The 144,179-nt window shown below is 41.4% G+C and overlaps 1 protein-coding gene and 1 long non-coding RNA gene across 4 annotated transcripts; one reads left to right on the top strand and one right to left on the bottom strand.

Moving 5' to 3' along the window:
- Positions 1 to 23,722: 23,722 nt before the first annotated feature.
- Positions 23,723 to 140,311, bottom strand: ZEB2 (zinc finger E-box binding homeobox 2). Of its 3 annotated transcripts, XM_075284522.1 has the most exons (11): positions 140,114 to 140,311; positions 138,612 to 138,744; positions 125,260 to 125,355; positions 49,109 to 49,366; positions 39,218 to 39,289; positions 37,421 to 37,603; positions 36,529 to 36,743; positions 34,606 to 34,714; positions 32,318 to 34,290; positions 29,263 to 29,443; positions 23,724 to 25,598 (listed from the first exon to the last, which is right to left on the bottom strand). In XM_075284522.1, exons 2-11 carry the CDS (start codon positions 138,679 to 138,681, stop codon positions 25,021 to 25,023), a joined length of 3,735 nt encoding a protein of 1,244 aa, XP_075140623.1. In that variant the 5' UTR covers positions 138,682 to 138,744; positions 140,114 to 140,311; the 3' UTR covers positions 23,724 to 25,020. The 3 variants fall into 3 exon arrangements, with proteins under 3 accessions (XP_075140625.1, XP_075140623.1, XP_075140624.1); XM_075284523.1 differs by lacking the exon at positions 125,260 to 125,355; XM_075284524.1 differs by lacking the exons at positions 125,260 to 125,355; positions 140,114 to 140,311 and having other exon boundaries at positions 23,723 to 25,598; positions 138,612 to 138,708.
- Positions 78,412 to 78,835, top strand: LOC142216585 (uncharacterized). The gene is made up of 3 exons (XR_012717355.1): positions 78,412 to 78,464; positions 78,624 to 78,709; positions 78,782 to 78,835. It is a non-coding gene; the product is annotated as an uncharacterized LOC142216585 (long non-coding RNA).
- Positions 140,312 to 144,179: the final 3,868 nt, after the last annotated feature.

The following is a 144,179-nucleotide window of genomic DNA, read 5'->3' as shown; positions in this document are numbered from 1 at the left end:
GCATCGGGAATCTTGTTAAAGTTGAGAGTCGCATGGATTCCACTCAGTATCAGCAGATTCTTGAGAATAATGTTCAAGAATCAGTGACGAAGTTGAAGTTACGCCGGGGATGGATATTTCAGCAAGACAATGATCCAAAACACTGCTCCAAATCCTCAGGCATTCATGCAGAGGAACAATTACAATGTTCTGGAATGGCCATCCCAGTCCCCAGACCTGAATATCATTGAACATCTGTGGGATGATTTGAAGCGGGCTGTCCATGCTCGGCGACCATCTAACTTAACTGAACTTGAATTGTTTGTCCAAAATACCTTTATCCAGGATCCAGGAACTGATTAAAAGCTACAGGAAGCGACTAGAGGCTGTTATCTTTGCAAAAGGAGGATCTACTAAATATTAATGTCACTTTTCTGTTGAGGTGCCCATATTTTTGCACCGGTCAAATTTTGGTTTAATGCATATTGCGCATTTTCTGTTAGTACAATAAACCTCATTTCAATCCTGAAATATTACTGTGTCCATCAGTTATTAGATATATCAAACTGAAATGGCTGTTGCAAATACCAAAATATTTAGAACTAAAAATGATTAAGATTAATAGGGGTGCCCAAACTTTTTTATAGGACTGTATGTCTGAAACGCGTTGTGCTGTTCCATTTGTTATTAAAGATATTTCTGTCATCTTCTGGGTGAGCGCTGTTCAGGCCGATCATTGTATCAGGCCGGCCCCAATTTTTCGTTGTCTATTCTTTTTCTTGTCCACATACCTCACCTGTCACCCACACCAAGGCTTATTCTAGTTGTAGCCCGCCACAGTGAAGTGCAAATCCCCATAAAAGGGGATGAAAGGTAAAAACTGGAAAGCCAGTTAGACAATGTCCTCAGGTTAGGTTGGGTCATGTTACATATATAGTTACATAGTAGATGAGGTTGGATGACATCAGTCCATCAAGTCCAACCTATAACCCTACAATCCCTACAGTGTTGATCCAGGGGAAGGCAGTGGGTCTTCTTAAAGAGCTTGTCTACAAACTATAGGAGTATATTAAGATGTCATGTAGGGAATCATAGCTCATAAAGCCATCATAAGCAAAATGAACAGGACTCTGCTTCCCTATAGACCTTTCAAAGTAACCAACAAGGATAATAGGATCAGATTTGGTGTCATAAATTCTGGGAATGTTTTGTGGACCTGCGCCAAGATGGAGGTCCCTCGTACAGCCCTATTAGACACGAATAGTTCCCTATAACTCACCACTGTGGACCACACAAGGGATAAGCTGTATAGGTACGAAGTGAAAATTCCCCACCGTGTAAGAATAAGTATCTGACCCTCGATAGTTCCCCTTGAGTTTACCACGGAGAAAATCTCTCCTGATCTCCTTGTAAACACGTCGCTAATAAAGAACCTTCATGTCACTTATTCTGACCTAACAATTCGATCACCGAGACACAATTTTTCTATCAGCGGCAGATACGGAATAAGTCTTTCAGCCGATGACATTTCAGTTTGCAGAGACAGAATTCAGAGGGATTAAGTGGAAATATGAAAAATTGTCAGATTGATTATTTCCTTCTTACCGATTCTCTACATCACGAAACCTGCCATTTCTATTCACTAACCCAAATCATATGATTGATCTTTCTACACCCTTGACCAGACTCTCATAGACCGGTCCGGGTGATCACATACATTAACTTTGCAACAAGATTTCACTTTCCTATTGAAATAGATAAATTCTATATGTAGGGATGAAGACTGAAGGCGCTTAAAGGGACAAAAATCACTTATTGTTACTTTGTAGCTTGCACAGAATTGCTTTCCTTTTTTTGTGACTACTTCCTTAAAGGGGTTGTTTGGTCCGAAAAATGATTTTTTATACTGATGACCTGTCCACAAAATAGGTCATCAGTATGTCACCTAAGAGTCTTACACCTGGACCCCGCACAGATCAGCTGTTCCAATAGCCTCCGGGTCCTATAAGTTATAGGACAGAGAGCGTGTGCAGCTGTTCCTATTCACGCAAGACCTGTGTCCATCCTTTGCGTTCACTTTATTGCAGCCTAAGAATGCTTTCAGGAATAGAAGGGTTAATAGTTCTTGTTTTTTTTCACTAAACAAGATGAAATGAATGATTCTGATCAATATTTGGTGTGACCTTTGCCCTTTACCTTCCATCAGTTCTTCTTGGTACTTGCAGACAGTTTTTGGCAGAAGTGGGCAGGGAGGTTGTTCCCGCCGCCATCTTGGAGAACTAAGCCCAGATCTTCTGTGGATGTAGGCTTGCCCCAATCCGTCTGTCTATTTGTCATCCGAGACAGACTGGAGGATGATGAGATCAGGGCTATATCATCACTTCTATGACTGCTCCACCAAAGGGCAAAGGTCACACCAAATATTTATGGGATTTATATTTCTCTTTTCTTCATTCACTTCATTGTGTTCATTGTTAGGGTTGAGCCGATCTTGAGATTTCAGGATTTTAAAATCTAATTTCCAATAATTTTCCAGCCGATCGCGATCGTGAAGTTTGCTCGATCACCGATCAGGATCCGATCTTTCCCGATCCCGATCGCTCAACCCTATAGTCAATGCTTTTCTATGGGAAAAGTCACTTTTAAGGTTGAGCCAATACTGAGATTTCAAAATCCGATTTCCGATCAATTTCCAGCAGATCCCGATCGCGAAATTTGTTCGATCCAATCTTTTCCGAACCCGGTCGCTCAACCCTATTCCTTGTCAAAAAATATACCCTTAACCCTTCTATTTCTGAATATTTTCAACATCTGCCTAAAACTTTTTCATTGTACCGTATTTTGCAAACACTACAGTAAAAAATCCGTTATATGGTAAAAACCAGCTCAGGACCAAGCCACCGCCTATCCATTGTGTATAAGCAGAACTAAGACTCAAAAGCCCCCTTTTTTTCTTTTGTATACCTCCCGGTGTCTTCTATTTTTGTAAGATGACAACCCTACTGAGATATCAGGGATAGAGATGAGCGAACACTAAAATGTCCGAGGTTCGAAATCTGATTCAAACAGCCGCTCACTGTTCGACTGTTCAAACGGATTTCGAACCCCATTATAGTCTATGGGGGAAATGCTCGTTTCAGGGGTAGGCAACATTCAATAAAATTATACTTACCAAGTCCATGAGTGAGGGTCGGGCTGGATTCTCATTGAAGTCTTCTCCCGGCGCAGCGTCCCCGCGGCGTCTTCCGGCTGGAATTCACTCTGCCTAGGCATCGGGGCCTAGGCAGAGCCGACTGCACATGCGCAGTCGGCTCTGCCCGGCCCGACGCCTGAGCAGAGCCGACTGCGCATGCGCAGCCATGCCTGCGCATGCGCAGTTGGCTCTGCTTAGGCCGGATGCCTAGGCAGAGTGAATTCCAGCCGGAAGACGCCGCGGGGACGCTGCACGGAGACTTCTAAAGGTAAGAGAAGAACCAGCGTTGATTGGCAGAATGTATAGCATTCTGTCAATCAACGCTGGTTCTGCATCGAACCTTAAACTTCAAACAGCTAGTAGTGTTCGATCGAGTACGAGTATTTCGAATACCGTAGTATTCCATCGAACACCTACTCGATCGAACACTACTCGCTCATCTCTAATCAGGGACAACCAAGAACAATGTTTTAGTCTTTGCAGCCTGATAACAGTCTTGGGTATGAAATCTGCACGCTCTCCTGCGCTAACGTTCCGTGAAACTGGACGGCGTTGTCTATTTTTTCATTTCTATGGTTACACCAGTGAGTCACAACACAACCTTGGGCTTCCGTAACTGTAAATGAAGAAAGCTGCGTTACCATATTCTCTAGCCACATGAAATAGCCGGGCTTGAAAATCAGCCATTAAATTCCACACTTCCTGAGAGAGGGAACCCACAAGGCTACATGTGCTGGCAGCCATATCATGGACAATTATCAGCTACAGAGCTGGAAAATAAAATGTCTCATATTCGCGTCTCAGGCACTTGTAGATAAACGGAAGATTCACGATAGGATCTCGCTGGGTTTTTCGGAAAGTAGCTCCGCATCGTGAAGGATTGGCAAGAGTTACTCGGTCAGGGACAAGGTATCGATATTCCCGATTGTCTTCTTCTGGTGGGGACATTCTTCATCCCTTTATGGGCCACTAAAGCGTCACTTAATGGGCTCATCTGGTAACAAAGTAGCAAAAATTTTGCCGTAAAATAAGTTATGAAAAGAAGATTCTCTTTAATAAATTTCAAGGTGAAGACGATCTTATGGCTCGGGACCATAAGGAAGACAAATTCCAAATTCTGAATTTTTACAGCTGGTTTATTCCGCGATGAGCCTGTTACAACGTATTATGATCATATCAATGGAGAATTGCTTGTGGGTGGAATTTTTTTTTTTGTTTTTGAAGAGGAACTTGAGGATATGAATGTACGTTATTCAGATTTGTAGTTATGGTTCACAGCTCAGCTGAACGTTATTGTAAGTCATTGAGTACTGTTATCTTGACTGCTCAGTTAGGCCTCATATCTGCGTTGGTATTCTGTTCAGGAGAGTCCACATGAGGACCCCCCCTGAACAGAATACCAAACGCATTTGCAGTGAAAGCACATGGACCTCATAGGCTATAATGGGGTCCGTGTGCTTGCTGCCAGATCTCTGCAGGGAACATGCAGACAGGAAAGTCGTTCACAACCTACTTTCCTGTCTGCATGTTCAGTGCGGAGATCACGTGGCAAGCACATGGACCTCATTATAGTCTATGGGGTCCATGTGATTTCACTGTACACCGCTTGCAGTTGCGTTCGGTAGTCCGTTCGGGGGGTCCCTATGTGGACACCGCAAATGGATTACTAAATGCAGATGTGAATGAAGGGTATTTTTGGTTTCTACACCACAGGTGGTTTTCCTGAAACGACTTATAGGCTAAGGCCCTACATAGTGAATCTAAAAACGATGCGAGAAAGACAGCGGTGGAAACGCGTCGCTGTTTGTTCACAAAAAGCCTGCAGAGTTTTCCTCTGCTGTGTTTCTGCCCCTATTATTCCTCTACGGAAAACACCAGCGTTTCCATAGGTATAAAAAGTTGCCTTTTTCAAAGTTGCGTTGCTGCGATTTTCAAGTGTTTTTGAAAACGCAGTTTTTTGGCTGTGGAATTTTTTCTGCAATGTGTGAATGGGATTAACCAGAATCCCATCCATTTTGCAGGTACTGTAAAATGCTGAATTTTCTGCAGCATGGGGCACTGGCCATACAATGCTAGGAGAATGGTAAGAATAACACAAGAAAGGGGAAACAAAGGCAGTGAAAAACTCAAAATACCAAAAACTATTTAAAATTTGAGAAAAAAAAAGACTTCTCTAAAGTCAAGTCCATGTTCTCAATGAAATGGATGGAAATGTTACATGCAGCATGGGTCCGAATGTATGGGTCAGTATGTTGTACACACAGATAGCAGCTGGACCCAAAATATGGCCATCTATATAGATCCTTACTAGAGATGAGTGAACAGTAAAATGTCCGAGGTTCGATATTCGTTTCGAGTAGCCCCTCAATGTTCGACTACACGAATCGAATATCGAACCCTATTATAGTCTATGGGGGGAAAATGCTCGTTTCAGGGGTAGGCAACATTCAATCAAATTATACTTACCAAGTCCAAGAGTGAGGGTCGGGCTGGATCCTCTGAGAAGTCTTCTCCGTGCAGCGTCCCCGCGGCGTCTTCCGGCTCTGAATTCACTCTGCCAGGCATCGGGTCTCGGCAGAGCCGACAGTGCATGCCCGCACTACAAGCGGACATGCGCAGTCGGCTCTGCCCAGGCCCGATGCCTGGCAGAGTGAATGAAGAGCCGGAAGATGCCGCAGGGAAGCTGCACGGAGAAGACTTCTAAAGGTAGGAGAAGAACCAGCATTGATTGGCTGACTGTATAGCATTCGGCCAATCAATGCTGGTTCTGCATCGAACTTTTCCATTCGAATAGCGAGTGGTACTCTATCGAGTACGAGTATTTCGAACACCGTAGTATTCGATTGAATACCTACTCGATCGAATACTTCTCGCTCATCTCTAATCCTTACGTTAGGGTCACACCTGCGTTCAGATTTCTTTTCGGAACAGAAACCTAATCCGCTTTAAAAAGCAGTTACCTGCAGAAACCCCTGGACTCCATAAACTATAATTTGGTTTCTGTTTGGTTTCCACCCGAAAAGGGCAAAAAATGTGGAGAGAAAAGCACTGCTTGCAAGGCTTTTCTCTCCGAATTTTTTTAATCAGGTTCAGGGATAGAAACCCCAAACAGAGTTGAAGAGCTGGTGTAAACCCAACCTTATTGTACTTATTTCACCAGGTATGTGACAATGTTAAAGAAAAAAAGGGGTTTTGGAGCTCACCATGAATGATCCGTGGTCCTAACGAGGTGCACCATCAGCTTTTGGACCCAAAAAAGCAAGGAAAATCACAAAAAGATGAAGAGAAATCGGCATCACTTCATGGACGATAGAAAATTATTCTTTAATCCATATTAATGACAAAATGCGAAGACGATACAAAAGAAATAAAAAAAAGGCAAGAAAAAACATTAAAAACGCAGTTCCTCAGTCATGGCATCCTAAACTAAACAAATGCAAGCTGGTATATAAAGGAATTAACAAAGTGAATTGGACATGTGCGTCCCATAAAACACACCTACACCTATAAATGATCTACATACAAAATGAACAAAATTGACCCCAGTACTCCCCCAAAATATGCAACAAATATCTACACATAACAGTCACTAAGGTTCATGGGGTAAACCTAAAATAAGACAAAATATAATTGGATGTTTATTTTGACTATCATGGAATGAAAGTAAAAAACACAATTTCTATTGATAAAACAAAGTAACCACATCCATTTGTTACATGTTATTCCTAAGCCAATAGTCCATGTCCTTTGTGCCTCCAGTCTTCCCAATAAGTGTCCAATCAACTGATGATACTGAGACTTCATTCAAGACAAGACCGGGTCACGTGATCAAATGTAACCAATGAAATTTCACTTTCGCTGTAAAACAACAGTGTCCCACGTGGTCCCAAGATGTTATCTCTTTACATGTGAACAAAGGCAATCAAACTTTACATACGAATAGAGCAACTGAATGGACAGACCTAAGATAAAGCAACCAGAATGAGTGTTAAGTCCAAGAGGGTTCCAAGGTCAAATAAAATATATTAGGTGATCGGCCTCCATAGCCCTTTCTGATGTTCTCCAATAAGATGATGACACTCGGAATTCATTCAGAAAAAGACTGGGTCACGTGATCAAATGTACATTTCAGAAAGGGCTATGGAGGCCGATCACCTAATATATTTTATTTGACCTTGGAACCTTCTTGGACTTAACACTCATTTTGGTTGTTTTATCCTAGGTCTGTCCATTCAGTTGCTCTATTCGTATGTAAAGTTTGATTGCCTTTGTTCACATGTAAAGAGATAACATCTTGGGACCACGTGGGACACTGTTGTTTTACATCGAAAGTGAAATTTCATTGGTTACATTTGATCACGTGACCCGGTCTTGTCTTGAATGAAGTCTCAGTCTCATCAGTTCATTGGACACTTATTGAGAAGACTGGAGGCACAATGGAAGTGAACTATTGGCTTAGGAATAACATGTAACAAATGGATGTGGTGATTTTGTTTTATCAATAGAAATTGTGTTTTTTTTTCTTTCATCTCTTTTGTATCGTCTTTGCATTTTGTCATTAATATGGAGTAAAGAATAATTTTTTATCGTCCACGGAGTGATGCCGATTTCTCTTCATCTTTTTGCTATGTGACAATGTTGCCCTTTGTATCAAAATTTCAAAAAAAAAAAAAAATTTAAAAAAAATCTTAAAAGATATTACCAAAAATAAGCTAGTTCTGCTCGTGGCGTCCCTAAACTACAGTAGTCACTACTTAACAACTGTTTCCCCCGATATGCCTTATGACTATGAATAAGTTCGGGTCCCTCTATGAGGTTTTAAGAAGAACTTTTCACCACCTATGTAAACTCCAACTCTTTGCGTTCTTTAACAGGCTCAACTCCAATCATTCCGAGTTGGAATTTTTTCTCTAGCCCCGATTATTCCTATGTAATTATTTCTCTTAAGTTCAGAACTAGAGATGAGTGAGTAGTATTCAATCAAGTAGGTATTCGATCAAATACTACAGTTTTCGAAATACTCGTACTCGATCGAGTACCACTGGCTGTTCGAATGTAAAAGTTCGATGCAGAACCAGCATTGATTGGCCGAATGCTATACAGTCGGCCAATCAATGCTGGTTCTTTTCCTACCTTTAGAAGTCTTCTCCGTGCAGCTTCCCCGCGGCGTCTTCCGGCTCTTCATTCACTCTGCCAGGCATCGGGCCTGGGCAGAGCCGACTGTGCATGTCCGCTTGTAGTGCGGGTATGCGCAGTCGGCTCTGCCCAGGCCTTATGCCTGGCAGAGTGAATTCAGATCCGGAAGATGCCGCGGGGACGCTGCACGGAGAAGACTTCTCGGAGGATCCAGCTCGACCCTCACTCGTGGACTTGGTAAGTATAATTTGATCGAACGTTGCCTACCCCTGAAACGAGCATTTTTCCCCCATAGACTATAATAGGGTTCGATATTCGATTCGAGTAGTCGAATATTGAGGGGCTACTCGAAACAAATATCGAACCTCGGACATTTTACTGTTCGCTCATCTCTATTCAGGACCCAATTTTCTAATTAAGTACTCTACTGTCAGTTGGGCGGTCCAAGACTTCCTGCACCAGTCTAGGACCACCCATCTGACAGAATGGAGCCTAAGTAGCACATTGGGTGCTCAAACTAACAACACAAATTACTCAGGAATGGTGGGGGCTAGAGAAAAAATCCCAACTATGCCGGAATCAGTGGAACGGCGCCTATTGAAGGATGTAAAAAGTTGAAGGCGGTGAAAGGTCCTCTTCAAGCTACTTTGGGGGTCCCTTTTGTTCAAGAGTAGATGTAGGTAGAACTTGCCAACATTGTATCTTTCTCCAACCTCACTAAATATACAAGTACGATGGAGAACAGGTCACGGGGGTCATGATTTGTGTATATTCTCATCACTGGAGAGCTGACAGATCTGAAATCACTTTCTGGCGCTGTAATCTATTCTTGCTGAAAGCAGCGTTCGCTCACCCATCCTTATCGCACATTATTCATTTTCAATGCTTTAGTAAACAGATGCATTCTCCTCTTCTTTTCTTTATACATGGCTCTTGTGATCACATAATAGAGATAGTGCAACAGTTACATTTAGCTAACAATTACAGTCACTAATAGGTAGCAATGAAACGTGACCGCCGGAGCAAGCCGAGCGCACCGGTATATTTATAGGTACAACTAAGGTACTCAAATAATAATTGTCCTTGCTGATAGCCCGCTCTGGGGCCGCTAATTTCTTCAGTCCTACCGGCTGGTATTAGCTCTGCAAAATTAAATTCACTGTCTAAACACCCAGGACTTATTAATAAATGTGAAATATGGATCAGCTCTCTTATCTGGATACGCACATCGAAGAGACGTAGATTTAATGTGGCTTAACAGCCATAGAGTCTATTACCCTTACGAGATAGGAAATGAAATTTGTAAATTGTCGGGAATTAGCTCAGTCCTTTTTCCAAAATGACTGGTTGCAATGGGATTATCAGCACCGATAGTCAACAGTCCTCCAATAAACCTGATGTACAGTCTTCGGCCTCATTCATACACTGTTTTGGAACGGCCATTATAAAAACAAAGGGAGTTGATCAGTCTGTTCACGTTTCCCTTTTTTTGATAGACCGTTTTACAGTTCCATCAAAAAAAACGGACTTGTTCTATTGACCGTCGTCCGTTTTGATGACCATATCGAAGTCATTGGGGGAAATATATCAGTTATGTGATCTATGGAGAGAGGGGTTGAATATTTTTTTATTATTTTTCATACACAGTCCAGTTTCATTAATGTGACCACCTGTCACAATCCAGAATAACCACCTTTGGCAGAGCGGACCGCTGCGAGACGTGCAGGAAGAGAGGGGATGTTGTGATGATGATCACTGGGATGTTGAGCCATGCCGACTCCAGTGCCGTGGCCAGCTGCGCTAGGTTATGCGGTTGAGCATCCATGGCGCGAGCAACTCGATCCAGGTGGTCCCACAGATTCTTGATTGGGTTCAAGTCTGGGAAATTTGCTGGTCAAGGGAGTACGGTAAACTCATCCTGGTGCTCCTTGAACCACGCACGTACACTGCAAGCTTTATGACACGTTGCATTGTCCTGCTGGTAGATGCCATCATCCTGAGGAAAAATATTTTGCATGTAGGGGTGAACATGGTCCGCAAGGATAGATGCATACTTGTGTTGATCAATCGTGCCTTCCACAATGATGAGTGCACCCAGATGGCTGATGACACGTGCCTTCTGCCATTGGTTATTTAACGTTGTCATCAAAAGTAGGCGGCGGTCACATTAATATGACTGAACTGTGTACAATAAACTGCAAAGCTAATGCTTATAACAGCCAGTAATAGAACAATAGATCCTTCAATAGGCTCCTGGCTGTCATAGTACTGGGTCACCACCACTAGATCTTGTTCCGGAGGACAGCGATTGTCACCAAAATGGTGGCGCTCATGGTAAAAAGATTCCTTGGTCATGTTTGATACCCCACAAGTGTGACATCCCTTCAGCTCATGATTGGCCCCCATGTTTATAGACCCAACATCCATCATAATAGTACAGTGAATGTTAGGAAATTGTTAAAGAGAGTCTATTATCACCACCAAAATCTACTCTAAACCACTTATATACCATTGTAGGAGCGGTTAGTGGCCTAGTGAGCAGAACTTTTTGTATCAAAGTAGTGGATATGGTGATTGATAGACACGGAACTTCCCAAAAAATGCAAAGTAGACAGAGACGTACATATGGAGTATATGGCTGGAGGGCAAGTCCTCATTCTCCTCTGGTGGCCCTATTGTACCTTAGTCCAATGTTGCTGTTGACCCCAATGTCTACCAAAGTAGTAGATACAATAGATGTGGCCACCAGTCGATAGAGAACTATCCATAAGAAGGAATAGCAAGATGGTGCCAAGTTATTGCATAATAAGTAAGATTAGGAAGGTCAAAGGTCAGATGGAAAATATAGAATAACGAAGGTCTAGAAAGTGGATTTAGGCAAAAGGAACTTTACAGTTACACGACTTCCAAACACTCCGTTTCTTAGTAAGGTTATGGGTGCAGGAAGCCACAAATATGTCCATTGTATTATGTGCACTGAAAAAAAGAATAATTCACGTTTATTAACAATGTCACATTTGTTGTCTTTAGCACCGACTTATTGAATTTTGATTAATGTTCCGTTTTGGGCGTTTTGCTAGAACCGCAGCTTTTGTGTTTTCATTTATAAAACATATTTTCCAGGTTACGGAATTAATGTTGTCTCCATGTGTGTCCTCTGCTCTTAGGATGCCGTCGGGAAGGCTTTTACAAAGATGAGCAGAACGAGGCGGAAGATGTTGGAAGTTAATAGGTAATTTCTTTTTTTTTCTTTTTGTGCTGTTTCGTCATGACGTGTGCGGTTTTAGTGGATTGCACAAGATCTGTAAAAAGACTCAATTCCTTTTTTAACGTTCTGCAATAAGGGCATGATATTGTGCCTGTGATATCTCCACCCTTGTCATGCTTCAGTCTTATGGTAACCCACTCATTACAAAGGGCACGTATACTCTTACCATGGGAAAGTTATCTGTATATAGGATACACTGATTAATATTAAAACCAGGACCTGCTTAATATTGTGTAGGTCGCCCCCAGTCATCAAGACCTCTGACCCATTGATGCATGGACTACACAAAACCTCTGAAGGTGTCCTGTATTAAAGGGATTGTCTGGCCCCACATTGATTTTATATACTGATGACCTATGCACAAAATAGATGGCCAGTGTGTGTTCTGTTGGGGATCTAACACCTGGACCCTGCACAGATCAGTCTCCAGGGGCCAAAAGCTATAGGAGTGGGCAGGGACAACCTGGAGGCTCTCCTATTAGTTGAATAGGATCATCCTGCACTCTGAATCCACAGTTGTAGCGTCCAGTGCCAAACACTCCTGGAACAACTGATCTCTGCAGGGTCTGGGTGGGGGACCCCTACATATCACATACTGATAACCAAAAAGTGCAGAGAGAAAAGTCCTGATTTTAGTCGGAATGGGGGATAGAATCCCCCAAAGGTCACCTAATGCAGGTTTGGCCGTAGCCTTATTCAGATATAAGGAACAGTCAAATCAAATCAAATCAAAAAAGCTTTATTGGCATTGCCAAAGCAAAGAGAGTGGTTGGGGGTGGGGGTTGGGGGGGCGTGGAATGGGTGGATGGATGGGTGGGAGGGTGGGTGGATGGATGGATGGGTGGGAGGGTGGGTGGATGGATGGGTGGGAGGGTGGATGGATGGGTGGGAGGGTGGGTGGGTGGATGGATGGGTGGGAGGGTGGGTGGATGGATGGGTGGGTGGGAGGGTGGATGGATGGGTGGGAGGGTGGGTGGATGGATGGGTGGGAGGGTGGATGGATGGGTGGGTGGATGGATGGGTGGGAGGGAGGGTGGGAGGGTGGGTGGATGGATGGGTGGGAGGGTGGGTGGATGGATGGGTGGGAGGGTGGGTGGATGGATGGATGGATGGGTGGGAGGGTGGGTGGATGGATGGGTGGGAGGGTGGGTGGGATGGTGGGTGGATGGATGGGTGGGATGGTGGGTGGATGGATGGGTGGGATGATGGGTGGGAGGGTGGATGGATGGGTGGGAGGGTGGGTGGATGGATGGATGGGTGGGTGGATGGATGGGTGGGTGGATGGATGGGTGGGAGGGTGGGTGGATGGGTGGGTGGGAGGGTGGGTGGATGGGTGGGTGGGAGGGTGGGTGGATGGATGGGTGGGAGGGTGGGTGGATGGATGGGTGGGAGGGTGGGTGGATGGATGGGTGGGAGGGTGGATGGATGGGTGGGAGGGTGGGTGGATGGATGGGTGGGAGGGTGGATGGATGGGTGGGAGGATGGATGGGTGGGAGGGTGGATGGGTGGGAGGGTGGATGGGTGGGAGGGTGGGTGGATGGATGGGTGGGAGGGTGGGTGGGAGGGTGGGTGGATGGGTGGGATGGTGGGTGGATGGATGGGTGGGAGGGTTGGTTGCTTGGATGGGTGGGAGGGTGGGTGGATGGATGGATGGGTGGGAGGGTGGGTGGATGGATGGATGGGTGGGAGGGTGGGTGGATGGATGGGTGGGAGGGTGGGTGGATGGATGGGTGGGAGGGTGGGTGGATGGATGGGTGGGAGGGTGGATGGGTGGGAGGGTGGGTGGGTGGATGGGTGGGAGGGTGGGTGGATGGATGGGTGGGAGGGTGGGTGGATGGATGGGTGGGAGGGTGGGTGGATGGATGGGTGGGAGGGTGGGTGGATGGATGGGTGGGAGGGTGGGTGGTTTGGGGGTACAATAGTCTTTGGGGTCTTGTCATTCTCCTTTTTTGGTGGCAGGTGGTTGATGGACATGTGGGTATGGGCAGGCGTAGGGTGGATGGGTGATTAGATGGTTTGATGATGGGGTACAATAGTCCTTGTGTTACCGAAACTTCCATTGTAGATCTATCGCAAGTGAACGTTGTTGTTTCCATAGTACTAGAGTCCTGGCTTCAAACACAATCAATGCAAAAGCAGCAGAGTCCCCCATGTAAAGACAATGTGAAATAATAACCATACACCAGGGCCGTGGAGTCAGCAACAGAGTGACAGAGTCAGAGTCAGGACTAGGTTTGGGTGGAGTCGCAGAGGTGGAAATGTTACCAACTCCGGCTTTAAAATAAAATTGTATAATTAATTACATTGTATCGTTTGTTAGATATTTACATTCTTATAATTCAATCACTAATTTTTTATTGAATTCGAGGAGCTTTACTGCTTCTGTCTGACCTTGACTGTCAACCATTTATGAAGAGTTGAAATTGGAGTTGGACTGTGTTATATAGAGGAGTTGTAGTTGATGACTCCACTGCCCATCTATAGACCAGAAGGTGCTCACTGGTTTATGACCATAAAGGTCGTAGCCCGGACCAAAGTTACTGACTCCGACTCTGGAGGCAAAATGAAATGATTCATTATTTTTAGTTATATTATACAATTAGTAATTCTGTATAATCAGATGCATCGATTGCTTCATATTTACTTTCATAACAATTCAATCCTTTATAGGAATTATAAGATTTTTGCAATTGGTTGTCAGTCATTTATGAAGGAGTAAGAGCAGGAATCAGAGTTATAGTCAGTCTGTGGACAAGTATAGCAGTCGGTCAGTGGTTTGGCCTACTGACTACATAGCCCTGGTTATATCCTCGATCGACTGATGTAAAAGAACCCAATGTCCCATATCCTGAAAACTCCTGAGTCTTAAAGGGATCCTATCACTCAGACACAATTTTTTTCTAGGTACTACATCGGAATAGCCTTAAGAAAGGCTATTTGTTTCCTACCTTTCGTTGTCTTCTCCGCATGCCCACAGGCCATGAGAAAATGGCCGCATACAATACTGTGCAAGCAGCCATTTTCTTGTGGCCTGTGGGCATGCACAGTCGGCTTTGCCCTAGAAGTTTGAAGCCAACCCCCGGAAGAAGACGCGAAGAAGACCCGTTCCTGAAGAAGATGGAGGCGGCTCTAGAGATTTCTCTCGCAGCATTGGGACCGCCCCCAGTGCTGCGAGAGAACTCATTTGCATACTGGCAAAAACCGGGATTTCTACAGAACGACGGCGCGGAGAAGACATCTAAAGGTAGGAGACGAATAGCCTTTCTTAAGGCTATTCTGACATGATAGGCAGGAAAAAATGAGTTTCAATGATAGGATCCCTTTAAGTATAAAACTGTGTTACTTTGTATCTCCTTACTGCACACCTCGTTCTTGTCCCCGTCCCCGTTCGCACACGGCTCCGAACACTGATGTTTTCCTTTTGTTCTGCATTGTGACATTGAAATATATGTTGGAGTTGAGGCTTTGTATGTAATCAACTGTAAATATATTCAGATATAAGCTTCAGTGATTTTAATGTTGACACAGATAATGCCGCCGTAAATTACATAACGGTAAACTATTAATTGTGAAATTACGGAAAAAAAAATCGGATTGTTAAGTCATTTTCGAGAAATTGCATTGTTCATCAGCATAAAACTTAATTTAAAAAGGAAATAAAGTTAATTAATCCCCACATCACAGAATTAGAAGCTGCTGTTTAAACTAACTAGTTCGCCGTAATATGATAAGTCTCCGTGCAAACTGTAACGGCAATGCCTGGAAGAGCGAATCCATCAGGATGTTCCCTTCTCACCCCCACGTATTAATTGTCTATCATTGTAAAACAATTGTCATGTTTTAAAAGGAATGAATTCATTTAACAAAGTGCGTTCCGCCATTTATCCTCAATCAATGCGGCTGAGAGGGAAAAAGTCGCCGCGCCGCAATTTGTTTAAAAATAACTGCGATCATTACAATGCAATCTCTCATTTAAGTATTAATTAATTCAGGGGTGTTTTAGTTGACATTATGGCTTCAATGAGATACTCAGTGTCTCTCTTATATAGGCATCGTAAACGTGGCGGAGCAGAGTGCACCGAGCCTGTAGTTCAGTCCGTCTTGGAAAGAACGGCTCCGTGATGTGGCATGTGATAAAGCACGTGTATGTCATTGGAGGCATAGTAGGGGATATTAGGGCAGGTCCTGTAATAGGATCATAAACAGACAATATTCAACTTGTAACCCCTTCCCATCCCATAAATGTATGGTGCTTTGTATAGTAGCAATGGCCAGGATTAGAGGAAATTCAGACCCAAGCGGTTTGACCCTTGCTTGTCCCCCAGTTGAACAAAAAGTCCCCGAAATATTTGCTAGTGCAGAGACCTCACCCCCAGTCCTCTAAAAGGGAAGGGTGTTGTAAGTTTAGAAAGTCTGGGAAAGCATGCAAGTAGTTGGGGCATTGACAAGAGAGAGGATGAACTTGTTGCACGCTTGAGGAACTGGGTCAGAGTTTGGGCTAGTGCGAGTTACGAAGGCCGGGACAAGTGAAGCAGGGATCTTTCATGGGTAGTGGAGCTAGATGTAGCAAAATAGCCAACAAAGTTGAAGGTAGCCAAGGATAGGAATTGGGGAGTCCGTACTAGGTAAGGTGGCTATTATGTTGGTTATAAGATAAGATAATCCTTTAAAGAGGACCTTTCATCAGATTGGGCACAGGCAGTTCCATATGCTGCTGGAAAGCAAACAGTGCGCTGAATTCAGCGCACTATCGGCTTTCCTGATCTGTGCCCCAGGTAAAGAGCTATCGGTCCCGGTACCGTAGCTCTTTACAGTCAGAAGGGCGTTCCTGACAGTCAGTCAGGAACGTCCTTCTCCACAGCAGGGCCTATCGCGCTGTACAGTGTAAGCGGGGAGGAACGCCCCCCCCCCCCTCCGCTCACAGTGCTCGCCCATAGACGAGTATTATCAGGATGGGAGGGGGCGTTCTTCCCCGCTTACACTGTACAGCGCGATAGGCGCAGCTGTGGAGAAGGACGTTCCTGACTGACTGTCAGGAACGCCCTTCTGACTGTAAAGTGCTACAGTACCGGGACAGATAGCGCTTTACCCGGGGCACAGATCGGAAAGCCAATAGTGCGCTGAATTCAGCGCACTGTTGGCTTTCCAGCAGTATATGGAACTGCCTGTGCCCAATCTGATGAAAGGTCCTCTTTAATAGTCCAACCATGGGGAAATTTCATTGTGTTACAGCAACATGGTAATAAAGATACAGGATAATACACAGTAATATATTACAGAAGTAGACACACATAAGCTGAGAAAAAAAACAATACTAGGAATCCATAGCAGCTAAGGAAGAAAATAAAGTAGGAAGACTTCAGGACCATTTAGTTTTCTGTGCGGAGTGATCTTTGCTTGGTCCGATGTAGATTATGTAGCCTGACCACGGTTGGGAGGAAGGACCTCTGATAGCTCCTTCTCACACTTGGGGTGAAGCAGTCAGTCACTTACAGTGCTGCCCAGTGCCATCAAGGTCTCATATTATGGAGAGGAGACAGTAGTGTGACTGCCATGGCTGAGGAATTGTCCTGTTGGATGTTTGAGTAAGGGAGAGGGAGACTTCCCTTGTACAGGTCTGGTGCCTGAAGGCTGAGGAATCCCCATGGAATGCTGTTCTTGTTTTGTTTCACTGTTTATTGTTCATTCACATTACGGTAACAATGTTACACAATTTACATATTTATTTACTTTTGCTCATTTCCTGCAGTCCTGTATGGAGATGGTCATCGTGCACCTCAGTCTTTGCTCACAAAATGATTTCACTGAAATGCACATTGGTCAAATTGATAGTAAAGCAGCCAGTCAATCGGGCAGATCTACGAATGTGTCTATGGTCAAAGATGCTAAAAATATGGCCACAATTCTTCCCCAGAATATCACATCTAGCCTTAGGCAATTTTTTCTGACTAACTTGGCAAGGTGGCGTGACTTATCTGAAAAAGGAAGTGGTTTGGTGGAAAGAGCTTGGCACATTGCACCAGACTTTTGGAGTAATTGTTGTGACTGCAGTACCCCTTTAAGCTCGATTCACATTATTACCATATAGTATGTATACCATAATGTACCCTGGAGTATCACATGGTCCAAAAGTGGCTTTGCTGAAGTATATAGAGCCAGGCTAGTATGGGAGATTGGCAGGCAGTATACTGTATGACTGGTTACCGTGCACTCCAAACTTGCTAGTATATAATAGATGACCCTGTGTTTTTTAATACCATAGAATCTCCAAGATGTCTACAGAACCAATCCTGTGCTTAACCCTTCGGTAACTAATGTCATATGTAGAGTCCATAGTATATGCCCATGTTCCTCGGGAGTAGTTGACTGCATAGTAGTAATATCCTCTAATGTACACTCACCGGCCACTTTATTAGGTACACCATGCTAGTAACGGGTTGGACCCCCTTTTGCCTTCAGAACTGCCTCAATTCTTCGTGGCATAGATTCAACAAGGTGCTGGAAGCATTCCTCAGAGATTTTGGTCCATATTGACATGATGGCATCACACAGTTGCCGCAGATTTGTCGGCTGCACATCCATGATGCGAATCTCCCGTTCCACCACATCCCAAAGATGCTCTATTGGATTGAGATCTGGTGACTGTGGAGGCCATTGGAGTACAGTGAACTCATTGTCATGTTCAAGAAACCAGTCTGAGATGATTCCAGCTTTATGACATGGCATTGCATTATCCTGCTGAAAGTAGCCATCAGATGTTGGGTACATTGTGGTCATAAAGGGATGGACATGATCAGCAACAATACTCAGGTAGGCTTTGGCGTTGCAACGATGCTCAATTGGTACCAAGGGGCCCAAAGAGTGCCAAGAAAATATTCCCCACACCATGACACCACCACCACCAGCCTGAACCGTTACCGATACAAGGCAGGATGGATCCATGCTTTCATGTTGTTGACGCCAAATTCTGACCCTACCATCCGAATGTCGCAGCAGAAATCGAGACTCATCAGACCAGGCAACGTTTTTCCAATCTTCAATTGTCCAATTTCGATGAGCTTGTGCAAATTGTAGCCTCAGTTTCCTGTTCTTAGCTGAAAGGAGTGGCACCCGGTGTGGTCTTCTGCTGCTGTAGCCCATCTGTAGCCTCAAAGTTGGACGTACTGTGCGGCGTTCAGAGATGCTCTTCTGGCTACCTTGGTTGTAACGGGTGGCTATTTGAGTCACTGTTGCCTTTTTATCAGCTCGAACCAGTCTGGCCATTCTCCTCTGACCTCTGGCATCAACAACGCATTTCCGCCCACAGAACTGCCGCTCACTGGATGTTTTTTCTTTTTCGGACCATTCTCTGTAAACCCTAGAGATGGTTGTGCGTGAAAATCCCAGTAGATCAGCAGTTTCTGAAATACTCAGACCAGCCCTTCTGGCACCAACAACCATGCCACGTTCAAAGGCACTTAAATCACCTTTCTTCCCCATACTGATGCTCGGGTTGAACTGCAGGAGATTGTCTTGACCATGTCTACATGCCTAAATGCACTGAGTTGCCACCATGTGATTGGCTGATTAGAAATTAAGTGTTAAAGAGCAGTTGGACAGGTGTACCTAATAAAGTGGCCGGTGAGTGTATATGCAGGGCTTACTTTCCATGCATTTCTATAAGGTCCAGTGATATAAACCCAAAGCTGACACCTGTCCCAAATTTGCCAGATCTGCCTTGGATTTTCAGAAACCATCCCAGTCCATGCCTGAAAAGCTTTGTAGTGTATGGCCCAAACGTGGACATTCATATCTGGTTTGGAGCTTTTCCGTAGCGGGTCTTAAACTTCGCCATTTTGCCCATATACATTTTGGTTAGTGGGTATACTATAGGTATTCTAGGGTTTTTTGGTAGTTATTACATACAACAACCACTAACATCTTTAGTCATCAGAGATGTAACAATACCGAGGAATCTGGAAGGAGGTGAAATACACACGAATGGAGGATTTTCTTGAAGGGGAGTTTTCCAAGGATGTGGAAAATGTGGATTCCTGGGGGTAATGGATCACTGGGTATACAGTAGAATATCCCAAACACAGTATAATGCCCTAACCCATACACAGTACATGGACCAGGCAGTGAGTATGCTTGTCAGTACTCACCTCTCCTAGGACTCCCCTCTCAGCTCCTGGCACCAACACACACTATGTCAGTATAACCTACACCAATGCACTTGGGCCCCACCAGTAACATATGAGCGCTTCTGTGTACTAAAAAGTCTTGCTTTTTTAAGGTTTTGTTCACATCTTGTTTCAGGCCTATGTAAGAGGGTAGAAAACCCTGGATCTTCTGATGTATCCTCCGGCAGAAGACTGCAATGTACTCCCCATATAGCAGCCATCAACTAAGAGGAAGATGAGAATCCACGGGCTGTTATACCCCAAATCAACCCCCCCCCCTGACTCCAACTCCCCCCACACTTTACTGGCTTTGGTAATTCCAAATATCTACACAGACGTGCCAATAAAGCCTGTTTGATTCGATTATTCCACCTTATATCCATTACCCTTTCCTATAGAGTTGCAACCCCAGCTCACATAGGTATGATAGATCTATAGGATAGTCCATAAATGTATAACAGATGTCAGTCCCACTTCTGGCAGCCTCACCTATTTTCAGGACTCCCATAAGCATGATTGGAGAGAGTCGTGCACTTGGGTGCCATCTTGAGATAGGTGCGAATCCCATCTATAACACAAATCTGTGAATACGCCATATTTGGGTGGTTTATTATATTCCAGAGCAAAAGGATTGTCCAGTTGATAATTTTTTATATAAAACAGGTTCATGGGACACCTGATCTGTCACCACCCCGGTTCTGGGTCCTTGGGTCCCCAGCAGCCTTTGTTTGGTCTCCTCTTGTGACACACGAGAAGTGACTGCGTTGACTCCGATTGGCTGACTCTCATTATCTTTGTGTCGACCGGGAGTAGGAAACAGAGACCATTGGAGATTGGGCCTCAGAACAGGAGAGGCTAGGGATCTATCTAGGTTTCTATCTTTACCTATAACATGATTGCTGGGCCCCAGTGCTGAAATTCCCGCTGATCTTTAGAGTCTCCTGATTGTTTTACTCCTGGAGACTTAGTGAGGAGTTTAATAGAGCAAAGTGGACAACTATGTGCATGACCTCAGGACACAAACTCTTTGGAATTGATGGAAAACACCGCCCCGGAAGGGAGTTGTTTGGTTCTTCGTATAGGACCTGCTTAGGATAGGTCATCAGCTGTTTGAGGAGGCTGTGGTTCTCATGAGTACTAGAGCCTCATCCCTGTGCTGATGTCATCACGTTCATTGGTCACATGCTACAGCAGCAGGTCAGCCCCATTCAAGTGAATGGGTTCTGCACTGAAATACCAAGTGGGACTATGCAATGCATGACTCTATGGTTGGACTTGAACCCTTTGGTCCCTTCAACCAGCTGATCTGTGGAGCTCCCAGGTCTCATACCATCACTGTTCGCGTATTGATCAACCATCCTATGGATAGGGAAGTCATCAATATGCAAGTCACTGAAAACCCACTTACACTTTTCCCCTGTACCACCATCTGTAAGATGGTCTTATGTAAAGACAATATACTACAAGTACAGGTCTGTAGTCCTAATAGCTAAAACCACAAATATACTTGTGTCCTAGGACTTCTGAAATAATGCAATGGGCTCAAAGATATGAGACCAGTGTATATATGAGGTGAGTAACCCCACGCTCTACCTGGCCATCTGGGTAGAAATTATCAGGCTGCTTTGTATCTACATGCACATTTCAGCCTGTCAATCACCACCCCGATGGGTAGGAAGAAGCGGAGGGCGTAGAGTCCCGAAAGGGTGGCCCTGAACCCGTGCCAAGACATTATACCAATTCTATATTCTGCTCTCTACATATCATATACACCCCCTATATATCACTTAATGCTATGTTATTCTATTAAACATCAGTCCACCATATACCCAGCACAGTTGTATAGACACAGAGGTTGCAGTGGTAACATGTTAGTTCTGGTCCAAAAACTCTATTGGTTGAACCAACAACATGGCTTGTTCCATGGGTAGAATTTTTTTTTTTAAATTCCTACTTTTATAATTCCTTCCCATGATTATTTATAACTTTCGTCTCTAAAATCTACAAGGAACCCCCGGAGCTTCTGTATTTCCAGGAGACCCAAGCCCCGATATTCCTATCCGGGCCTTGGAAGGGTCTATATTTTTACCACTGAACCAAAAATTTGTCTTATCCCCAGAGAATAGCATAGTGTTGAGTGATACTTGAGGTTTTTAATTATTTTTTATTTTTCTCTTGGTCAGTGTACAAAAAATATGGGACATCAAACCAGAAAAAGTACAAAAACAAAAGAATAAAAAAATGTACATTAGAAAAATAAATTACAATTGCATTTACAGAGACAATCTCAGTGTTTTTTTTTTTTTTTTTTTTTTTTTACTTATTTTCTTTTACCGAAACGGATTCAGTAAGTTACTGACATTGTATATTTGGCCTGTCTGCCCATTATACATTTACAATGGTCTAGTTGGGATACAACCAGACATGACTCTGGTCAAAGCAAAAAAAAAAAAAAAAAAAAACCTACAAAAAAAATTACATGCTATATACAAAGCCACAAGTCAGACATGAAACTTATTTGAAATGTTATTTGTTGTATTTAATAAAAGCCACAGATCGATAAATTGCTATTGCAGTAAAGTAGAAAAGAGCAAGTAAACCCAGACAGATATACACTGTATATAGAGATTTTATTTTTTTTTTTTTTAATTCAAAAATTTCTAAGGGCAGTGGAAGAATCATAAATATATATTTATTCCGTATATACTGGATTGACTTGTGTCTGCTCAGGAATCCGAGACCAGTGGTATCACTAAAAATTTATTAAAATGTAAAAGAAAAAAAATTCTAATTTTTTTTTTATAAATTAAATTCAAAAATGTAAAAAAAGAAGAAAAAAAAAATCACATTAAGGACATGATTTTTTTTTTGGGGCAATACAATACATTTTTTTTTATATACATTGGTAAACTTATTTTATAATGAAGTGGACAAACCAGATCTGACTGTTGGATCCCATCCGGATTTAAAAAAAAAAAAAAAAAAAAAAAAAAAAAAAAAAAAAAAAAGGGGTTGTCCACAGTTCCCGATACAGGTAGAGAAGTGGCCATGTTTGCAAAATTCCTTCTCTAGGAGAAATATGAACTATGGCTAAGTGCATCCCTATTCTTCAGATCATTGGGGTCCTGGCAGTTTCCCCATCTCCTAAATTATTATTTTTTTTTTTTTTTCTGGGAATGTTTTTATCGTTAGTCATCTAAAAAAAAAAAAATTGCTTTGTAAATTAGTGTCAGCAAATAACATAGCAAATAATCTAAGCTATATTAAGGAATGGGCTCTACTGTTAGATTTTTAAAAAAATTCACGTATTTGAGCATTGTCTATTTTTATTCATTTCCTAGCATTTATATTAAAACTTCACTTTTATTTATGTTTTTAAAACATCGGAAAACACAGATGACGTAAAATCACAAATCCACAGGAGCATAAATACCGTTCTTGGAGAAACCACACTTATGTACTAGGGTTAACATGTGCAAATATACTACGGATAATTCATCAATATAACTGTTTGCAAATAGAATATAAACATATAAAATTACTTTATCCATCAGCACTACAAAACCCACCAAAGTTTTTTTTTTTTTTTTTTTTTTTAAGTAGTCAGTCACACTTTGCATAGTTTGGCTACATTTTTATTTGAGCATGGTCATTTTTCAAGAGAAATTACAAATTGAAAATTCAATAATACTTTTACAAAGACAAGTCAGGAAAGATTTTTGTTTTTTTTATCATCATGGTATTATACATTGTATTTAACAGTCCCTCTTTTTTTATTTTTTTTTCGCTAAAAAACAAGATGAAGTGGAATTTTTTTTTCAGTTGAAAATACAGTGTTTTCACAAGATCGTATCAAAAGTTCCCAAATTTGGAATTTCCAGTAATTGGAAAGAAAAAAATAAAATAATAATAATATAATAAAACAAAAAAAAAATAAAAGTAATAAGATTGGAAAAAAAAAAAAAATCGCATTTCACAATGAATGTTTCAAAACACATAAATGCTCTTCTCTTTACGTAAAATTTTTGCCCAAGTGATCAACATCATGTTCCTTTTTTACTAAAATATATCTATATTGAAGAACTATTATACTGTACACTACAGTATGAAATAAATAAAATTAGGAAATATAAAATGAGCCACATAAATAAAATGTTATTTGACCTAAAATTAAATGAATGCAAAAAAAAAAACAAGAAAAAAAATTGCAAAAAATAAAATAAAATAAAGTTTGGTGTAATACTGACAAAATTAATGAACCAAAAAAAAATAAAAAATTTACACAAAAATTGCACAAAACATATGTAAACTAAGGAACTGCCACCTATTCTAATACTGACATGAAAAGAGGAAGCTTAACACTGAAGCTGGTGCGTTGGGTAACACACGTTACCGTCTTAACACTGTACAAGGATGGCACTTGCAGAAACACACAGATTAAAAGGTTTGCATATAAGGCTTTTTTTTTTCTCTTAAAAACACCTTACAAAGGCTTTCTTACGTCATCACCTTTCCGTTTTACCACCGTATCCAGGTCATTAAGACTTCGGAATCTCCATTTTTTTATTTTTATTTTTTCGAAATTTTTTGTTACACATGCATCACTTCATGTTCCTTCACATTAAAATAAAAAAAAAAAAAATTAAAAAATGTAAAAAAAATTTTAAAATAAAATTAAAATAGGCCTAAAATTGTGTGGTTGTCTATCTTGAGAAACGGAGGATAGTTTAAAAAAAAAAAATAAAAATTAAAAATTTAAAAGTGATGAAGGAATTTTAATAAAAGTCGTATTGCAGTGCGAGCACCTTTAAATTAAAGTGGAGTGGATAATACTGATGTACAGCAGTGCGGGCACTTTATTTTTTTATTTTAAATGTATTAATATAAATTAGAAATATCTTTTTTTTTCTTTTTTTTTAAGTCTGTAGTGATATATAAGTAGAGTGCAATTCGTACAATTAACTATTTTGTGCTTAAAGAATAAATGCTTATTAAACACAGGGTTTAGGTTCTGAAACCACACAGTTTCTAGGCCTTGAATACTGTACAAAAAGTTTGCATAATGCAGTTCTCAACAAAGACCACCTCAAACTTCATTTAACTTTTTTGTTTCGTTTTTTTTTTGGCAGAACTGCCCAACCCCCACCCCCACCCCATCAGTTCATCTATACAGGCTTCGTGGAAGCTTCAGGCACGTGCATGAACAGCTTAAACACAGCAGAGTTTTCAAGCAGGTAACAAGACTACTGGAGAAAATCGGAAGCTTAAAATGCAGTAGTTTATTACATGCCATCCTCCATGTTTTCTTCTTCGTGGTCTGACTTTATTTCCATTTTACCATCCTCGGAACTATCGTCCATCGAATGTTCACCGTTCTCTTCCTCGTCTCGAATCGTGTCCGGATCAGTGTCCATGCTCTTATTCTCGCTTTCCTCCTCTTCCTCTTCGAACTCTTCGTCTCCATCTTGTCTCCCAAGCTTATCGTAAACGTCCTCCACCTCCTTATCGTGCTCTCTTTCGCTCTCTCCGTCTCTTAGCATACTTTCTCGTTCCTCTGAGTCAGAGTAGCCCTGAGGTGTTATACTCTGTAAGTAAGCGCGATTCATCAGCAGCTCTGTGGGTTCTAAGTGACCCTTCTCTCTGGCTTCCCTCTCCGCGGCCTCCCTTTCTTCGGCCTCTCTTTTACAGTAGGAATACCTGTGGTTCATGTGCTGTGAGTAGGACCCAGAATGTGAGAAACGCTTCCCGCACTTGTCACATTGGTATGGCTTCTCGCCGGAGTGCAGACGTGAATGTTCTATTAGATGGTGTTTATGTTTGAATGCTTTTTTACAAATCTGACACTGGTGTGGCCTTTTTCCTGAAAAACAAAAAACATATAACTGTCTTTTAATTTCATAGAATCAAAAAATTACAAAAAAAATTCAAAAAGTAGCCATTATTGATAACCCATCAAATATAAAATCCAAAAACTTCAAAGGTAGCCATTTTTGATCCCCACCAAATACAACGTCCTCTAAAATTGCTGAGTAATTGGAAGTCAACCGTACGAGAGATCAATGCTCTCGGGAGCAGCCTGTACATTCTTCAGCCCAAGACTGGAACTTGAGAGTAGCGCCAAGCCCAAGCACATCTGGCCGATTCCAGGCTACAAATAGCCTAGGAATGCCTTTCACACCTACCATAGCGGCCATGCTTGACGTTTCATTCAAAAATAGACCTGACACTAAATGCTTGACAGCGTGATGCCAGGACACAAGACCGAGACACATGATGCAACGCAGGGACACACAGGCATTAATAGACCCTACAACTACATTGCTCCGTAGGATGCAGGATAGGAAAGTTGAATGAAGAAGCTCTTATGTATGTTTGCACTCCCGCAAGAAGGAATGACAAGCTTCATAGTATTATGTCTGCTATCTGACATTGCCAGGGTGTGTATCCAGAATTAGTATCCGTCCTGCCAAACTGGAGCCAAGAAGACAATTGTCCATGGTCTAAATTAATAGTAGACAATGATTTTACTTTTTTGTAATTTTTTTTTAGATATTTTTTTTTTTTAATTGTAGTTTTATTCCAGATCCTTTATGTGATTTTCTACCTTGGTAAAAATACGTGATCGGCCGATAGTGGTTGATCAGTTTTGCCCGGCCCTGGCACTAAAAAAAAGTTCTGTCTACTCTCTATGTGGTGTCATGGACTACCACTGAATTATGCAATAGCATAGAGTTTTTAGAATATTGGCCAATTCTATGGTCTGAGTTGACAAGAATTAGTCCTTGTGGGAAGGGGATAAAGAGAGATGAAATTTCTAAGAAAAAAAATCTCTGACCCGTGAATTGTGACGTTGTTCATGTCTTTGCGTTACACGTACAAAATGTTGCATTCGGGATATTAAAAAAGAAGTATAGCTCGCATCACCGATTCCTTGCCAATGTAGTTCTGATGTCTCCTGGGTCCCCTGATGATCTTTACTTCCTGCTGCAGAAAATACTGCTCAACCTACCACTGGCTGAGGCCAGTCCCTCGATGGCCAACTATTGGCATTTCCTGCGTTTTAAGAGGGACCAGAAAGTAAAAAACAGCAGGGACCCCGGAAGTATTGAAACAGTAGCAGTGGGGAATCGTTGAGTAATACATCTATTATTACATAGTTACATAGTAGATGAGGATGGATAAAGACATCAGTCCATCAAGTCCAACCTATAACCCTACAATCCCTAGTGTTGATCCAGGGGAAGGCAAAAAAACCCCATGAGGCTCATGCCCCATTTCAGGGGAAAAAATCCCTTCCCGACTCCAAATCTGGCAATCAGTATAAAAACCCTGGATCAACGTGTCCTTATTACCCTTGATCCAAAATGACCCTTGTAACATTGAATGCAATAACTTTGTATCATCCCATTGGACAATCAAAACTTTTTGTGCTGGGTATTTTGGAATAATAGCAAAAAAAATCTAAAAGACAACCAATGTAACAAAATCGTAACACCCCATGTTGACAGTCCACCACTAGATCCACCTTCTACAAGGTCAGATGAATAGCACTTTACTCGATACCAGAAGGAAGCCATTATAATACAAGACCGAAAGCAATTTTTTTTTCTTTGCCGCCAAGAGCGGCGTTAACCTTCGCGAAGTCTCCGCAAAAAGGAGAAAAGATTCTTTTCTTGTGACTGAATATCACTGCAAGTGATCTCTGTTTGCATTTCTTAATGAAGGTTTGGAGACCGTTCCTCAAATAAAAGAAAGTGCGCTCGTGTGAAAGGAGATTTCATTACTTTTTAATAGTGAGCATTAAAGTGCTAAAGCCATAACTGGTTTTTCTATTGAACAATTGTAATGAGACAAGCAAATCGTGGCTTTAAATTGCTTGAATTTTTATGAATCGACCTCAAAGTGAGCAAAAAGAATGTACGACGGCAGCCAGGGCTGGTGTGTAACTAGAGGCTATGTACACCTGCTGTGTCAGCACCAGAACGCCAATGACAGAGGAGAGGAATGCAAACATCAGGGGTAGGCTGGCAGGGAATGGCAGGAGGGTGGCGGTGTCGGGGATAGTGGGGGGCCCTTGTCATATTAATTATCCGGGAGGATCACATACCAGCAGCAAAGTGCCTGAGTTCAAAATGTGCAGCTGCTTCAGAACCTCTTAAAGGACTCACAGCAGCAAACATATACGAGTTTCATTGTATCAGATCATCTGCGATTCTTAAGAGGTTCTGAAGCCTCTGATATGAACAACAGTCTAACTAATGGTTTACTGGAACATTATTTTTAACTTTTACCACCTCCACCAACTCTAACTCTTTCCACTGATTCCAAAAACCCGTACAACCTGAACAATTGGTGCTGTTAGTTGTAGCACCCAATGTGTTAATCGGGCTCTCTATTATAAGGTGGGCATTTCCTGATTATTTGCACCGGCAAAGGACTAACAACCAGACAGTAGAGAGTTTAGTTAACAGATTGGGGGCTAAAATTGTCTGTATTGATTGCTCAGGAATGGCGGGGGCTAGAGAAATAATTCAAACTGTGCTGGAATCAGGATGGTATTTTCTTCCTATAAATGAGCTGATATATTGACCCATATATATATATATATATATATATATATATATATATATATATATATATATTGACCCACAAGCTGATGCTGATTATATATATATATATATATATATATATATATATATATATATATATATATATATATATATAATTTTTATTTTTTTTTCTCTATGGCCATGATCATGTCTCATTTGGAGTATACCTTCTATGGAAGGCATATTATACTATACTAGGGCCATATACTATGAACTTTTACAACAACCTTGTGTATAGGAAAGTACAGTACACCATGCAAACTGGCCCAGCTTATGCCAAAACAATACCTTTATAGACTATACCTGGTGCATACAGCCAATGGATTGGTTTGCCTTCCTGGCATCATATATATAACCTGTTCACAAAGCAATATATGAACGGTGCCTTAATCCCTTTTAGGCATCTGCCCTACCCACTATGCTGGTCATACTAAATATCCCACAACCCTTACACAAACTGGCCCAACGTATACCGGGCTGAACTGCCCATCGGAGAAACAAGTGGCAAATTTTTGGCTCCTCTTGCCTATCAAAAACAAAAATCGGGGCAACACGGTGGCTCAGTCGTTAGCCTTGCAGCGCTGGAGTCCTGGGTTCGAATCCCACCTGCAAGGAGTTTGTATGTTCTCCCCGTGTTTGTCTGAATTTCCTCCCATTTTACCAAAACATACCGATAGGGAAAAAAAAATGTACATTGTGATCCCTATATGGGGCTCACATTCTACATAAAAAAAAATAAAATAAAAAAAAATCCCACGTGAATGGTTATTAAAAATCCAATATTGGCTGAGTATCCAATGATCGTAGGAGCAAAAAGCAACATGCTCGTATCCCTTGGCTGGCTTAGTCATTTAGTAGACTATCCCTTTAAGAAGGACTATGCATCCTATAGAATCAGGTGAGAATTGCCTTTACCTGTATGTTCGTACTTGTGTCTCAAGAGGGAGCTACTTTTCTGGAATGTCTTATCACATAAATCACAGGCGTACATGCCACTCTCTGTCTTTTTAATCTTCTTCCGACTCAGGCAGGAGTCTGAATCCGTCATATCATCTAGACCTGACATGTAATCCGGGGTTCCATCAAGCATTTCACCCTGTAATAGAACAAATTACCGTTAGTGCTTTATTAAACGTTGATTCGGTTCTAAAACTAATGAAAATCGCTGCGGCGTCATTAAAAATATTGTTTTATTCAAATTCGAGCATATTAATTTTTATCAGACAATAAACACTGCGAGAAGAAAGTGAATTTGTTTTCATTTTTCTAAAAAAAAAAAAAAAAATTGTATAATTGAATTTTATGATCAGATGCAAAATGTTATTACACAATCCATTTAAGTTTATGTCTGCTGACAAGATGCCCTAAGCGTAATATTTAATTTTGTAATTTAAAATGGAGAATTTTTTTTTTTTTTATCAATGTTCAACGTCCACATGCCTTCAGCATGAGACGATGATGAAAGTGGGTTGGTAAATCACTCGGTGTATTTAGATTTATTTTCGGCGTGACTACAGAGAGCGCTGGCATACGTTTGCATCCTACATATGGCTTCTGCTATTTGACTCCTAATTAATTAATAGGAACCAGATTACATTGGCTTTGCGGGGTGGATGCACTTTAATTTAAGTTCGACGTAAAGGCTATAAAACTTGAAGACGTATTCTTTGTCTTGTGCGCACAACTAAATCCCCTTCGAATGAAGCAATAAGTCATGCTATATACTCAACTTTCTTTGGGAACGATCGTAAAAACTCTCTACTAGAGTTGATTCGAATAGTATTTGAAACAAAGTTTCGAATACGTAGCTCCCGTAGGAATGAATGGTAGCGGCCGAACAGCAAGGGGTTAAGCGCCGGCCGTCCGCCGGCAGCTTCCATTCATTCCTATGGAGCGAGGTACTCAAAACTAGAGTTTCGAATGCTATTCGCTCATCTCTACCCCTTGAACTGGTGAAGTTTTAAGGGGTTAAAATTTTGCCTCGGTTATAAACAAGGTCCAAAAACTCTTCGGATTTTTTTTTTTTCTATGCCGTTTAGTTCCTGCTGTGAACCACTACTTAGGCAATAACATGAAAGGGGTTCAGATCCCCAAAATATAACACCACTTGAGAATGAAAAGACTGTTAAATTTAGCACCAAGCGGTTGCCCAGTGCGCCTTGCCATGTTTTTGCAAAAATACGTCCCATTGTTATAGTTTCTGAATTGAGAATTTTTGGAAAGCAAATATATACCCCCTGTACCCACCACTCTCCCCCTCACAACTTCCCCCATACCCATCCTTCTCTCTTTGGCAATGCCAACTGTCTATTCGGATGTACCAATAAAGCCTCTTTGATTGATTGATCGATTTCGTTTTGGACTCAACCTACAAATGTGAAAGGTGACCATACACATTAGAAGAAGGTTGGCCAAACTCGTGGATTGTGATGGGACTAGCCAACACTGTTGATGTCTTGACTCTCGTCTATACGGAGATGTTGGGATAAATTTGACCATACCCCAACCTTTCCTTTTGAGGTAATGGCAATGGCAATGGCTTATTCCCATATTCCTATTGACGCTGATCATTCATGTGTCTTCTCTTGTCTAGAGGAGTAGCTATTGGGTAAATAATAGGGTTGAACTTTCAGATCCTGATCGGTGATCGAACAAATTTCTCAATCACGATCAGCTGGAAAATTATCGGAAATTGGATTTTGAAGATCGGCTCAACCCTAAAAGTGACTTCTCCCATAGAGAAGCATTGACTGGGGTTGAGCGATTGGGATTGGGATTGGGAAAGATCGGATCCCGATCGGCCATCGAGCAAATCTCACGATCGGGATCGGCTGGAAAATGATCGGAAATCTGATTTTAAAATCGATCCTGAAATCTCAAGATCGGCTCAACCCTAGTGAATAAGCAACTATCTAATGCATATCATCGACTTTAATCCTTCCAGGATAAGTTAGAGTAGGTTACAGTATCCCTATAGCTAGGAATGTGGGGGTTCAAACATTCGAACCCCCAGCAATGAGGAAGTTATGCCGTATCCTGCCAATATGCTATCACTTAGTATCATAGGAAAACCCCTTTTAGTGTAGCCAACATTAATAATATAGCCTTAAATCTGGAATTTAGACCAACAAACTAAGATGTCAACACATTGGCGATTTTCAGAAACTTGCAGAATATTTATTCATCTTTCAAAATTCCCCACCATAAGCAAGTAGAGATGACAATTACATTTATCCAACCCAGGTTGCATGGTAGGGATTTTTTATTTCTGATCCTTTCTTGCCTGCAGTCAACTTATACTTTCAGTATTTCCCGGCTTAAGTAACAAGCAACCACAATCTAATTTTCGGCTTTTTCAACTAGATCTCTCTATTTAAACCAGGGAACATCTTTATACCGAAACATACGGGCTGCACAAAATACAAAATTTGTTCCAATGCAGAGCTCATAGGTTAAGTCATTGGTAAGCTGACCGTAGACACGAGACAAGGAATGGCTCAAGGCCGAAAATTAACAAAATTGTTGGAGTCCTCCATTTTGGCTGATCATTTTTACATGTCTATGGGCAGCTTCACCAATAAACCTTGTACCGTGACTAGGGTTGAGCGATCGGAATCGGGAAAGATCGGATCCCGATCGGCGAATGAGCAAATTTCACAATCGCGACCGGGATCAGCTGGATTTTAAAATCTCAAGATCGGCTCAACCCTACTGTATATAGAATATACAATTAGGGTTGAGCGATCGGAATCAGGAAAGATTGGATCCCGATCGGCGAATGAGCAAATTTCACGAGCTGGACAATGATCGGAAATCGGATTTTAAAATCGATCCTGAAATCTTAAGATCGGCTCAACCCCAACCGTGACAATAAGTCAATTCATTAGATTGCAAAGAACTTGGGAGACAAACAAAAAATTCTGATCGAAAAATATACAAATTTTTTTTTAAAAAAAGTCGAAAAAATTACCTGAAATCCCTGTTTTCGCTGATATTTCCTCCGCTGCTGCATATCAGCAAATGTAGCTGCTCCAGTTGGGTATGTGTAGGCCATGTGTGGAAGGAAGCTCATTTGATCAAGCCCTGGGTAGGGTCGTAGCCCAGGGATAGTCGCCTGTACCGGAGGCATGAAAGTGGCTGGTGGAAAGGCGCTCTGAGGGGGAAGCGCCGAGTACAAAGGTTTTCCGCTAAATGGGTTCAGACCAAATAGCGGGTTAGTGCTTTTGTCCAGATTATTCGAATGACAAAATTCCTTCTTAATGTACGTTAAGTTCAGGGGCTCATCTACCGTGTCGGCAGATAGCGGAACACTGTTGTGTTCAATGGTGATGTTGTTCGGTTTGGTTTTGTTCTTTGTGGCTATAATACTTTTTATTTCCTTCATTTGTCTTGGTACAGATAAGTCCAAAGGCTCAGCTTGAAGCTCCTCTGAGGAAAAACTGTTTGGAGTGTAAGAACTACTGTGGGAGTTTTTAGAAGATGTGGAAGAAAGATTTAAAGGAGATGGAGTATTGCTCCTGGAGTGGTCCAATTTATCAACAACTGGCTTCAGACCAGCAAAATGATTAGGTTTCGTTAGCCTGAGAGGCGTATCGCAATTAGATACCCGGTTATGAAGTTCCGCTATCGACGGTGACGTGATAGAATCCATAGGTTTAACTGGTGATCTAGCTGACATAGAGTCTTTAGTGGGAGTGGTGGTTACTGGCGCCACTTCCGCATTGGTCCTTTCCAAAGACGGTGACCTGGAAGTTGCATATTGGTAGACTTTTCTTTGTTCGAACCAGTCCTTCACAAATTCCTGAGGAAGGCCAACTGCTATGGAAATTTTCAGTAGTTCATCAGAGTTAGGTTCCATGTTCATAGCGTAATAAGCTTTAAGTACAGACATGTGGTCTTTATATGGCTGTATCGGGCTAGTCATTCCTTTCTCGGAAAGTACCGACGACAGCAGGAGCGCTTGTTTCTCAGCAAACATTCCCTGTTTATTGAGAATCAGGTTTTCACTGGGTTGGAGGACTGCTTTAATCTCTTCATTCATTTTGCACAAGTATCGTTCGTGTTGATGTAAAGGAATGGGGCCGTTAAAACTTTCTTTACAAAACTGGCAAGAAAATGGAGTGGATATATTATGGCTCTCTAACATCTTTTCTTCACTTACTAGGTCTATCAACGTACGTAACTTTTCCTTCTTAATACTGTTAAATGGCCTTCTTGAGTCCGTGGTCAAGCTCTGTAAACAAGCTTTGGCTTCATTCACCTTCTCCAACGTATAGTCTATAATACTTTTAGTGGCACCATTATGACTTACTACAGGAAGACCGACTTGTGGAATACCAGGAGACGTCATTCCTTGTTCCTCCCCTTGAGATCCTGTTTCCTTCATGTGATATCCCTTCAACTTTGTGATCTCGTCAGCCTTGCATTCCATCTTCTGTCTAGAAACTGTGTTGTCCACAATCTCTAAGACCTTCTGTACCTCACTTAAATTACTGCTTAGGGTTGGATACCCAAGTAGCGATGCTTCCATCCCTACGCCTAAGTGCTGCATTGGACTTTGAGCTGAGGAGTGAAGTGCGAGAGGACTGGTTGCTCCAAGACCACCGTTCATGAACGGATTAGGACCATTGAACCCGTGAGTGGCTGCCATAAGAAGTTTATAATCATTATAATCTAGTGTTTCGGTTTTGATCTTCAACAAGCCTGAAGATTCGTTCATACCGAGTGGTTTACCATTCTCCAGTTTGTGACGGAGTTGAGTTATGGCTGAGTTGGTAGGGGATGAAGACACAGAGTTAGGAGATGAACCCGCCTTCATGTTGTTTCGCATCCTTCCGTTCACAGAGATCAGGCCAATGCATTTTTTGCTGCTAATGTGTGAACTGTAGGACCCTGAATGGGAGAAGCGTTTCTTGCAGTTTGGGCATTCGTAGGGTTTCTCCCCTATAACGAAAAACAAAAACAAAAATAAATTTCACAGAAGTTAAAAAAAAATTAATTAGAATTTTTGAAATGGTCTATTATGGCATTGCCTGTTGTGGGTAAATTTCCCATAAATTTTTGATCAATGGAAAAATTTTTGATTACAATTTTTGAAATGGTCTTGGCCTGTTTTGGGTAAAAATTTTTGATTACAATTTTTGAAATGGTCTTGGCCTGTTGTGGGTAAATTCTCAGAGGCTATTAAAAGCTAGTCAGACCACTCAATAGTTATCGCTAAAAATTTGTCACAATGTAGCGACAATAAAAAACACTTACCGCTATGTATTCGCAGGTGTTCCTTTAAATGGTGTTTGTACTTGAACGCCTTGCCGCACTCTGTGCACTTGAACTTGCGATTGCTAGCTCCCTGGGTCAACAACTGGTGCTGCGTACGAAAAAAAATGAAGGGCATTTAGTATAAAGGGGGAAATTTTCAAGAAAAAAAAAAATCTGGTCAGATACAATATACAATGATTAAAATTTACAAAATTCTAAGAACTCCAAGGTCTACATTACACAATTTTTATTTTTTTTTTGTGTGTGCATTTTCCACTTACACAAATTGTTGAGTGTAACTGGAGATGCATTCTGCAGCCCTTGCAAAGAACAGATTGTGCCAAAAGAGGAAATCAGGTGTACGTTGAAAGCATTACAGAAATATATGAGTTGTGACAGAGGATGTTGAAATAACGCAGTGTCGATGCTCAAGGTATGTCAGATAGCTTCAAGCAGTAAGGACACAAAAGCTTCACACAAAAAAAAAGCTCAGAAGCAGTATGACAACTGCTGGGGTGTACTGAGTCTTCCCACATTCCTGGTGAGACAGATGGTGTACACAGGACACAGGGAGGTTTGTTCAAACACCAGCAACCTTCAAAGATCAAGCCTAGCCCAACCCGTCGAGCGCCATTGAGGGACCACGGTTCATATGTTGCCGAGTTGCATAAACAAACAGCAACAGCTGCTTGTCCTCCCCCCACGGCCCTCAGAGGACCACTATAAACTTTAGTTGTGCCACTGTTAATATGATACAATCATTTTAATTTACTAATTGTAAATGCCATGAGCAAATGAGGGGACTTTTCAACACCAAAGCTTTCTATTCATACCGCGCCAGCACAATCGTCATGTACGCATTTAAGGTTTCAGCCATGACACACGCCGGTAAAATCTGCTTGTAATGTCAATAACGCGTCATGTCACAATGTCAGACGGGCACGTTATTTGCATGAATCTGAAGAGCCGCAAATTAAAAGGGTTTAATTTATTACAGACCAAAAAAATTTCAAAAAAAAATTTTTTTTTTTACAGCTTTACCGGATGAAATTTTCCAAATAATCGGCAAATATTTTTAGATCCTCCCTTACGAGATGCCGATGTGATACGTTATACGATTTTTCAACTTATTGGATTTGAGAATTTTCCATAACGGTTGTCATTATTGTTACAATGGTAGAATAGTTTTTGATACAATTGGAAATTTTGGATACAATTCATCTTGGCATCTGTGTTCAAGAAGACATATTTGTATCTTGGGTTCCATTTTGGAATTTTGACCTTGTTTTACATGAAAATTTGTGAATTTTTTTTGTTTTTTTTCTTGAAGACTCACAACTATATTAGAGATGAAAGCTTCGCTCTGGCTTTCCAGCAATGACACCACATATTCCACTTACGCCACTGTCATTGACATCGAGTCACTTAATAACACAGATGTCTTAGACCTATGACTCATTACGGAACAAGAAATTTCTACGCACATTATTATTTTTCATCGTTCCTCTCATCCGCGAGCGAGAAGCCCATTTCAAAGTTAACGCTTGTTTTGTAACGTTTTGCCGAATGACTAAAGAAAACCCTGGCGACGGCAATTCCTCTTAGAAGTCGGTAATTAAAAAACACCAATGTTTCATTCACCTTTTGAGCGGCATTAAAAAACGCTAAACCGGAGTGAAGTTATCGTGCAAGTAAAATTTCTAAATTAGAAATTAACACACTCATTCGATCGTGAACATAAGACTATTAAATTATATTAGGAGACACCATCAAAAAATCATTTAGACCTCAATTAAGGCTATTACCATTAAAAGATCTGCATCTTCAAAATGCCATGAAAAATTAATAATGATTGCCAATCAAAGCAATATAGTTTCTCTAAGGGGTAATTATAAAAAGAATCACTTAAATCCAAACCCCCACCTGATCTCTCCCTGGCTTGTGCGTCACCATATGCCGCTCGAGTTGGGTGCGGTAGGCGAACGTATAGCTACAGAGGGGACAGGAAAAGTTCTCCTCGTTCTTCTCGTGGCGGTATTTGATGTGCTCCTTCAGTGACGTCAACCGCTTGTAGCCTCGGTCGCAATAGGGACAGGTCAGCAGCTGGGCAAAGGCATCTGGTGTTCCAGGTGGTAGGTCTACAGTGGAGATAAATGAGAAGGAGAGACAGGCCAAAAGGTCAGTAAATCAATGGCAGCTAATGGGCTCTTTGCCCAGGATGGTCTTACGACAACAGCAGCGTATCATCATCCCGTACCAACCTCCACGCGCTTCAATCCCCAGGAAAAACTTGTAGGAATCATATCAAACTGGTATAAGAAATTAATTAAGAACCCGGTTTCCTAACCTTTTCGAGACCGAAAATCGGGAGCTTACAATGGAACGCTCACGTACAATTTCATCCTTGGCCTTTGGCTACATACATCTTTTTCTTGTCTCCTCACCAATTACAATTAGCCGGATGAATTGTTACATTTCCCAGCGTACGGGCGCCTTGTTCTGTTATTATTTATGTTGGGAATTACCTAGAACACTCGCTTGTTATTAAATTTCAACACTAGTTAGGTTCAATTCATCCCCAGATCCTAAAGCTCAGCAATTCCTGTCCTTCAAGTGTAGAAGAAAAAAATGTAAGGAACTTGCAAACAGGACAGCATGAGCTTATTGAATGTTCAGCTCATGAAATTCCAGGCCCATGCAGCTGTTGCCGAAATTTGAAGGTAAACACCCAGCAGCCCATCGTGCATGTACAATTGCAACAGCTGCAAAGGGTTCTCCTTCAAAGTATCTCCGAAAAACGAATCGTTGGCCTTACCGTTCTCTTCGTGACCATTGGCCTCCGGTGTACCCAAGCGGCAAAGCTCTTCAGGGGCTTCTGGGTAAATAATGGCCGTGTCACTGCGATGCAAGTACTCCGCTATGCTGACGCCGTGCCCTTCGCCGTCGTTTCTTTTGGCGAAATACTCCTCAAACTCCGAAGTGCAATTCGTGTTCTTCACTGTTAGAAGAAATCAGGGTTAGAAAGTTGTCAAAAAAATATAATTTTCCATCTCTCCGTCTATCAGAAGGTAGAAAATAAGTGACAGTCATGGGCAAATTGTGCATTTCCAGGCTGCATTGACGTGAAATTCTGAACGGTGATCGGAATCCACTTTATTTTGTGGGATTAAAGAAATGTCATCCATTATTACTCTCAGCGGTGAAAAAACATGCCCCGGGGATGAATGTTACTCGCTAACAGTCAAGTAGGATACACTTACGTAAATAAACACAACTAATGCTTAACAATGATGTCTTCTATAACTGGCATTCGCTGACCCATGGTGAAGTGCCTGAGCTGTTAACTTTGCCTGAAACCTCTGACCCCATTCCGACTCTTAACAGCTTACAAGTGGACTCTCCACCTAACAATATTGAGTAATTGCTGGCTGAGCAAACAATCTTATTGCAAACGAAAACCCCGCACGGCCTGCCATAATAAAAGAATATCATGCATCGGGCTACTGGATAGGGGATCGATTTGGATTTTTGCATTGCAGGAAACCCTTATACTATTTTTACTGTGCTCGGTCTATATAGTCATATACAGAGAAAGACAACTTTGCACTGAAATATACAGAATGAATTGTTAGAATATCAAAGACGACCTTTCGTCGCCTCCACCAATTCCAGCTTTAATAGCCCCCCTCCACTGATTCCAGTGCACTTGAAATTTTTTCTCTAGCCCCCACCATTCCTGAACAATCAATGCTGCTAATTTCAGCACCCAATATTCTAATTAAACTGTCCAGACTACTACTGTAGACCAAGACCGTAGAGAGACTAATTAGTATATTGGGTGATGAAACTAGCAGAATTTATTGTTCAGGTAAGGTGAGGGCTAGAGAAAAAAAAATTCCAAGTGCGCTGAAGTCAGTGGATGGAAAGAGTTGGAGTTGGTGGAGGTGGTGAGGAGTCCGCTTTGAAATTGATATGAAAAGACAATGTAAAGACAAGTTTACATTTTGATCTAATAGTCAATTTTTTTTTTAGTATAGGGATTGTATATCTCAACATGCCACAAGTTATTAAAGGGGTTGTCCGACATTAAAGGAATTAAAAACAATGCTTGCCTGTTATGGGTGATAGCTTCCTGGTCATTGGGGTCTGACAGGTGGAACCCTGACCTATCGCTTTAAATGGAGCAGCCATCAAGCATGGGACTGCTGCAAATAGCTGAGTATAGTGCTCGACTATATCTGGCTGTCCTATCTAGTCGGCTTCCCAATGGTCGGACCATCATCGATGAGGCTTTTATCAACTATCCCATGGAAAAGCGAAGAGTTGCTAACTTGGCAAGACCCCTTTGAATCCCCCCTGGTCCAGTGGCAGTCGGGGTGGGCTTAGACCAGGATGCGATTTTTGCAGCCAATGAATGGCCTCAGCAGTGACGGGCCATCACCATTGAGCTTCATAAACTTCCTTTACGTGCATGTGTGGCCTAATCTATATAAGCCAATCGGATTCCTTCTTTCATCCTATAACTAGTAGTTACAGGATGAGAGCTTGAATCCGATTGGTTCTTACCTTCCCTCAGTTTTTGTATACATCCTATATATAGCGTCGTACTCACCTGTACCGTTGTTTATAGTGGTTGCATGTGTAGCTTCTGGCCCCATAATGTCATAGTCTCCCTTCATTTCATCTAAAAGGTAAAAAAAAAAAATCCAGCATTAGAATAAACAGGTCACATGACGGCGTATTCGCCATTATACACATTAAGCGGTTCGCGGTTTGAATATATTTATACGATTAATATTGGGATTTTTCGGATACGAGCTTTATCCCCCCCCCCCCAACTCCAGGCCGTGTGTTTTGCATATTTGCGTGGATCGGCCTTCATTCCGAAATGAGGTTTATGAAGTGCTTAGAAGAAGGTGTTAGGTTAATCTGACCCTCAGTCACATCGACGCTTCCGGCTTGTCACAACTTGTATTTCCAGCGTGCGGAGTCTGACGCCGCTGACACCTTGTAATAATCCCACAGCCGGGGCATATTATTCCTCTAATGTGCTAGGGAACCGTGATGGGGATGAAAAAAAAAAAAAGCTTCATACGTGTGATCCGGGAACATACGTGGGAACATATAATGACAAGGAGGACTCTTGAGGGACAAGTGCCACTTACGGCAGGATAAAGAGAGCCATTCGGCTATTCAGGTCTTTCTGTTTCGCTCCATTTATAGAGACCGCGGAAGTATCTGCCATTAATGAGAGTCTAATCGGTTCTTTGTCCGTCCTATATAGCGATTATTTATATAGGTGTCCGTCAGATGTAGCAGAGCCGAGTTTGCAGTAAGCGTTGTGAGGTTACCGTGCTGTCGTGACTTTCATATAAATAAACCTGCCATATACTGTATTATCTTAAACCAAAGATATGATGTGACCAACTCGGCTCTGCTTCATCTGCACGTCTGTCAGATGTAGTGGAGATGAGCTTGTCACGCGCCCCTTATCTGCGATATCTAATGTGTAAGTTCAATGCTCAAATGATGTAGCAGAGTTGAGTTTGTCAATGAGTATTATACTATAGTATTACACTATGACTGGTCTCAATGGTTCAATGACAAACTCAGCTCTGCTACATCACTATATATTCATCATCATCACTCGTACTTAGGTTTTTGGGTTTTTTTGCGGATTTACTCTCTATTCGATCATATTGCCACCTGCTTGCTCCAGGACTTGTAGGTTCGGATTGGATCCCATTGTGAAACGTGGTGACGGTGGGGGGGTGCGGCGGCGGAACATTTCTCTCCAGATAAATTGAAAACATCTCACCCACCTCCTTCTGCTGCTGTCATATCCGAGCACAATAACAGGCTCCAATTACAACATGGAAACCAAATTAAAAGTTAAAACATAAAAATGTCGGAATCCGTCGCCTCGTGGCCATTATGCATTATTAATAAAATGCAGAATTGTTGACGCGGCTGTAACAATATTTTTACTGCATCAGTTTCGCTGCCGCAAATATTTCCGCCTCTGATATCTGTGGGGTAACAATACATTGGGACAATATGTCGCTTTCTCAGTTGGTAAGAGAGATGATTCACAATCCCCTATTCTAGAGGATTCCATATTGTTAAAGGGGTACTCCAATAATATAAGGTTATCTAGTATCCACTGCTAAGTCAATAGGGGTTCTATGTCCTCCCCATTAGTTAAAAGGAGTGGTCCCTGTCCCCTGGATATTACCAAAATATCCCCTATGACTAGCACCACCAGTCAATCCTCTACCTTCCCTCTTCCTCCTTTAAGGTTTAGGAAGCTGTGATTGGAGGAGCTGTTTGAGAGGCCATATAGCATCTTTTGCTGTTCCATGACCATCTGTAACACGGAGCAAGGTGGTCACCAGAGTCTTACTTTTCCTACCATAGCACCAAGAAACCCACCATACAACACTGTATATCTTAGCTTCCGTCCTCGACCCTTGTGAATACAGGAGGGTTTCCCAGGATTTAAAGGGATTTACCTGGCTTTAATGATCCTTCTTGAATGGACAGCTCCACTGGTCAGCAATGCCAATTTTATTCATCGCATGACCTGTGAGCAAATTTATGTGGCTAAGCTGCAATACCGAGCACAGCCACTATACAATGTATGGCGCTGTGTTTGGAATTCAATGAAGCTCTCTTTAAACAGCTGATTGGTCAGGGTTCTTCCATGGGTAGGAGAGGTCATCAGTAATCTGCATGCATGGAAAACCTCCGTAAAAGGGTGCATGCAAATGGTGCAGTTAAAAACAGTGTGCAATTTTGATGCAGTTTTTGGTGTTATTCCTTAATTTTACAAATGAAAAGTTAAATAAATGTGTTCTACTTGTAAAATGAAACAACGACATAGTAAATGGCCTCAAAACTTGCAAAACTAACTGTATCATGTTCATGAACCCTGATTTGTAGGTAGAGACATAACTAGTTGGTGGCTCAGTGGTTAGTGCTTTTGCTTTGCAGCGCTGGTGATAGGACTTTCCCCAAATACAAACTTGCAAAACTTTTCTTTCTGCTGCAGCTTTAACTGCACCATGTGCATGGACCCTGATCTATAGCTAAAGACATGGCTAGCTGATGGCTCAGTGGTTAGCACTTTTGCCTTGCAGCGCCAGTGCCCTGGGTTCGAATCTGTATAGATAGGACTGTCCCCAAATACATGCTAAATAGATAATTAAGGTTGTGAGCCGCACTTAGGACTGAGTGTTGCCAATATCTGTGCTCCTAAATACGTTAGCAAAATAAAAGATGATATATCCTGTTACATTTGCAAATCATCTGCAGCAGAGCTGCGTTTGCAATATGACGCAATGCAATGCATCATCTGTGCAATTTGACAGCATTGTTGCAAGACACAAATTTAGTATAGCCAAATAATCAACTCAGCACTGCTACATCATATGCGCTTCTTAAGAAGTCAGCTCTCTCTAGTTCCTGGAAATTCCCGTGTCCACATGTACCTGCCAGAACACACCCAGGGTAGGCACTGTAAGATAAGACGACTTTAGCCAGGTCTGTGAAGAAGTGAGCCCGCTGCTTCTGATATTTATATCAATCCCTGCAAGTAATTAGATCAAGGTATTTCCGAGAAGGTTGTCACTGAGAATAAATATAGCTATTGTGTATCCCGCGTCTCTACTCATCTCATGTGATTCTCCTGTAAAGAGTCACAAGATTCCCATCTGAGGGCGCCCGGGCTCGGCCACCGAGGAAAACAATTTTTAGCATTTCAGTTTTTTTTTCTTTTGCATAATACTGGTGATTTTTGATGACTTTTTTTTTTTTTTTTGTATTTCCTTCCTTCTTTTTACATGTGAATAACTAAGGAGAAGTTCATGGGTTTGGAATATTTCCAAGCCAAAGGCTGACCCTGGTGGCAGGGCAATGGCTCGGCTTCATACATACGGGAACCTTTATGCTGGAGAAGTTTGGGGCATCAATTGCCCTTGTTATATATTAAAAGGGGTACTCCTCCCAAAAGACGATACAACCTAGCTGCAACAAAAGGGGTTCTACCATATGTTACATGTCCATGCAGATCCGGCACTATATTCCCTGTATTCATGGAAAGGTCCCCTTGGAAATTAAAGGGCTCCTAGAACTTAAAGGGAACCCTTAGGATTTAAAGGAGACCTTTCACCACTTCCATCCACTCCAACCTTTTGCATCCTTCGATGCGGCTGCTCGCCTGATTTCAGCTCAGTTTGAACTTTTTCTTTAGCCCCCACTTCAGTCTATTGAGGGATCCGTGAAAATGGCCAAAAATAGGAAAAGTACACTTCCAGGAGGGATAACAGAGGAACGACACAATGCAGATTTCTAAGGAAAGATGTGCCAGGATTGTTATTTGACTGGTAACCCAAGTACCATATTTATTGGTGAAGTCATCAGTATAGTATCAGTGTGTGGCACCCAGACCCCGCACAGATCAGCTGTTGCAATGGACAGGGAGTGTCAGCAATGTTCCCATTCATATAGGAATCACATTGCAATTCCCCTGAACCACCACTGTACAGAGGATGGGGCTGCTGCGCTGCCCCTATTACATATATAGTAGCGATTATACACTTGGAGGCTGTTGTAACGTCTGATCTGGGCCGGTTCTAGGTGTCGTACCCCCCACAGATTCCATACCAATGATCTATCCTGTGGATAAGTGATCAGTTTGGGGACTGAACAGCCCCTTAAACCCTTCCTTTATCATTGAACCTAGGCCATCCAAACGTATGGGGCATCAAAACTATAGACCTATTTAAAGGGTAACCCCACCCTTCAAACTAAAGCCCCCTCGCTGCTGCGTTTTACACTACCTGCAAAAGTGTATGGGATTCTGGCTAATCCCACCCACCCATTGCAGAACAATATCCGCCACATCAGCCATAAAATAACACCCTGACGCTACGCACTAAAGATAGATTTTTCTATCACAGATATAAAACTTTCTCCGTAACTTTTTGGCCCATGTCGCTCTTCTGACAGGTGTGCGAGGAACAAACTGGGAAAAGAGAAATCTCCCTGTGCTTTTTTTTTTTTTCCAGGACGCATATTTATTATGAAAACAAGAATAAAAGTTTGCGTTTTCCTGTCGCCCTTGGGGATAAAGGTTTGTGAAAATAAAGAATCCTTCCCCCCGGTCGGAGGAATCCTTGTCTAAGCAGAATGTGGCGGTACGCAGGTGATTTATTTAAGCGGATGATGATAATGATGTCATGCTGTATTTCGGCACACTGCGTCCACCCTATTGTGGGCCGATGGAATGTCAAGGACAATTGCAAGCACAAAACTTTGATTGTGCCTGAACCGGAAAAGCACAGTAAGAAGTCTACAGGCCTCTTCAGTGCAAACCCTACATCCTGCAGACAAAAAGGAGAAAGTATGGCAGTGTAAGCAAAGGAGAAGGGCTTATCTCACAGAAAAACTATGCACAGAGGTGCCATGCGAGACAGACAGGCACCAGGGATAAAACACCGCTAAACAGCCCACAATCATCGTCTACGGGTCGAGAATTTGGAACAATAAATATGTAAAAAAAACAAAACAAAATAAAAAAAAAATTATCAGAAAATAAAAAAAAAAGTGTTATCTGCCTGGTCGGAGTAAACACTGGCCTGATGTCAGCGCGGGGAGCGGGGAGGATCTGCAATCTTTTTACATTAGACATCAAGGCACCACATCGCAGCACTTTTAGTACAATAAAAAAAAAAATCCTATAAATCATTGGCAGTCATTAGGAGCAGACAGGTAAAAAGCAAAGTATCTCCTGCCCTCCTAGAATAGTAAAATAAAATTATGGATAGAGACAGGACTGAGCAGCTGTCAAGCAGGCCCCGGCCGTACAACATCCCTGGAAAGTTAACTGTTCGAAGGAATAAGGGGAAACCAAAAAAGAGAAGGGTGGGTCGGAAGCGAAGGGGTTAATGGTACAAGCTTACAATGATAATATTTATAGAATATTTTAGTTCGGAAGTGTCTTTATTCCACGTGGTTTTATGAAAGATGCAGCGGTTTAAAGGGGCTCTCCGGGGATAGGGAGTTGTAGCAGAGCCGAATTTGTTTCTTAACCCTTTAGGGCAGCATTGCACAGGAACTAGAGATGAGCGAGTACTGTGCGGATCAGCCGATAGAAATGAATGGACGTAGCCGGCACGCGGGGGGTTAAGCGGCCGGCCGCCGTCAAAGCGGAAGTACCAGGTGCATCCATTCATTTCTATGGAGCGTGCTGTTCGGATCGGCTGATCCGAACAGTACTCGCTCATCTCTACACAGGACCCGTAAAAGGGGTATTCCTATTCCATTTATTAAGGAGGCGTAAAGGAATTATGAACTCTTTTTAATGTTGATCTGCAGGGGTTTGACCCCCGGGACCCCCCACAGATCAGTTGCAACAAGGCGCCTGCCATTAATAGTAGAAATCTGTTTATTTGCCTCTCTGTTCGTTCAGGGATCCAGCAGAGAGTCCCTACTACTCACACCACCACGGTTTCTGGCCTTTCTATATGTGTTTTGCACTGTTAACATACAGCCCTGGGAAATTTTATGTTCTCCCCATGTTTGCATCCAAAGACATGTAAAGAGGGTATTTAGATTGTGAGCCCTACTGGGCAGATTGAGTAATGACAATGACAATGCATTTAAAGCGCTGTTGAATAGGTGTGTGCTAGAAAAGCAAGCAAAGGGTTTTTTTAACATAAGAATACAGTCAATTGGAGGCAAAACAGTGATGCCCTGCACAATGCATCAAGACTCCTCAGTCAGTCACAGACAGGAGATCAGCAAAGACCAGAACTCCACTACTGGATCCCTGGCCAAATGGAGATGTGTGAATGCAGATTTTGTAATCTTGTCTTTGTATGTGGAGGAGATGGAGGCTTTTCCTAGGTGTGTTCTTAGCAGTAGGATATCAAAGTCTACAGGGGTCAGAAGGAGCAGCAGCAGGGAGCACATCCTGCCAAAGTCTCTTCCAACCAGGGTAGAGGAGGTCTAAGCACCTGTTTATATGGGATCAAAAGAAACTCCTGATGGCTACTCTGACATTGCTATAAAGAGTGAATAGGGTAAGTACTGAGTGTATCGTCATATGGGGAAGGTGCGGGTAACATCATAAAATGAAGGTGGCTTGGTGGTTAGCAGTGCAGTCTTACAGCACTGGAGACCTGGCTTTGAATCCTTCCTGCAAGGAGTTTGCATGTTTTACTGATAGGGAAATAGATTGTGAGCTCTATATGGGATTGTCACCTCAATGTCTGCAAAAGTGCTGCACAATATAATGGCACTAAATAAATAAGATCCTGGGCCCCAACGTCAAATTTGAATTAGTGGCCTCTCCTTTGCCTCTACCCTAAACCTTTGGGGATCACAGGGAGATTATTAGATCCAAGCTGTTCCATACTGGAAACCTCATTGAGACGACCACCCAAAATTGTATTAGACATTGCATTAGATGGTGGTCTTCTTAAAGAAGATGATTAATACGGAAAACCAAAAATTTTGCATAGAAAATGTCATCTGGATATAGGAGAGGTCTTTCGAGACTTTGCTGTATATTCCTGTGAGGGGCTAGCATAGAGGTGTTGCTTTGAAGTCCTGGGTTCAACTCCAGCCAAGAGCAACATCTGCAACAAGCCATGGGTTAACCCTTTGCAAAAACAAATCACTAACACAATGGGGCAAATGGATTAAGGCTGAGGCTGCAGCCTGGAATAGACGTCCTTTCTAACTGACACTAGTTTTACGTTTCCATTGGTCATGTCCATTGAGGGACTGATACACGGGGAGCCTGTTGGACCCCATTGACTATAATGGGGTACGTCAACTGAAACTGGCAGAGGAAAAAGTCTTCCATGCAGGATTTTTTTTCCTCTGCCGACTTTCGTCCAACACTGCGGTGCAGATGTGGATGTAACCTTACATGGCTGACGGATCGGGGCTCGTGGTGCACATTTGGTGCAAGACCTAGACCTTAAAGGAAGACCAAGACCTTAAGCCAAACGTGCACCTCAATGTTGTCAATGGCAGAAACCTGACACATAGGGTATAATGAACTCCCCCATGACTTAGGGCCAAACTCGCTACTTTTTGGAAGTTGGATTAGATACGTAGAATACAAAGTATACAAAGAAGAGTAAATCAGATTTATTTAGCGCTACTTCAAATTAAGTTCATCCTAATCCTGGAGGGGGAAAAAAAAAAGCGAGAAACTTTTATTTTTTCCTCCAGAAGTTTGAAGTCCTGCATTTGTTAAATCCCTATTAATTATTCCTTTAAGGGTAAAAATTCCCAGTAATTGGCCCTTACCCTTGATTTCTAGATATTAAAATTTAAAGCATCAGTCCATTCATTCTTATGGCTCTGCATATCTTGTTCATTAACAAGTATGAATAGCTAACGCCAGCTCATTTAAATAGTATGTCTTACAAGACTTCTCGCTACACTCAGTTTCTGTCACACTGCTCCTAAGAATCATTGGCTCTTATTATACATGTAAATGGCTATCATAAAAATAAAAATTTCATTTAAGATTGTTAATGACTCCTACAGCAGTCAGACTTCCTTTAATGATCATCTTCTGCCCCCTAATTAAACGTATTTATCTTTTCTCCATCTTTGCCCGGTCTCTCCCCCCCCCCCCCTTCTTCTCCCCGCCATAGTTGAGAATCTGAAACCTTAAGGTCTTTGAGCCTTTGACGATAAATGTTTATGTGAGATTCGAGAAATATTATGCCCCCACCTCGGGAGAAGAAATATCAAATTTAATGTGCAGTTTACAATTTGTTCGATGACTTGAGGACAGCTCAGTTACAAACACTGCTGGTAAATCGTAGACGTGAAGGATAATCGTGTAGGAGACTGCCGTCTGTCCAAGTGCAGTAGATGTAAGGTGGTGAGATGTTCTTTTTGCCATTGATAGTCTAGCTTGGTCTTAAGGACACTATACTTGTTGGCCAAACCCATGAATTTCACCGTGATTGGTCGACTACCAATGGGGGTGTCCCAATTCTCCTCCGAAGAATAGGGCACGTTGGATTTCAACAAACCCAATACTTTGAAGATAAGCCAACACTGGAGGTGTCATGACTGCTTAGTGCTCTCTCCAAGATGAGTGTGGATGAGCAAGGGAAGTCGGAAGGAATAGGTGTTGGCTGAATGTACAGTATACTGGGAAGATGTCTTTTGACAAAAAGACTTCCAGGTTGTCAATGACCCACCACCACCATAATATACATATACTAAGAACACCACGTACAAGCTTCTTTAAACTATCAAATGTCAACGGAACTAAGAAAGTTCTTGACTGGAGCCTTCAACTGGGAAAAACGTGGATCCAAGAAGTGATATTTTTTGTCTCTTAACCCTGTCTGGATCTAAGCTAAGTCGGGGTTACCAATGCCATGCTTACTAAAATAAAGGAACACCATAAGCACCTTGAAGGTAGACATAGACATTGTCTTCAGACAGCCCTTCTCCCCCCTACTGAATGGACGTGTTTTGAATGGGAAACAGAGGAACAAGCCTCTGATGACACAGGATCACGCATACTAAAATTTTACATGCCCGATCCTTTTTCTTCCCTCAACAAAGGCAGATTTAACTTTGAGGGCTGCCTACTTTTAAAGAATCTCTGCCCACATCCCAGACTTCATATCTGCAGATGAGAAGAGGAAACTCTACATCCTACTGGGAGAAGAAGAGGCCACTGTGGAGATCGCCGCCCAATACGTGTCCACCTGTCAACAACTGAGGGGAAGATGAGACCCCATGGACTGTTATACCCCCAAATCTCCCAACCATTCACCCATCCACCCACTGTCCACCTGCCAACAAATGAAGAGAATGACAAGACCCCAAGGACTATTATACCCCAAACCACCCACCCTTCACACACCCTATGCCTGCCCCACCCCCATAGCCACCCTTTACCCCCCCCCCTTCCCCCCACTCTTCTTACCAAATACCTTACTCGGACGTACCAATACAGCTTCTTTTTATTGTATTATATTGTACATTGGGCAGACATCCAATGAACATTACATCATGGGATAGTTGACCAACTTTGTGGACACCTTAACACCTACATGGATGGTGCCTTCTCCACCATGATGTCACATTTTATCATAATGACCCAATTTTACCTAAAAATCACCACTCTTGCCATTAATTAAATCATTATTGTTGGTGTATAAATAGTATAGCTAGAAGTCTCATCAGTTTAGCTAACAAAATGGTTGTCTCCACTGGCCATATATTGTGGATGCCCCCACCGTTACCTGTAAGCGCCGAGCTTCCTCCATTGTGACCATAAACAACTCTTGGCACACAAAAAAAACGTGTAAAATTGGGTTCGTCTGTTAAATTTATTAGTATGATATGCAATCATGGTAAGTTATCGCAGTAACAGGATATCCCCAAATATCAAGGTAGACATGTTTAATTGATCTGAAGTAAGTTACTGCTTTGGGAGGTGAGTAGAACTTACCAGAGCCATCTACAGGCGCTTTCAGGAGATCCTCATTGTGCCAATTGTGTTCCAGAACTCCATCTCTCAAGTCATCCTCCTCTTCTTCTCTAGCCAGTAAAGCTTGGTTGGCATGTGGAGAAGACTCATGGTTGAGCATACTGGCTGGACTGGTTTCCTGGTCCAAAGTGGTAATAATACTGTCATCTTCAGCAATATGAAGTTTGTCGTCTTCATCCGTTTCTGAACCCGTGTCCACTACATTGTCGTAATTCAAAACTGCAAGGCAAAAATAAACACGGTTAAGACTCTACGTAAACTGAAAATTCTCCAAAAAAATTGAGATCTTAGCCTATTTCTGTCGTCAAGTTGGATGTCACACCAGGATGTGCAAACGATAATTTTCTTTAGTCGTCACAATTGTACTTGTGATGACTAAAGAAAATTATCGTTTGCACATCCTGATGTGACGTCCATCTTTACGATATTGGTCACAGGTTGGAACCCTACTAGGGTTGAGCGATCGGGATCAGAAAAGATCGGATTCCGATCGAGTAAATTTCACGATCGGAATTCCAATTCCGATCTTTTCCAACGGGATCAAGGTTGGAGGTTATCAAGATCAGCTCAACCCTAAAAGTGACTTTTCCCATGGAGAAGCATTGACTAGGATTGAGCGATCGGGAAGATCGAATCAGCGATTGAGCAAGTTTCACGATCAGCTGGAAAATGATCGGATTTTAAAATCGATCCCGAAATCTCAAGATCGGCTCAACCCTAAACCCAACGTCTACACGCTCAAGAATCCACAACCGCATCCCTCCATTTAGCATATTTCTAGTTACGTGAAAGCTCAGTAAAGAAGTTCAAGTGCTCGACTGCAGAAATTTTTTAATCCCAAAACTTTTTGAATTTTCATATTTTATGAATTCCAGTTGGAACAAAAACAAAAACAAATTGATAGGAACATTCCCCTTCCTGACCCAGCCCCCTGAACTGCCAAGCCATGTTTTCTTCTCTTCTTTTTTTATGCCGAAGCCTCTAAATAAGGTCTACGAACTCTATTGAAGGTGGCTGTCTCTGAATGAGCCGGCCCTCACCAGACTCCCGGCCTACATGATAGTCCATAAATTGTCCACTTTACCAGCAGACAAGAAAGATTAGAGTAATAAACACCGGGCATTAGCTCAGCTACAGAAACACACCATCCGTTACGCACACATGGGATTGCCAAAATACGTTAACCTAACTCTGTACAAACATGCACAAAAAAACAGTCAGAACCATGACATCATGGGAACGAGACGGAGAAAGAGAGGAGGGGGTGGGGGGGGGTCGAGAAGACTGAGGAAAAGAAAAAAAAAACAAATTTTCAGCTTCATTTTGATTTCTCTGTGTCTAATAAAGCCGCCCTCTCAAATTATCAACTGAGCTATCTCAAGTGGCTCTTGCCAGCTATCGGATTATAGAAAAGTATCCGAAAAGACTGAAAGAGAGAAAAAAAAAACCAAAAAAAACCGAGAGGATTGTGTTTCGGGATCATAACGGGAGAATTCTTGAAATACGTCTAGTAATTTTTTTTTTTGTCCGTCATATCTGTTTGCTTTGACAGGTTCCCAGGGAGAAAAAAAAAAAGGGGGGGGAACAAAGATTTTTTTGTAATTTTTTTTTTTTTTTATGTCATGCGAGTCTGGGGACAAAAAGATTACACCGTGCATATCTGCTCATAATATGATCTTTGTATAATCCGCGGGTCCGCACTTGCCTTCTGAACAACTGCACAACAGGTGCAAATTAAAATGAAAACGGCTGCAGGAGAAGCAAACAGATTCTGCTGACCTGGTTTGAATACCAATTGACGGGGGAAACAAAACCTTTTCAAGAGGTGTGACCACGAGGGTTTAAACAAGTTCAGGCTGCGTAATGCCCTAAGATGTACAAAAAAAAAAAAAAAAAACGAGAAAAAAAACCGAGATATTCTACCGTCCCCGCTCGAGCTGTGTGGTCCAGATATACCTTAGTACAATCAATATTGTGAATCTTTTTTTCGACGGTGACAAAGGTTTAACCATTTCTTAGCAACCCACAGACAGCCCTTTATAAATGTTCTGAGCTCCGAGTCGGGGAGGGGGGCAAACAAAAGATCCTTAGGCCTGGGAATCTTTCAACCCACCTCTTAAAAAGTGATCTCTGGGCATAGGAGGAAGAAAGGAAGGTCCAGGAGGAGTGAATAAAATTATCTAAGGCTGGACAAGCATTAAAAGGCCTTTATCTTTGAAGAAAATATGTCTTTTGAGGTCTCTTTTTGCCCATCGTTGACTATCCAGAGTGACGTGAGGGCAATAGGAGCTCGGAGATATTTTCTTCAAAAAAAAAAAAAAAAAAAAAAAAAAAAAAAAAAAAAAAGATAGATGATTTATCAACAAACCCCTGAGGAGCCCAAAAAAAAAAAAAAAAAAAATCTGAACAATTTCAACAAGTAGTGAAGTCATGTCTCGGGATACAAGGTCAGGAACGCAACATCCATCACCATCACGGGACAACAATGCCTTACGCCGGCTGCTCTGTTTTCCCAAACGGTAGTAAATACTTTAAGACAGATAAATAACTTAAGACGAAGAGTGGACGTTACTCAGTGAGCGGTCATCTCTTGCACCTACTCATACGCGTACATGTAAATTTTTGTTTCCGTCTTCGACCTGTCTAAACGTTGGCCAAATCGAGAAGCGTGTTATAGCTAAGGTTCTAAGAAGTAGTCGTAACACGGAAAAAGATGACTAAAGTCTCAAGGGATTGATATTTTGAAAAGTGGAGTGAATATTTTTGATGCCCAATTATGGACTAATAAAATAGATTATGGACGGGTTGGTTTTCATTTACTCAAATTAAAACCCAACAAGACTTGGAGACCAGAACTTGGTCCAAATTTAAAGGGATCCTATCATTAAAATAAATTACTTTCTGCCTACCACGTAGGAATAGCCTTAAGAAAGGCTATTCTTCTCCTACCTTTAGATGTCTTCTCCGGGCCGCCGTTCGGTATATAATCCGGTTTTCGTCGGTATGCAAATGAGTCCTCTTGCAGCACTAGGGGCGGTCCTCAGCGCTCAAAAAGCACTGGGGGCGTCCCCAATGCTGCGAGAGAAATCTCCAGCGCCGCCTCCATCTTCTTCAGGAATGGGTCGTCTTTGCATCTTTTTCCGGTGGTAGCTTCAAACTTCTAGGCCTCGGGCCTAGGGCAAAGCTGACTGCGCATGCCTGCCGACCACAAGAAAATGGCCACTTACAATACTGTAATACTGTACGGCGGGCATGGACAGTTGGCTTTGCCTGAGGCCTAAAAGTTTGAAGCCAGCGCCGGAGGAAGACCGGTGAAGAGGACGTTCCTGAAGAAGATGGAGGCGGCGCTGGAGAGTTCTCTCGCAGCACTGGGGGCTCCCCCAGTGCTGTTTGAGCGCTGAGGACCACCCCCAGTGCTGCGAGAGGACTCATTTGCATATTGACGAAAACCAGATTATATACTGAACAGCGGCGCGGAGAAGACATCTAAAGGTAGGAGAAGAATAGCCTTTCTTAAGGCTATTCCTACATGGTAGGCAGAAAAAAAAAAAAAATGTAGTTTTAATGATAGGATCCCTTTAAGATCATACATAAGACATTTTCATCAAAAGGGGGTGTCTCATTAGAGAGACGGTTCAGGTACTTATTGGACCATGTATTCCCTGTCACATTAAAACCCTTAGGGGTTTTTGAAAACAATGCATGAACAATAGGGAGCTACTGTCTAAAAAGTCCCACCTATGAGGTCTTATTGGAGTATTCTCAGGGGTGAACCTGCCCTTTTTACCACCCGAGGCGGATGACAGAAAGCCCCCGAGGACCTGCTCTCTGCCTGAGCACAAGGGGAGGCCGCTGGAGCACCGCTTGGTGCTAAGCCAGTCCAGGACAGCTTGTCCTGGACTGGCTTAGGTAAGCAAAAATGCAGCCCTCCCTGGGGCCCTGGCATAGCGCCGCCTGAAGCAGTCGCTTCAGGTTGCCTCATGGGAGGCGTATTCTCTTTCAGGCATGTTGGAAAGTGGTTGGCAACATGTGAAATCATTCTAGTCCTGTAACCAGTGTGAATATGCTCAGATTTTTTTGTTATATAAAAATATAGGGCCATTGTCAAAAAATTGCTGTAAAGGGATTCAATCGTTAAAATTGCATTTTTTCTCCCTAACACGTAGGAATAGCCTTAAAGGCTAAAGGCCCCACTGTCTGGAAACGCAGCAAAAAAAACTCCAAAACAATAAAAACGCAGAGAAAACGCTGCGTTTTCGGTCGTGGAAAAAAAAACGTGCATGTACATGCGTTTTTCAGTTTTGTGCTGCGGAAATACATACGAGTTTTCTATTGAGTTTTTCATTGCGTTTTTGCTCTCGTTTCTCATGTGCAATAAAGTTAATTGAAAGGCTATGTTGAAAATCCTAAGGAATTATGGTCCTCTACTGCCGGAAAGGCCTCAATTTGGCATAGCAATCTATGGAGGGAAAAACTCTGTTTCTGCAACTATAATTGACTTGCTGCGTTTTTCATTTTTGAAAAACGCAGCTTTTCCACAGCGTTTTTTTTTTCCACAGTGTGCGGCTAGGATTGGACAAAATTGCATTAATTATGCTGGTACTGTAAAACGCAGCATTTTTTTTCCCCGCAGTGTTTCCACAATGCCCAAAAACGCTGCGTTCCGCCCATTGGGGCCTTAGCCTAAGAAAGGTTATTCTTCTCCTACCTTTAGAGGTCTTCTTTGCACCGCCATTCCATAGAAATTCGGGTTTTCTTTGGTATGCAAATGAGTTCTCTCGCAGCACTGGGGGTAGTCCTCAGTGCTCAAACAGCACCAGGGCGTCCCCAATGCTGCAAGAGAAATCTCCAGCTACGCCTCTATTTTTGTCTGGAACGCCTCTCTCCATGTCTTTTTTCAGTGCTGGGCATCAAACTTCTAGGCATGCACAGTCTGTTCTGCCTAAGGCCCAATGGCAGAAAAGACTGTGCATGACAGCAGCCATTTTTTGTGGCTGCGTACACAAAAAATGGCCGTGGGCATGCAGAGTCAGCTTTGCCTGAGGCCCAATGGTAGAGCCGACTGCGCATGCCTAGAAGTTTGATGCCCAGTGCTGGAAGAAAACAGAGAGAGATGTTCCAGACAAAGATAGAGGCATTGCTGGGGATTTTTCTCCAAGCATTGGGGACGCCCCCAGTGCTGTTTGAATGCTGGGGCCCGCCTCCTGTTCCGTTTGAATGCTGGGGTCTGCCCACAGTGCTGTTTGAATGCTGGGGTCTGCCCCCTGTGCTTTTTGAATACTGGGGTCTGCCCCCAGTGTTGTTAGAATGCTGGGGTCTACCCCCTGTGCTGTTTGAATGCTGGGGACCACCCCCTGTGCTGTTTGAATGCTGGGGTCCGCCCCCAGTGCTGTTTGAATGCTGGGGTCCGCCCCCAGTGCTGTTTGAATGCTGGGGTCCACCCCCTATTCCGTTTGAATGCTGGGGTCCGCCCCCAGTGCTGTTTGGATGCTGGGGCCTGCCCCCTGTGCTGTTTGAATGCTGGGGCCCGCCCCCAGTGCTGTGAGAAAACTCATTTGTACACAGAAGAAAACCAGGATTTCTACTGAACAGCGGGGCAGAGAGGACATCGAATAGCCATTCTTAAAGCTATTCCTACATGTTAGGGAGAAAAAAAAATGCAATATTAATGATAATCCCTTTAAAAAAAACAAAAAACAACAATATATGGTTATATAATATATTTCATCTGTCATTGTATAGTGGTAGTAGTATTGTACTATTGTAGTAGTTTGGGTTAAAAAAAAAAAAAAAAAAAAGTAGTAGACAAATTAGTACAGAGGGGCTGGCGTGGGCCGAAGGACTTTCTGGTAACCACAAAAGAGTTGGAAGCCCCAAGAATTCCTTTCGTTCAGTTCAATAAACATGCGGGAAGATGTACACTTCTTTGGCTCAAAATAGACACTCGTTCTACATGCCTCTCGAAGGAGGAGGAAAGAAAGAAAGCAAAAACAAAACAAAAAGATCTACTCAACAGAGGCGATAAATGGCCAAAAACATAGCATTGATAACCAATTCCTCACAGTAATCTTTAGAAATTAATTACAATCCGCGGCATTAGATGCTTTGCCAGAAAGCAGCTGTAATTATGTTTCATACAGGTAGAGATGGAAGACTGCCATGTGATCCAACGATTACGGGATAAGACGTAGTTAGGCTGCGGGCTTAGGCTGTGCACAGTAATCGCAGGCAATCCCTGGTATTGTAGCCTGACATTACTTAAATGGTTTACTCCGTAGTGAAACTATTACACCCTTTGCTGTCAAAGCGAAGGTTGACGAGAACAAAAAGCGAGCTAAAAAATTTCAAAAATTTTGGGGGTTTTCTACGTTGTATAGGTTATTATTCGCGATGCTTCCTTTGCCAGTCTTCGTGTATGTGTATGCGTCTGTGTTGGGTTACAAATATAACCCGCACGATTCCGTAATGCAATTTTTTGAAAAAAAAATTCAAAGTCAACTTTTTGCACCGTGTTTTTTTTTTTTTTTTTTTTTTTTTTGCTATAATGAGTTTTTTTTTCTTTTCTAATCTCATCAGAGCTTGACATTTGAGGATCACCTTTACCTGCTGGAAGGAATTACGGAGACATTCCAGGCCAAGGTACTTAGTAAGTATTGCTGATAATTAGTCTGACATTTGAAGTAGCTCCGCCATTATCTGTGACCAGGCGTAAACAACGTTACCTAGCGAGCCCCCTTCACACAGATGGACGTTACTTTTGTCAGTTGCAGAACACTGAAGCATCTGTTCCTAATACATGGGGTATTGATCATGGTGACTTTTCGCCTTGAGAAACTTGGGGGGAGGAGGGAAGAGGGATCCTTGTGTCAACGTGTGTCATCTGAACAAAGCTTTGTTTGCAGAAGAGGAGAAGAAGGCGAAATATAATTAGTGATTGGTCACACTGTGTCTATAGAGCCATATACTGATACATCTGTACTGAGAGGCGGCCATGGCAGCACAGGGCTCACCAAGGGGTTCAAAGCACAACACAAAAACTCTACTTGTCACCTTCACAGTTTATTTAAAACAGGAAATCTCCAGAGTCTACCTGGCCATGACAACAAATGGGGCTGATAACATGGCGACAAAGAGGTGATGCAGCAGCAATAGGATTTATGGCACCCACCAGATGTGGAATGTAAAGGTTTGCAAAATTTATCACAAAATATTTTTTACGGCGCATAGCAGTAATGTGACAGAAGGGCATTTGGGTTCCCATAGGCATCGGGGGTCGAGGGGCAACCTTTGTTTTATGAATTGTCACACCCGACACCCACCAGGGCCACACAGATGGCGAAAAGGGACAACATTTAGGCACCAAATATCTTCAATATACTAAGGCCGAGGCTCACGATCAAGGGTTCCGGTGCCGGTTTTGTTCTGATATTTATAGGGCAGGGTTATCAGAATCCCCTATTGGAATCAGTGGTAGATGGCTGACACTGATTATATATATATATATATATATATATATATATATATATATATATATATATATATATATATATATATATATATATATATATATATATATATATCTCGTCCCGTAATAAAATCCTCTAATGTCTTAAAAGCAAACCCAAAAACTAAATGCACTGAGAAAATGAAGTTTAGACATAGATGTAGCAGAGCTGATTGTGTCCCGTGCAGTTAGTAGTAGGTTTACCTGCATAATGCATGCGCCAGATCAGGGGTAGGGAACGTACAGCTCTCCAGCTGTTACAAAACTACAACTCCCAGCATGCATACTTGCTCTGCTGTTCTTGGAACTCCCATGGAAGTGAATGGAGCATGTTGGGAGTTGTAGTTTCACAGCAGCTGGAGAGCCGAAGGTACCCTACCCCTGCACCAGATGAACTCACTCATACACTTCCTACAACCTTCTCACATGATCTGGTGACATATAAAGACTCTTGAGAACCAATCAGAGGATGTGATATACTGTCGCACTCCCCTGACACATGTCACTTGGCCAGGCATGTCTTTGATGGACATCTGCAAATCCAGAGGTTCATCAGTCGTGCACCCCAAAGTTCCTAAGGATACGATGAGCTACAGTCTACAGATATACTTTTTTATTTGATGGACATAGCATGTGAACGTGACCAACAACAAACCCCTTGCTAGATGATTTGGAATCTCAGGTGTCAGATACATTGTATATAGTGGAATCTCAGTGAATAAAAAAGTAGCGAATAAACATTGGAGACGTCTCCGAGACGTCTTGGTGGAGGCTCTTGCATATTTACTGGAGGTAAATAGCTTTTTTCTCAGTATACAATAAGTACCTAGGTGTGAAGAGCCAGAAGCAGCTAAAACTTTGCATAGAGGTGAGAATAGATGGGTTGCATGAGAATGGAGTAAACATGCTAATACATTGAGTAATGGGGTATGCAGAAATTACTTTGACAAAGAGTTCCTTAAATCTGTTAATTCCAGCTCCGCCTCCAGCCTTACCTGTATTACTTGCATTCAACTGCCCTGGCCTCATTACCTAAGATGTGTAAGACTTGTCCATTGTCAAGTAATTCATATCATTAACACAACCCACTAACCTATAGTGTTCTTAATAACCAAATGCACATATACATTGAACTTGCAGTAGAACAATAGCTGGGGCATTACATAAACACCAAGTGAAAAGCTCAGGACTTCCTACCCTAAAGGAGAATTATCATTAGAACCAAGGCAAGGCCTCAGGGAGCAAAGAGGCTCAAAGGGGAGACAAGTCTCTATTCTGGTGCTGCTCTATACAGGTGTTTCTGTAGACAGACAGATGGACTGAGATAGACATGCCCTGAACAAGGCTCAAACAAAAGGAGCCATTGAGAGACACAGAGAGCGGGACATCAAGTAATGGAGAAGAGCAACAAATAACTCCAAGAAACTCACTGTGTACCAGTCACTGCAAAGGGACTACACCATGGCCACCTACCTGGAGAGAATACGCCACCCCAAACACAGACAGACCCTGAGCTGGTACAGACTGAACGCCCACAACCTGAAGATGGAGACGGGGCGATACAGGCAGACGTACAAGCCACGGGAGAACAGACTGTACCAGCACTGTGACCAGGCGGTCCAAGAAAACGAGGACCATTTCCTGCTACACTGCACCAAATACTCAGCTGTGAGGGCCGTCTAGTACCAAAGACTCTGCCCACATCCCAGACTTCATATCTGCAGACGAGAAGAGGAAACTCTACATCCTACTGGGAGAAGAAGAGGCCACTGTGGAGATCGCTGCCCAATACGTGTCCAGCTGTCACCAAACAAGAGGAAGATGAGACTCCACGGACTGTTATACCCCAAATCACCCCCTCCCATACTGTGCCCCTCGACTCCAACTCCCCCCTGAGATAGATAGTAGATAGGAGATAGATAGTCTACATAAATATATGGACAGACATTATTAATCCACAGCCCAAGGGTCTTCCAATGGCACCTAGGATTACGTCCTCCGTGGTCAAAAGGTACCCCGGCAATGTAAAGCTGTCTGCACATTCTTAGATATCTGCAGACCAGCTCTTTATTTTGCTAATGGTTCTCTGTTGACTACCCCTATTTTATATACTGTACATGTATATTTGGCTCCACCCAGCATGCATATGTTCTGTACTGGAAGGAGAAAGCAGCCAAACAGTTCTGGTGGTTACTCTCTTCCATTGTGATTGAAAGGATCAGGCATGTTGAAATCCATCAGATATTGACTAGAGATGAGCGAACAGTAAAAGGTTCGATATTCGTTTCGAATGGCCGCTCAATATTCGACTATTCGAACGAATATCGAACCCCATTATAGTCTATGGGGAAAAATGCTTAGTTTCAGGGGATCCCACCATTCGACTCAGGAGAGTCACCAAGTCCACTATCACACCCCAGGAAATGATGCCAACACCCTGGAATGCAACTGGGACAGCAGGGGGAGCATGTCTGGGGGCATCTAACATGCCCAAGTCACTGTATTACGTCGGGATCCCTGTCAGCTTGTGATATGCGCGAGCTGACTTTTTCCCATATGAATGCATTGACCAGCATTGATTGGCCGAATGCCATACAGAGTACACTGGTTCTGACTATAATCCTGAGATTGAGCAGAGCTGGCCGTTCACTGAGCTCGGCTACTCTGGAGTAGCCGAGCTCAGCGAACAGCCAGCTCTGCTTCCTTGCCGATAGTGCTGGCTGATGTAGCAGTCCAATGCAGCAGAGCCGAGTGTGTAGCAGGTTCAGCTGAACCTGCTACACACTCGGCTCTGCTGCTCAGACACTGCTACATCAGCCAGCACGGCTACATTGGGCCGTGCGCTCAGCTCGACTACTCCGGAGATGCAGCCAAGCAGAGCTCATGCTGAACACTGCTACATCGGAGATGAAGCAGAGCTGGCCGTTTGCTGAGCTTGGCTACTCTGGAGCAGCCGAGCTGAGCGCACGGCCCAATGTAGCAGTGTTTGCCGATGTAGTAGAGCTGAATGTGCAGCAGGGTTCAGCTGAACCAGCTGCACACTCAGCTCTGCTGCATCTGATGTAGCAGTGCTGAGTGTGCGCTGAACCATGCTGCACACTCAGCTCTGCAGCTCTGTGTGTGCTGAGCTCTGCCGCTTCTCCGTGTAGCAGTGCTGTGTCAGCACTGCTACATCTGAGATCGGACCACTATGGAAACTGCTGTGGATGGATCTTAGACTCCGCCTCCTCCAGCAGAACCAGCGTTGATTGTCCGAATGCTGTACACTGGCCAATCAACGCTGGTCAATGCATTCCTATGGGAAAAAGTCAGCTCACACATATCGCAAGCTGACAGGGATCCCGACCAGATAGAGCCCCAAAGAGCTGGGTAACATTCCCCCCTAAATAAAAGGTAATCCCTAGCTAATCCCTGCCTGTAGATCTATACCTGTCTCACAGTCACATAGTTCACATTCTCAAATTAATCACATGTTAAAATCACCATTCATCTAAATTGGAGGTCACCTGATTTCGGCCGCCAATTCCTTTTTCCGACTTTTTTTTAACTGCCTCCATTGTCGTAGTTCCTGTCCCACCTCCCCTGCGCAGTTATTGGTGCTAAAAACGCGCCAGGGAAGGTGGGAGGGGATACAAATTTTTACTGCGATTGGAATCGAATACCTCGAACGGCCTGATAAGTGATCGAATATGTATTCGATCAAAGGGTGTTTGCTCAGCTCTAATATAGACATATAGATATACAAAATAACAGATAGATAGATTGCTGTATATTAGTTACATGACACAGTCTCATGATAATTTTGCACACCTTGACATATACAAATGCCTACACTCCACTACATGGCAGCGCCCATGTGCAGACACAACCCAGTACAGTCGTTCCGCCACCTCCACTCACATGTCGCACTACAGTACTGTGTATGCCGAGTGTGTACAGCCCGGGCTATAACACCTCACCTCCTGCTGCTTCTAGAATAATACAGCTTATTGTACATATCTAATCTGTAGCATAGAACTGTAGGAACACTCATGCACTTTTTTTTTTTCGAGCCTTGTACTTTGTTATCCAGTGCAGGGACCTTGTCTTCAGTTACGTTTTTAAAACCTTGGACTTAAAACCTTGACAACCAAATGAGGAGAGAAATATGAGGAAACGGCGTCCTTGTGAAAGTTATTGTGTCTAATACCTTCCTCTTCGAGAGATTACACAATGTAAAAAAGTGCACGACTAAGACAAGAGCAACCTTCGAAACCTCAGACCTTCACTCAGCCCTTACATGTCTTCTTCTGAAGTCTTACAGAAATTTCTATAGGTATTGCAACTCGGCCAGACAGTACGAAAGACATTACAGAAGGACCGCTAACATCATGGAAAATCGAAGGACGTGTAGTACAGAAGGACTGTAGGATCTAGTTTGATCTTTATCTAAAGTATCTTCGATCAAGAGTAAGAGGAACCCACTGTAGGGTTGGTCGAAATAGAATAAATTTACCATCGGCCCCATCTATGATATGATTCATGTACCATGCAAATGATCTTTATTAGCTTTGATCTTGAAGAAACAGAAGGTAAGGTGGATCTAGAGCAGGGGTAGGGAACATTCGTCTCTCCAGCTGCTGTGAAACTACAACTCCCAACATGCTCCATTCACTTCCATGGGAGTTCCAAGAACAGCAGAGCAAGTATGCATGCTGGGAGTTGTAGTCTTGCAACAGCTGGAGAGCCGTACGTTCCCTACCCCTGATCTAGAGTAAGTTTATCGAAGGTTGGGCAACTCTAAAGGGTTGTCCACAGTAGGAATGATCTACACGAGTCCTAGTTTACCAAAAGGTTTGATGGCCTGTACATCACAGTTGATATGTATAGTAGGATTAGTCAATGGGATGATGACCTACACTACATTTCATTATAATAGGCTTAGTCTACAGTAGGTTTGATCTCTAGTAGGGTTGATCTGCTCTAGGGTTGGTCTAGAGTAGGTTTCATCTCTAGTAGGATCGGCCTACATCAGGGTTGCACAAATTCTTATACGCGGTCCTACCTTGGCCTGAGGATTCTGAATCTTCTTTGACATCACATCTCTTACGTAATATTCGTCTATTTTTCACAGAATAGAATTCTTTTTTCCATTTACTGCAGCCTGGGAAGTAAAATTTCCGTGTGTTCATCGTTCCTCTGCTTTACTTCCACCAGCAACAGTTGCTGCCGGCAATCCTTACTCTGTACTCCTGAAAAGAAGGCAGTCCACTACTCTATTGTTTTTTCTTCCTATTACCTTTACATTCTCTGCCTACTTGTCAGGATCGGGGGGGGGGGGGGGGGGGGGGGAGGAGGAGAAACCATTGAGGTGGAAATGAGGGTCTAAGGTGTTCTTCTCCATCATGATTTTAGAGTCACGGTATTTTCATGTAAACACACCAGTCTCCAGGACCATTGTGAGTCATGAACGGTCAGTAAGATGATTTGCATAAGACATCACCTTTTTTTCGGATTAAAATCTTGAGGAATTTTTTGGAATCATTTTTGTAAAAAGAGTTTGTAAAAACGAAAAAAAAACAAACAATGTTCTGTCTTTTTTTGAAGGTGAGTTTGGGATGGAAAGCTCATACCCCACCTCTACAAATGTTTGTAAGTGGGTACCAGTCTGAAGTTTTTGTTTTCTTTTTGAAATGTTCAGTCCTTTTTAACAAAGCGGTCCTCAATGATATTAGGTTTAGGGTATTATTCTGCAAATATCCCAGTTCTTAAGACCGTTGTGGGTCATGGACTGTACATAGGACGGTCTATCATTTAAGATAGGTTTATGGTCTATGGGTAAAGTTGTGATGGAAATTTTTGTAATACCTTGTGTTTATGTTTTTGTATCTGTCCATTGGAAGATGAGGATGGGATGCAAATCTCATCCTCCATAGCTACGAGTGTTTACAATGGGTACCAGTCTGATGTTTTTGTTTTCTTTTTGGAATAGTCAGTCGCTTTTTAACAAAGCAGCCCGAATTCCTTAACAATATTGGGGTCAGTGTAATTTTCTGCAAATTTCCCAGTTCCTAAGACCATTGTGGGTCATGGACTGTACATAGAATGGCGTGTTGTTTAAAATATGAACTTTTTATGGTCGATGGGTAAAGTCGTGATGGAAATTTTTGCAAAATTTTTTTTTTTTTAATAGGGAAAAAATTCATACTCTAGTCTAATCGAAGGTGAGTTTGGGATGCAAGGCTCATCCTCCATACCTACAAGTGATTATAGTGGGTACCAGTCTGAAGTTTTTGTTTTCTTTTTGAAATATTCAGTTTTTAACAAAGCAGTCCTTAATGATATTAGGTATCATTATTAGAGATGAGCGAACAGTAAAATGTTCGAGGTTCGATATTCGTTTCGAGTAGCCCCTCAATATTCGACTACTCGAATCGAATATCGAACCCTATTGTAGTCTATGGGGGGAAAATACTCGTTTCAGGGGTAGGCAACGTTCGATCAAATTATACTTACCAAGTCCACGAGTGAGGGTCGGGCTGGATCCTCCGAGAAGTCTTCTCCGTGCAGCGTCCCCACGGCGTCTTCCGGCTCTGAATTCACTCTGCCAGACATCGCACCTGGGCAGAGCCGACTGCGCATGTCCGCACTACAAGCGGACATGCGCAGTCGGCTCTGCCCAGGCCCGATGCCTGGCAGAGTGAATTCAGAGCTGGAAGAGGATGGGGGAAGCTGCACGGAGAAGACTTCTAAAGGTAGGAGAAGAACCAGCGTTGATTGGCCGACTATATAGCATTTGGCCAATCAACGCTGGTTCTGCATCGAACTTTTCCATTCGAATAGCGAGTGGTACTCGATCGAGTACGAGTATTTTGAATACTGTAGTATTCGATCGAATACCTACTCGATCGAATACTACTCGCTCATCTCTAATCATATCACAGTTCTTAAGATCATTGTAGGTTATGAACTCTAAGTATATATGAACTTTTTACGATGGATGGGTAAAGTCGCGATGGAAATTTTTGGAATAATTTTTGCAAAAATTTTTTTTTTTATATGGAAAAAAATTGATACTCTAGTCTAATCGAAGGAGAGTTTGGGATGCAAATCTCATCCTCCATACCTACAAGTTTTTGTAGGGGTGTAACAGTGATTTTTTCTTTTTTTTTTTCTTTTTGAAATAACATTCCCGACACATTAAACCTTCCTGTTTTCCGAAACGGGGCCATCGGTCCTACCTCACAATGGACAAAGCTAGACAGGGACAGTGACATAGCACAGACAAAAGCTCAATGCATTATGGTCACTCTGAACAGGGCACAAAGGCGACGGAGGCAGCGATGTGTAAATTAAACAATGCGAAGGGGGGAAAAGGCAACGAGGGGGGGGGGGGAATATTGAATCATTTCTGTCACGAGGCCCGGGCTAAACCGGGCTCTAATTGAATTAAACGCCATTTATTTGCTCAGGCCTAAACAACAGGCTGAAAAAAGTAAGGTTTGTTCAACTGTTTCGGAGGTACCACCTTTCCTCACCCCGTACAAATCCACCATCTGTGCTCGCACACACACATACACACGTTCCACCTCACAGCAAACGTACTGAGACCCAGCGAGCACAGAAGCCAAAAAAAAAAAAAAAAAAGCGGCACAAAAGCTCTTTGGCCGCCCCGTTCCGAGGCTAGAGAGGGGGTAACAGCCGTGGCTTGGGGAGGGCACTTTCGTCTACCCACTGCCCAGGTGAGATGGTCTAGTGCGTCCTCTCAGCCTCGACACGCGTCAAGTAAAAGAAAGGTTAAAATTAGAAAATTCTATTTATTTGATAATTTCCCAGAATAATTAGAGTTAATATGGGTTAATTAATATGCAAATCTCTCAGCAGATGTTCTGCAGCAGGGCCTGTGTGAGAAAACAGCCTTTGCTTTTCTCCTACGTGATTTTGGCTGTCAGTTATTGGGTATAATTACTGTAACTAACCGAACACACACAAAACCTTTGGAATATCAAATCGCTACAGTTTTCGGTGGCGCCGAAGCTACCACTTTGCTGCAATAAAAGCTAACAATTTCTTGCACAAAAAAAAAAAAAAAAAAAAAAAAAAAAAAAAAGAAAAAATCCGAAGCCCCCTCTGTTTCTTTTTGGGCTAATTTTTTTTTTTTTTTCTTAGTGTTTTTGGAAAGAGAAGAAATGAATCCGGATGAATAGATGATTTTTTTCTTTTTTTTTTCTTTTTGCATAATTAGGTCAGTATTATAAGTGCATTCCAATAATCGCTGACACGAATGCAAAAAACTTCGCCACCTGCAAAAATCAAAACTCATTGTTCGCCAGTTTGGGTGACCAATGAGGGTGCGCCGTGCCAAGTTTCTGTCTGGGCGCGGGAAGATGGATCCTAAATTTACACTTGTAAGGAAGAACGGGCAATTATGTTACATGATAAGGAAAATAGTGGTGAATAGAGAAGCTTTGTGTCATAATAGACATGTGGAGGGTGTGGATGTAGCTCCTCCGGGGGGGACTCAGGTGTAGCAGAGCCGAGTCTGTGATATCATGTTGTGTTTTGCCAAATAACAGTGTGTCATCCATAGGATTCCAGGTAAACCTAATGTGTTATTGGAATTTGGGGAATTAGGGTATATTCACACAACGCAGATTGGTTTGCTGAAGTTCCTGTAACTCTCCCTTTTGAGTTGGGTTTGGAGAAATCCATGTGTTTGCCGCCAAAATGTCCTCATTCTGATAGATCGGATTGTCAGTTGTAGAAGTTTCTGCAACCAAATCTGCCATGTGTGGACGTATCCTTATGGTGAAACAGATAGATAGATAGATGATAGATATCTAGATAGATAGATGATAGATATCTAGATAGATAGATGATAGATATCTAGATAGATAGATGATAGATATCTAGATAGATAGATGATAGATATCTAGATAGATAGATGATAGATATCTAGATAGATAGATGATAGATATCTAGATAGATAGATGATAGATATCTAGATAGATGATAGATATCTAGATAGATAGATGATAGATATCTAGATAGATAGATGATAGATAGATAGAGATCGGAGATAGATAGATAGATAGATAGATAGATAGATAGATAGATAGATAGATAGATAGATAGAGATCGGAGATAGATAGATAGATAGATAGATAGATAGATAGATAGATAGATAGGAGATAGATAGATAATCATTACAACATCCCAGCACCTTGAGCCAAATGACACCTTATCTCTGCCCGATCTGACATCTCGGCTCTGCTACATCTGTAGGTATCATTCTCATTCAGCGCTCAAACAAAAAAAGTGAGCTCGTGGAATAATGTGCAAATATTTAAACAAATATAATCTTCAAGAGGAAGCAAAACAGCAGGAGCAAAGTTGTCAGTGTCGAATGTTTACAGAAAGGGGAAATCAAAGCCGCGTCTCGTAGGGCTGATTCAGATGTCGCCCTGCTGCAGATCTGTTACAGGCAGGAGGGGATTTTACAGGTAAAGGTGACCACAGGGGGCGCCGATCCTTTGTCTGATATAGAACAGAGAACCAACAAACAGATCCATCATCTATGGTGATAGGGACTTCTCTTGGAAATATCGGTTAGGAAATTTTTGTAAAAATATTCCATATAATAAGGGTATCAGCTACAATGTATCAGATTCTGTATAGCCATACTTGTACTATAGGGATACATATCAGATGAATATGAATATATATATATATATATATATATATATATATATATATATATATATATATATATATATATATATATATATATATATATATCTGCTATACCAAAGGTGTTGTTGAAGTCACAAGACCCCAATCTGAAGGGTATATTGTCAGACTTGTTGAATCTATCTTTGATAAAATAATTCTCGGGGCCCACTGTAGGAGATACACCTTAGAACCCTACAAATATGAGCGCCTTCTTTTGGATCATCATTGTGTTAGACACTGTCCATAGGAGGACCCTCTGCTACTCTTCTGGACCAGTTTGTTGCTAGCCCCAGGCCCATCGGAGGACCCTCTTCTACTCTGCTTGGCCATTATTATGTTATATACGGCCCATTGGAGGACCCCCTGCTACTCTGCTGGACCATTTTGGTACTAGCCCCCGGGCCCATTGGAGGACCCTCTGCTACTCTGCCGGACCATTATGGTACTAGCCCCCGGGCCCAATGGAGGACCCTCTGCTACTCTGCTGGACCATTTTGTACTAGCCCCCGGGCCCAATGGAGGACCCTCTGCTACTCTGCTGGACCATTTTGTACTAGCCCCCGGGCCCATTGGAGGACCCTCTGCTACTCTGCTGGACCATTTTGTACTAGCCCCCGGGCCCATTGGAGGCCCCTCTGCTACACTGCTGGACAATTTTGGTACTAGCCCCCGGGCCCATTGGAGGACCCTCTGCTACTCTGCTGGACCATTATGGTGCTAGCCCCCGGGCTCATCGGAGGACCCTCTGCTACTCTGCTGGACCATTATGGTGCTAGCCCCCGGGCTCATCAGAGGACCCTCTGCTACTCTGCTGGACCATTATGGTGCTAGCTCCTGGGCCCAATGGAGGACCCTCTGCTACTCTGCTGGACCATTATGGTGCTAGCCCCTGGGCCCAGGGCTCTGCTGGGCCTGTCTGACAATGGTTGCTTCACTTTCTGCAGCTGAGAACCAATGGGGTTATACTGGCACCATGCACATGAATATCTGAGCGCCTCATTCAGATTACTAGGACTGCTGCAGGATTTTCTGCAACCAATCTGCTCCATGTGAATGCACGCTAACAAGGCTCATCTTCTGCGCCCACTGTATTTACACCGTCGATGGCCAACATTTCCATCCTTCCTGTTGTGCCAGCTAAATCCATGTAAATCGGTCTCTATCCAAGCAGCTTGTCACCGTCATCTGTCACTTACGTGTCTCTGTTTAAACACCAATTCTGTTATCTGCTCTAGTGCTGACTTCCCCTCTCCCAAACCCTTGGAGTTGGCTCCAGATTGCTAAAAGAGTTGTCATGGCCTGGTGCCACTCGTATAACATGGCGATGCCCCCTCCCTCCCTCCGCAGGGCTCCTCTCTCCCCCTCAATCTCTTTCAGGTAGTGGAATTTGCTGACACTGGCAATGTATGGTCGCTTGTCAGCTCGAATCCTGGGTGTGGCAATAACCAGACAGATAGCCCCAGCACATAACCGGCCTGTTCTCAGGAAAGGTGGCTGCCGCTCAAAGGACACCGTCAGCTGGATTCAGTTAATCCATCCCGTGCACCCGGGGGGCTGTTTACCAAAAAACATCAGAATATTAAACCATGGAGCGCTGTAATAGACCATGCAATTCTAGACTGCGTTCTCCAATCTGCAAAACTACAACTCCCAGCATGTTGGTTCTGCTTGTTATAATATACTGAGAACTATGGCTTCTGGGGAGACACCGGCTGAAGATCTCTGCATTATCCATTGCAAAAATGATGCCATGATGTAGACTATAGTATACGGCACTTTATTATAGCATGTAGCAAACATATTATACGCCACTTATTGCACCGTGCTACATGTACTAGGTATATTGTACTACAGTATACTACTCTATTTTATCTTATACTGATATATAATTACCCAAGAACAGGGGGTAGACCATCTTCAGCGCTCCAGGTGTTGTAAAACTACAACTCCCAGCATGCATATCTGCTGAGATGTATATGGAACTCGCATGGATGTGAATGGAGCATGCTGGGAGTTGTAGTTTGCCAGCAGCTGGAGAGCCGAAGGTTGCTGACCCCTGACCTATAGTATACTCTTCTATAGGATATTATAATATACCGTGCTACTTTTACCTAGGCTATACTACACTATACTATTTTATACTATAATGTATTATGCTGTTACACATATACTATATTATATAACTATGTTATATTAAAATATGCTGCCATACTATAATATACTACTTTACTACCATGCTATATTGTACTTTATACTATACTGTACTATTTTACTATATTAATACTGCTGTAGGTATATTATATAACAGTGTTATACTGATATATATGAAAAAATGCTGCTATACTATACTACGTTACTACTATACTATATTGTATCTATTTAGACTACAGTATACTATACTGTACCATATACCATTGTATAGTACTAAGCTACATTGTATCTAGACTATATTATACCATTTCATGCCGTTCTTATACCGTTATACATATACTTTACTATAATAGTATACTGATATACAGTATAATAAAATATACTGCCACACCATCTTATACTATTATACTATATTGTATCTAGACTATATTATACCATTTCATGCTATACTTTAATATATTATACCAATATACAGTATAATAAAATATACCGCCATACCCTCTTCTACTATTATACTACATTGTATCTATTTCGGTCACTGTGCAGTGTGTTATACTTTACTACACTCTATACTATACCACTATACGCCTACTATATTGCTCCCATAACATTATATCACATCGAATCAAATAATGATTTTTTTCACCTTCTTGCTACATAAAAATGTATGAGATTTTGCAAAAAAGAAAAATCCAATGAATGTCAATGTTGCACGCGTAACCCTGTGAGATAAGCACATAGCTGCGCCCTCACGAATTGTCTCTAGTTCTGCTATTATAGAGTCCTAGCAATGCAACTTTATAGCACAAGGACAGGAGCTGGGGAGCAAAAGTTTAGTCCCAAACTGTCCGAACTAGAAAGCTCAGTGTGCTGAGAGTATGGAGGTCTGATAAGACTTATCTCCTGCAGCAGAATTTTACTGTGCGCCCTGATAACGCCTGGCTGCAGAAGGTTTCACACTTGTACACTTATCAATGCCATGTGTTTGTATAGACCTCAAATACTTATCTAAATCCCTGAGCTGAAAAGTACAGGACCTCCACTGAAATGAAGATACAGAGGGGTGTCTGAAAGTGTTCTAGGTGATAATGCTCCTGGGCCTGGACTATTGCAACTCCCTCCATGCATTGCACTTACATTCTTCTCTGGGACGCAACGGGTTAATGGTCCTGATAAGATTGAGGGCTGAAGAGGTGCAAGACTTGTTTACAGGGTCTGTATAAAGCAGAACTGGCTGCTTGATTTTTATCAGGTTCCTTGCCTAAAGCCATTAGAAGTGAGGCGAGAGAGTCAAAAAAAATAAAGTACGAAAAACATTACGACTTGCACAATTTATCTACTGGCCGGGGGTATTTATTACACCTATAACAGGGCGAGATGATAGGAATGCTCTGCAAAAACAGTTACGGCCAATGGATACACCGTAATAATGTACAAAAATATGCAAGCAAATATATCATGGGTGACTGCATACATCTTCCCAAGTACCTGCCTGGGTTCAATTAGATGGACCTTGTCAAAAGAAGACCTCATGATATGCAAGAATTGTATACATGGAGAGTGTATGGAGGCCGAAGGAGTCCCTACATACTGCCATATAGTGCTCTATGTTGTGGTATTGCAGAGTTGTATACATGGAGGCCCTCATGGTCTCTACATACTCCATGTACTGCCATATGGTGCTCGGTGCTGCCTCATATCTTATTAGTACTCTCCCCTATAAGTATGGCAATGCTATGTGGCCCCTATAAACTCCATGTGCCGCCATATGGTATGATATTTTTTTTCCCCCATCAGTAGGTCTTTTGTAGAAAGGGAGAATATACAAACTCCTTGCAGATGTTGTTCCTGGCAGGATTCGAACCCAGAACTCCAGCGCTGCAAGGCTACAGTGCTAACCACTGAGCCACCATGTTGCCCCTACCGCCATATGGTATTCTGTGCAGCCACCTATTAGGTCGAAATCTTCTCCAAGACGTAACACCAGGAAATAATTCTGAAATAAAACATGTTGTGAACCAAAGGAACCCTTTATATGACTCCATATAAAACCAGAGGCTTGCGGAGACACAATAGTCTACCGGTACCCATATACAACTCGGAGGTTGTCTTAACCGGCCATGGTCATGGTGTCTGAGGACATATATATTTTGCTCTCCATTCACGTCTAAAACCATAAGGTCACATGGGAGTAAAGTGTTGACTGTTTCCAAGAACAACCAACAAAAATTTGAAAGGGGCCATGGATGAGAATAGAGAAGAATTGGAACGAAAACAGTAAATCAAACCAACTTTTTTGGAATTGGAATCATTTTGGGGGAAATTTTTTGCAAAATAATATATGTCTAACAAGTAACCATCAATAACGATCTTGCCATTGAGTAGTCCGAAGACCCCAAAGTACTCATATGGATAGCATGGTGGCTCCTTGGTTAGCACTGTTACTTTGTAACACCGGGGTTCTAACACTTTGTATGTTCTTCCCATGATGACGTTTGCATTAGCATTGTGGGAAATAATCCAAAAAGCTTGACGACCCCAATATGGATAACACCATGGCTTAGTAGTTTGGCTATATCCCTGGGGTCCTGGGTATGGATCCAACCAAGGACAACATCTCCAACACTGACAAAACCATCAAAGGCAATAAACCAAAAACCGCTTGGTTGATCCAGAAAAAAAGTCAACGCCCAATAATCCTGTATTTTACCATGTCAGAAGAGTGGCAAAAGTTTTGTCGTTCCAGGCCGGTGTCCTGTTTTAATATCCCCAGAAATAAATGGCTTCCTTGAAATTTATGCAAATTTCAATGTAAGCAATCATTGCAAAATTAATTTTGCCAGAACTGATTAAAAGCATTAATAAATCTATATGCCGTATTGCTTCAATCTGATACTGTAAGAATCCCACCACTTCCTGTAAGATTAATTATAATTCTACAATAACATATTACAGTGCCAGAAGAGTCTAACTGTACGTTCTGTTAATAATGGCTAAGTCCAAACCGGAGCAGTAATTACGGCGAGAAAGTCATTTGATGGCGGTTGTTTTCTTTAACTGTTGATGTTAAGCGCGGAGCTAAATGTCTGTGTGTGCAGGGACTTTCATTGTATATTTTATTTAATGCAATTTTAATTAAAATCATCAAACCTAGCTACATTTCGTTCCCACAGAGTCTTCGTAACATTCTGCTAACCACCAAAACCGTCGAGCTCATTTAGATAAAAGAGAAGGTTAATAACGGCGCTTTCCTGTTTTCGAGAATTCTCGTTCCTCGTCTCGGCCATAGACGTGGAGATTAATCACTCATTCGATTGACCACCAGATACATTGTGTCGGAGGTTTTAGACCAGGGGTAGGGAACGTACGGCTCTCCAGCTGTTGCAAAACTACAACTCCCAGCATGCATACTGGCTCTGCTGTTCTGGGAACTCCCATGGAAGTGAATGGAGCATGATGGGAGTTGTAGTTTCACAGCAGCTGGAGAGCCAAAGGTTCCCTAGCCCTGTTTTAGACTATACTAGTGGTTAGCACTGGAGTCCTGGGTTCGAATCCTGCCAAGGACAACATCTGCAAGGAGTTTGTATGGGTTTCCTCCCAGACGCCAAAGATATACTGATAGGAAATGTAGATTGTGAGCCCTATATGGGACAGTATGTGGCAATTTCTGTAATGACCAATATACACCACCAAAATTCAAAAATATATGGTTCCCTATTGTATTTTGGGCAAAGCTCTAAAGGACAGGGAACTCTAGAGCCACAATGAGGATATTGGAGTAACTCAAAAACCTCAGCAGTGGCCATGTGTACTCTAGAAACTTGCATAAGAACTTAGACTTGTCACCATATATCCGCACAATATGTGAAGGAGGGAGCAGGAAGATCATATGTGATGGTCAATAACAATCTGGATGCACCGGAGGATATACAATATCAACTGCTTCTAAATGACCATGTGTTGTCCTCATCCCCCTGGGGGGGAAACCAATTTTCTTCATCTGTTTCCTTTAAGTGAGTGTAACAATGGCTACAAAGTAAATCTCTTGAAGTGCAACAGTATATGGGATTTATAATAGATAATAGATATGGAAAAGATAGATAAAAGATAGATAGATAGAGATATTGAATGGTATCTTGTCTTTGCACTACTCTAATACATTTAGAACCAGAATCCATTTGTATACACAGTAACTATCTTATGTTCATATCATTTTTATCTATTTTGGCCCCCTCCATAATACGTGACGGTTGACAGGACAGCGGACACTCGTGCGTCTATGAATGTCAACTGTGAACCACACGGAGATCACTAACTCTTGTGAGCACGATGTTATCTTTAGGAACCCAAGATTAAAGAACATTTACCCCATAACAGTATGTTAGGAGTATTGTAGGAGTTTTGGTCATCCATCTTTACCAGTTTCCTGCATGTTAATCTTCTATAATTTGCTATACACATCTCATGTTGTCAGGGTCCCGGTAAAGCTTGGTGGCAGCACCTGCGAGGGTTCTTTATGCAGATGACTAGGATGTAGATGTGACTATGTGGATTGTGTGGCGGTCTATACTTATAGCAATGCAGTTATGTCGCCCTATTGTATATTCAGTCCTAGTCACACTCAGTCCATATACAGATACACATCTAGGTGGTCACTAATTAGTGTTGTCACCGACACTCACAATTACAACCGCTCTGTATACAAAACAGTAACTGACACTAAATACACGTAGTGGGAAGGGGAATTCAGTAAAATTCCTTACCATATAGATATACTTTCTCCTTTAAAGTGTTGCATTTTCAGTAGGTGTTTTTTAATGCCGTTTTTGGATTTGCCCCTATTTAATCCTAAGCACAAAAATCAATGCAAAGTCAGATTGTCTTGAATGGCATCTGTGCAGAGAGATAGCACAGGGTTCTCCCTGCCATAAACCTCTAGATCACCAGCTGGGGGTCGGGGATTTGGAGAGGTCGGGGAGTCCAGGTCTGTCAGATGGGATAAAGATCAGAGGAAAAGCTGGCCAGGTGATGGCTGTGCTATGGATCAGGACTATGTGTGTTTTTATTCACATGATAATGGCCTAACATCTGTTACCCCCTCCTGGGTCTGTATCTCTGTCACCTGAATAGCATCCCCACCAGGTAGCAAAAAAAACACAGGAAATTAGGCGTTTTACATTTGTCAAGCTGGAAAGACAACAAGACCATCCATGTGGAGTATATGCAGTCAGCAGAACAATGTCACCCCGGACTCATTAATCCTTACCATCTTTACAGTGGAAAGTGACCTGCGGGGCATTTACCCCCAAGATAACCAAAGCAAAAGCAGCTAAAAGTTCTGTTATATATATTTATTGGGTATAAAGGTAGCCACATAGCCCTGGCCCACATATACTAGTATGGAGACCAAAGATCCTTGTAAGTCAATGGATTGCATTAGGTGCCGAGACTACGACTACATCTTCTAATCACATTAGGTGCTGCGACTACAACTACGGCTTATAGTCACATTAGGTGCTGCGACTACGACTACAGCTTATGTCACATTAGGTGCTGCGACTACGACTACAGCTTCTTTTACATTAGGTGCTGCGACTAAGAGCATGGCTTCTGTGACATTAGGTGCTGCGACTACGAGCATGGCTTCTGTGACATTAGGTGCTGAGACTACGACTACGGCTTATAGTCACATTAGGTGCTGCGACTACGACTACAGCTTCTGTCACATTAGGTGCTGCGACTACGAGCATGGCTTCTGTGACATTAGGTGCTGCGACTACGAGCATGGCTTCTGTGACATTAGGTGCTGCGACTACGAGCATGGCTTCTGTGACATTAGGTGCTGCGACTACGAGCATGGCTTCTGTGACATTAGGTGCTGCGACTACGAGCATGGCTTCTGTGACATTAGGTGCTGAGACTACGACTACGGCTTATAGTCACATTAGGTGCTCCGACTAAGACTACAGCTTCTGTTACATTATATGCTGCGACTACGACTATGGCTTTCGTCACACTAGGTGCTGCGACTACGACTACAGCTTCTGTTACATTATGTGCTGCGACTAGGGTTGAGCCGATCTTGAGGTTTCAAGATCGATTTTAAAATCCGATTTCCGATCATTTTCCAGCCGATCTCGATCCTGATCGTGAAATTTGCTCGATCGCCGATCGGAATCCGATCTTTTCCGATCCCGATCTTCAACCCTAGTCAATGCTTTTCTATGGGAAAAGTCACTTTTAGGGTTGAGCCGATCTTGAGATAACCTCCGATTTCGATCCCACTGGAAAAGATCGGGTCGAAATTCTGATCGTGATCGCGAAATTTACTCGATCGCCGATCGAAATCCGATCTTTTCCGATCCCGATCGCTCAACCCTAGCTGCGACTACAACTTCGGCTTTCGTCACATTAGGTGCTGCGACTACAACTTCGGCTTCTGTTACATTATATGCTGCGACTACAGCTTTTGGCATATTAGGTTCTGCAACATACGACTTCTAATCACAAAAAGATCAAGGTCAACTTTTTTACAACTAGAAGTCGTAGACGCAGCGTCCTTGCGGAGGTAACGCCATTCGCTTACATCAGTGAAGAAGTCTCAGGGTGACCCTAATTGGAGTTGCAACCAAATTCTGCAACCTTATATATCCTCAGTCCTCTCCCCCGTATTCCCAGACTCTATAATAACATCAGCTTAGTCTAGCATCAACCCATTATTCTTGGAAAGCTGGGTGCCTACACAACGAGACTCCTATCAATGATTTGTCTTCCTCATGGTCTGTCATTTTAGAAATGGAAGGAGTAGAATGGCCCTGATTTTTTCCCCTACTTTCTATAGGGTGGATGTATTTTGCACCTCCAGGTTTATTACATCCGCACGTTATCAATAATGAATTGATGTGATCAGATGCGCAGAAGTGAGAACGCTTAGGTACTCGACAAGGGAAAGGTGGTAATTAGCCCAGCAGGATAATTGATGTGTAGATGGCAGACTGAACAAATGATCGGGCTGGTATGTTCTTGCCTCTCTCTATAGTATCCTCGCTTTTGCTAATGAACACCTCACCTGCTTAGTTAAGCTGCTAAGGATATACATTCATCACAATGGAACCCCCCCTGACCACAAGGGGGGGGAGAAAGCCCGCATGGGAGCTTTTCTCTCTTTCACATGCTTTCTCCTACAGAAGCTTTGATATTAGTATTGCAACTTTAATTCCTTCTCGAAAGTGAAAAATCCCAAATCCCACCTAGGAAGCCCTCACCCCCATGGTGGATCTATAGTAGTCTGGATTACTTCCATTTGTATAGGGCCAATAGGTGTTGCTAGCAGGAGCCTAGACACCTCGGTGTGACAGTATCTCACGCTCCAGCCACATGTGCAAGCCTACAAATGGAATGATGTTGAAACAACAAACTCAACTCTGCTGCATCTCTAGTTATCCATACAGCCTATAGACATCCTATGTCTGATACGTTTGCTGTCGCTATTTTCTACGCTCTGATAATATGCGCAGTGATACTAATATATTCACCAAGCAATGAGGATTCTAACTTGACAACAAGTTGAATTCCAAAAGCAAACATGGTTGTCAGACAAAGTAACACATGGCGCTCTAGCACAATCTGTAGTGAACAAGGATGCCATTCCTAGGCAATAATCCATCCCAGGTGCAGAGGGGGGTGGGCATCGCTATAAACCACAGGGGGCTTGGATGTGGGACCCCCATGGTTCTATTAGATAGGAGGAGGGGGGGTTTAGTTAAACATGTACTACTTTTATTAAAATTGACCCTATAAACGCACAGATGTGGGATAGATAGTATATAAGATAGATAGATAGATAGATAGATAGATAGATAGATAGATAGATAGATAGATAGATAGATAGATATTCTGTCCTTCGCACTACATCTGCTGGGTGATGTAAAGAATCGATGTCTTAAACCTGAATCCCAAAATATAAGCGAGGGTGAAATGTGATACAAACTGAAATAGCCGAGACAAGAGAGTTAATTTATTGCCCTCCCGGGATCAGATTTCTGTCACTTTGTAAGATATCAGGAATGTGTTCCTTGTGGCCCAGGTATTGTTACCAGTCACATATAAAGCTCCTCACATTCCATACAAGACGAGTATTAATAGAAAGTGCAGTGAGATAAAGGAGGGGAGTAGCGGGGGCACCGGAGGGGTGTCTGCCCTGGGGGCTGTGCCAGGGGGGCACCTACAAGTCACTCTGCCTTTTGCCGTTGTACGTAGATAGAAGACTAGAATGGCAAACTTAATATTAGCTCTAGATGCAGGAAAACAAGGGTTAATTCACATGTGGCAGATTTGTTGCAGAAATTACTGCGTCATGTGAATGGCCCTTGTATAAAGCCACACGCTTACTACCTAAACTAACCCATCCCATTGCAGAAACCTCTGCAACAAATCTGCCTTGTGCATAGTCGTAGCCAAAATCACCACGCAGCCCTATCCCTGTGCATCCCTGGAAGCCATCACCCAGCTTTCCTGGACTCCTAAATGGCAACTCAGTCTAGTTATGCAACAACAAAAGAACTAATCTGCTTGGCGAATCACTCAACATCCCCGTGTGACCCTGGCCCTAGTGATACAGGAAGACCTTCGCTGTCGTTGTCACCCTGCCAGGACATGACATCCAAAATAAAGTTACGAAGAAAAAAAAAAAACTTTTATCCCATTTATTCTGATAGCTGCCATCCAGGTGATACAATCCTATAGATGTAGCAGAGCTGAATTTGTTATTTGGTGCATTCTCATCATAGATTATACATTGCGCCGAGCGACAAACTCAGCTCTGCTGCACCTGACCAGCTCGGCCCTGCTACATCTGTATCAGCTCTTGTTAAATAGTTATTATTCAGCTACTCATCACTAGGAGAGCAGGCAAACAATCAGGAAAGCTAATTTCTTAATTAGCTCTGCTCCGGCACTAATGATTGCGGATCGTGTCAAGTAAAATCTGTTTGGATTTCTGTAAATTGGAGTCCGACAAGCCTGCAGTTCCGTCGCCAACCTGATAAATCTCACCCCCCTGTCTTTTGTTTTTACTCCAAGCCTCTTTCCTGTCGCCATCTCGGTATTTAATCTGACACCGCCAGGCAGTGAGAAGGGCTCAACTCTTCCCTTTAAAGAGGGAGAGATGGAGGAAAGAAAACCTACAGTGGGGACAGGAGGGCTGGCTGCACAGGAAGTCTGCACCGGGCCAAGCCCTGACACAAGCCTTTAATCTTCCCCTTATTCTACGCCGGCCCTATACTATATAGGCTGCTTTTAAGTAAACTAAGATAAGACTTTTCCCATAAGTTGCACATGGAAGTTTGACGTTGTATCGGTTTCTGGGAAAGCTGGGTGTCTGACTCCTGAGAAATTCAAAAGCACTTCCTAACAAGGTGTGAAGTCTTGAACGACTCATTGATCTTGTTATAAAGTAACAGAAGTGCAAAAGGAAACATAAGTTTGGTGGTTCGGGGCTCTAGGAAAGCTGGGTGATAGGAGTGGTAACAGTCGGAGCTGCTACGATCATTCACACTTGGGAGCAGAGACCTGAGAGTGGTCGGGGACGGTCAGATTTCTGGACTTCCTGCTGGTGATCCCACTGAAGAACACTACAGACAGTCCCTTCCTGCATTGGCTGATAACAGCGAACAAAAGATTGCTTTCAGCTCCACAGGAACTGTACAGGAGATCTTAGGTTTAGTATCCTTCTTGTTTGTTTAGATTTAGGCGAAGTCTTTAGGTTTAGTGTCTTTGAGGTTTGGTATCTCCTTAGGTTAAGGCTTTAGACTTAGACTGTCTCTAAGTTTAGACTTTTAGGTTAGGTTTTAAGTTTTTGGTTTCTTCTGGATAAGTGGCATCTCTTTAGACTTAGTTTGTAGACTAATTCTTTAGCATTAAGCTTAAGCTTTATCTTTGGTGTCTCTTTAGGCTTAGATTATAGGTTATAAGCTTAGTCTTTAGGTTTGGTGTCTCTTTAGGTTTAGTCTTTAGCTTTGGTCTCTTGTAGGGATTGTAGGGTTATAGGTTGGACTTGAGGTTGGATAAAGACCTTAGTCCATCATCTACTATGTAACTATGTAGGTTTAGGTTTTAGGCTTAGTCTTTAGGTTTGGTGTCTCTTTAGGTTTAGGTTTTAGGCTTAGTCTTTAGGTTTGGTGTCTCTTTAGGTTTAGGTTTTAGGCTTAGTCTTTAGGTTTGGTGTCTTTTCGGGTTTAGTCTTTAGGTGTAGTCTCTCTTTGGTTTAGTATGTAGGAGTAGCATCTCTAACATTTTGGGATTAGTCTTTAGGTTTAGTGTTTCTTTAGGTTTAGTCTTTAGATTTAGCTTATTTATAGTATCTCTTTAGTTTTAATCTTTAGATTTAGTGTATATTTCGGTAACAGTGAGTCCTTGAATTTAATTTTCGTTTAGTGTCCGTTTAGGTTTAGTGTCTCTAACTGTTGTCTGTAGTTGTAATATCTTTTAGGTTTAGTCTTTAGGTGTAATGTTTACTTAGGTAAAGTCTTAAAGTTTAGTGTCTCTTGGATGTTACATTTAGTCTTGAACTGTGGGTTCCCTTTGGGGTTAGACTGGTTTATTGTCCTTTTAGTTTTTCTTAAGTGTTAGGTATAGACTTTACGTTTAGTCTTTAAGTTTAGATTTATTGTCCTCATAGGTTTTATGTTTATGTTTCCATTGAGTGTTCCGTATAGACTTTCGGTTTTGTGTCTCCTTTGTATATTTTTGTCATACCTGCTGGTTAGATTGTTAGCCGTCTTGCTTACTTTGCAGCATGTAGTGCAGTAGTGAAAGGGTGCTGATCCTTGCACGCTGGTATGCCACACAGACACTCCTTGGGTCATATTACTGGCTTGTAGACAATCCTTAGCTGCACTGTAAATTCATCTCATACCGACACCCTGAAAATTCTATAACTGTACTACAAAATCTCCACTTATTTCATCCATGTTACTGTAAGGACACGTATGGACGACATTATCGGGGTTAGGAGGCCGGGCGTTTTGCCCACCCAAGGGCATTTTTTTTCTTGCATCCAAGGCTTACATTACTTTCTGTGCAAGAAAAACAAAACATATTACAGCAGGCTGGCAAGGTAAACGGTGACAGACATGTAAGGTCATCAGGAATAAGTGGGAATGTTTAGACCTCCTCCGCTGGGTAAACATTCCTGTGCTGACGGCCCAAAATGAAGTATGAGGCTCCCAGTTATTGGATCCTCGAGTGAGGTTAAAACAAGAAAGGTTTAATGAGAAACCTCAGTGTGTTCCAAGGAGTTATGGTCAAGGTGGGTAAACATGGAGGAGAACGGCGCCCCATCAAAAACCTGGAGAGACTAAAAGAAATCTAGAAAATAGTCCCTTGGGCCAATGGGTTACTGTAGTAGCCTTGCTAAGGACTGTCAAAAACCATTGTGGCCCTATTATGATGATATGTTCCAACCAAGCCCGATAATAATCATTCCCTGGGAAGGAGCCAAAAATATCTATCCCTATATACCAAGGAATACTAGGTGGTCCACGCTACAACTTTCACAGGTTCCTGGAGGAAACATTTTACAAGCCCGATCCTTGTACCCCTGGGATTTTTGATTTCCTTTAAAGGATCGTCTAAGATTGCAAAAACGTTGCGACTAGTATTGCAGCACAGCTTCATTGCAATACCACACATCACCCATGGATGGGTGTGGCACTGTTTTTGCAAAAAATGTCTCCGATTTTTCTAATCCTTGAGAAACAAGTCGGTTCTCCGTGTGTTAATAAAAAGAGACACCTCCAAGGTTAGACTAGCTGAGGCAACCCAAATGTCCAAGGTTCCCTGCTCTGGTCACAAGATATCCTGTCCGCTAGTCTTCTAATCCACGGGACTATTTGTAATCCGCGTTTTTATTATCTAGATGTATGGGGACGGCTGTAATGTTCCAGAATTTTTGGCTTTTAACCTAACAAAATGGACAGCCTATAGATGGCATCCATATTCCATCCATGTTGTCCATTGATGGCTTCCTATATGACATCATCAAGCAATAGCAAGCGCCAAATCACTATTTCATGTATTGGATTAAAACTCACCACTCCAAGACGTGTTTTACTGTCTTAAGATTGGCATTTCTCTTCCACAATGACTCAAGGTATCGACTCGAAAAGAGATCTGATCCCGGGAACTTATCAGTCTCCAGAAAGAAGTGGCGGCGGCGGCGGCAGTGACTCCTACGTGAGGAATCATTAGACAATTAGCCTAAAAACCTACAATGATTTTACCGGGAGAGATTGTTCTCTTAAGGAGCCTGACGATATCAATCCCCGCGCGTTACCTGACTCAGCGCCTCGTAGGAATCAAATTCAGTCTGAGATAACAGCTAATCATTTGTCACCGTGAGAAGCAATTCCCGGGAATCATAGGGAGACCCTGCCGCTTCAATCCGCAGGTCTGTCAGATTGCTGGGAATTACATTCCGCTACGACTCTAACCTCTGCACTTCAATTGTTAACAACAAGGAGCCCCAGTCTATCAAAACATAATATCCGAGGAGACGCAACCATTTCTCATGCGTTTGCTTCGTAAAGGAAGAAGTTTACCCGTTCTAACGTCTGGATCACAATGTCACCATTCTGTACTATCAACTGTATGCCAATGCAGGAGAAATAAAGTTTAGATGTAGCAGAGCCGAGTTTGTTATTGGTCCCAACTCATCTTATGCCACCTACGGTTCTCAGATTAACCCATCGGATGATCCTTCAATAACACTATAATGGTCCAGCATTTAAAGGGTTAAAGCGGTTGTTCAAGGATGGGTCCCCGTTTTATCTGGTGGGCTCAACGAACCTCAGTCTAAGGGTCCATTCACACAGAGGAAGTTGGCACGGATTCTGGCGCAGCGTGCTGAAAAATAAGCCCCCCATTGACTTCAATGAATTCCATTCTCCGCGCGGAACCCATTGAAATCAATGCAATTGATATCAATGGGTGCCGCGTGGAAAACGGAACCCATTGAAGTCAATGAGAGACTTATTTTTCAGAAGAATCAGCCCCAACTTCCTTTGTGTGAATGGACCCTTACACTATTGTTGCATCTCATAAAGTCTGACCTTTGGGACCCTCACCAATCCTGAGCATGATCGGGCCACAGGATTTAGTCCCTTTAGGCTGAGGCCATATGTTGCAGAAAACCAGCGCTTTTGGTGTTTGCTGCGTTTTACATTCCCAGGAAAGTGAACTAGATCCTTGTTCACACAATGCTGCATTTTCTCCATAGGGGGCGGTAGAAGTGCAAAACACAGAATAGTGAAAAATGCAAAATTTCAAGATTCCATTTTCTGCTACAATGTTATAGCTGCGTTTCGTTTAGGTCGGGGTCCCAGAGGTTGGACCACCACGAATTAGAAACCGATCCTAATGATGAGATAGGAATACGACATCAAAGCTGGTAATAATGCCAAATAACATTCAGCTCTGCTACGTCGGTAAAGACACTCTGGCTCTCTCTCTTTCTATATCTATGCGCTGTATATACACATTCGCTGCGCACTTTTTTAGACACATGCATATTCTGAAAGCCTAATCTCCCTTTACCCGGGAACTTTTCTGCCTGCCTTCATGTTTGACCCATTTGCTAATTCATGCAAATCAGCTGTGACAAGTCCTGTGCATAAAGAGATATCCAGAGAGAGCAACTTCTAACCTCCTCTCCATAATATCATAGAGGATTCGTATCCGATAAACTATAAAAAGAGGCGAAAAAAGCTCAAAATGTGCCCTAGAAAGTATGTGCCCCCCCTCCACGGTCACCGACAGGAGACATAGGGCGGTGCAATCTACTTCGCCACCAATGATGGTGACTAGAAATGAGCGAGTACTATAAGAAACGGCCGTTTCGAATAGCACGCACCCATAGGAATGAATGGAAGCGGCCAGCACACAGAGGGTTAAGCGACCGGCCACCGGCAAAGTCCACGTTCATTCATTCCTATAGGTGCATGCTATTCAAAACTGGAGTTTCGAATTGTACTCGCTCATCTCTAATGGTGACATCATTATGAGACAGTATATGACAGTAAACACCTCCCCCCCACTACTTACTGTAGATTGTAAGCTCATAAGGCCAGCACTTACATATGTGGCCTATGTTGTGTTTCTGCTACATTGTCTCTAGTGAGGTTTAGAATGTGTCATGGAAGACATTGCAGCCATAGACGAAAGTTATAGCAACAACATTCCGATATAATATTGTATTCAATATCTAGTATGGAAGAATTGCATATCAGATACAGCAGAACTGAGTTTGTCATTTGGCGCAAGTAATCTTGGTGTAGCAGAGCCTCAGTAACACATTGCTTTGTCAATACACACATTCAAGTTTTTCAGACCACCAGACGATAAGACATGTCCTATTTTTGTTAAGTCATGTGAATGGCAGTGTTAATTTGGCGCAGTAGAGCCGTGTTTGTCTTCTAGCCCTTCACATATTTCATCGACAGACAGTGGCCTTGCCCCCCCCCATAAAAAAAAAAAAAAAAGAAACCAAAAAGTGCCTGGGTCTCGGTGCCATCTGGTCCCATCCACTACATCTGTACTTGTTGGTACATGGCAGGCTGTGATATTGTCACCTATCAGCAGGCCATCTTTGCAGCCCCATCCTGCTCTCCTGTTATCGGGCGCCAAACTTGCAGGGTATTTAAAACACGTTCAGAGAAAACGGAGGCTTCTCTGAAATTTAATCAGGCGCTCTTAGAAAAAAAAAAAAAAAAAAAAAAAAAAAAAAAAAGACGAAGAAGAAAAACCAAAGACATCAGTGGGAAAGTCTGCGATTTCTCAGGTTTAACTAAATAATTTATGCATACATTCACTTTGGCATGATGAAGCAATTTTAGCCTTTAAAACCCACAACTACTCAGGAGGGAAAAAGCCGAGTTCCTGCGACTTAAATAATTTAAACATCCAGGTGGAAGTGCTTGCGGCAGCCTTCCCCTCCAAGACAAAGGGAGCGAGACAGGGAGAACGCAAAAAGCAGGCGAACAATCGCACCGCGCCGCACTGATACAAAGTATCAACCTTGCGGGGTGAGGAAATCCTGGAAACTCGTCTTTTCTTCCCTTTACCGGAACAGAGCAGATAGCCACTTATCTCTCCAAACTCCTTGGACTCCTCTCCCAGATCCTCACACTAAACACCCCACAGGAAGCGCAGGACCTTCTGTCCACAATATAACTTGTCACATTGTACTTTCCCAGGAAATAAATAAATCCCCCCCCCCCCCCCCTCTCGAGGTGAATGTAACTTTATGTTTATTTTTCTAACTTTTTCTTTTACTAGGTAGTTTCTATAAAACATCTGTATAAAAAGACAAGGGATTTTATAAATAAGTCTCAACTTCCTGGAATCCGGTCTCGGGGGAGGCGAATGTGTGAAATGGTTTTGGGAAAGGTGACGTTAAGCGGCTTTATTTGTTTTTCGTGAGGAGGAGGTAAAAAGAAGTGGACCTATAATAATGGCTGTTAATGGCGGCGTAATAATACTCGATAGTCAATGAATATGTAATAATGACTGCTAGTGGCCATGTAATAATCTATAATCTATGAATGTATAATAATAATGACTGCGTAATAATACTCAATCAATGAATACATAATAGTCACTATTAGTGGCCATGTAATCTATAATCTATGAATATAGAATAACTATTAGTGATCATGTAATCTATAATCAATGAATATATCATAACTTAATGGCTGCGTAATAATACTCAATAATCAATGAATATGTAATAATGACTATTAGTGGCCATGTAATAATCTATGACTATATAATATAATAAAAAAAATCTATAATTAATGATAATTCGCGACCATGTAATAATACTCAGTAATCAATGAACAGATAATATTGACTATTAATGACCATGTAACAATCTATAATGAATGAATATACGATAATGACTATGTAGTAATACCCAATAATCTATGACTATATAATAATGGCTATGTAATAATAATCAATGAATATATCATAATGACCATTAATGACTATGTAATAACCTATAATGAATGAATATATAATAAGGACTATGTAATAATGCCCAATAATCTATAATGAATGAATATATAATAAGGACTATTAAAGACTATGTAATAATCCCTGAATATATAATAACCAATAATCTATTATTATCGGATATATAATAACCATTGATGACCATGTAATAATCTTTACTCAACGGATATATAACTATGACTGGTATCAATAAATATCTATTGTTAACAAGTAATCTGTAATAATGACCCTTAATCTATGGAAACTGCTACTGAACTGCAATATTGTCTGCGGATATGTAATAATAACTACTGATCTGCAATAATGGTCATTGCATTGGCAAATAATAGTAATCATTTTGTTTATAATCTGTAACAAAGACCTTTAATCTGTCATAATGGCCTGTTAATTTGAACTAATCTAGTTTAATCTGTAAAAACGACCCTTAATCTAATATTGAATATAACAATGGCAACAACTAGTAAAAATGGCCTTTAATCTGTAATAATGGCCTATAATAATGACTATTACTTTGTACTAGTAGTTTAATCCCCAAGGGTGTGAATGCCGAAATGTCAGCCATCCATAGTGGCTAAAAACAGCAGGATTATAAATGTGCCAACTCAGTACATAGCCACTGGCCACCATGTTTGACCTGGATTTTAGCCAGCTGGACCATATCTTCTTACCCTTAATCTGGTAATCAATAACTACTGATATAAAATATTGGACATTGCAACAGTAATTTATAGTAGCAATGACATTTAATCCGTAATAATGATCTTTAATCTGCCATAATATCCTGTATTCTGAAATGCTCACCATCTAAATAGTGGACAATAACCTAATAATCTGTAATAATGACTGTTAATCTGAAGTATATACCTGTAAGAACAGCCATTATTCTGAGATAATCTGTAATCTGCCATCATCGCTATTACTTTATACATAATAATGCCTCTTAATCTGTCGGAATCCCCATTAATCTGTAATATGTAACAATTACTACATATTAAAATGAATTATATAATAATAATCTGTAATCTGGACAGTAAATCTAATAATAATAATTCATATTCATAGTCTGAATAGTCTTGTATGTCGCCAGTACTGATGTCTAATATGTAATAACTTTGTTAAATCTATAATAAGGATTAATAATCTGTAATACTCACCTATAATCTCAGTTAATCTGTAATAAGGACAATTAGCAATAATAAGTATTATTGTTTTCTGAGTTGATACGTACAAGTCCTGCCTTACCTTTCGTCTATAGCTCCCCCCGCCCAGACGTAGAGGAATACTTCAGGTGCCTGATGGGAGTAGTATCCTGCATGTAATATGTTGTATCGGTAGTCGCACGGTCCTGGTATAATAACTACCCGGCAGATTGGTAGTAGTGAGTAGTCGTGCTCACTCATAAGGACACCGACTCATTCTTTCCTTTCTAGACGTCACCCACATAGAATAAATAATCTGATGAGATTACACATATTATGGGATTCCCCAATAACCTGTAATATAACCAGCCCATAGACTCAATGTCCTCCTCACCCAAAGGTAAGTTTCGGTATAAATAAGGGGGAATTTGTCTTGTACCGCCACGAAGACTGCGTCAGGGCGTGGGGAAGTCTTGAAAGTCTTTTCTAAACACTTTAACTAGAAATCTTCAGTGCTGTAACTCAATAGGCCTGACGTACAGGGAAAATACAGAGTAGTGGGTGATACGGGGTATGGAAGGGAGTAGCTCAATGTAGGTGGGCCGTGTGATAATACTCAGCATAGACTACTGAGAAAGTCAATGCAGGTCAGTTCTATTAAGTCAATGTTTCCCCTATATGAAATGTAGGCCGTATTAAATTCAGAAATAGCACCACTCTTGCCTATGGTGATATCTGGTATTACAGCTCAGGAGTATATACTTAAAGGAATAATAAAGCTGATCAGGGCAATCCCTCCACTGGTGAAACCGTATTACTACTATACACCCTGCTCCTCGAGAGCCCTGTTTAATACCTTTACGGAGGGCAGCAGGGGAGGCCGGAGCTCTTGGTCCTCTGTCTCCCCTACAGCTGCTCTAACTCTCACTGATGTCACTGACCCATGTTACCTGGGTTATACGACCATTGGCTAGAGTTGAGATAGTCACGTGACCGAGAAAGTCAACGGGAAGATAAGATAATCCTTTAATAGTCCCACATTGGGGAAATTTCAGCAGGAGGAAGAGGAAGGAGAGTTCTGGCCTCCCTAGCTGCCCTCCACAAAGGTCATGTGACCAAGAATTGAACATCATCAGGGAAGGAAAAGGAAGAAGAGTTCCGGCCTCCCTAGCTGCCTTCCACAAATTTAAAAAAGCGGGGTATAGAATATGCTTTACTTTTTCCCCAAATACCCCCCCCCCCCCCCCCTTTAAGGTGTATCCTTTGCTTCCTAAAACTTTTGAAACATCATAGAGACATGTCAAGGGTTCAGCCGTTAAGAATGTAGTTCTATACTTTCTAAGGTTCCTACCCAGACTGTGTGGCCATGCTGTGGATCCCGGAATTGGATCCAATCAAGGGCACCAACTTTTTATACATTGTGCCTTTTCTCCCAAATTCAAAAATATTCCAAAAAGAGAATTAGATAGTAAACCCTACGCTCAGGCCTGACGTGAATGAACACAAAAACGTGATCTAGAAGTACACAGCTCAGCGATGCCACAACACTGTAGTCAGAGCCAGAACGGGCTCCTTTCTCAAGACGTCTGCCAACGACACAACATGAAGTGTGTGCTGTTTCTCCGTCTTCCCTTCCCCGTATCAGTCGATTCCAATAGTGGAATTTCTCGAGCCGGGTAACAAACATTCCTTACTCTACGGAGCAGATTGCAACCCTTTGTCTAATTAGAACTCTTGCAGATACAAAAGAAACTGTCATTTTGATAGAGCAAAAACAATCTGTCTGCCAAAAAATGTCTAACTATAATTCTTAAAAAAAAAAAAAAAAAAAAAAAAAAAATCATCATCATCTATCTCGCGGTTGAACATGCTATTTTGTTTGATATACTGTCTTATTGGAAGCCTAATTTGCTTTCAGCTGGAGAAAACATGTAACATACGTTTTTGTGATTAATTTACTCGGAAATATGAGTAATTAGAATGAGTGGACCATTTCCATGGATGGATTATTAAGTTTGCAATAAATGCCGCACATTTTTTTTTTCTCTCTCGCTCTCTCTCTCGAAGTTTTATTGCAAGACGACAAACCCTTGAGTGTGCAGTCTGGGCTGTAGCGCCATGTGAGCTATGGGGGTTTATTACTCAAGGTAAGCTCTCCCAGGGCCCCCCGGGGCCAGAAAGCATTAGCCGTATGTTCTAACACAATTACAAAAATCAATAAGCAGGAACCCCCCACCTGTGCTACGACCCCTGTGCTAAATTTTACATACCGTAATAATGCATATCAATTTCCACCGCCCACCGTACATGCCCTCCAACCAACAGGGAGACTGCTGTGTCAGACTTGTTTATCCTGGTGGGGCGCGCAGATGCCAGGTTTACTGCATCATTGTCAGTTTTGCTCCCTCCAGAAGCGTTTAAGGATCTGGCGTACCCTCCATGCTGCCTTTTGCAGACTAGATAGCTGCAAAAATGTGCACAATGATGACAAATGTAGTCCTAAGGGGAACTTATACTTATTGGGGTGGTCCAGGATCAGAAACGACATGGCAGCTTTCTTCAAAAAACATCATACTTGTCCCATTCATTTCAAACTGCAATACCAGACATGACCTGCGGGCAGGTGTGGCGCTGTTTTTGGAAGAAAGCTGCCATGTTACACCTTATTTTACGACCGAGTGGGGATTTTTTTGCAATCTTGATAGAAAAACACTTCTTTGCATGTGGTCCTTCCATGTAGGATCATGGACTACCGAGTGTTTTTGAAAATCATTCTCCAAAAACAAATGACCACATACAATGTTTTTTGACATAGGAAAACCATGTGTACCTGAATGTTTTTGGTATAGAAGGACCATGTGCAACTGAATGGTTTTTGCATAATATTATCAAGGACTTGATGGTGTGGCGAGACCACTTACTACCAAATGTTTTTGACACCAATCTCCATAGAATGGACAACCTACAACTGAGTGTTTTTGTGATTATTTTCCACATTTCCAATGACCTATATAAGAACAGATAAAATAACTAAACTCTACCCCATCGTAAGGATCTTTGAGATGTCAACACATAAATAGGTCAAAAATACAACCTCCAAGTAGACGTTGTCCGTGCCGAGTTCCCGGGCCCACTGCCACAAGACGTTACTCCCATTCACAGTAATTAGCAGTGAACCAGTGTCTCTTGTCTGCCTAGAGTGGATCCATGTCTTAAAGGGTCTCTTATAAGTGTCCTCCACAAGAGTTTTTGGGATGGGTATAATTATGGGTAACACCTGAATACAGTCATCGGACCCCTTGACTCGTTCTAAAGTTACCGCAACAAAAAGTTTTTGTCCTGCCCGGAGTCGTCGTTATTGTGTGGATAATATCCAAGAGGCTCTTATGGCCTCTCCAGGACCATCAGTCAGCTCCACAAAAACAGAAAAGAGAACATTTTATTGCAAGGGAGGAATAATGGCTGCAGAGCTGGAATATTACACGAGGACAGAGAGAATTTGCAACGGCCTAGATGTGTCCAGATAGAGGATAGTGGTGTGCAAATCCACCAAGGTACAGCATGCACACATTAAACTTTATCTTCTGTAGTCTTGTCATTGACATTGCAGGCAAAGAGCATTATCAGGCATTGGATAGACACTGAAACGGGTACAGTGGTGAACAGCTGGCATGTAATAGATAATTTAAGGGAAAGTGACCCTTATGTATAATTTTTAACTGGAAAACTGTCAGGGGCCATTAGTTGTAACAGAATCTGGCAAAACACAGATCTGCTGATGGGGTATTGTAAACGTAAAGCCGCTCGCGCTGTTACCTTTATTGTGCTGCAGAAAATGTATTAAAAAACAATTTCGGTCCAAGGTGTAATCGGCTCCATCATTTGTCTACTAATAACCGAGATAACGTTCGGCCCACCGGACCCATCCGCGCTCCATTAAAAATTTAACCTCAGCGTCGTCGTCGATGATGATACAGATAATATCACCGTATGGCGAGGTCTACGGAACTGCCTCTATAGGTGTATATATTTGTATAGATTTCAAAAAGTCCCAAAAATTTTGGGATTTTATTTTTGATAAAAAATGAAGGCTATTGTTGCCTCGGCTTTGGCACGAATTTCACTAAAATATCCTCGGCTTCAGTAGAAGAGTAGACATTATTCATTCCGCCAGACTTACTCCAAGTTGCCAAGTGCATGCTGGTATAATTGTATGATAAATAAACAGATAACACCGCGCTACGGCCTATTACTGGCATCAGATCCGACTACAACACAACCAGGTAACACAATTCCCTCTGCTGTCAGTGATAAGACTTGTTAAAGCTTCGCTATAAAAAAATTAATAAATAAAATAAGAAATATATAATATAAAAAATTCTATTAATTTTTGCTTTTCTTTTTGACACTAAGGGAGTACAAGGCGAGGAATGGAAAAAAAAAAAAAAGCAACAATTTGGTTTTAATCTTATCGAGACGGTTCTCGGTGAACTTAAAAGAAAACATGATATGATACGACAGAACATTATGTATGTTATTGAGAAAGATCCCTCGCCTGGGCATTCCACTTGACATTTTTGATACTTAAAAAGTTAGTTCATAAAATTTTCCTTCTTCGGCCTATCCCAGAGCAAAGTAGATTTTAGGCTACCGTCTCAATGGCCTTGTTGGGGATGCTAAAGTGGCAACTGGTGCTCCACTGATTTTGTTGGGGGTACAAGGGGGGGTAACGACCTCCTCACTGACGCTGTTTGGAATAATAGGGCTGAACAAATCGGGAAAGATCGGATCATGATCGGCGATCGAGCAAATTTCACAATTGCGATCGGCCAGAAATTGATCGAAAATCCGATTTTGAAATATCAAGATCAGCGCAACCCTACTGTATATATAATATACAATTAGAATTGAGCGATTGGGATCGGGAAAGATCGGATCCCGATCGGCGATTGAGTAAATTTCACGATCAGGATCAGCTGTAAAACGAACCGAAATTGGATTTTAAAATCATGCCTCAAATCTCAAGATCGGCCCAACCCTAGATACTAAGGAAGACTGTCAACTCATTGACTTTGTTGGGGGTGCTAAGGGGGGCAAATGGCTCCGTATGGACCTTGTTGGGGGCGCTAAGGAAGGCAACAACTGCTTCACTTGCCTTGTTGGGCACGCTATGAAAGGTAACTGCTGCCTCGCCGGCCTTGTTGGGCTCGCTAAGAGGGGCCAATGTTGCCCCAATGACCTTGGTGGGCATGCTAAGGGGGAAAACTGGTGCCATATTATTTTGGCGGTGCTCATGCTAGGTATCATGTAGAGGCCATGCATGTTTGTACACACTCCTATGCCACCATGTTATTTTGGTAATGTTCATATCACGGGGGTGCCTTGCAGAGGAAAACCAAGGAACCTGTTTACCGATAGTCTGATCTATGGCCTTGTATATGGCGGCATGTTTTCACCCTAGCCCTGCCACTATATGGGGCAGAGGACAGTGACCTATAGACACATTACCGGCCCACTGTGTGCACACTTCTCGCCCCCGTTCCCTGTGCTGGTTTTCGGAGCTGTTTACATACTGATATTTTTCAGTGCATTCAGTAAAGCTGCAATCAGTGCACATTAATAATGAATATCACAGTTTCTGTGACAATTGGCCATTTATTCGGCCACTTTGTCAGCTTGAAAGAAAGACGTCAGCGAGGCACACTAACCACAATGCACCAACAGAAGTTCCTCACAAATACATAATGTATTGAATTACAGAGCTGCTCCATTATTGACATGCTGAAGGTTGCTGTCGACCACCCCCTCCCCCGGCTGCGGACCTTACAAAGGCTTATTGTTTTCACAAATGTCTCCTTTTTAAGTGGATCATGTAATAACCCTAATGAGGTGATAAACAAATTAACCTCTGATACAGGTGACCTGTTTGCCAAAATAACCGAAAGGCACTCTGTGTGCACCATTAATCCCGAAATATTACATTGAAGATAAGGGTGGTCATAGAAACAAAGATAATTTGACCAATCGTTGTTGGGTTTGTGCTGCCACCATGATCAGGTCTGACCTATGGAAATCTATCCAGCAATAGGTAATACTGCCCTCTATGTGCAGGAAATTAACTACTAAAATACTGCCATTATATAAAAGGAATTAACTACTATAATACTACTCCTATGTACAAGAATATAACTACTATAATACTGCTCCTATGTACAAGAATATAACTACTATAATACTGCTCCTATGTACAAGAATATAACTACTATAATACTGCTCCTATGTACAAGAATATAACTACTATAATACTGCTCCTATATACAAGAATATAACTACTATAATACTGCTCCTATATACAAGAATATAACTACTATAATACTACTCCTATGTACAAGAATATAACTACTATAATACTGCTCCTATGTACAAGAATATAACTATTATAATACTACTCCTATGTACAAGAATATAACTACTATAATACTACTCCTATGTACAAGAATATAACTACTATAATACTACCTCCTATGTACAAGAATATAACTACTATAATACTACCTCCTATGTACAAGAATATAACTATTATAATACTACTCCTATGTACAAGAATATAACTACTATAATACTGCTCCTATGTACAAGAATATAACTATTATAATACTACTCCTATGTACAAGAATATAACTACTATAATACTACCTCCTATGTACAAGAATATAACTATTATAATACTACTCCTATGTACAAGAATATAACTACTATAATACTGCTCCTATGTACAAGAATATAACTATTATAATACTACTCCTATGTACAAGAATATAACTACTATAATACTGCTCCCCATGTACCCAAATATAACTACTATAATACTACCTCCTATGTACAAGAATATAACTACTATAATACTGCTCCTATGTACAAGAATATAACTACTATAATACTACTCCTATGTACAGGAATATAACTACTATAATACTACTCCTATGTACAAGAATATAACTACTATAATACTGCCCCTATGTACAAGAATATAACTACTATAATACTGCTCCTATGTACAAGAATATAACTACTATAATACTACTCCTATGTACAAGAATATAACTACTATAATACTACTCCTATGTACAAGAATATAACTACTATAATACTACCTCCTATGTACAAGAATATAACTACTATAATACTGCTCCTATGTACAAGAATATAACTACTATAATACTACTCCTATGTACAAGAATATAACTACTATAATACTACCTCCTATGTACAAGAATATAACTACTATAATACTACCTCCTATGTACAAGAATATAACTACTATAATACTGCTCCTATGTACAAGAATATAACTACTATAATACTGCTCCTATGTACAAGAATATAACTACTATAATACTGCTCCTATGTACAAGAATATAACTACTATAATATGACTGCTGTGATACTGAGGCACCCTAGATCTCCATCATTAATATCATCTTGCTCATTTCTCCACCATGTACGGGCCACCTCGGCCCAGTCTGCTCTATTTCAGGGATACTGAACACTACGTTGCACTTTATGGCACTATGTTTTTGGCTTTGTATGGTGCTGTTATTGCTCTACATTTTCAAGGCCCGTACACATGTTTTGCCCTGGACCCTGCATCACAATATTGCCTTATCTTTGGCTAGATGGCGCTATAGGGCACATGACTTCAAGCTGTACCCAATTGGTAGCCATTACCATTGGCGTCATCGTATCTAATATAAATCTGCTCAACGTTCCATCTAGGTCAATGCAAAACAATGAAAACATATAGAGTTCTTGCCCTATGGAGGTATATATCTATATACCCCTTCTGTTCATACAGTATTACACCAGCACTTCCTTTTTTCCCCTCCATCCTTTTCTCTCTGTACCGCAGAAGGAAATAGTCTGCCAAGACGCCTGAAAACCAGAGACAGAATCTAGAATCTCAGCGAACGAATCGTCGCAAACAAAATAAAAGTTCAAATAATGGATAGGGATTGAAGAAACATAATTCAATTTTTGCTACCTCTCTGACCGAAGCATTACCCATCGCTGTAGTTAAAGTGAATTGATGCATTTAACGTTTTCTCTCTATCCTCCTGGGTACGAGAATCAGCTGTAATCTGATAAAAGCCGTGTTTTCTAACATTCCCTCAGCCACAAGTGGGATGTCTATGACTAACCTGGAAAATGGACATTTCAGCAGAGGTTTTCTTATAGAAAACACGTGAATATATAGAGGTGTGGCAGGACTACAACTCCCAGCATGTCCTAGCCACATCTAATGGGACTTGTATTTCATAAAAAGGGTCAAATTGCTATCATATCATCTGTATATCATCATAGGAGGCAGTGTTATATCAGTTATATTAGTGTACATAGGAGCAGTATTATAGTAGTTATATTCTTGTACATGGGACAGTATTATAGTAGTTATATTCTTGTACATAGGAGCAGTATTATAGTAGTTATATTCTTGTACATAGGAGGTAGTATTATAGTAGTTATATTCTTGTACATGGGACAGTATTATAGTAGTTATATTCTTGTACATAGGAGCAGTATTATAGTAGTTATATTCTTGTATATAGAAGCAGTATTCTAGTAGTTATAGTCTTGTACATAGGAGGTAGTATTATAGTAGTTATATTCTTGTACATAGGAGTAGTATTATAGTAGTTATATTCTTGTACATAGGGGGCAGTATTATAGTAGTTATATTCTTGTACATAGGAGTAGTATTATAGTAGTTATATTCTTGTACATAGGAGGTAGTATTATAGTAGTTATATTCTTGCACATAGGAGCAGTATTATAGTAGTTATATTCTTGCACATAGGAGCAGTATTATAGTAGTTATATTCTTGTACATAGGAGTAGTATTATAGTAGTATATTCTTGTACATAGGAGCAGTATTATAGTAGTTATATTCTTGTACATAGGAGTAGTATTATAGTAGTATATTCTTGTACATAGGAGCAGTATTATAGTAGTAATATTCTTGTACATAGGAGCAGTATTATAGTCGTTATATTCTTGTACATAGGATGCAGTATTATAGTAGTTATATTCTTGTACCTAGAAGGTAATAATATTGCAAAATCACAGACTCATGATGAACAAAACCTTCTGCTTATCCCGGCTTGTATTCACATGACATTCCAATAGGATTCATATAGTTTTTTTTGTAATTGAATAAAGACTGTGGTGTATTTTCTCCGGTAGGGGTGGTTGACTGTTCGGTCAGAGCCAGCATAGGTCATTCTATTATCACAGCGACGGAAAGAAAAAATTACACATTTTCTGTTTTTCTTTTTTTTTTTTTAATTTTTAGAGAATTTATGTAAAAAGGTCATTCTACCGCTGCTAACAAATGAGTCGGCTAATTACGAATTACAGTGACATCCTCCCGGGTTGCTGCTATGAAATGGCACTGCCGCCGAACGTTTGCGATATGAATACAAGGTAACTTATTCAGCGTCAGTCCTACATATTTATAGTTTTAAAAATTAGTCAAAATTTATGTCCCGAGGTTGCACCTACAGGAAGCCAGATGTGTGCCTTCTGCATGTGACCTAAGACAGGCCTTAAGCAACGACTAGATAAAACCTCGCTCAAACTCCACACCGTCGATAGCGGCGGCTTTCTGAGGTGAGAGAATCTGACAGCTCATACTCTCGGGGGCAGAACATTCCAGTCAAGTGGATCAACGGACGGAAAATCTCTTATGAATAGTCATTAGGCCTTCATTACAAACCCCTCACAACCCAGTTCTCTTTTTGCAACCAAATGCCTTTTGTCATCTTCACAAGGTGCATCATTTAATTACCAATTGATTTCTTTCTATATGACAACATGTCAGATAGCAAAATACAGAGTATCTCCCTTAGGGGCGAAAAGTCTGTTAACTCTCCGCATGCCAGATTAGTCCGTCTGGCTGAAAAAAAAAAAAAAAAAAAGAAAGAAAACCGCGTTCTGTACGGTGCTCGGTGAGTGCTGTTTATGAGGCAAGTCCATAGAGGTAATGGGATTTTTAATGTAGTCCATGTGTTAAGGTGTCAAGGGTTACACCAGTCAAGTCCTGTACACGACTCCCCACCGCAGAGTCCCTGTTAAATAGGAAGCGAAACGCGTCGGCTTTATTGGATACATATGCCTGATGCTATAATATGATGTTTCTGTTTTATTACTAGGTTAGGTGCTGATAGGGCAAGTGGGGAGTCAGGGGAAGCTTCGGAAGGATCTGGGATGTAGCAGAGTTGAATGAGTCTTTTAAAGGAAACAAAGCTTGATATGTGCCCCGGCCATCACGCTGGATTCCTACCCTTTTATTGAGCATTTTAAAGAGTTGTCACTATTACTATTATACCCCATATCTTACAAGGTAAGATGGCTGCCACTTTCCAGTACTAGACAGTGCTAGGTAGGGTTTTCTTCTCATCTCTGGGTCCGTTCACATCAGGTAATGGTCTGAAACAGATTAGAGGTCAATGTATAACAATGAAAACTGATCCGTTTCTGTTTTTGGACAGTATGGATCAGAAACGGACAGAGACGGACTCAGCATCCTGCATTGATCTCTAAGCAAATGTACGGCTTGCATCCGCTTTTTGCGTCAGATTTGCAAAAATACTTGTTGGGCCTTGCTATACAGAGCCATGCGGAGCTGCAGTCCTATGTAAAATGCCAAGTTAAACTGTGATAAGTTCCATATGGCAAACTCCTCTCTGCTACATCTATATAGAACTATGTAATAAACAGAACCTGGAACATTCTAGGCTGGAATATCCAGGACAGTAAACCTTTACAGCCAGGCAATAGCAGTCTACAAATAGGGTTGAGCCGATCTTGAGATTTCAGGATCGATTTTAAAATCTGATTGCTGATCAATTTCCAGCCGATCGCGATCCGATCTTTTCCAACCCCGATCACTCAACCCTATCTACAAATCCACCAATAGAGTCACCTAGTTGTATAACAAACTCCTCCATCCAATGTCAATCACCCACCTACAAAAATAAAAATCACAAAAAGTTGAACTAAACCCAAACTTCTACCATACAGCAGCAGAGCAGACTTAGTCTCCGCTACATCTCTACTTCAACTTTGACATGACCACCGCAACGACGAGCGAAGAGCAGGGACAGAGCGAGATATCTTCACATCGCCATTAAATATTCATTCCGTTTTTACTGAGCCCGCACCACACGGGCACAAATAGCCATTCTCCTCCATACTTTGCTTTTGTGTTTCTATCTTATATTGCAGAGTTGTGTTTCTTTTTTTTTTTCTTTTACGCTCTTGTACACATAGTGGAATGTGGCCGACCGCAGATTTGGCTCATGCACAGACTCTTCGCTATACCGCAGCCTGATAATCAAGTCAGTATTGCTTTAATAAGCTGAATAATAGGGGGAATTTCAGATGTGCACAGGCCCATTATGGCATAACAATGAAACCTCAAACTGTGTAGACCAGAGCGGCACTGAAGGTAGGCGTTAAAATATAATGAAGCCAGTGTTGATGTTGTACATTCCATTGTGCGGCACGGAAAATGCTCCCTTCTTTTCGGCACAGAAGCCACATTATACACAAGCCTAAAGTATTCTCCGAGAATCGCAGTGACTGGTGGTGACAGAACCTGGCAGAGCCGCGCGCTGAAAGCTGACATTATACCGTACGATGTGCTGCAGGTGTGCGGCCCGCCGAAAAAAAAAAAAGGAAAAAAAACGTGGCCCAATTACGCAGTTTTTTCCTGCAGAGCGACAATTAAGGTCGCCGAAATAATTGCCAGTTTCTTAATCCCTCTCTAACAAGACTGACATAAGGATGAGTTTATTCTTCTCTGGTGAATTTGGGGAAAAGTGTTTGTGAATATTTCATCTTTTTTTTATCACGCTGAATAAAACAGGCCCTCCCGTAATGCCACGCTTGTAGGGGAGAGTTATAGGTTCGGTTTTATGGGATCTTTGGGGGTTTTTTTTGGGTTTTTTTTGGGGGGGGTTGATTTTATTTCATGGCTGGATGATGTGTCATTGGGGGGCTGTGAATATTTATAAGGGAGAGGAGGAAATAAATACGAATTTGTGAAATATTCAGTTCCTCACGTGGAGACTGAAGCAGCGCGATTTTATGCAACTTTTTGTGGAGTTGTACCTAAGATTTTTTTTTAAGGTCAGTTCGTTGCCTTAGCCCTGCGTCTAGATACCCTGGATGAGACATAGGGCTAACCTGAGCAACTGCCCTCGGTAAGATGAAGTCTACAGATGAGCGAATATTAGAAACTCTAGTTTCGAATACCTCGCTCCATAGGAATGAATGGGAGCAACCGGCGCGCTGCAGGCGCCGGCGCTTAACCCCTTCACAATCGGCCACTTCCATGCTTTCCTATGGGAACAGAGGTATTTGAAACTAAGATTCGAATACTATTCGCGCAACACTAATGAAGTCCTATCCTGGTCGGTCCCATCCCCTTTAACAGGCGGTAAGATCCTACATTATGTAGGATTCCCTTCCCGAACAAGGGGGTTGGAGAATAGACGCAAGGGTCACTGAAAGGTGGTGAATAACACACCAGGCCTTTCTCAACAGTAAAATCAGGCACTACAATAGGCATGGGGGTGGGGGCGACGGGGTAAATTTGACCTTTGTTATTTGGCCCCCTGTCTTTTGTATCCTTCATTGGCCACCCACCCCCACCTATAACTCTTCACTGAGCCCCACTCCAATAGATAGTTATAGAACAACCCCATTCTTAATGCCATTGAAGGTCTGGCCCTCCCAGATTGACACGTCTTAAAAGGTATCTCAGGATAATCCCTTGCAGTAGATAGGAACTTTCTTCATCCATTTAATATGGCACAAAATTTAGGTTTCTATGTGATAAGGCGGCCATTTTGAATACAACGGAGAGGAGATTTATGAAACCATTCTAGTTGCCCATTGCAACCTATCACAGCACAGCTTACTTGTCATATTGTGCTCTTTCAAAATGAAAGCTGTGCTGTAATTGGTGGTTATGGGCAACAAGTCTCTCCAATGATTGATTCCTTAGGCCTCAACTTTCATTGGTGATTGATAACACATTGGGTATATCATTAAGAGCATTCAATGTCCTCCTCGTAAACTATATCCGACCACCAGCCAGTTCTGAGGTATTCCCACCTATGGCCGGCCCGTCTTATCTAAACAGGCCGAAAGGCGACAATTTCCCAAGGTTCAACATCTGATATCAGTCATGTGAGGTACAATGAAAGCCATTTGGTCAGCAAAATGGTGACTAACTAGGCCTGAAGCAACAACAAAACATAAAACAATCTCGTGTTTCACCTTCTGTCCCGTGAAACTAATTTACCTCAGATCCCTCCTAGAGCCAAGAGGGCTCACCTAAGGACACAGATGTGTGTCAGATGTTCCTACAGAGCAATTTAACATGGCACAAGCAACGTAGGCCCTGATGTCAACAAAATGTAAGACACTAGACCTAAGGTCTGTCTGCTAAGTACTCTGTAGTCTCCTGTTATCAGCCATTGCAGTCTGGAGCTGAAAAAGGATGTGTTGTACTATGAAAGGAAAGGCCTGTTCCCTAAGGCGTGAGGGCCCATGTGCGCCTGCTAAATCTGTACCCCTAAAGCCAAGTTCCATAGACTCAATATATGGTTCGGTTTCATTCCTATACATTTCCTAGGTATCAAACATTTGCTAGAAATTTTTTTTATTTTTTTTATTTTTATTTTTTTTAATTTAAAAAAATTTCATTGTTTTGTAAATAACACTTCATTTATTTAATGAAACTAAAAATTTTTTTTTATTTTTGCAAAAATTTAATTTGCATGATAATATAAAGGAATGTTAAAAAAAAATTAGATTGTTACACAAATAAAAAAAAAAAAAATTCTAAACGAATTATTAAATCTCAGCCCACCTATAACTGGTAAAGAAAAAGATCCCCCCTTTTATTGACCTGTTTTGGTTTATCTATACAGTGGATGGATAGATAGATAGATAGATAGAATGATAGATAAGTAGGAGATAGATAGATAGATAAGTAGGAGATAGAATAAAAATTTTCAAAAACATTTTAACTTTTTTTTTTTTTTTTTTTTTTTTAACCATGACATATCCCTATTTAAAATATGAACCCATTAAAATAGCCCACGGCCAGCACCTGCCATTCACCGGCTACACACAGTTACACTCCCTTGGCCGACAACCATTCCTTAATTTTTTTTTTTATTATTTTTTTTTTAATGAACAGAATCAAATGACTCCAATGTTATGACTGGGGAATGGTACAGAGAACAGGTGCAGAATACCGTCCCCTTTCAAATATGGGAATCATTTTTATGCCAGTCAAAGGGCTCTTGAGATCCAGCTAACGCTCTTGTGTGCTTCTCGCAGTCTGCCGCCTTGTAAACGTGATACGGCTATGACGCTCTTACCATGGGTTGGTGACTTTGCTGAGAGCCACAACTGTTCGCAAAGTTTGTAAATAAATACGACATGATGACGGGGAAGAAATGCCGAGGTTTCAAAAAGTCAAAAAGCAAAGAAAAAAAAAAAAAAAACTAGAAAAATTCCAACATCTGCTTATAATGGAGATCTGATCACGACACAAATCTTCGTGAGTCATCCACATCACACCCTACAATTAGGTTTGTAATGAAAAACCATAAAAAGGCCACATATCCGACACATCCAAGAGAAGAAAATAAATGGACAATACGGGCAAAACGTACCAATGATATAACCAAAAGGGAAATTCAATGTAGATTTTTTTTGTTTTAGTTTATTTTTGAAAAAGTTGCGAAAGATAAAACTTGTAGCTAGCTATAGGGGATGAAGAGATTGCAATCACCGTCTGAGAGTGTCCAAAAAGTTCTGCGTACAGTATGAGGCCAACAGTACTCTAAAGTTTAGGGGCCCTAGTACAGATTTGCATTGGGGCCCAATAACTTTGTAACACCATTGGAGTGAAGTATTTTGTTACAAAGACATAGAACTGTTCACACTGATATTCAGTGGAAACTGACCATGCATAGCTGTCTCAAAAAAGGGAACAAGACCCACTTGTTCTCCAGATCAGTAGGGGTCCAGGCTGCCAGATCCCCACCGGCCTGACTTTTACAACATGACGGATGGACAAGCCATAAAAATCCATTATCAGACAACCTCTTATTTACAATAAAGGTAGAAACAGCCCTGAGATTGCTGACATTAGTAGTCCCGCACAGACCGGTGGGAAGAACAAGTGACAAAAACAAGGGACTACAAAAAGTTCATTAAAAAAAAAAAATTGCAGCACAAGAAAAACACCTTCACGTGAAGATAAAACATTCCCGACAGGCTACAAAAATAAACAGATCGTCATTTTGTTGACTGAGAAAGGGAATTTTTTTTCCTTCCTCGTTATCAGTTCACCTTGTGCTAAACATTTTTGTAGATTTCCTTTCGCACAGTGATAGATTTGTTAGAAATGTTCTGTCTTTTGTTTGAAACTTGGTCCTGTGAAAGATGACATCAGCTTAGAAAACAATATAGTAGCTGTAATATCGTCTCGCGGGGGCCGTTATACTTTACTTTGTTGCAGTAAAATTCAATTTTCAAAAAGAGAGGAAAAAAAAAAAAAAAAAAAAAAAAAAAGGAAAGAAACTCCACAGGCAGGATTAACCCCGTCATGGCAGCAGAGAGCTCCAACCTTGAGGTCATCTAATGGTAGATTTAATTTTTTTTTTATTTCTTGATATACTTTTAGAAATGTTATGCTTATTATTGAATTTAAAGTTTGGTTTTAGTGGAAACTTCCATTTGGCATAGTGACTATCCAGTTGATAGCAGTGATCTCCAACCTCTACAATGTGTGACCCTTAATCGGACGGGAACCTACGACCACCCCGTTTGCAACTGTCCAAGCATACTAAAAATTGTAGTAGTTACGATAAAGCTACAGTATGGGTCTAAGAAAACTTTCTTATTGGGTTGGGCTGTCCATTTGTTGACTTTGGTAGAGAACCTTAGGTGGAGAGCTCTAGCCTTCATATGGCACCAATACTCTCTAGGGGTCTAGCCATTTTCAAGGGCAATCCGATACAGCAAGCGTGGGGGGTTTTCATTGGAAAAAGGGGAGCATGCCATGGCCAGATACTTTGAGAAATTCAACATGCCCAATGCTTCTCCCCCAACATAGGTCGAAGAAACCTCTACACATTAGGTGGTCACCTCCGTAAGTCTTTAGCTGTGTCACACATACAAATAGGACTTGGTAGGATTTCTACAGACCTCCTTAACCCCAATGTGGCACCCAAAAATATATGGCATAACATTGTAACTTGGTATCACAAGCCAATATCACCATGCACAATCTACACCTTCTAATAAACTTATTAAATCTTATTCGGATTAGCTCTTCGAGTCTGTACCACCCGCACTATAAGGGGAAAACTTTTTGTTTAGCTTTTTTTGAGCTTGTCTGTGTTTAACCTCACCAGCTCGGAAAAGGTTAAAGGTTGGGGAAGGATTTTTTTTCTCTCCTTCAGGAGAAAGGGATAGGATCAAACACCTCTATAGAACAAAAGGTAATGTCAGGGGGCACTCGGTCAAAAAACTCCTTCAACAAGGGATATTTCAACCTTTCAGAACAGTTACCCAGGCAGCATGGCAAAACATCCCTGACATGAAAAGCACAAAAGAGAGAAAGGACAGAGGTAGGTATTGTTATGCGCACGGCTCCTCCGCAGTAATATTTCCATCCCCCACACAACTTTGTGCCTAGGCCGGTGGGGAAAGTAATAGAACACTTAGCAAAAAAGAAGAAGAGAAGTGACCATGTGTGCATCCGACCTCCTGTGTATGACCAGCTGATACTTAGCAAAGTTCACCTGATGAATGGAAATCCAATGTAAATAAGTTATCCCAGCCCTCACCAGATGAGCATGCAATTCAATGAGCGCAAGACCCCCCAAGGCTTCGGCAAGACCTAAAATATGCACATTTTTTTGTGAAATGTATTAATGGCAGCCATCTGACATAATGGATGTGGCCAGTCTTCACGTAAAGTGACACAAAGTAGCTACAATTAGTAACTCGAAACCAAGAAAAGCTGTGAAGTTTCTATCTTCTGCTATGATCACCCTTAAGAAACACACGTGGATATTGCCAGTCATCACAATCCTCTTCCCACTGCTCAACCGGAACCCAGATCAGCCACAGCAGATGTTCCAAAAACTAAACAAGACCCTGTGTAGAATGCAGAATATTTAATTTCAAGAAGTCACATGATATTTCGGAAGGTAGCTACACGATATAACGGGTGGTGAAGACAATGGATGGGCGTATGTCAACCATAGTAAAGATGGAGCACTATGTGAAGGAGCCTACACACCTTAGAACAAAGTTGGCCAAATCTGCCAACTTTGACGGGGCTGACCACCTGTCTTATGATTATGGGGGTCTCCTGACTCTTCTCGAACAGATGATGTTAAATTGTTAAATTTCACCACCTAAGTTTGGGAGAAATTAGTTGTCTCTAGCACCAGATTTAGGCAGCAGAACATATTAAAGTCTATGGATCTTGTCCAACTATTTAATGTCTACAGGGCCTTCGGACTCTACACGATGGTAGATGTTGGGGGAGATCTGTTGTTGTATTTCAGCATACCCAATTATTTTGGTTTTGCGGCAATAAGCTGCCACCAATTGTGTTTGGCATCGGTTTGCTCCATTTTCCACCTATCTACAAGTCAAGTTTATATGTGTATGGTGGGGGTGGAGTAAGAGGAGTAGCAAGTGTTTGGCTAGTGAAGCAAAAGGAAGCCATCTTGTAGTCCTTCAGTATAGATCAACTGGAGTCTCAAGGAACTTCTTGCCTCCTCAATGACAGTAGTCCCCCAAAGAATTGATAAGTTGATCAACATTGGTGAAGATCTCCACGTACCCTTAGGTCTAGTCAACAGGTCAACTTTCGATATAGCCAGACATTTCCTGGGGATCGTACAATACAAGTAGACAGCCCAGTCCTAGAGAAAGTCGAAATCACTCCATATAACAAAACCAATGATGCGATCATTTTTTTTCCCATCCTCCTTATCCATGGAGCCATGGTGCCAGACATCTTTGGAGTTGACAAATAACCCAGTAAGTGTCCTGGCAGAAGACGTGTTAAGTAGAAGAACTGATGAAGAGGTGTATTATTTCAGCTGCAAGTACAGCAAAGCTTTTTGGATGAGACTGATTGATTAAGACCAGATGGATGGCCACACATAGGTGTGACAAAAATAGAAACACATTGCCGGCATTCCAGGCATTGTCCTCCTATAGCCGGGGAGGTGGATGGTCCACCATGGATGGACCTTAGATACCTCCTGATGAGATGGAGAATGAAAGAATGTTAATGGCACACTAACTCTTCCACTCCTTGGGTTTTTGTGACATGGGGCTCACAATGAATCACCCGGGACACCCTTACAAAACAAACCCACAGTTCTACCTTGATGATTTAGAAGAGCGGCTGCCCTTGGGTGAATCTTTGAACGTGGGCTGAATGTAAAACGACTCCAGACGTCTCCAACGACATTACACGACGTGATTCAGTAGTTCGGTCACTCAACAAGTAGACTAAATATACTGCTCAGCGTAAAGAATCAAGTCACTAAGTCATTTTAATGATAGGTGTTACGTATCTGTATATTTACATATAGAGATGTAGCAGAGTTGAGTTTGTCAAATGACCCAACTCAGGTTTTTCATGGGACTGATGAACTCCGCTCTGTTATTTAGCTTCAAAAACAGATATGAGAAGCATCGATAGCACAGGATACCACAATAATTTCTCAATATTCTCTGCCTCTGTCCCCGAAAGTACAGAATTACTCTCTTCTGACTTCTGAAAACCCGATAAGCCACCTTGACAGCGTGTGAACGGAACAAAACAATAGTTAGAAAAGTTTCACAATCCACGCCATCGCCGCACTAATCTCTGCCCCGGTATGAGGTCATCAGAGCCGTGATGATGTCACGCACTGCTATAAGGATGATGACATCGCTATATTAGCAGTCTGAGACCAGACTGACAAGTATGCCATATAGGATATTAGTCAGCGGACAGGCTGCGCTCCTATACGGCCACCATTATTATGGATTGTCGGAGGTGCAAAGTTCCCCTAGTTTTAGTACAGGTCATTTAACCTATTCAGTGCCATGCAGATGTTTTATTGCCATGACAAGTAGTTATTAATGACCAGTCCTCGGCCCTTTATCCCCCTCCGTATGGAGTAATGCAGCAGATGGACGCTTCTCTGTAACTCCATTACCTGCAGGCTTTCTATTCTACCCTCATGAATGTTTTATTTGCAGGAGGGCAAAGGTCTGTCCAGGAATAGGACGCGGCACTGCCCAACCCCCCAGACTCCTTCTGTGTCCAGCCTTATATCTCCCAGCATGATGTTTTCAGTAATGCTCCATGACACAGGCCTGAAACTGTTACCTACTTGTTAGAAATTGACTCAAGTTACACTACAGAGGGGAGAATCCCATGCTAATGCTCCTTCAATGGCCCCCATACCTGGACAGGGGGCATGGCAGGGCAAAACCTTTCCTGCATCCTCTCCTTACCCCCCACTGTTGCTCGTGAGATTATATCCCTGTGTATAAGAAAAATTTAGCTTTGTACCGTATTATGCTTGCCTTCAGGTATTGTGTTATACCAGCCTGATGAAGGAACCCAGTAGTTCCGAAGGTTGCAATAGGTCATCATTTTTGTTAGCCATTAAAAAAAAAAAAAAAAAAAAAAAAGGTATCAACTACTGAGAACTCTCAATCTTTTCAGTCTGGAAACATTGTAAGCCTCTGGCAATGGCTGGGCTACCAGGATGCTGATATTTGTAGTCCACTTTAAGCGGAACGTAACGTTGCAAGCTGACGTCTAATGATACACCCCTCTATCTATAGTTTGATCCTATAGAAGTAGATTGTGATACATTGTTGCCAACCACCTCGGAATGTTCAGGAGACTGACCCGTTGTGTCTTGGAAGAATGGGCGAATCTCCAGATCATTGTTACAAGAGGGAACCACAGAAAAAAAGGGAATACCACACCCCAAAGGGGCGCACGGCTTTGGAAAATTTTTGCATAACACTTTGCAAGCCAGGGGCTCCCGGATTCCCCATGCCAAAAGTTATGGACAAATTCAGCTCTGCTACCTCTTATCCACAGCTTGGTATCAAAACAAAGCACCGCTAGCTCCGTGGTAGGCGATATTTTTGTTGTCATTTGTGAAACTGAATACTTTCCGCTGAAGAAATATTAGTTTCAGAGGCAGCACAATATTACCTTGTACGAAACCCACTGAAACTGGGCAACCGTAAAAACACAGTCGGACCCTCCAGTCAGTTCCTGAACGCTATATTATGTTATACAAGCACAGATAGGGAGGAGAGTTTATTTAGCCTATGGGGTCTGGCACCGAGGCCTGAGTTGAGCTCGCTCCAAATATATGTATTTATCTTCCAAATGTTTCATTTGATCCGTACAAATTTTATTAAGATAACAAAAGATACAAAAACAGCCGTGCAAATTGTAAGATCCAAAACGGGAGCCAATCGGTGGTCAGGATTAGAAAAATACGCCCGTTTTTATTTTTCTCTTCCCAAAAATAGCGCCACCCCTGTTCGCAGGTTGTGTGTGGTATTACATCTCAGCTCATCACTTTAGTGGAAATTATACCAGACAACCTATAGACCTGGAAAAAAGTAGTCGCTTTTATTTTTATACCCTGAGCAGCCCCTTTAAATAATCAGGACAACAAGTTTCTATTGGGTCAGCCAAAAGATCTGCTCAGATAAAAAAAAAAAAATGATGTTTTTTGGACAGATTTGTACTTTGATGATCAATTATGACAATGACCAGAGGGGTCTTTGGGCCCCTAAAGTCATAAGGGCCCTAGTAGGACTACACCACCTAGATCTCAGCGGCATCAATGACCATCTGTCTAATAGGTCGCCATGTCTAATTTAAAGGAATAACTTTATTTTACTTATAGGCCGTGTCTAGTTTACCACCAGTACATCAAAAACATGTTCACCAAATTTAGGATTAAAAAAATAAAAATAAAAAAAATATTCGACATATCTACCTTTATATACAAGTAAAGCGGCAGCCATATCAATAAAGTTCTAGATCTCAGTGCATAACTTAGAGGAGGAATCTACAGCGCCACCTACAGGCCGAGGAGTTGAGTCCTCCAAGCACGATACAACGGAAGAACAAAAATTGTAATACTTTTTTGCTTTGTACAAAGTCTTCTCACCCAGGACCCGCATGTTTTCCACACTGGTTTGTATGATGAATGGGAAATCGGGTCCCAAATTACGAGACTTTATGGCTTTGTTTTACCAGTCCCATTGCCCTTGTGAACCGCAGGCCCGCATCCATGCATTCTTTATGAGCCCACTCGCTATATATTACTTTTTAGCTTTTTACATCCTTTTTTCCAACAGTCCAAAGTTATAAATGAGTTCATGTCAAAGGTGCGGTATTTCATAGATCCCTAAGTTTGCTGTTGATTTTGCGTTCCATCTTGATATTAAAAACCCCTACACATTGTATATGGCTGCAGGCTAGTCATTCGGCAGCCACTGAAAGGACATCGCAACAACAGTCAGGGGCTTTCCATTTCACCTCCAGTTGAATAAATACAAAAAAAAATAAAATAAAAATATTTATATAGAAATTGGCTGAAACGGGAGCTGGAAACGCGCAGACGGTTTGGATATTGTGGATGTAATTTTTCGTTTTATATTAAGAAATTCCAATTGTCCTCCTCTTCGGCTCCCGCCCTCTCCCAGCTAAAATATGGAAGGGATGCAGAAAAGTGCGTGCATAGCAAACTGCATTATTACAATGTTTAAATATTAATTGCAGCGCTGCGTAGTAAAGATGATCAAGTACGGTGTCAGGTAGGGTTCGGTTTTTATTTTTTTGCTCCCAACAATATTAAGTTCTGTAATTTTTTTTTTTTTTTTTTTTTTTAAGGCCGAGTTAATTTTTGCTGTATTTAAACCCATTTATTATTACGCTATAAACCAATTTTAGCACTAGTGCCCAATAACTACAGTTTGCGTTATAAAATCCTCCTAAAAAAAAAAAAAAAAAAAAAAAAGAAGAGGAAGCTACACAGCCAGTGCTGTGACTGTCCTTAACCCTTTAGTGGCCTGTTGGAATTTTTTGCAAATTTTTGATTTTTTTTCTCTCTTTTCTTTTGCAGCCACGTTCTATTATTTAAAGTAGCGTTCAGGTGTTCTGCAGACTTTGCATCTAAGAAAAGCTTCGGAAACAGATGGGGAGACAGATGTACGTTGTTAAGCGAACGCACATCGCGTTTTATTAACCTACGCGGAAGACGACACGGGCTGATGCATCCAGGCGGCAGGTAAGAGGAGCTGCGGCGGAGGGGGGGGCCGTGAAGGGTTAACCGTCACCCCAAGCCGGCTGCTCGGCGCAGACACAATACTTCCAAGCCGTTCCAAAAAAAAAAGAATCAAAGATTGTGAATTACTTTTGAGACGGCGTAGAAGTTAGAGGGAAGGGAGCGCGCGGAGACTCGTCGCGAGGCCGTGTTCTATCACTCAGAGGCACTGCCAGGATTTCCCACCTGAGACAGATCGCGACGCATGTTGGAATCATTCATGCACATGAAGCAATACACAAGTTCAGTGTAAAGCCACTTTTAAAAGCTCATTGGGCGCATACTTTACTTGTACAAAATACCTTATTCATGATGGAGCAGTGAGGGCCTAGGTAATTACTTGAATCAAGGTGGCCTCAGAAGTGTTTAAATCTACAAGGACACTTAGAATATGAATAATGCAAAATAATTTGCATCTAAATTTTTTAAGTGTTCTTTATTCAAAAACTAAAATGCAGTTTCGATTAAAGTTTGATGAGTGAAAGCTGAGCACTTCATACCCACTGTGAAACATCTCCTATTTGTGAAAATTATTTCAGACAGTGGAAAGGGACAAAAGAGATGAAGAAGAAGAAGAAAAAAAAAAATAAAAAAGTTGGAGATTAGAATCAGTTTCTTTCAGACGGACTTCTTTTCTGATGTTCCTCGTCTACCTTGGCAAGGTTCGAGAATACGTTCTTAATTGGGAATCTGGGAGTGGTTACTTCTTAAGATGGGGCAGGGATTGTGGTGGCACTTGGGTGCAGAGGTTGGTGGGGACTCAAAAGGTCCTCCAGTCCTATTCATATATGGTGAATGATAGTTGTGACTCTTGGGCCCCAGATTGGATGCCACCTACTGGACCGACATGAGGAACAACCTTATTGGAACCACTCCATTCTAGTCTCTACCTATTCAGAAGACGCCCATGAGTAATTAGACCATGCATGACGAGTCCAAAAGACATACAAGTGTGCAGCTGTTGATAGTCATTGAAGGTCCATGGAACCTCAACTTGAAGTTCCAAGGTTCCCAATGCAAAATCTGTTCAATAGCGGTCAACCACTGAATACTTGATTTTTTTTTTTTTTTTTTTTGTATAGGACAGGGGCTGTGGTTTCTCCTTGGTTTTTGAGTCAGTGGGAACTTGGAAGATCTTCCAGCCCTATTTGAGGGGGCCATTACTATAGATTAGGATTGATAGTAGAAGCTCCTGGGCTCCAGATTTTGCATTGGGGACCTAAGAACTTCAAGCTGAGGGTTCATAGACGGTACGTCTTTTGGACGCTTCCTATACACATGCATGGTCAAGTTAGGTATGGGAGTGTTCTGAATAGGTAAAGACTAGAATGGAGTGGTTCAAATAAGGTTGTTCCTCATGTCGGTCCAGTAGGTGGCGTTGTCCAATCTGTGAGCTCCTAAGCTAAGACACCCTCCACCTCTGCATTCTCAGGTGTAGCATGGTCTAACAATGTAGTAGGGACTAACAATGCCTCGACTAAATGCAAACTAAACCCGCCTGCTTTGACATGGACACAGGGTGGTGCCTAATCATAGCAGTCAGAGGAGGTGTCATGGAGGCCAGAGCTAAGGCAGCACCACCTACTGGTGGACTTAGTAGACCAGGGAGAATCTTCTATTAACCACTTCATTGTAGCATTCAGAATACGGAGCAGGAAATAAGCATTGAAATTCAACATGCCCAATTTTCTTTTCACAAAGATCAATTTTTTGGGGAAAAATCTGTTGGCCCCCATACACATAAGATAGTCATCCAGTCCAACCAAAATCAGATTTACCGCAATGTGTTTGGGTACCTTTACACTTCATGCAATCAGTCCTACTTGGCATCATATATATGGAGAGTTTATGTCTTTAAAAAAAATTGAAGGTGGTCTTTCATGGTGTCGGACGTCTTGTATATGTTCCACGTCCTGCACATTTTGCCACTATATATAGAATGGTATACATGTTGTTGCATTCATTGAACACCAGTGTTCACTGATCATAGCGTGTCCTAATCTTAGGACTGCCACTGATCTACTGTAACCTGTTACAGAACCTTGTGGTAAGGGTGTTATTCCTCTGCAGCGCCCCCCAGAGGGGATAAGAAGCATTACATGCTGTCAAAGGAAATCAATGATTGGTCTATGTAATGTATGGACATGTTGGAGACATACAGACTGGGGGACAATAAGTACAATTTCCTACACTAGATAACCTTTATTAATTTGGATATTACCATTTACGGATTTTTCTTATAATGACCTAAGTTGGGTTTAGTAAATCTTTCGATCTGGATCATAACATGTGGAATACTTTGAAACAAATGAACCCTCCCCAAGTGAATAGAATGACATTGTTACTTTTCAACGATGACATTTGCTACATTGTATCTTTGGTTTCCTACAGTAACACAAGCGGCTCCTCTGTATCGTAAATCAACCCCCCCCCCCCTCACTTATATGGGAAGAAAATGGCCCCTGACATCATTACCCCTGATTCACTACTGGAGGTAAATCTGACATGTTTTCTATTTAGCGCAGTAAATAAACCAGGGCTGTAGTAAAAAGTGGGTCACATCCTGAACGCTTGCGATTTAACAAAGGTCATTTGAGCTGAGTGTAACGGGCGAGCAAAGCTGCGCTGTTCAGGTGGGGATGGGTCACGGGGGGCTAAGTAGGGGTCTGGGCGAACGAGGACAACAGGAGGACTCACTTATGGCACAATCTATTGCTGACAGTACATATCCAGACTCACACGCGTTTTGAGGCTGGGGAAGGGGGGGGGGGGGGGGTCTGCCTGCACTCATAAGTAAAATTATATCCTGCGCGTCCACAGTTTTTTTTTTTTTACTCTTTAAATTAAACAATGGAGACTTTTTTCCCCCCTTAAACTCAACGAACAAAGATTTCCCCAGCAACAGACCCCCTGCTCAGCAGGTCACCTATATTTGCGACAGTATGTTTCTTTTCCCACGCTAACCCCGGGGCTCATTTGCATAAGATCTCTGTTGTGACAATTAGTTTCAGGTGAGATGATTTGTATGAAGCCGGCTCGAAACGATGCACTAGTTAGGGATTTCCTTGGTCCTGGCTCTAATTGCGACTGACTGGCACCATTCACAATCGCCCTCTTGATTCAGCAGATTGTTCTGCCAGTCGCTATTGGTGACCTTACCATACACACAAGTCTATCTTGCATGGCAGACAGTGTGTGGTTTAACATTAAAAAGCACAAAGCGAACACAAAACACAACAAGAAGAAAATAATCCGACCAGAAAAAAAAAAAAATACTGGAGCGTTACGAAAAGGAAATTATATAAAATAAATAAAGCAGATGTAGCAGAGCTGAATTCATCATTTAGTCCTGGCTTTATTCACTAGTCCCTACCCATGCTGCCCCAACAAGATTACCTTAAATACAGCTCTGCTATATACAGTATGTATGTACAGAAATTTTGGGATTAACCCTTGCATACCCAGTTTCATACACATGGCTTTATTTTACCATATGGCCATAACGTATGGACTCCCCATACTCCTAGTAGACAAGTACGGAGACCCAAGTTTAGCACCAAGGTGTGTTGGGGTCATTGTAAAAGTTAAAATAAGGTTTGGCAAATACATAAGTTGCGCCATATGACAAACCCAACTTTGCTATCTGGTATATGTTTTCTATAGTAACAGATTTATCTCCATCTGTCATAATACAACTCAGATACAACTTTGCCCTATATAGGAAACACATTAGGATTGCACTAGCACCATTTTATTCTTTGACACACGTGGTATTCTATATAAGGTTGAGCGATCGGGATCGGAAAAGATCGAGCAAATTTCATGATCACGATCGGCTGGAAAATGATCGGAAATCGGATTTGGAATCTGAAGATCGGCTCAACCCTAAAGCTCCATTCTCACGGAGTAACATACACGTATCAGAGTGCGGCGCTTCAAAACAGATCCTATTGTGGGTGCCGGCTTACGCACACTACACATTGAAATCAATGGGATCTGTTTTGAAGCACTGCGCTCTGTATACGTGTCTAAATGAGTGAGAATGGAGTCTAAAAGTGACTTTTCCCATAGAGAAGCATGGACTAGGGTTGAGTGATCAGGATCGGGAAAGAGCGGATCCCAAATCGGTGATCGAGCAAATTTCACGATCGGGATCGGCTGGAAAATGATCGGACCTGAAATCTCAAGATCGGCTCAACCCTAATTCTATATAAACAGGAATTAGACACAACTGGATACAATGAATCAATGCATACACACAGAGACGAGACAAGAAAAGACTGTCCCAGCCTCCGCCACTTCATATCTGGCGCCCTAGGCGTGGGCCATTTGAGACAGTGAAGTCCTATGAAGCCGTGGTGCTCTTACGCAGCAGTGTGCACACCGCTATACTGTCACTTCTCCTTTATCACACCCGTTCTCGATGCCGCCGGCAGCTAGTATTCCTACTTATTGTCACAAAGTCTCTTTGATAGTTCTCAGGTGTAAACAATTATTTTCCTTGAAAGTAATCTTATAAGGAAGAGACAAGTGGCGGTCTGCCGAGAAGGAGCGCGTCTCTTTATAGAATGGAAATGAAGCAGGTATTAAGAAATATTATCCTGTAAAGACAGTGAACTAATCTGGAAGGAGATAGATCCCTGAGCCGCTTTAGTTTGGTAAATGAAAGTACTTTGCCTTTTGAAATATGTAATTACGTTTAAAAGGGAAAGGAGGGGTATGAAATCTGGAGAGGAGAGCGCTGCGGTACCCCTGTGTTACATACATTAGCCTTATCTTTGTGCAAAGGATTATGGGGAAATGCTATGGGCAGGTTAGGGGTAGGACCCATTGACCTATAACATCAAATGTATCAACCAATTGCAGCAATAGACGGCTCACTATTGTAACATCGGAACAGGGTTTTATATGGTCTGACCATGTTTTTGCACCATTAAAGGGAATGTGGCCCCCGTACCAGCATGTCAATCCAACCTTGCAGAAAGATAGGTTAGGGTCATCCGAATCAAACTGCGTTTTCCCCTTGTGAATCGCTGCCTCCGTTCCTGAGATATCGTAGTTTTATCCATATGCAAATGAGCTCTTTGCAGTAATGGCCACCCCTTGTTGAGGCACAAGGCTCTTTGTATGTTGGCAATATCTCGGCAATGGAATATGCAATTCACAAGGGGAAAACGCCGTTTGATTCGGGTGACCCTATTCTATCTACGGGGAGGCTTGCATGATATGTTGGGTACGGGTGATACACTCCCTTTAAATTGGCTCTAGCCTATATTTAAGATTAGTGGATTAGATTACGAACCCCTTTTGTTGATAGAAACAAATACAAATACTGAATCTTGGCCTAGGATAAAGCTGTACCACGTGCCAAACCCAACTCTGCTGCATCGGACAAACTGAGCTCTGCTACACCAGCAATGACGACCGGTTACTACAATCTGGTTTTGCTGAGCAGTACCGATATCACGGCGTCTCGAGCTGAATATGAATAAGCGTGTATGAGGCGGCGGCGTTACATCTACCCTGGATGTGCAATAATTAGGCAATGCAGTTATAGCTCAGGCCCAATGCAAAATCATTAAGCAATAGTGATATAATCACATCTGGACGTGGAGGAAAGTGGGGACGGTGTTGGGAACACGCTGAGATTCGACGCCTGATGTTCTAAGCTTGACTGCATGTGGAAGGATGAGGAGCCGGTAGTGTTATAATCCTGCCAAACTACTAGGTAATAAAATAAAATCATCTGATAATAAGAGCGCTCGGCTGCCAGCCTTCAGATTTGTGTTATTAAATAATATGGACTTTTTTCATGTGAAATCAATAACCATTCAATTAATGAATTAGTTTTATCAGGAGCGCGGAGCGGTGTCAAGTGCATTAAACGGAAGACGTGAACCAGACTCCGGGTGTGAAGGGAACAATCATTCAGGTCAGTGAGATCGGAATATCATCATCCAATGTATACAAATGTATCTAAGTGTAGCAAGTAGACCTGCAGACCAAGGAGAACGGGAAAGGGATGCCTAAAAATAACCAGGTTTACTGGGGTGTACACATGGTCCCCCCACACCTCCCCAAAAAAGAAACTTGGATTGGGGCCTCAATTAACCATAACTGTCTTTATTAAGAAGTTCAGAACTATTATGATCTTCTTAATACTTATGGAGAAGACACACACAGTGATGTCACAGTACAGAGATAATACACACAGTGATGTCACAGTACAGAGATAATACACACAGTGATGTCACAGTACAGGATAATACACACAGTGATGTCACAGTACAGAGATAATACACACAGTGATGTCACAGTACAGAGATAATACACACAGTGATGTCACAGTACAGGATAATACACACAGTGATGTCACAGTACAGAGATAATACACACAGTGATGTCACAGTACAGAGATAATACACAGTGATGTCACAGTACAGGGATAATACACACAGTGATGTCACAGGACAGGGATAATACACACAGTGATGTCACAGTACAGAGATAATACACAGTGATGTCACAGTACAGAGATAATACACACAGTGATGTCACAGTACAGGATAATACACGCAGTGATGTCACAGTACAGAGATAATACACACAGTGATGTCACAGTACAGAGATAATACACAGTGATGTCACAGGACAGGATAATACACACAGTGATGTCACAGTACAGAGATAATACACACAGTGATGTCACAGTACAGAGATAATACACACAGTGATGTCACAGTACAGAGATAATACACACAGTGATGTCACAGTACAGAGATAATACACACAGTGATGTCACAGGACAGGGATAATACACACAGTGATGTCACAGTACAGGGATAATACACACAGTGATGTCACAGTACATCAAAAAAAGTAATACACACTAGAGGTCAAAATGGGGCTCTGAACTAAAAAAACAGTAGTATCCAATCAGCTTCTCATGTGTCCCTCCATAGTCATCACTAAGACTTAACTGACAAGAAGTTGGTACCTTCCCCGATAAATGGCGGAAGGTGGGCCCAGGTCAAGTACCAAGAGCACAGGCAACATATAGACATCATGGAGGCCAGGTAGGAACCTGTCTAGAGGATCGCTCTCCTCCTCTGCTCGGGGGAAGGAGAGGGCATGTGCCCTGGCTTATCCCAGGAGCGGCAGGTTAGATTTTTGCTATATTCCCCCTTTCATATATGACTTTGCTTGTAAATTCCTCCATGAACCATCTTCTAGGCCAGAATATGCGCAACTATTAACTCCAAGACCGCACAGACAATCTCAACCTACTCAATGCACTGGAGGGGGGACCTGAAAAGACCCCCCGAAACCACACAGCAAAATCTCCCATGTTCTTTCCATGCATCGCACAAAGCAGAACAGCATGACCGTGCATCAAACCCAAGGAAGGGCAAATCACTGCTGGTAAGATAAGCCGACATTTCATTCTTAGAAACAAATTCACATGTTCTGAGAGAACCGCTGCAAAGCAAAAGTGACAAAAATGTGTCATTTATCAAGCGATGCATTTCTGGGGGATAAAAAAAAGCCGCCCCAAGGAATTCTCTGCACGGCTCGTACTCCTGTTCAACAGATGGATCTGCAACAAGTTGCCGTCGACGGTAGGCCCTCTGGCAGCTCGACCGGGATAATTAGAAATTATTGCACTTCTGTGGGGAGAATTTTTGTCGCCCCTTTCATTTTGGTTATGATGACACGTACGTCATGCTTTGAAGAAATGTGCTGCAAGGGTTAAATACGAACCCTCCCCACCATTACCCTGGTTTTTTTTTCGTCTCCCATTAGACTGGAGCCGGAATACTCTACACAACGGAGACGATCAATGCGCCGCGCACTCTACATATATCACAACTTTATTAATGTACATCCCGTTTTATATTGTAGTATTTCACCGCAAACCCTGTTGGTTTTAATGAACACTCAGAAGGACTCGAGCCGTTTTAAGCGTATTAAAATCAGTCAATTTGAGGCTAGTGAACTGAAAAGGTAATGAGAGCTATCCCGAGCCTTAAGGAGCGGAGAAGACGTCTTACGGAGCGGCTGGAAGGCGATCATTTTGGCATATCGGAGCTCTCGTTCTAATTTTTTGGGGGGGTCTTAGAACATGGAGTTTGCCGCAATCTGGTTGGATAAATCAGGGTTCTATGCAATCTCATTGTTACAATCGATTTGTTACCAGGACAGATGGTTTTAGAATCTATTCTTGAGCAAACTCGTCCGAAGGACTGGAGTCCGAAAAGCAAACTGGATTGTGGAACATTTTACTGCACTAGATATGCAGGGACTTTACTATTAACTAGACCACCAGGGCCTTAAGCGTTAACATCTTGACTATTTAGGCACTGTATGGGGGTATTATTTGGACCGTACACTAACTTCCCTTACTGTATTTTTAATCGAGCCCCCATATACTCAACTCCTAGAAGAACCGGATCTCCAGGGACTTCACTATTCACTCCTAGACCACCAGGGACACTATAACATTAACATCTACACTATTTACGTACTATATGGCAGTATTTTTGGACATTCAACTATCTAGACCCGTTTTCAAAGGACCCTCCAAGGACTGGACTTAGAATGAATGTCAGATATGTACTAGATCTCCAGGGACTTTACTGTTAACCCCAAGACCACCAGGGATATTAGTATTATCTTCACCATTTAAACATTGTATGGCGGTATTATTTCAATACTGAACTGTCTTGATTTAGAAACAACCAAAGTTCCTGTAGACTTTCCAGTTCTCTGGGGACTTTACAATTAACCCCTTCACGCCTCTAGCCCACCAGTCATTGTAGCATTAACGGTATTATTGAATGAACTGTGCCCCGACTAAGATTAACGCTCAGTCTGTCCCTGCTAGGAACGCTGGATAAGAAAGAAAAGTCTAGTGGAGCTTGTAAAAAAATATTTCACATGACTTGACCACTATGCAAAGCCAGCTGAGTCATTTCTTCCCAAATAGTTGAATCACCCGAGGTATGCGTATTGGAAGAGCGTGAGATGTAGAAGAGTCAGGGAATCGGGATGGGGATATGTTATTGGTGAAGTCTACAACACATTTGGCTCTGCTACATCTATATCGCATTCTACTACTTGATACATATGTGCACTATATATACACCAGTCTCTATTCTCCTGCCCCCGGAGATCACTAGACACTATGTATCGGAGCTGGCATCCTCTGTATGGAGCGCAGGTAGACGACGAGAGTGAACCGCCGCCTGCTAATCGATCATTACGCTGTATAGTTTTATTACAATGTGCGCCCTTTACAATCATCTATAATGTGAATTGCAGATTCCTTCTGGGGGCGTTCTTCTCTCGTTACTCTCAGCGAAAACTTCCAGCCATCTCTCTAATAAACCTCTCTATTAAAAAAATCCAGCTAGTGCCTGCACCCCCCTCCCCCATCGCGAAATTATAATCTACACTTTATCTTTTTCAGAAATTAGGAAGAAACGGCGTATCAGCAGAATCCGCTTTCTGCTTTATTTCATTTATAAATTACGAGAATGATGCTATTATATATTATTAATTTCTGCTGTTCTTCAACTTCGGGGCTGCGGCAGTGAACTGCGGATGTTAAAATGGTGTAATTATGTTCTGCTAAGGCGCCCATCCGTTTCCATTCAAAAATTTTACAGGATTCTTAATCACGCTGCTCTTTTGGGCGCGCAGGAGGGAGCGCGGCGGAACGTATACAGGGCACGTTTGTTTACACAGGAACACCTGCTTAGCACGACAGCTGATGTCAGTCAGTAGGAGGAAAATAACAGATTTAGGGATCACGCACTTGGGCGTCAATGTCATCCGCTCATAATCCATTTTTTAAAATTTTTTTTAAAAAGTGTCTATGGGGATTTGAGTGCAAGAAAAAAAAACCGCAAACTTGCGCAGTGTCCGGTTGTGATGTCATCGCTGTTGCTTTAATAGGCAACACACTTAGTATGGAAGCAAAGTTATATGCTCTAGTACTTCTGTTCCCCAGGTTTTCAAGATCTCTAGTTGCCATCAGCGAACTGAAACATTCTCGTTACAATTGCATCCAGTCTAGACAATCCTCTGTGAGCTATACACTTAGAATATTGCCCACTGTTTTAGTTTATCAGTGCTTGTAAGATAGTTTATCATAGTTGCCAACCCTTCCCGAACATTTAGGAGGCTCCTGAAAAAAAAACAAAAAAAAAAAAAAAAACAAAAAGGGACTAACCGTCCAGAATCCAAGAAGAGTGGGCAAATATCATGGGCTGGGCACAATGCTCCGGCATCCACAGGGCACATTCCGAAAAGGAGTATGGTCAGCACTAGAGATGAGCGACTACTGTTCGGATCAGCCGTTCCGAACAGCACGCTCCCATAGAAATGAATGGAATCACCTGGCACGGCGACCGGCCGCCGGCAAAGTGTACGTGTCAGGTGCTTCCATTCATTTCTATGGGAGCGTGCTGTTCAGAACGGCTGATCCGAACAGTGTTCGCTCATCTCTAGTCAGCACATTAGTTTGTCCATGTCATAAGGTGGCAGTGTCATGCCCCAGAGAGGCCATGACCGTGTCAGTGGGGGCATGGCCTCATGTGTGCACCATTGACCCACATAGGAAACCTCAAATGTTGCCAAGCACGCTCTATAGAAGTCTGAAATCCAGATCACGGAGGATTGTCTGGACTGGGTTCAATTGTAGCAAAAGTATAATAAAACCGCCCAATATCCAGACCCCGATGTTGGATATATACAGTAGCTCCACCATATAGGATACATACGGGCTATCTTCTTTGGAAAGACCTACTTCCCTAAAAGATCACTTTTCAAAGCAATTTTGGGTAGAAGTCTCAAAGACTTGTCACCGTACTAGTCATCAGTAACATTCACTTGAAGAATGGAAGCACAATGGGGCGGAATTTTAGAATTCTGGGGTTTTTTTGCAACTTTTTAGTAGTTTGACCTAATTTATTAAGTGCTTGTTCCTACTGCACCTTTCAAAAATGGGTTTCATTTTTGATGGGGCATAAGGGCAATACATTCATTGCAGATACATTACTAGTACAGTGATATTCTCATGTAGTGTTAGACACCTAGGGGGCGCTCTAACATGACGTAACTGTGCACAGAATACTTTCAGTTCAATAACTTTTCCCCTGCTAAGGTTTTACCAGCATCCCAGTAAAAATAACGGGTCGTGGGTTACTGGATAGAAGAGGCTGGATATGTGGCCAACCACACTGTCAGAGGAGTACACCGAACATGTGAATGCTCTCCGTGTTTTTACTAGGAAACCTAGCACCCTGGCGGATGTGCCCAAAGTGGCATGTCTCATTCCTGTGGTATATGCAATCTGTATTTTGTATCCCCTCCTGCTAACCACTGGAGACTGTCTATAGGCGGCTACATCGGGGGGAGATCTGCTCTACACAACTCTCCAGATTTCCCACAAGTTCAACTCAGTAGAAAATATACACGGTATATAGAGAATGTAATAAAGTATTGCCAGAAAAGTGCTGGTCCTCAATGACCTCCAACCACTAAGTGCCATTTTTGTGACCTCCCAACCACCCTGTGCCGGGGATTTTTGCTTCTGCTGCACTCCCAATTGAAAATTCACTGCATAGAAAATTTACCAAAATTTCCACAACGTAAATGAGACCCCTCCGCTATAGATGTATACATGCATCTATAGATGATAAATTAGGCTATCCTTTGAGTGGCGTTACATCATTTTTTAACAAGCTTGATACGCATCGTCTCTCCACTCCCCCAAGATCAACTGCGCTCCATGCCAAACATTAAAGGTCCTATATCAAAGGGCTTCAATGCACATACGGAAAGCATCGAGATGTAAGTCCATCCCATTCACCGCCTTGAAGTGAGAACCTCACGTTGGAAGCTACTGATTTCTCATTTAAAGGAAGTCAATGGATCTCGGAATAAAAGCCTATGTTTTTGAAAAACAAAAAACCAAAAACTAGAGAAGTGAACGAGTTCCCGTCAGGGATAGGTCAGGTGGGCATTTCCGTCAGGGTCTGCCGAGGTCCCGGTACGGTTTAATGAATGGGATGGAGGAGGGTGTTATGTCTATATGTCACAATCGCGCATTAATGTTGCTGATTTGCAGTAAAAAAATCTCGTCTTGTAGATTGCGCCCTTTGCTTTTGATTCCACAGATGTACTAGCAGGGAACAAAGACGCCACATTTTAACACAAATCTAAGCCTTTGTAATGAGCAATGCAGGACAGCTGTAAGTACAGCTGAATTTTTTTTTTTTTGTAAATGTTCCTTTAATGTCCAGCTGGTCCTGCGCTTTAATAAAATTGACATATTGATTCTTTTGAATTTACAGATGCCTGATTCATAAACTCCTATCTCCAAAGACGAGACATCTTCGAGAGCGGTGTCATTTTTTTCTCTCTCTCTCTCTCTCTCTCTCCTCCAAATGGATCAATTATGTGCCCACGTAATCCTGTTACCTGTGAAATCCATGCATACTTCTCCCATTTGCCTCAGTTCCCAGGCGGACAAACTAGCATTATGTCCGCATAAACAAACAGAGCATTTCCCAGATATTAGGAATTGTTTTCAAACTGGAAACCTGTCTCCTGGGCCGCTCTCCCGGTCATAGATAGGATTGCTCTTCCTTCAAGTAACCTCGGTGTCTTAAGATAAATAAATAAGTATGGTGTTATGGCTTCTCAGAAAGGTTGTCTATTTATCTTCAAGGGCCAACCTCCGAAATCCCTTCCTCCCCGCTCCCACCGTTCAAAGAATTATTGGACTTCTTCTATAAGTACCTGTGCATTAGTCCTAAACCACAGACTTATAGATTATCTACTAGAGAAGGCCTCGGTCATTAAAATACCGCAAATGGTTAGAAAACACGGGCAAAAACGCTTTTATCAAGTCTCAATTTGCAATTTCAGGTTTTCTCAGAAAAAAAATAAATTGGTGGAAGGCTTAGGGATTTGGTTGCAAAAGGACGTCAAGGAATCCAATTGCACTAGATGTTTTTGGAAATCACTAATGGTGGTGTGACTTTTTTCAAAACCGATAATGCTAGAACTTTTTGGAAACCATTGATGGTCATGGGCCAATGATGAGGAGGTTGGGCTGTTTTTGGAAACCAATGAAAATACTACAACTTTTTGGAAACCGTTAATGGTCATGCATCGGTTTTAGAAGCCAATGATGATATGGGGCTGTTTTTGGAAACCAATCAAAATACCAGAACTTTTTGGAAACCATTATCACCGGTTTTAGAAGACAATGATAATATCAGGCTGTTTTTGGAAACCAATGAAAACACTGGAACTTTTTGAAAACCCTTGATGGTCATGGACCATTTTTTGAAGCCACTTATGGTGAAGTTGGACTGTTTTTGGAAACTGATGAAAACGCTGGAACTTTTTGGAAACCAGTGATGGTACTAAAGAAGCTTTAATGGGAGCTAACGATAATACTAAAACTTTTTGAAAGCAATGAGGATTATGGGCCTGTTGGGAAGGCAGTACTGGATCGTTTTTAGAAGCCAGTAATGAGGTTGGATGTTTTTTGGAAACCAGTGAAAATATCAGAACCTTTATCATATGCCAGCCATGATGCTAAAGATTTTTTTTACAATAAGAAAATTGAACTTTTTGGAAATCCATGATGGTACTAGGCCTTGGTACTGGACCTTTTTTGGGAACCAATACAAATTCTAGAACTTTTGTGGAGACCATTGACAATGCTGGATATTTTTGAAGGGCAATGATGGTACCTATGATAGTACTGGTCCTTTTTGGAAGCCAGTGACAGTACTTGATTGTTTTTGGAATCTGCTGAAGGATCTGAACATAAACTTTCACCTAGAAATTTACTAGATACTTGATGAGGTCACCAAACCATGAAGCAAGAAATAAGAACATCTAAAAGCCCGATCTCTCAAGCAGTCCAGGCCAATGTTTTGATGGGTTAGATATCATTAGATGGCCATGACACACGGCAGTGCTTATGACACGAAGCAAAGTCTTGCAGTATCAAATGACCGACCCCAGTTACGTAAACGCACTTCAGTGCCAAGTCAAGAACACCATATTAACGCCTTGCACTATTTCCTACAGATGCTAAACCATCCATCTTGATTTTCAAAAAGATCAGTAAAACTTATGCACAAATGAATGACAACAAGCAAATCAATTATGTCATACAACGATGCCAGTGATGTCACACAGATTTTTCCACTCTGATGCGAATGATAAAGATGGTTAAAAAAAAAAAAAAAAAAAAAAAAAAAAAAAAAAAAAAAAACCACACACCACGGCACACATATATCACATATAATTAGTACCAAACGGATGGATGTAAAACAGAACATTTCTTCACTAATACATAAACTCACAGAGACAGAAAATCAATGCATGGACGATATTCACGGTCAGAAAGGTCACAGAAAGCAATTAATGAAAATATATCCCCAGATCACAGAACTTGTTACAATAAACTTTTTTTTATATATATTAAAAGACCTCGATGGAAATAATTCCAATTTTTTTCAAAAATTTATTTCAGCTGACATCAAAGCTTGAGACCATTTCATACCATATAATTACTTTCTCTCTCTATATAAGTTGGTGGTATTTTTATGGTTTGTCTATGACCTTGGATTCTACCCCATATTAGTTTCCTGGTCGGGGAGGCTGTCCTTGTGGGAATTGGGGGGGACTGACCAAGTGGGAATTAGGAGACAGCTCAATTACATAGTTACATAGTAGATGAGGTTGGATGAAGACAGTCCATCAAGTCCAACCTCTAACCCTACCCTACCAACCCATTGAGTCCTACCCCTTCAACTTTAGGTGCATAGTCTGCAAAAACATCAAAACAAAAAGGGCATGGTGTTAACGTGGCTCAAGAGTACTATGGCGACCGGGGCTAGTAAGGGTACAACTCAACTCAAATTATAAGGGCACTATGCTCTATTTCCTAGTAGTCGTTAGAGGTTGTTCCTCTAGAATCATATTATATGATGGGGTCATTCCGACACCATAAAGGGCCCATGACCAATATCACCAAGGGGCCAAACTACTCAGAGTTTGCTCTTACTTTCTCCTATATTCCAGATCTGTCATTTATTTGGTCTTGCTAAAGTGATCGATTTCACACTTATAATCAAATTGGACCGCCAGCTCCTCGGGGGCAGGGTTTAATATGCATGTATAAAATAGTGATCTACAACACTACGCAGTTGGTTGCTGTCATTGTAGCGAGGTAGCTGCATGAAGTCATCAGTAATAGTTTCCGTTATGCAATATGTGCCACGGGGGTAAGGGAGGAGAATGTAGGTAATCTCAATTTAGACTAAGAACGTGAGGAATTATTTTTAAATTACCTCAATATTTTGCAAACATCTTCACCTGCATGCTGGGAATGCCAAGGAGGGGCAGAGTGTCGGTTGTGCATTTCTTACTCCCCATCCTCTGCTGAATTCATTTATAAATTACCTCATCACTGACTGAAATTAACACTGATTCTTACAGGCAATTTCTCAATTTCCAATGCTAATTACATTTTTTTTACTTTTAAATTCCGTACCACCTGTTTTGGGCAAGACATCTTAGGCAGCGAGACCACATTTAATCACAATTTTAATTAACCACCCCGTAGATGTGGAAAAGAAGCAATTATAATGTAGATGAATGATGATTTTTTTTTTTTTTTTTGCATAGAATTGTTTTGTTTCCCTGCATGTTGATTGTTGAACGGAACACAAATACAGTAAATGTGCTGGGGTTTTTTTTTCTATCATTGTAATTTTATAATTGTTTTTAAAAAATTTTTTTTTTTTGAATTACAGTTCGAGGAAAAGTGCCATCATCTGGTTACAAATATACCAGTCTCGCTGGCCATTACTAAACGTCAGAGAGAAAAGTCGTTATACCACGACTATCCTTGTAGTTTTATAAATGTTTTTGAATTTTTTTTTTTTTTTTTTTTTTTTTTAATTACAGTTCGAGAATAAGTGACATCATCTGGTTACAAATAGACAAGCCTCACCAGCCATTACTAAACATCAGATAGAAAAGTCGGTATACTACGACCATCCTTGTCATTTTATAAATGTTTTTGAATTTTTTATTTTTTTTTAAATGAGAGTTTAAGACTAAGTGACATCATCTGGTTACAAGTATACCAGTCTTGCCAGCCATTACTAAATGTCATAGAAAAAAAAAGTCATTATATCACGACGGTCATTGTAATTTTATAAATGTTTTTGAATTTTTATTTAATTTATTTTAAATTACAGTCAAGAATAAGTGACATCATCTGGTTACAAGTATACCAGTCTCGCCAGCCGTTACTAAACATCAGATAGAAAAGTCATTATACCATGACTATCGTCATTTTATAAATGTTTTTGAATTTTTTATTATTTTTTTAAGGGACATCATCCAGTTATCGATATAAAAATCTTGTCGTCAATTACTAAAAGTCAAATAGGAAAATCTAGGGTTGTGGTTTTTTACATAGTCAAAAAAAAATATTCTAACTCAACTTTTTTAAAAAAATCTTTCTTTTGCTTTGATTTTTTTGGCGAAATTGAAAAACGATGTTTGAAGTATGACATAAAATGCTGTAAAGAAGACTCCGAACAGCAGAAATTATTACAAACATATGGGACTAATACGCTCGTAGGCTGTTCTATGGGCCGGCCCCATTCATGAGTTATAGTATGTAATGATCTCACAGCTTGCATGAAGCTTCCATAGATGGTTTTATCATCAATACTTGCTGGAATAGAATTAAAAAGAGGGAGAAAAAAAAAAAATTCCCTTCTTGCCACAGAGACGGTTAAAAATCGCAGTGCATGTATTTATAGATGGGGAGACAGATACTGACATGATCCAACAATTAATGCTTCCTTGGGGATGTCAATCTCTTAGCTCTAATTACAAAAAGATTTAAAACAGTTATGATAACCAAGGCAAACATTTAAAAAGACATGTCATAACAGAAGGCGATTGTGCATAAGAAATCGAGACAACAGTACACCAGGAAAAAGACCTACTATTGCGGGAGTCTTTCCTCCTACAAATATTTGGGTGTCGCTCTGGTAGAAGGGATAGGTCCTGCTCATCTCTGTCAATGTGTAATATAAGTCCTCCTTTTTTAAGCAAGGGAAAAAAACAAGGAATGATTCAAACAGCCAAACATTAGTCAAACACACACCCATCTACATACTAAAGTACAACGACAGCAGTAACATGGAGAAAGTGAGAAGAACGTCCTTGGGTATCATCTTGGAGAGGTCGTTTAAGGTGACCATAAAAGTGTGTCAATCACTAGAATACATAAAGCATAACAAAAACTAAGTCCCATCGGGTCATCACATACACCACCAGGTCGTAACGTAGGAGCGGATGAGTGGATGGTCTGCTTTGGTCCAACAATTACCCTCCCCTCATTGAACTTGACGGACATATGTCTTCTTTCAACTTGACTAACTATGTAACTATCACTTATAGGACACGATTCTTAGACAAGAAGAAGAAGGACAGGCCGGCACTGTTTTATGTTAAGCCTACAAGATGTGCAGACGATGCTCCACATCTGTCTTCGTAGACCTTCTCGGCTAATGGGGTCTGTAGGTTAATACAGGGGAAGGGGGTCGAACATTTGTACTACTTTGAGAAAAAGAACAACCCACAAGTAATTAGGACAGTGACGAAAAGGAGAATCCCACCTGGGTGGAGAACGTTGGATAGCCCTTGACTATGATCTTGACTCGTTTTTATGGTCGGTTCAATGGATTAAGAGTTGTATCGTTTTGGTTACGTTGTTGCACTGTACGTAAGATCAGACAAGTATCCCTAGAGTCGATTTGTAAACTTTTTGCATGCAATCATGACTATGTATCTAGGGAATTGGGAGTCTAGGACGTATATGGATATTGTGGCCTGGATGGCAGAAGATCAGACCCAACCATGACCAACCTACTGTAACAAGATACAAGCGCCAATTTTTTTTCCCAAAAACAAATGCCCACTATGGTCACTTACTGCAAATGTGACCAGTAAAGCACCAAATTACACCAAAACACTGACCGAACACCTCCAAGTGAGGATCCTCCAAAGACGACATGCTCATCTACGGGTTATCAACAGCAAAACTGAAAACATTTAAGCAGATGACGTGAATCCAGAGATAAATAAAAGACATTCAGAGCTCGGGCTGATCCTGTCTAGCGGTAAAATAATTACATCCCAGTGCTCAGTGCCAACTTCTCTTACAATCCCTACACATCCCATACATGTATCTTCTTATCCATGTGTTTGCATTTATTTGTAAATCATCTTTTTCCGGGATAGAATGCAATTTCGAATTATTCTTGTCATTTTCAAAAAGTCTAAGCAATTCTCAACGCCTGCAAATAGACCTAACCTTTTTTTTTTTTTTTTTTTTTTTTTTGTAGGAGCTTATAAGCAAATCCACTGTAGAAATAATCACTTCTAACAAATGATCAAAGAAAAATAATCTTTCCTCTCTCCTAATAAGACTTTTTTTTGAAAAAAAAATGAAAAAAATCCCCCCATTTTAAAATGGATAACAGCTCGGAGGCAAGTTGCAATCTAGGTTTCGAAAAGTTATTGTTTTATTGTTTTGTTCTTTGGAAATGAGAACGAGGAATCCGACGGTCGCTTCTATATCTTGAGACTCCAGAATCAAAAAGTTTTTTTTTTTTTACGTGGAGTATGGAAACTCATTGTTCCGACCTTAAGTTTTAATATTAAGGCACAAACAGAGCATTAAATCAGGGAAGACTGTGACAAGTCCAATGTGCACGAGGATGGTGCCAGCACGCCATCTCCATCCCTTTGTTCAAAGCTTAACAAAAATGTGCCGTCACACCATTTAAACTCAACAGGGCCTGTCGAATGGGTATCAACAGATCAACCAATGCCTGTCACACACACAGGGCTACAAAAAACTGAAAGCAAAGCTTACGTCTGCTACGTCTCCTGGAGAAGAAGTAACGGAGACTTATTAATCAGGCTAAAATTCACTTTTTTGTCCAAACGTTGATAAACTCTACCATAGAACACTGAATATTTTGTAACTTTTTGACAAAATTTTAATTCCGGTCCTGGAATTAAAACAGGTCTATGTACTTCAAGAGAAAGAAAAAAAAAATAAAAAGATAAAAAAAATGTACAACTTTTTTTTTTCCTTTTCGGCCGCGAGTTTCAGGATATCATTGAACAAACAATAATGTAAACCGTGCAACTATTCAAGGAAGTGTTTATTTTATTCGGGTTTAATTAACTTTACCGAGCTTTTTGTTTTCTTTTCTGACAAAGAAAGGACATTCCCCACCACCACCACAAAAAGATTAACAAATCCTATGCAAAGTCTGGTTCTCTAGAAAGTAAAAGCAATTTTTTGAAAGGTAGGGGTGGAATATAAAGAACTCTTTAGGTGAGATTTTTTTTTATTTGATAGATTTTTTTGAGATCTGACAAGTTGTCATAGGCCGTGAAGCTCATGGGAGGGCCCTGAAATTTGGCTCCACTCAGTGTTCAAACCCGTCCCTTTTGGAAATAAGAGTTGGCCAAAAACTTCACAAAAACATTCGTGCTCCGGTGTCGAAATTCAGTGTCAGTCACCGAAGTCGTAACCGAATCAGACAACGTGTTAAAGGCCAATGAGAGCTGGCGAGACTTCCGCCGATACTTTGCCTGCACTCTGAGAGTTACGTAGTCCCAATCTCACTCTAATGCTGTCAGTTTATTGCTTATATTTCAGCTGTCTCACTCCTAGTCCCTATCCTGTCAGTTTCTGGGCTGCCAATTTCAACTTGAAGCTTGACTGGGCTGATCGGATGCAAATACCTCGAGGGAAAACCCAGAAACTCATGAACAGTTATGTCAAGTCGATTTTGCACCATCGGGAAAAGGTAACCTCTGCGAGACAAAAACCAACAAGGTTAAAGAGACAGGGGTTTTCACGTGTAATATCACTGCTCTACATCTTGTTCACTGTCTCCCATCCCTCGGAAATTGGAACTGTCAGAATGACTCCTAATTGCAGATGCAAAACTGCCATTAGAAAAAAAAATAACACAGAGGCAGAGCAAGGCATTAAAGGGATCAACCTAATTACTTTAATTACAAACGAATACTATTTTTTTGAATTTTTTTTATTCTTACAATTTTTGAATTTTTTTTTTATTGCAATTTTGACAGCTATCTACTGAAACTCATCTCTTAGGTAATGAAAATATACTATGTCAGATGGAAAGAGACCTTGACAATTTGCCTATGGAATAAAATGACAAAAAAAAAAAAAAACATTGAATTTTTATTTTTTTTATGGTAGCATTTCAACTCTACAGTATTGACTCCGGCTTTTTTAATCCTGAACGTTGTATAGAAATTGATAGGAATGGAATTGTCATCACTTTTTTGATATAGAATTTTTTGTTTTTGAAACGACAAAAGCAAAAATATATCAATAAAAAAAAAAAAATACGGCATCATTTTTTAATATCTATATCTTGACTGTAAGAAAAAGTTAAAGTTACTGTGTTTGCCCCGTTATTGGAAATGGGAGGGGATACTTGTCCCAACCTTCTACTAGGTGAGAATTTTTGAAACCAAAAATTTTTAGCTGCCCTTATTACATAAGTCATCAATAGCCAAATCACTCTGTAGTCACCCAAGACATAGAGAACGCTATACGGGAGCAATAAACAGCTTAGAAATATTAGTTATTCCAAGAGGTAGAAACTAAATCGCGAGAGGTCTATTGGCGGTTCTCTATAGATGTAGCAGAGCTAAACTTGTCACAACTCACTGGTGTTATTTTTACAGAGGACCGAGTGACAAAGTCAGCTCTACAGTCACTTTATAGGATCTAATACAAGTTTTTCTCTTTTTTTTTTTTTTTTTTTTTTTTAATACATCCCATTCCAGAGCCGAATTCAGAATCCTGGAGGATTGACAGCACTTGCCGGAAAGTGATCAACAGATCAATGTCTTGTGTCTTTAACCTAATGCAAACTCAAACACCAGGAACGACCTAACACTTGATCCGATTACGAGAGCGTGATACATATGTATGTAGGTGACATACATGCGGCCTATGGACAATGAACGTCCTAGGATACAGTGTTTTCAGTTGTCTAGATGCCACCTTATTCCATTGTCTTCGAAAGGAGAAGAAAACTTATTTGACATCAGGTTTCGTTGCTCAATTTTTCTGACCTCGAGGTTCTTCTGCCTTCCTCATAAAAATCACCTTTTTGCTTCATCATGAAACCTGAGTATTTCCCTATTCTTAAGAAGACGCTAAGGTCTTTCAAGGTCTTCCTCTCATGGTCTACGTGTCTTCTTCTAAGTGTCCTCCACCTGACCCTTGTATGCAATAGGTAAACTAAATATCATACAAGCCTTGTTCAACCTAGAATTAAAAAAAAAAATAAAAAAAAAAATCTTATTCTTATAATCCCTCGCAGGGCACTGAGCTAGTGGCCATCCTGGCCCACCCCTGGAGTAGTTGTAAGGATACAGACCTCCAAAGAAGAGGATTATTCATTCACATAGGTCAATCTGCTGCAAAGCATCTTGGGAAGTATGTAGGAGATACTAAGTAGATAGTTAGCTACTCCATCAAAAAAAGAGCAAAGAGGTTCTGCAGCAGTTCTGGTCTTCACATTATAAAGAACTAAGATAATCAGTAGGTTTTTTCTTAACTTTCTCTGTCCAACCTGTGGATACCTGGACATTTTAATCTGGTCAGTCATTTCCTATGGAGCTCGTAGGATACGTCGTCAATGTATCTGCACCCCAATAACTTGCTTAGCCACATTCTTAAATAAATCTAGTTTTATTTCAGCTTTTTTATTTCCGAAAGAATACATTATGCCTGATTGTTCATACGAATAACATAACACTTCATTATTGGATGCTTTGACAGATGGCATTTCTGCCAACCAGACAGCTCATGCCAGCTTGCACGGTACTTCTGCCACCCTGGGACTTAGAATGAAGGCACCCAGGAATCACTATTATGTCTCAGCAAATGTATACATGGGCACGTTACCTGGAAAGGCTAATGCAAATGGCTAACAACTGTACTTCTGTACCGCCAGCAGCGGTGGATGGAGATGGCCACATTATAGAGAAATATACTGAAATTATTAATTTGATTCATTGTTATTGATCGTCTGTGCCCTTTATGAGTAGAATATCCAGTGATGGGTGAAGACGCCTAAAGAGCTGACATTCTGCAACAATGTATCAACACATCCATGTCATGACCTAAACACCATCATGAAAGTCATCCAAACTCAATGCCAGTTTGCACGCTCCTTCTACCACCTTAGGACTTAGACTAAAATCACTCAAATATCACTATTCCGTCTCAGCAAATGCAAACACGGGTACGTTACCTGGTGAGGCTACTGCAAATGGTTACCCACTGTACCCCTGTGCCCCCAGCAGTGGCGGGTGAATATACCCTCAATATAAATATATACATCATTGAAATTATTTTTAATTAAACTGAGGACACCCAAAGACAATGTCCCACCCTCTCCATCAATGCCTCAACGTTCATGTCAAGACCTCAGCTCTACCTTGACTGTCAGCAGACCTATGATGTAGTAAGAAGACCCCCGGGAATCCCTATAATGTCTCAGTACATGCACCTTACCTGGCGAGGCTGCCAGAATTGACTAACAACTATACTCCTTTGCTGACACCAGCAGTGGCGGATGGATAGCCCCCCACCCCCGACTAAATATAATTTTAAGTAATTTTGTTATATCGTCTATGCCCTATATAAGTAGACCATCCAGTGAGACACCCCTAACCCATCACTGAGGACACCCAAAGAGCTGACAATCTACAACCCTCTCCGTCAATGCCAGACACAAGACCTCAACTCCATCCTGACTGTCAGCAGAACTGAGTGTATGGGGGTAAGGGGTGGGGGGGCACTTATAGCTCTTCCTAAAATTTGCTGTATCACCTAGAAGGGAAGTTGTTCTGCACTGCACTGTCAAATCACCAGGAGGCTGTGACAAAGGGAACTGTCTGTGTACAAGGTGTAACAACACAACAGACACCTTTAATCCTGTCATGTCTCATACTCTGCACTTTCACACCTTACTGGCTGCTCCGCCAATGACACTTGCAGTTCCTAACTAAATAAGGAAATTGTTTTTAGACTCCAGATCGTCACCTGTACACATATTCCAGTCCTTACTGAAATGCGGGGGTGACATAGTGCACGTATGACATTGACGAGCGCGCGTAATACAGATGTAGCCGAGCTGAATGTCTTCTTTGGCTTCTGTCTATCACGGTGACAATATCATATTTGCATTTGACAAACTCAGCTCTGCTACCCCTTGGTTGCTATAATGCATGCATTGCAGCCTACTGTACAGTGAAAGGACATATCCGATGACAGACAGCCTAGTATAGGCAGGGAGGGGGTCCCTCCGCTTCGCCCTGTGGGGTGCACCACATCCATACTGATCCTCTCCTGCTTTGCAGGCCTCTCCAGCACACAGGGGGTACACAACCGGTGTTAGGAGGATTCTATCAGGATTTTTTTTTTCTCCGCTCCTTGGCATGTAAATTCTTTGGAAACAATCATGTCTAGAGATCTTGAAAGAAAACTCAATAAAACAGATCTTATCTGCTGAGTGAAAGTACTTAATTCAGAAGGAGTTAAGCAGTTTTTCAGCATCGCTCTGTAGGTTAATATCACAGCTGCCCAGTAAACCTCATTTAACAAAAGGCTCCCTTTGCAAACAGAATCCTGAACCCCCTCCCCAAGTGTCCAAAGGTGTTTACTGAAGTAAATCTGTCTAAATCCTTCATCGCTGGGGTCATGGGGAAAGCAGAGAGGGGGGCTGAAGGTGTAGGGATAATCCCTTTTTGTACCAATGTTCCTGAACCGTCTGGGAACAAAATCACAAATCTGTGTCACATGTTTCTTTAAAACTTGTAACATCTCGCTTTTTCCTCTGAATTTTTTTTTTTTTTTTTTTTTTTTTTTTTTTTTTTTTAAGAACACCAAAGATTGTACTGAGAAGTATGATGAGAACCTTGGCTACCTTGGCCACCTCTCTGCAGGAGGCCTGAGGAGGAGGATACATTACTGGGATACATTGTATCCATTCAGGAATTCTATTTTAAAATAAATACAATTCTAATAATAATAATAATCAAAAATTGGTTCCCGCCCGTCACCTCAAACGACTCGGCCACAAGCTTATAGACCATCTTACAGAATTAAATAATTTTTTTAAAAATTTAACGGCAGGTTTCTGATAAAAAAAAAAATAAAAAAAATTCTAAAGTAAAATTTTAAAAATATTTTGGTGAAAAATTGAGTTTTTTTTCCTACATTTTTATCTCGACTCAGTTAAGTCCTGTAGGCCATAGATGAACGAATCAAGGATGGATATTTCATGCTCATTATCTTCATATAAAAAAAATAAAAAACTCACACCCTTTCACTTCGATAAGAAGCAGCTTATTCTCCAATTCTAAAAAATATCCCTTAAATGAATAAATTTTTTTAATTTTTTTTTTTTTTTTTTTTTTTTTTTAACCTTTTCCCAGGAAAAAAAAAAAAAAATGTATTTAATATGACTGTCTCAATGAGTCGACGCATATCAATGATCTCGTAGTTATAAGTAAAATTGATCGGATATTGGCGGTGATCCGTTACACCCCCAAGGCGTCAATGGAGATGAGAATTTTTGAAATTTTTGAAGGGTTTGCTCATGTCCAGTAATAATAATAATAGTAATAATAATAGTTACTACTACTACGACTACTCCCAGACAGATGGATTCCAGTCTGGCTGGAGTGTGTGTATACACCTGACTTGTTCGAAGAGAATCTGATCCGTCTGCAACACTTTTTACCTCCAAGTGCCAAAGTAAAGGCCATGAATAGTACCCTGTGGTAACACTATCTGGCTGTCAGTAAGGCCCGAGCTGGGGCTATATAAGGCCTGTAACTAGGGAAAGCCCAACAAACAACCACAAACACCTAAGTTATTTCTCTCAGACTACACCCTTCGCTTCCCCCCCTCATCTCACTCCTTTTTTTTTTTCCCTCTTCTTTTCATCTTGGCTTTCTGTTGCAGAATGCAAATGTTCTCTGCCGGCGGTGAAAGGGCTGAATTGTGATTAAGAAGAAGAAGAGTTCCTTTCTTTGTTCATCCCTCAGGGGATGTTTACTGGGAGAGACACAGCGGATCAGATATGAAAGGCATTCAGGTCAGCATTGATGTGAACGAAAGTGAAATCATACCTAAGGCATCCACAGGACTGTAGTGTCAGGGGTTCACTTAACGGTACATGTGCAGTGTGAGTGCAGGCGGTGTGGAAGTGCATGTCCATGTGTCACTCTGCTGTGTGTGTGTGTGCGCACTAGTGTGCAGCAACTTCACAGAAAATAAATAAAAAATCTCACTGTCCACCAATGGTCCCCAGAGTGGTCACATCATATGTATAATATATAGAAATCCATCTGTGCACCATGTAATGGTGTCATCTCCATTTAGTCCATCACTGCAGTATGGACTGAATTTTATATAGGATGCCCCTTGCTGGCCTGGAGCACACACTGCAAGCTTCAACACACACTGTGTATGTGTATATATATATACATATACACACACACACACACACACACACACACACACACACACACACACACATATATATATGTATATATGAAAATATCAAAACTACAATCCAGATTATTTATTTAGATATATATATATATATATATATATATATATATATATATATATATATATATAACGCACGTATATGTATGTATATATAATGTATGTATATATAGCATAGTAGACATGCTGTTTATAAGATGCACAGCATGAGCGCATATATATATATATATATAATATATATATATATAATTGTTCAAATAAATCAATCTATATACCCTTAATTCATATTATGTACATAGCGGACATGTCTATAAGTCGCTATATATATATATATATATATATATATATATATATATATATATATATATATATGATCATGCAAATACAGCTGCGTCTATATACTTTTAATTCATTGCCTATAGATATATCACCGTCCATCACAATAAAATGTTTGATACTTTCCTCAAGCTCTCTAGGTGTCTGATTTTCTTCTAAACTTCTTATAACTGTACCGTTCTGCAATTTTGTATCCATCCCATCGCTATAGCTAACGTCCATATCTATCTATCTATCTATCTATCTATATAGTGTAACACTTTCGCACTTCAACCACTTAGGACAACAATTCGCCTCCTCCCATCTCATCCACCAGCATTAAAGCAAATAATAAAATTGTTGCACTCCTATAAGATCCTTATCAAATCAATCTCCCTGAGTAATCGATTAAAGAATTCGCCAGGGATATTTCTTTTACTGTTTTCTCTGCTTTAATAATAAAAAAAATACAGCCCCCCTTTCTTCATTTAGTAAAAATCCAAGGTGTCTGCCTGGGCTATTCAGTCTATTGCACCCTTGTGGGAATGTGGAGCTGAATAGTACAGTGGGCATCCTGCGCCATTGTCCTTATAAACATGTAAATGAGCGACATTAGGAAAAGACAATCAATTGTCTATAGTCACTGTGAACCTGCAATCCCTTTCTGTGTGACAGGCACAAAATACCGGCTACCTTGGGAAGCCCAGGGAGCATAGAAAAAGGGACAAAGCCTTGGAAAATGCACCTTAAAAGCTCTGAATGGCACAAATGTCAAAGAAAACAGTTATAAGGGCTGTATTCCCTGCCATGTATGTGAATGCACCAGTGTTCTTAAGCTTCCCACCTTAAGGGTCAATGCACAATTCCCTACTAAATGCCCCTGTGTCATAATGGTATTATTCCTTAATGACCTGTAAGCTTTGCTTTGTACACACAATATGCACATACACACATCTATATAATAAATCTACACTCTACATGCACACACTATTACACTGTATCACCAACTGATACAACAAGAACAAATAAAACAGAAATAATACAAATAAAAATTGGATATATTTATTTTATCCTTCACCCCATCCAAGGAGTAAAATTCCTCACTGATTCCAGTCCAAAAAAATAATAAAACAAATTGCAAAATATATTTCAGCCTTTCCTGCAGAAATCCCAATTAGACTGAATTAATAAATAATGCTAAATAGCTCTCATTAAAATATTTATTATTTTTACAGCTGGCACAAACAAAAAGTAATCCAGATCAAGCAAAAAGCAATGGGTCAATTTTATTTTATTTTTATTAGGAATATTCGTTAAATAAATTCCAAAAAAAAAAAAAGGTGGCCTCGAAGTCAAAACATCCCAGGACTGAAGAGAGATCAAAGAGATCCCCAAAGAGATCGATACAACATAGGATCGAATAACTGTCTCTGTCTCTCCCCTCCCAAAGCTTTTTAGAATAGGTTTTTAATTTTCTGGCATTTTTTTGCATCAATTTGATATAATAAAAAAAAAATAAAATAAACGCAAAATAAAAATAAATAAAGGCAATCAATGTGGATGGGCTTGATATTCAAGCTTAGGAATGAATGCAATGCGAGTTTATCCTTCTCTTCTCAGGCGGAAGAATTATTTCGTCTTTAGTACATAGAAGGATTGGAAAGGCAACGAGAAATATCAGAAAGAGGAGAGAAGATCGTTCCAAAAGGAAAAGGGGAATAACACAAAAAATCCACAGCAAACGACACAATGATGATGATGATGATGATGATGATAACACTGGGTGACACAAGACAGGCAAAAAGTTTCCTTGTAGCCAGAGCTTCCCCCTCCCGACTACACACTGGGCTAATTATCTGTACATGGGACTCTGGAATCTTTGCAGATTTTTTTAAGGAAAAGTTACAAAGTAGCAGCAGCAGTCAGGAGACTTGGGGTCATCTGACAAAAGTGTGAAACTTGCAAGAAGCCTGAAGTCTGAGAGTCCTCCTGCCTGGACTCTCATAGTCCTCCTGCCTTCTGTACAGTCCTGCAAGACCCAGACATTGCTGTAGCGAAAGTCCTAAATCTAGGAAGGAGGACTTAGAGGGTTTTTAATTAAACTTTTCCAGTTTCCACCATATTTTTTTTTTTTTTGCATTTTGCAATGCATTAGTATCAGATCTTCAATACAAGCAGGAGACATTCAATAGGGCAAAATCTCTTTGAAGACTGATCCTTATTTTATGTGGTTCATTGATCCCTATACAGAAGTACCGAGCTCTGTGTCTAGTTATCATGTTAGATGACATCTATCTATCTTTATATCTATTTATCTAATTCATATCTATCTACTTCCTATTTATCTCATATCTCAATGTATTTGATATCATATTATATATATATATATATATATATATATATATATATATATATATATTTTCCTCAAGTCTACTTATTGAACTATTTACTTATGTACCTACTTCATCTATCTATCGGTAGGTAGAATATATATATATATATATATATATATATATATATATATATACACACACATATACATACATACATACACACATTTCATGTCTATCTATGAAACGATCTATCTATCAATCAGCATCCTATTAACACCATTTCACATATTCTCTCAAATTCTAGGAAACAGACAATTCCTATTTCCATATGATGACAATGCTATACAACACAACTACAATGTAACCAATGTAACAACATCCACATATCCATCTCTGTTCAATGCCTCCACACAGGTAAATTCACTTTTTACAATTTCATTCTCAAGTCTCACATCTTCAAGACCAAAAAACTTCAAGTCACAGATTCCCCCCCTCTATGCAGGTGTGTACTGAAGTCTTATGCGAGTGTAACATTCTTATTTTCTGGCTCCTTACACCTTGTACTGCAGACTTGTATTTACACAACATCTTTCTTCTTTTTAAGAGGGGAGGAAGTAAGACCAATGATCAGAGAATCAGATAAAGCACAGGACATGTGATGCCACACACTACACCTATGAAGCATGACCTGCAGCCAGTATAGCAGAGCTGACAACTTTAATAAAAGAAAACAGCTTGACAACTCTTCTTCTCTCCTTGACTTTGTTCTGCAGTTCTAGTCAGCAGCACCAGGCTTTGCTAATGCCCCACATACACAGAGTGGATACAAAATCAATAACCAACATTTAATAAAATGGACTCAGGGAACAGAAGTGGGAAACATTACATGTAATTGTAGCCAGGGCTCAGTCATTCTGAAGTGAGATGGGAGGTCTTGGCTATAGAGGACCACCTTATACACTGATAGACAAGCCTAAGCCAGGGGTCTGGGTCCTTATATTTTATAATTACTCAAGATAAACAAATAGATCAAAGGACTGGAGGGGGGGGATTTTTTTCCCCTGTTATACCAGGAATCTCTAGGTTGACCACAACAGGGTCTCAAACGTAAAATAAAATAGCCCCCTCCCCAATAAAGTCATCGGCTTGGCACAGTACTGGTTAATAGCAATAGAGTGGACACAAGTTAAGAACCCACCAACCATTCATTAAAGCTCTTAAAAAAAAAAGTTACATGAAGTGGAGAAGAAGGAGGAAACTATGGCAGCAGCTAGTGATCAAGGAAAACTGGCTGAGAAGTGGTCTTCTTAGGAGTAGCCCCCCCGACCACTATAATACCAGCTAGGGGCGGAGGGGATATACACACCCTGTGACCATCATTAGGAAAGTTGGAAATAAATATTAGATCAGCAATGAAGGCAGGGGGCTCGGTGCTGGGCACCCAGGCTGCTCTGTGAAGCAGAACCCCCTCCTCCTATACACACGGAGAAGGGTCTGGGTGATTGTGACAAACAAGAAGCAAAAAGTGACAAAGCTGCTAATATCTCCCCGGGCAGGAGGGGAAGAGGCTGCAGAGGGAGAGTCGTGATAGCTGCCTTGCCTGGACTGGGGTGGCTTCTAGTTCTTTAGACCAGGGGAGGGGGCTCAGATAGTGCGCCCTGCGTGGAGAGCAGCTGCTAGGGGAAGCCTTGTGCTGCTCAGCCCTGCAGAGCCGGAGAAGAAAGGGAATCCAGCAGCAGCACAGTGTGGGTTGTGTCATTGCTGAGCTGCTCGCACGAACCGTTATGTGAGACACAGACTTTGGGAGCAGAAAGTTTCAACATGAAAAGCCAAAAGAAGCCCCCCAGCCCCTGCCCTACTCCACTCCCAGCCTGGATCAGTGGGGACCCACAGACCACACACACCCCAAGCTGAGACCCTTCTCTCCCCCTGCAAGAAGAAGAGCTCCAGACCTCAGCCCCTCACTCTCAACTCCTCAACTCTTTTGCACAAAGCCTCCCAGCCCAGCACCCTCTCCAGACACCAGGGGAAGGGGGTCTCCAGCAGTCCTTACCGTTTTTCCTCCTTGGATTGGCTTGTTTTCGCCTCTTACACCTGGGGCCATCCGCCATCATCTGCTTCATTGATAACAGTGGATCAGAAGCTAGTTCTCATGGACTCGACTGTATATCAGCAGCACGCAGACTCTATCAACCAAACACAGCACAGTGTGGGCATTGGTAGATCCCATTTAAACACAGGGCGCCAAATAATGCCCTAAATCTCTCTCAGACCCCTCTCTGGCTTCCTCCGGGGTCTCTCTCCCCTTTCACAGTGATCTCCTCGCTGTTGTCTTAAGGGTTGCACCAGATAACACAAGAATTACATCTTGCAATCATGAGTCAAAGCTTCCCCTGTATCCTCCAGCCAGATCTTTGCACAACTTTGGGTGTTGAGTGTAATGGGATATACAGATCCTTGGATAGTAGTGACTGTAATTAAGCCTTGTGAACTCAGAGGCAGAGAGAGACACTGACACCCAGGCTGGAAGGCTCCGACTACATGTATTGGCAGAAGTCGTCGTCCCCTCTGTGTGTGTAGCAGCAGCCCTGACTGTAGTGTCCACATAGAATGTAAGTCAAGGGGATTGTACTCTTACTCTGTAGGGTCTTGTTTAGGGGGTGTAAACTTTTATGTGTAGTAAGAAAAAAAAAAAAAAAAAGTTACATTTTAGATAGTATCTGTCAAAATGTTGGGGAGGGGGGTAAAGGCAAGGGGGGTCCAGCTTTAAAAGGGGGGATTATAGAACAGATGTAACCCTTAAGACAAGGACAATTAACCCTTCCTATGCTGAAATGCTAGCCCTTTGTACAATTCTAACACCTAGGCACGATTTCACTTTGCCAGGACAAACATTTTTCCAAGTGTCAATGAAGGTTTAGTAATAATGCAGAATTCCTACAGGCTGTCCATAAACATATGAGGCACACTCACTCACACTCATAACAGGAGGATGTGTGATAAAGCAAACAAACAACAAACTTTACACAAACACCAGCAAACATGATAAACTACACGGTCAGGAAAAGAAGTCAACTCTGCTATGAAAAGGATGGCATGAAATTTACACCATGTCACACATCCCCTACAATCTATGAAAATCAATAGAAATAAAAATAGAACGTTGACAAACTAGAATGCAACAATGTATCAAAAGGTAAAAGCGCCTGGAACCTGAGCAAGAAGATAGCAAATAAAATACAGAAATGAAACTCGCTCAAAATTAACAACAAAAAAAAAGCCCTGAGCTGAGTGAAGTGTTTCTGGGAAGACTAAAGTCACAAGATGAACTAAAAACAGAATTTATGTAAATATTTCTCAGGGTGAAGTGATTAGAAAACTTTAAGGTGCACTCACATCTTATTCCTCAATTGATATATATATATATATTTTGCAATCATTATTGCAATTCTTATTACAGGTAGAAAGAACGCCAAGTGTGAAGAGGGGCTTAAGCTCCTTGTGTTAGGGGTTTGGGGGGGATTTGTGGAGAAAATAAATAAAGGAGTCACCTACCTTTTAAAGTCTTGTGGGCAGTTGTGTAGAGGTGCTGTAATGGAACATGAAGAAGGAGTAGACCTGGTGTGTAAGGAGATGGTGAAGATGACAGTAGCTCCTCCAGGCAGGCAGGCCAGGCAGTACAAGGAGGTGAGGAGGAACCGTTATTCCTGCTGGGCAGGTTAGGACTGATCTCTTACTGCCACTTCAGGAAACACAAACCTGGGGACGGACTGACGTGTTACGCTTTTCCTAATGACATTTTTTTCTTGTTGGTGGAGGAGACCCTGCTACTCACGCCACCTATCTTTATGGGGAGGGATAATTGAGCACCAAACGTGAGCATCATTTGCAAACGTGATCACTAAGTTTCTCCCTCTCTGGGAAAGGATCTGGGATAGATTATACCTTGAAGCCTCAGCAAAAGCTTAGGAGAAAAATTGAAATTCCACCTCCCCTATCCCCCCCCCCCCCCCCTCAAACACTTCTCTCTTCTCCCTTAACTCCCCCCCACCACCACCCCACCTCAACTCTCTCTCTCCTCCCCCCTGTTTTCTCCCCCCCACCACCCTCTCCAGCCATCATCAAGTCCTTGCCATCATTATCTTCGTCACTAAATCCTAGTGGATACAAGACTGGAAACATTTTGCACCAATCATGCATCTTAGAACCCAAAGGATCTTCAACTTCCCAAGGCTGCAGTGAAGACCCCCAGATATTGAAGACCACTGCTCGTCCATGGCTCACGCTTCATTGTGGATCCCTTAGCTGATTATGTCCATTATTTATCTCTTTCCTTATTTATTTTTGATGTATTTTATGTCTTTTTTTTTGTACTTTTCCAGCGTCCGTTCTGTTTGTGTTGAGTCGTTACATTGTGTTGGAATGAAGATTGATACATTGTTGCACTGCTCGTGTTCTATGTGTTTGTTTCCCGTTATTTCCAAGGTTCTGTAGGTACCAGGTATGGGGTGGTAAAGGGTTTTGGGGAAGTTTTTGGGCTGTTAGGTGAATGTGTGCAGATGACATGTGTCTTGGATCATACAGGGGCTCAGTAGTCACACATGAAGATCATCTCTATGCACATCTCACATTGTTTTTAAACTGTATCCTTAATTGAATCATCAGTCAAAAAGATTGTGATGTGACGTTGGTTTTTTTTGAGCCAATCAGGTCCAAACACAGATATTCCCCACATCTGGAGTAGTCAGGATAGAGAAGCAATATTAACTAATTCAAGTCTGAATCCCAGGGGAGGACACTGAGACTAAGTGTTTTAACCAGTGATCTGCTGCTGTCTATAGACATACACACGCTCATACATGCACACACAGACAGACAGACACACACATATACACATAGACACACACTGAGCAGTTCAGCTGGAAAACTCTTGTGCATTCTGTTAATCTTCTCAACAGGAGGAGAAAAATAATGTGGTTATTTAGAATTGCAAGGAAATCGATTTTTTTCCTCTTATGTTATGAATGATTAAGATTGTTTATTTCTATCCGAAGGAAGTAAAATATTAGAGTGGAATGAAATTTAATACAGAAAATGGAAGTTACTGTCATAACTGTCTAGATATCCACTCACTGTCCATACACAGATATAGTCATATAATATGTGTGTGTGTTTATATACATACACATTATATATGACTACTCCAGGTGTGTGTGTGTGTGTGTGTGTGTGTGTGTGTGTGTGTGTGTGTGTGTGTGTGTGTGTGTGTGTGTGTGTGTGTGTGTGTGTGTGTGTGTGTGTGTGTGTGTGTATATATATATATATATATATATATATATATATATATATATATATATATATATATATATATATATGACACTCACTATATATTATTTAGTGATTACATAGGGCTATAATCTATCAAATCTTATATACCATCAATCATTATCTATCCTACACGACTTATATTTATTATTCTATATCTAGATATGTATAATTGTGTTATATGGACATTATCTAATATAATTATTGAATGCATGTACTTATATAATTTACAAAAAGACATAGGTGTGAGGCTTAAGGATAGAATATATATATATATATATATATATATTACCTTATACACTTGTTTGAAGCTAATGTCTATCCATCTATGTACAGTATCTTTCTTTTACTACCTACTTATCCATCTAAATCCATCTAACTACTTACCTGTCTACATTATGTTTCTATACATCTTTTGCATTATCCTTCTAACTCTATCCATTTCCCTATTTCTCCCAATTCTAATGTAAAGGTAAAGTTTCCCAGTTACTATTTCTTTTTGCACACAGTTATTACTATATTATATTATAACACATCTTTTCTACATTATGTAACTATAAAGACCTAAACTCCAGAATTCTCCAGAATCATACACCGTCCCCCAATATACCAGCGGAAAGGTTCTGTCTCCACTTGTCTGTAGAGAATATATCCCCGATACATGGCTGTATTTTTCGCTCCCCACCATGTTCTGCTACCTGTGGATCTTTAGCTCTTGTGACACCACAACTCCCAGCATGTTCAATCACCAGCCCAATGAGAGTGCCTGCTTGGAGTTGTAGTGTCACAGGTTGCAGATCCCCACTTATATAGGACAATGTCATCTTATACAGCAAGTCCTAGAATCACTAAAATAGAGGAAACAGAGGAGGAGAAGTGAACAGATCATCTAAGTATTTTTACTCTTTCTTCCCTTTTCTATGCTTGTGTTTATTTGCTGGTTTGTACCCTGAGATGACACAAGTGTGAGAAATGCAATATGTGTGCAGAAGACAAGAAGTGTAGGAAGTCCAGGTGTGAACAGTGTAACAATGTATAAAGATATTACAGCAATGTAACATCCTTGCACTGTAACTATGTATATACATGTAATATACATGTATATATATATATAAAACAACCCTGCATTATATCAATGTATATACATGTAACATCCCTGCACTGCAACAAGGTATATACATGGAACATCCCTGCACTGTAACAAGATATACATATAATATCCCTGTATTATAACAATGTATATATACCTGTAGCATCCCTGCATCATAATGTATATACATGCAACATCCCTTCACTGTAACAATGTATATACTTGTATTATAAATGCAACATCCCTGCACTGTAACTATGTATACATGTGACATCCCTGTATTATAACAATGTAAATACTGTATCTCTGACATACAAGTGTCCAAATAAGTCTATGACTAACGGAATAACAAATGTACAATTTTTGTTGCACTATTTATCTATCCATCATCTTTTACAAAATTTTCTTTTTTATTATCACTCTAGCTATCTATGGATACATCTATCTATATATGATCTGTCTAATCTAAGTCTCTGTGGTATCTCTATCTTCTTTTACATAATACTTTTACATTATCTAGTTTCTTTCTTTCTATCTTTCTTTCTATGTTGTATTCATCTATGATTGATCATTTATCTCTCTATACATCTATCTATCTGCCTGCCTATCTATCTATCTGCCTGCCTATCTATCTGCCTGCCTGCCTATCTATCTGCCTGCCTGCCTATCTATCTGCCTGCCTGCCTATCTATCTGCCTGCCTGCCTATCTATCTGCCTGCCTGCCTGCCTATCTATCTGCCTGCCTATCTATCTATCTGCCTGCCTGCCTGCCTATCTATCTGCCTGCCTATCTATCTATCTATCTATCTGCCTGCCTATCTATCTATCTGCCTGCCTATCTATCTATCTGCCTGCCTATCTATCTATCTGCCTGCCTATCTATCTATCTGCCTGCCTATCTATCTATCTGCCTGCCTATCTATCTATCTGCCTGCCTATCTATCTATCTGCCTGCCTATCTATCTGCCTGCCTATCTATCTGCCTGCCTATCTATCTGCCTGCCTATCTATCTGCCTGCCTATCTATCTGCCTGCCTATCTGCCTGTCTATCTATCTGCCTATCTATCTATCTGCCTGTCTATCTATCTGCCTGCCTGTCTATCTATCTGCCTGCCTGCCTATCTATCTGCCTGCCTGCCTATCTATCTGCCTGCCTGCCTATCTATCTGCCTGCCTGCCTGCCTATCTATCTGCCTGCCTATCT

The sequence above is a fragment of the Leptodactylus fuscus genome, chromosome 8, assembly GCF_031893055.1.
Source record: "Leptodactylus fuscus isolate aLepFus1 chromosome 8, aLepFus1.hap2, whole genome shotgun sequence".
Taxonomy (NCBI): domain Eukaryota; kingdom Metazoa; phylum Chordata; class Amphibia; order Anura; family Leptodactylidae; genus Leptodactylus; species Leptodactylus fuscus.
The sequence above is the reverse complement of the archived record's forward strand: the minus strand, read 5'-3'. Positions and strand labels throughout refer to the sequence as shown.

Bases quoted from the DNA above. Each gene is read 5' to 3' on its own strand.
- ZEB2 (XM_075284522.1), bottom strand. From the start codon at position 138,681: ATGAAGCAGATGATGGCGGATGGCCCCAGGTGTAAGAGGCGAAAACAA. The intron at 125,356-138,611 runs GTAAGGACTGCT...TGCTTAAAAAAG, and splicing joins CAATCCAAGGAGGAAAAACG to GAGGACTTATATTACACATT. The intron at 39,290-49,108 runs GTAAGTTCTACT...TTTACCTTTTAG, and splicing joins AGCGCCTGTAGATGGCTCTG to ATGAAATGAAGGGAGACTAT.